This window comes from Lathamus discolor, chromosome 5, assembly GCF_037157495.1.
Source record: "Lathamus discolor isolate bLatDis1 chromosome 5, bLatDis1.hap1, whole genome shotgun sequence".
Classification (NCBI taxonomy): domain Eukaryota; kingdom Metazoa; phylum Chordata; class Aves; order Psittaciformes; family Psittacidae; genus Lathamus; species Lathamus discolor.
The window spans coordinates 1,779,708-1,920,578 of record NC_088888.1 but is presented as its reverse complement, the minus strand read 5'-3'; the positions used below and the strand labels follow the sequence as shown (position 1 = coordinate 1,920,578).

At 46.7% G+C, this 140,871-nt stretch overlaps 5 protein-coding genes and 2 long non-coding RNA genes across 31 annotated transcripts in view; 4 read left to right on the top strand and 3 right to left on the bottom strand.

The window, feature by feature from the left end:
• Positions 1-27,475: 27,475 nt before the first annotated feature.
• Positions 27,476-48,536, top strand: RD3 (RD3 regulator of GUCY2D). Of its 4 annotated transcripts, none has more exons than XR_010612776.1 (4): positions 27,476-27,568; positions 37,570-37,879; positions 45,378-46,458; positions 48,243-48,536. XR_010612776.1 is itself a non-coding variant. In XM_065679359.1 (4 exons), the coding sequence occupies exons 3-4, from the start codon at positions 37,584-37,586 to the stop codon at positions 45,673-45,675; spliced, it is 594 nt and encodes a 197-aa protein (XP_065535431.1). In that variant the 5' UTR covers positions 32,830-33,041; positions 33,164-33,525; positions 37,570-37,583; the 3' UTR covers positions 45,676-48,536. The 4 variants fall into 4 exon arrangements, 3 of the variants coding, with proteins under 3 accessions (XP_065535430.1, XP_065535431.1, XP_065535432.1); XM_065679359.1 differs by lacking the exon at positions 27,476-27,568 and adding exons at positions 32,830-33,041; positions 33,164-33,525 and having other exon boundaries at positions 45,378-48,536; XM_065679358.1 differs by having other exon boundaries at positions 45,378-48,536.
• Positions 48,537-55,387: 6,851 nt separating this feature from the next.
• Positions 55,388-63,053, bottom strand: LOC136014562 (RNA-binding protein with serine-rich domain 1-like). Of its 3 annotated transcripts, none has more exons than XM_065679357.1 (7): positions 62,838-63,053; positions 62,343-62,411; positions 61,973-62,104; positions 59,348-59,400; positions 58,683-58,766; positions 58,355-58,447; positions 55,388-56,664 (listed from the first exon to the last, which is right to left on the bottom strand). In XM_065679357.1, the coding sequence occupies exons 2-7, from the start codon at positions 62,407-62,409 to the stop codon at positions 56,614-56,616; spliced, it is 480 nt and encodes a 159-aa protein (XP_065535429.1). In that variant the 5' UTR covers positions 62,410-62,411; positions 62,838-63,053; the 3' UTR covers positions 55,388-56,613. The 3 variants fall into 3 exon arrangements, with proteins under 3 accessions (XP_065535429.1, XP_065535426.1, XP_065535428.1); XM_065679354.1 differs by having other exon boundaries at positions 62,637-63,052; XM_065679356.1 differs by having other exon boundaries at positions 62,728-63,052.
• LOC136014564 (uncharacterized) lies at positions 62,332-84,999 on the top strand. The gene is made up of 2 exons (XR_010612775.1): positions 62,332-62,603; positions 83,791-84,999. It is a non-coding gene; the product is annotated as an uncharacterized LOC136014564 (long non-coding RNA).
• Positions 62,637-73,007, top strand: LOC136014563 (uncharacterized). Of its 3 annotated transcripts, none has more exons than XR_010612774.1 (3): positions 62,637-63,208; positions 66,612-67,124; positions 71,496-73,007. It is a non-coding gene; the product is annotated as an uncharacterized LOC136014563 (long non-coding RNA). The 3 variants fall into 3 exon arrangements; XR_010612773.1 differs by having other exon boundaries at positions 66,612-68,592; XR_010612772.1 differs by lacking the exon at positions 66,612-67,124.
• On the bottom strand, positions 63,606-86,373 carry TRAF5 (TNF receptor associated factor 5). Of its 8 annotated transcripts, none has more exons than XM_065679347.1 (13): positions 86,184-86,373; positions 75,633-76,032; positions 75,336-75,475; positions 74,646-74,993; positions 73,484-73,541; positions 72,136-72,237; positions 71,432-71,596; positions 70,830-70,907; positions 70,369-70,443; positions 70,108-70,200; positions 69,015-69,155; positions 68,342-68,510; positions 63,606-67,102 (listed from the first exon to the last, which is right to left on the bottom strand). In XM_065679347.1, exons 4-13 carry the CDS (start codon positions 74,858-74,860, stop codon positions 66,525-66,527), a joined length of 1,674 nt encoding a protein of 557 aa, XP_065535419.1. In that variant the 5' UTR covers positions 74,861-74,993; positions 75,336-75,475; positions 75,633-76,032; positions 86,184-86,373; the 3' UTR covers positions 63,606-66,524. The 8 variants fall into 8 exon arrangements, with proteins under 8 accessions (XP_065535419.1, XP_065535422.1, XP_065535420.1 ...); XM_065679350.1 differs by having other exon boundaries at positions 75,336-75,471; XM_065679348.1 differs by lacking the exon at positions 86,184-86,373 and adding an exon at positions 80,429-80,494.
• A 4,802-nt stretch (positions 86,374-91,175) lies between these two features.
• On the bottom strand, positions 91,176-114,853 carry RCOR3 (REST corepressor 3). 7 transcript variants are annotated; one of them, XM_065679337.1, is made up of 12 exons: positions 114,577-114,850; positions 114,001-114,057; positions 108,701-108,778; positions 107,179-107,231; positions 105,187-105,348; positions 104,718-104,842; positions 103,234-103,330; positions 100,353-100,571; positions 98,653-98,730; positions 97,807-97,864; positions 92,253-92,494; positions 91,176-91,821 (listed from the first exon to the last, which is right to left on the bottom strand). In XM_065679337.1, exons 1-12 carry the CDS (start codon positions 114,716-114,718, stop codon positions 91,477-91,479), a joined length of 1,656 nt encoding a protein of 551 aa, XP_065535409.1. In that variant the 5' UTR covers positions 114,719-114,850; the 3' UTR covers positions 91,176-91,476. The 7 variants fall into 7 exon arrangements, with proteins under 7 accessions (XP_065535409.1, XP_065535410.1, XP_065535414.1 ...); XM_065679338.1 differs by having other exon boundaries at positions 103,252-103,330; positions 114,577-114,848; XM_065679342.1 differs by lacking the exon at positions 114,577-114,850 and adding an exon at positions 114,403-114,507.
• A 15,620-nt stretch (positions 114,854-130,473) lies between these two features.
• Positions 130,474-140,871, top strand: part of KCNH1 (potassium voltage-gated channel subfamily H member 1) — a 182,787-nt gene continuing 172,389 nt past the window's right edge. For all 5 annotated transcript variants that reach the window (XR_010612771.1, XM_065679335.1, XM_065679334.1 and 2 more), the window contains exon 1: positions 130,474-130,629. Coding sequence is in view for 4 of the 5 variants with exons in the window: in XM_065679335.1 (XP_065535407.1) it covers positions 130,557-130,629 (73 nt within the window). In the remaining variant the exon portion in view is untranslated. The remainder of the gene's footprint in view (positions 130,630-140,871) is intronic.

The following is a 140,871-nucleotide window of genomic DNA, read 5'->3' as shown; positions in this document are numbered from 1 at the left end:
GTGTTACTTGCTTGCTGTTGTTGTCCAGGGCTGGTGACTGCTGCTGAGGGCCTTTAACTGTCTAATTACAGCCCAGCCTTAGCAGGTCTGCCAGCCTGCACGGTGCTGCTGAGCAGTGTATGTGCCTATTGTTTCCATGAGCGTGTCTCCAGAGGATAATTACGTGCACAGGAGGAGGACACACTCCTCCAGGATGGAAACCTGATCGGGAGGATAAGGAAAACCTGCTCCGTGCCACTGCAGGATTATATGGAGGGCCTGGTGTTGTCTGAAGAGAGAACAGTCGAGATACCATCGACTACTCCTGTTATTACACCCCAGAATTCATCAAGGGCTTAAGACAAAGAGCCAGTTAATTATTTACGACATAGGCACGAAAGGGGAAGGCAGGCACATGCAAAGGGCTGGTTCATCATTTCTCAGCCTAGAGAGGCTGCTTGATTCATATTAACCAGCTCTTCTCCTTTTAAGTCTAAGTTTGACTTTTCCCACCAAACTCTTCCCCCCTGGCACGGTCAGGTCAGTGGTAAACTCAGATTTCTGCTCTCCTTGCATAATTGGTACCTCCAAACCCAGGTTTATTTGTCTTGCCTGCTTCAGCTTGTCTCAGGCCTTAATTGCAAGGTCTCTAGGGGAGGGCTCGTTACGTATAACGGGCTAAGGCTTTTCAAACGGCACAGCTTTTCCTTCTGGAAGCAGCTGATTCATCCACGCGGAAACGTTTTGCACAACGGGCTCAACTTCGCTTCAATTTCCAGTTAAAAGGAGGAGCAAAGCACCTCGCTTTGATACGGCCGAGAGCGTCTCCTCTTGCCTCGTGTTCCAGACCTGATAAGCTGGGGGCTGTGCTTTCCTGGAGGACACGAGGGACCGTGCCTGAGTGTGTGCACAGGGGCTGCAGCACAGCCCCATGCTGCATCTTTCACTGTGTGAAACCCCTCTACCTAAGGCTGATGGGAGCAGTGCTGAGCTTCAGCTTGGATTCCACACTTCTCAGAGGCTCACCTCAACCGTGACCTTCTCCTGGGGACTCTGGGTGCCCTGTCCATCATGGGAGGATGGTGAAATGCAAGCCCGCGTGTTTTCCCCTGCTCAGGAACAGCTCTTGCTTTGCCTTCAAGCATTTTCCGGTGAGACTGAAGCACCTCCATCCTAGTGAAGGAGACTTGGTGATCTTATAGGTCTTTTCCAGACTAGTTAACCCTATGATTCTATGGTGTGTCTGACTGGATAACTTCTTCCATCAATTAATTCACTGTACCCCCGTTTTAGACCCATCTCTCAAGAGCACTTCCACTGCAGTGTAACAGGACGTTTTCAATGAGCACATTGCTGTTGGGATTCACAGAACAGGCTTTGATGAAGGTACATTTGGTAGAGATTGGTTTTAAGTGGACACACGGAAAGGAAATGGAACATGGCCACACAGTGGTGGTCTTTTGGGATGAAGCCAAGGACAGCCTGGCCCAAGCATCCGTAGAACTGCAGAATCATTGAGGTTGGAAAAGACCTCTGAGGTCATCAAGTCCAGCCGTTAACCCAGCACTGCCAAAGGCCACCACGAACCCATGCCCCCAAGCACCACATCTCCTTGTCTCGGAGCCTCATGGACGGGCAAGGGGAGAGGTAAGGCTGTGAGGTGTGGAGCTGAACATGGAATCATAGACTCCCTGAATGGTTTGGGTTGGAAAAGACCTTAAGATCATCCAGTTCCAACCCCCTGCCGCGGGCAGACACGATTGCAGACAGAGGCAAACCATGAATTCAGCAGTAGCCATCAGTGCTAGCTTTCAGCAAGGAGCCAGCTCATTCCTACCTATCCATAGCTACTGAGAAAAACAGCTATGGAGAAAAAGTGCCTTTTCAGTATGACAGACACCACAGGAACCGTGGGACTCCAGGGAGTGTTCCCTCCCGGGCCAGCCTCAGCAGAGGTTATTGGGAACTGAACACAGCTCCACGTACGATGGCTTTTTGCTCTTGCTCCTAATGTGCACATTGGACACATCAGTTGGGAATCCAAGCAAAAAGGACCAGAAGGGAAGGTGTAGGAGGTAGAATGTCCTCCTCAGCCGTGGTGGCTTCCTGTTTGTCTGAGGCCTGAGGAGATAGCTAAAGCTTCCTGCATACCTGACACGTGGTTAATTTGACAGAATCGGAATGGGAGCCTGTCTATTAAAGTGACCCAAAAACCCAACCCCTCACATGAACTTACATGGACCTTTTCCTCAGCAAGGGATTTTGGCAGGAAACCGTATTGTTTAAAATATGGTGACTTACCAGTCGTTTGCTTCTGAAGGATCTAGCCTGATCCTTTATGATCCTTACGATCCAGGGCTTTTGTTTCGTTTAGGCAAACAAGTGTTGTGAAATGCCTTTGTGAATCAAACCTGATGGAGGGAGCACGGTGTGAGAGGTGAGCAGTGATGCCTCCCTGCCCGAGGAGGGCTGAGGCAGCAGGAGCAGTGCGCTGGCCCCAGCAGAAGGTGGTTCTCACTCTCTTCTCCTCCAAACCCTCAACTCCAGCACAGTCCGGGTGTGAGTTTACCCCAGCGAGCCCGAGGCAGTTTCGCTTTATGCAACTCTGTTTGCTCAGCAGACGGGAGGCCCGGCGCTCTCTGATCTGTGATGTTCAGAGAACAGACTCGTCGGTAGCGCTCTCCAGCATCCAGAGGAGCATCTGCCCAATGCCAGGTGTGGAGGTGCCTTGGGTGTCTCCAAACCATGTTTTTGAGGGGGCTGGAGAATGAGCATCTGAGGACCTCACAGAGCCTTGAGGAGAAACGATTGGTGCTCAAAGGGCAGAGTGCGCACAAGGAAGGGACATGATCCTGAGTTCTCTGCACAGGTGATGCTGACTCACTCACCTCCAGGGTTGGGGTGATGCATCCCAAGGGGTCTTGAGTGCAGGATGTGCAGCCCTGTCAGGGCTCCAACAGGGGTTGCTGCTCTGGTTGCGGTAGCATCAGGAAGGAGGACTGTCCTCCACGGGCTCAGTCCCCGGGCCTTCCCTGAGTGATCTGCCCACAGCACATGAGCAGTGACACTTCTGGTCCTACCTCCACAGCTAAAGACTTGCCCTTTAGCCACGTCACTTAGGGGAGAACCTGGGACCCGACCTCTGCTTGAGCCCATGCCTGTGGCGCAGCTCCAGAGCAGTATTACATGCCAGCAGCACCTGCAGGCACGGGTGTGCACATCAGGGATGCTGGAGTCCTGGCGCGTTGCTCCCATGGGAATGGGCTGGCCACACAGAGGAGCCGCAGCTGCCGTTCGGGATGTGCTGATGGATCTCTTCTGTACTGATCAGCACAGCTGGAGCGACCTGCTTGACTTGACATATGCAAATCTGAGATGCAGCAAGGAGCCTTCTTGTCCGCCCATGTCTCCTCATGGAGGGGAGTCTGTGGGGCTGGCAGAACAGCACCCCCCGGCACCAGCCCTTATCACATGCTTATTAAAAGGGAAAACTGGGAGAGCTGTATCCAGCGTGTGCCAGGCACCGCAGGGCTGGCAGCCTCCAGCACATCACAGAATCCATCATTAGTGCCGGAAGGGCCCCTGGGGCAGCCTGTGCCAGGGCTCTGCCACCCTCACGTACAGAAGCTCTTCCTTGTGTTGAGGTGACTCTTGTGGTGGTGCAGTTTATGGCCATTGCTCCTTGTCCTGTCGCTGGGCACCACTGAAAAGAGTCCGGCACCATCCTCCTGGCACCACCTTTGAGATACTGACCTGCATTGATGAGATCTCCTCTCAGTCTACTCTTCTCTGCACTAACTGGGTCCATCTCCTGCAATCTCTGCTCATAACAGTGATGCCGCAGACCCCTGAGCATCTTTGTGGGCTCTGCTGGACCCTCTCCAGCAGCTCCTTGTTTGTCTTGCTCTAAGGAGCCCAGCAGTGGGCACAGTGCTCCAGACGTGGCCTCACCAAGGGTCAGTAGAGGGGGAGAACCACCTCCCTTGACCAGCTGCAGCACGCACAGCATTAACTGAGGTCTGAATCAGCTCCCTCCTCCTTCCCAGCAGACAAACAGATGGGGGCATGCTCTGCGAGAGCATCGTACCCACACACTGTGCTGCCATGCTGTGCTGTGCAAGCGACTTGGGGCTCCTGGGAAAGGTGATGAGCCGCAGCCCTGGCGCACATGGACCTGAGGAGCACCATTGCTCTTCAGTGCTGAATCCAGAGAGCCCGACGTGACCCAGAGCAGAATGTAGGACAGCCTTGCATCAGGCTCCGAGTGCGCACCTGCCTTGTAAGCACAATCAGCAAGTTTGATTACAGCGCAGCCCGAATGGGGAGACAAACAGTATGACTGGTATTTATCACTGGGACTGTAATTATGCCTGCAGGTCCCATGCTGCCTGGGCCCCAGCCTGGCGAGGGTTGTATGAGACATGATAAAAGATCACCCCTGGCCTGAAGAAATTAGAATCTCATTTTGAACATCCCAGGAGGGCGAGGCAGATGGGGATGGTGTCAGGGACTGAGGTTGGGAAAAAGTGCAGGAGTTTGATTACAGATAAGGCTGCTTCCCAGAGGCTCCTGCTGCTGAGCCATGGGAGGGCTTGGTGGCACCTTTGCCATGCCAAGTCAGCATGTGGGCTGATGGCAACAGGCCAGGGGTGAGACATGATGGGTAGAGGAGGAGGGAGGAGGGTTGCAGCTATGTACTTGTGTGTCTGTGTATATGTATAAGAATATATATAATCATAGAATCCCAGAATGGTTTGGGTTGGAAAGGACCTTATGGTCATCCAGCTCCAACCCCTGCCACAGGCAGGGACACTTCACATTAGACCATGTCACCCAAGGCTCTGTCCAGCCTGGCCTTGAACACTGCCAGGGATGGGGCAGCCACAGCTTCTCTGGGCACCCTGTGCCAGCGCCTCAGCACCCTCACAGGGAAGAGCTTCTGCCTTAGATCTAACCTGAACTTGCCCTGTTTCAGTCTGAACCCATCACCCCTTGTCCTGTGGCTGCAGTCCCTGATGAAGAGCCCCTCTCCAGCATCCTTGTGGCCCCCTTCAGACACTGGAAGCTGCTCTGAGGTCTCCACGCAGCTTCTCTTCTCCAGGCTGAACAGCCCCAATGTTCTCAGCCTGGCTCCATACAGGAGGTGCTGCAGCCCCTGAGCATCCTGGTGGCCTCCTCTGGACTGGCTCCAACAGCTCCATGCCCTTCTCATGCTGAGGACACCAGCCCTGCACACAGCGCTGCAGGTGGGGTCTCACCAGAGCAGAGGAGGGGCGGGATCACCTCCGTGACCTGCTGCCCACGCTGCTGTGTGTGTGTTCAGGAGGGAGGAAGGAGAAGGCTCCTTTCCCAGGGCTGATGGGGGACCCGGGCACACCGAGCCCGACACCGCGGCAGAGCCCCGGGCCAGGGGGACGAACGGGTGCGGCGGTGCCGGTGCCGGTGCCCGCCGCGCGGTGTCACTGCGGGCCCGGCGGCGCAGCGCAGCTGTGCGGGGCGGGAGGTGGGGTCGCAGCGCCGGGGGAGCCGGCTGAGCCCCGCACCCTGCTCGTCCCGCGGGACGGGGATGCTCCGGGAGGGGCACCCCGGGGTTGGAGCGGGCGGGAGCCGGGTGGAGCAGGAAGCGGTGGGAGGGAACTGCCGCTGTTCCTGCCGGGGGCCGGCCGGAGGAGCCGGCGTCGGTGCTGTCCGTGAGGGGCCCCGCAGGCTCCGCTCGCTGCACAGCCCGAGGAGAGCAGAGGGGAGTGACCAGGGAGAACATTGGGGCTGTTCGGCCTGGAGCAGAGAAGCTGCGTGGAGACCTCAGAGCAGCTTCCAGTGTCTGAAGGGGGCTACAAGGATGCTGGAGAGGGACTCTTCATCAGGGACTGCAGTGATAGGACAAGGGTGATGGGTTCAAACTGAAACAGGGCAAGTTCAGGTTAGATCTAAGGCAGAAGCTCTTCCCTGTGAGGGTGCTGAGGCGCTGGCACAGGGTGCCCAGAGAAGCTGTGGCTGCCCCATCCCTGGCAGTGCTCAAGGCCAGGTTGGACACAGGGGCCTGGAGCAAGCTGCTCCAGTGGAAGGGGTCCCTGCCCTTGGCAGGGGTTGGAACTGGGTAAGCTTTAAGGTCCCTTTCAATCCAAGCCAGTCTGGGATTCTGTGAATCCACATTTGAGGTGAAGCTGGCCCGAATGCAGATGAGCGCTCTGATTTATTCATCGCGTTATTGATTTCCACTTCTGTCTCAGCCCAGGTTTCAGACCAGCTTCCATCTGGCTGGTCTGCAGCTCCCACAAAAGCACCTACAGCTGCTGCTGCCTCCCCGGTGCTCAGGCCCCACGGTGCTCTGTGTGAAGACGCATCCAGCATTCCTGCGGTTGCCTGCTGGGAACTACTTCACACCAGTTTCTGGGTACAGACGGGGCTTTTGCACTACTTCGAGTCCGGGGCAGTCAGTGCTAGCTGGATCCTCTTTTTGGGGCAGGCAGAGGCTGAACTCTGCAGCCCTCAGGCTGAGCACACTTTCTCCTGCGTTTCACTTTCAAGAACAGTGTTTTGCAAGCTGTAGGTTTGGGGAGCTGTGTTTGGGAATCTAACCACAGGGGGAAGGGAGACCTCTCAATTCCCTGACACTTCCCTACTCCTTCACTGTCTTTTCCCTTTTAGGGGTGCTCCTCAGCTTAAAGGGCTTCCCCAAGGTACAGGGATGTCTCAGTGCGAGCGATACGGGCTGCAGCAATCAGGTGCTGTGCAAGGTCTCACGGTTTGTTGTTCTCCCTGAGTGCCACCACACAATTATGGGATGCTGTGACAGTTTTGCTTTAGGTTTAAAAACCAATCACTTCTGGCACTCATCTTTCTAGAAGGAGGCCTCACAACATAACCGGAGCACACCCAAGAGGCTGAAAAACCAGAAGAGAAATTAAAGTATCCTGCAATCACTTCTATGTTAAAGCTGGCAATTGTGAAACCACATTTTATGCGCAGGGGTGGGGATGAGTGGATTTGGATTCATTCCCTGCTTTCAGAGTTGAAATCGCTGTCTCAGTGCAGGTGGGAATGTTTGCTTCTGCCACACGTCAATGCGGAGCTGGTCTGTGTGTACAACTCTAAATGATGCCGCTGAGACGTGGCAGGACCGCTCTCATCTGGATGGGTTTGAGGGACATCTGGGCCCGGAAATGCAGGCTGGCACTGCCCTGCATGGTGCCACCAAACCATGCCATGCCAAGCTCCTTTCCCACAGGTGGGTAGGAGCAAGCACCACTTGTTTCCATGCACGCCGGTGCTTTCCTCCCTGCCTCCTCCCCACCAGCTGTCCGTGTGCTGGATGAGCTCTCAATGGGGCAGGTGGATGCAGTTTCCTCTCGTGCCCATTGCAGCAGCTCACACCAGACCCTACTTACTGCCCTTCTGGGAGGTGTGAAGGTGGGTGCTGGAGTCCTGTGGAGCAGCAATGGCTTCAGGAGGTGAGGATCTGCTTTCCCAGAGCACAGCTTATTGATGCATCAGACACTCAGCACTCAGGAGACTGTGTCTGGCCTCTGGTGAGGGGCATGTCTCTGTCACCAGCCAGCTTGGGCCCATGAAGGAGCATCTAACCCCATGGGGAAGGCTGAGCTGGGCAGGAAGAGGTTGGAACAAGGCTCGTCCTGCCTGGAGGGGAGCAGTGTCTAGTTCCTGAATGGTAAGGCCGTGTAGCATGAAGGGAGTAACACAGCATGTGGAGGAAACATAGGCTGTGCAGTCGTTTTGGCCGTGTTAGTGCATATGGTCTTGCTTGCTTGAGGTATTTAGGAGATGAACAAATTCCTGCACTCCCACAGAGAAAATAAATGATGCTGTGTACAACAAATATTGTATAACAGGTTTATTAAAGGCTGGAGGAGGCTTGGGCTGCTCTGAACAAAGATGTGGGCAGAGGTGTAGGTTGATTTGAATGCATCTACGTGGTTTTTTTTGTCTATAGGGGTATTTTAAACCAGCTTTACAATTGGAAAAGTTGCCTTAAGTTGCAAAAAGAGGTCAGGCTGGATACAAGGAAATGCTTTTTGCCCGTGAGGACAGTTCAGTGCTGGAGCAGGTTGCCCGGGCTGTGAGCCTGTGTCCTCAGAAGCTTTCCAGACTCAGCTGTATAAAGCCCTCAGCAACCTGGTGTGGCCTCATTGCTGTGAGCAGGAGGTTGGGCTGAGATCCTCTGAGGTCCCTTCCAGCCTGAATCATGCCTGGATGCTGCCTTCACTCCTGGAAGGACGGGGCTTGCCATGCAGCCACGGCTCAAGCAGTCCCTGTGCCCGCGGACACGTGCTCACCCCCTCCCTGCCTCCGTCCCTCCCCAGCAGCTGGTATCTTGCTCGTGGGTGATGTCAACCCATTTGCTTGCTTACCAGAGGCATCATTAGCGAGTAAGTAATTTACGTAACGCTGTTTCTAGTGCAAATGAAGGTAGAGCCGGGTTAAGCAGGCCCAGGGCAACGAGGGCACGCTCTGGACAGTGGGCACGGAGGAAATCGCTGCAGGATGCTAGCGGGCTGGATTACAGGAGATCAGAGGATGGAGGAATGCTGGGTGTGTTTTCTACTCCCCATGCTGCGCATGGGAGAGTCATTTCAGTCTGTTGCTGGAAGGGAGCTCAGTGCCCTTTACCTCAAGAGCCCTGCCTTTGGAGATCAAATGCAGGCTCAGCAACTAAAAACCACAGTTTAAAGAATGGGTCACTATTGTATGAGCACTTTTTCTCTTTGCCTGTGTGGATTTTCTGTGTCAGTTTTGCCTTGTGAGGCTGTACCAAAGCCCAGAGCTACTGAGGTGGTGTAGCAGTTAAGGGGACGTATGTGCTCACAGGAACAGCAGGAGATGCTCTGCTTCTGCTTGGCTTGGGGGAAAAGTTGGGAAAAGAGGGAAGCTGCTGCTTTGAGGCTGTTTGAGCAGCAGATGCACCTTGGTGGTTTCTTCTTTTCCACGGGTGTGCTGTTACTGCTTATGCTCCAGTGGCACTTTAGGAAGGGCAGTGCTGCTGTGGAGCAGAAATGGTGCACAACAAAGCATTTGCCAGCAAGGATGCATCTCAGACCAAACAGAAAAGGTGGAGAAAGGAAGGACAGCAGCTAGAGAGGGCTGGCTGGGGGACACGGCACCATAAAGCACCGGTGTCCTGACTGTGCCATACACCAGACTCTGGATTCTCCTGGACTCCGAGGGAATTTGAGTGTAAGAGGCTTATACCTACCATTGCTCACCTCGGAGTCTGACGCTCCCCACCTCATGTGATTGAGCAGATGATGCCCAGCTTAGTGTACACAACATCGGTTTGCTCATGTTGCTAACAAAGGTCTGGTTGGGGTTAGGAACAGGGATAGGGGATCAGGAAGGAAAAGGAATGCAAACATTCAGCTCTTTGGTAGGCAAGACAATTATCATCATTTACTGCCCCGCTGACAAGCATCTTGCCACTGTAAAAGACTAAGTGCTATTGAACAACATCCCCAAACCACCATCTTCTCTAAGGAGGGAGACCAGACCCGTGGAGAGAGGAAAGGAAAGCAGAACTGGTGAAGCACATAAACATTATCAATTTTCAGAGATTTAAGATGTTATTAGGAAAGCTGTGAGTGTATTTTGGGTGTGTGGAGAAAGGCAGGGGGACAGCTTCTCCCAGGATCCAGGGCAGCACAGTCTGTTCTCCTGCTGATCTGAGACCCCTTGGTGGGACCCTGGAGGCTGTGAGTGCTGATAGATGCTGGCTGCAGGCATGGAAAGCCACCAGAGGCAGCTGCAGGTCCCAGGAGCACTGCTGGGCACACAGCGGGGTGCAGGGTGGAGGATGCTCCGAGATGGATGCGACACGCTGGTCCCTTCTGCCAAAGCAGTGAGAGCCGCGGGAGCTAAGTGGCAAGGCCTGTAAAGGGGAATTAGAGCAGTCAAGCCTGTGTTGAAGTGCACGTGTTTCTGCTGAGAGGCCCTGATGGGGTCTAATGAAGGGATAATGGCAGAGCAATACCTTTGATCCAAGTGAGCTCTCTCAGGCTTTCCCAGGGAAGGAGGGGTGAAAGGGCTGTGCACGCTTGCCTTCTGCATCCGCTTCCACCCCATCCATGCCAAGACGCAGCTGGAGAAGAAAGAGGGGGTTTTCTGCCAAGCACTACATCTTTGCTAGAACCTAAGGACAAAGTATCCCTGGCTTACCTGGGAGATTCCTGTTCCCAGTGTAAATCACACCGTAAGAAATACACAGCTGGTTATTAGCCTAACCTTATTCCTCAGAGCAATGTAGGCATGACCCTTACTAGCAGTTCTGTTTGTGCATCTGATCACGAGTTGGTTTGGTGCTGGGGACTGATGCTGGCACCTGAGACTCCTGGAGAGGATTCCAAACAAAGCAGGAGTGCACCTCTGTCCCTCAGGCTGGAGCCCACTGGCACTGCAGTGCTCAGCTACCCTCTATGCAGAGCATGGTCTTGGCAACAGGAAAGGTCCCACCTTCATGCACTCATCCTGGCTGATGAATGTGACCCATGCCCCCTCCCTAGGGCAGCCTGCCTAATCTGGAGATCCATCCCTGGGCATTGTCCTTAGAGCTGCTCTCTCCTTGGCTTGCTTTGTACACATCTCAAAGGGCTGCACACTGCTGTGCTCAGCCAGTCGGAGGGTGACTGTATTATTTGTTACTACACAAACCTAACTAAATGCACGCTTATGGTGCTGCGTATTGGTTTTAAGCAAAGCTATTCTTATGATCACACTCATTGACAATTAGAAGTTTATATATAGAAATGGAGCCGCAGATGCGAATGTTGCTGCTTGATTATAATGGCAAATTGCAAAAAGAAAGGGGAAAAAAAAGAGTAGTTCTCTTTGTTCTGCTTTTCTTCTCAGAAGTAAGAACCTGGTTAAATCAGTCCACCATTATCCTACACTTCAGCATAATGCTGCTAAAAATGAAGCATTAAATTAGCCTGTCATCTTTCTGTCACTCACTTGAGAGTCAAGTTGTCCTTCTGCAAAGCTTTTAGCTCCCATTAAGATGCCTTGTGGCAGGCATGTGGAATTGCAGCAGCAGCAGCAGCTGCTGACCCACCTCCCCCTGGGCTGTCCTGCTCACTGCTCCCCCAAAGGGAAACTCGGCTTCTCCCTCTTGTAAATCCCCGCAGGAGCGCAGCCCCCCTCTCCTGCCTCTGTGCCCAAGCTGTGCTCCATGGGGTGTCCGGCCCTTCCCTGCTGCGTGGCTGTACGGGAAATGAGGGATGGGAAATGGGCTTCGCTGGGAGCTTTGTGAGGGCAGTGGGAACCTGCCATGGTCCTCAGGAGTGAGCCAGGGGAGGAGTCCAGATGTGGGCAAGAGCAATCCGCTCTCCTTCGCACAAGTCTCTGGTACTGGGATGAAGCTGGACTTGGCTCAGATGGCGCAAAGAGCAGCCCTGGCAGGAGCCCAGGCATCTGCCTTAGGGAGCCAGAATGAGAAAGACAAATGGGCTGATGGGCTCAGCACTGCTGTAAGGAGCCAGAGTTCTCTGGTTAAAGTGAGAGATGCAGGTCACCAGCTCACCACCCCTTTGACGCTAGCGAGAGTCCCTCTGGAGACTCTTCACCAGGGACTGCAGTGACAGGACAAGGGGTGATGGGTTCAAAAACCTGAAACAGGGCAAGTTCAGGTTAGATCTAAGGCAGAAGCTCTTCCCTGTGCGGGTGCTGAGGCGCTGGCACAGGGTGCCCAGAGAAGCTGTGGCTGCCCCATCCCTGGCAGTGCTCAAGGCCAGGTTGGACACAGGGGCTTGGAGCAAGCTGCTCCAGTGGAAGGGGTCCATGCCCGTGTCGGGGGTTGGAACTGGATGAGCTTTAAGGTCCTTTCCAACCCAAACCAGTCTGGGATTCTGTGACACAATGCAGGGATTTCTGCCTCAGGCACGGAGTCCTCTCAGTTTGTGCAGAACGTCTTAGGTTACAATTGTGTCTCATCTGATGGATGGGAGGCAGTGCTATTTGGGTAATAACACACATTCACATTTGGTCGGGCTATTTCTGCTGCATCACGAAGAGGCCCACACTGCTCCCATCTGTTGAATAGTGAGTGTCTTTGATGGATCAGCCAGGCAAGCCAGCTAAACTCCCTCTGAGATTCTGCTCCTTCAGTGGTTTGCTTGTTCTGAGCTTGTCAGTTTTGTCTTTGAGCTGTTGGGATGGAACAGCCTGAGGAGAGCCTAGAAGTGAATTTGTTGCTAGTTTTAGCTAGAGGACTTGGTGTAATCGGTACGCAGCCGATGCACAAGCCCTGCCCAAAGCCATCTGAAGCATTCACCCAACAGAAATCTCGGGCTTTCAGTTTTGTGTCCTCAGTCCTCAAGCCACCATTCTGATTTTTCAGGCAGCCACTCTGCTTAATGCGAAGTTTAGGATTTCACCAGTAGTTTCTAGACCAAGCTTGGCATTGCTTGTCCTCCCCAGGTTGAAAGGTCTATACATCACATCACTAGGGCCAAAAGATGTGATGTACTGACTGAAACCAGTTATAACCATGGTGCAGTCCCCAAGCAGTCCTTGTATGCAAATTTTCACGCCAGGTGGAAGCAGGCATAATTCAGCACTAATAGTGGTGACTGTTCCTAAGGACAGACCTAAGGCAAAGCTGATCAGTATTTGCCACCATACCACCTCCTTCTAGAGCAGACATGACTTTAGTCACAGATGTGTTCTGTAGTCAGCAGGTAGCGATGAAATCTGAGTTGTTTCTAGCGCTTCAATAGCTGGATACAGGCTCAAAGGTAGCTGTGAAGCAGGGTTATTACCAGTAAGGGGGGCAGGCTGTGGGAGGAAGGGAAATCTTGGTGCTTAAACCTGCCACATTCACAATGAGCAATAGAAATACTCCATGGCTAAAAGTGGTGCAGGGGTGCCTGACCCTGCAGTAAAACTGACCTTCTTCTAGTGATGCAGTGTCTATTCCTGTTCATTTAAGAGCTGCTGTGTGCCTTTGGTGCTGCTGACAGCGAGTGCTGGCCAGGGCCAAACCCTTCCTCCAGCTCTGCGCAGTGGCTCACTTTTGACCTGTAATATTTGGTGAGCTTTTTGTTGTTGGGTTTTTTTACAGGCAGAAACTGTCGACCACGTTAAGCAATGTGGAGGACGTGTGCTACTGATGGGTACAGATCATCAAGGGTCAGGACTGGCTGGGTTATTGTTATTGTCTCCTCCAGCTGCATCAGGAAGGGCTGCTCACTCCTGGGCCTTGCCTGGCTCCTGTGTAGGAAGGGATGTCAGCACTCCTGGCAGCTCACCTCTGCTTGCAGAGATCAGCCCACGCCTGATCCCAGGCTCCCTTGGAGCACAGGGAGCTTGTCCCCTCTTTGGTTTGATAGCTGTTTTCCTTTCAAAGGCAGCAGTGACTGCAGGTGAAACGCATCTGCTTCTAAAGTAAACCCCTCCCTGAAAATCAGGGTTTAACTTCTCTCAGAGAGCCTTGAAACTTCTGAGAGGATCACAGGAAGCAAAAGCAGCGATGTTGGGAATGAATGAATGGAACCTGCCTCATCCACCACTGCAGTTTGTGTTGGAGCTGTCATGCCTGGGACTCTCTGGCTCAGGGGGACCTGATGGCTCCCTACAAGTGCCTGACAGGAGGATGGAGCCAGGAGGGGCTGGGCTCTGCTCCCAAGGAACAAGGGATGGGACAAGAGGAATCGGCCTCAAGCTGCACCAGAGGAGGTTTAAAAGGAGCTGAGGAACAATTCCTGCCCCAAAGTTGCTCAGGTATTGAAACAGGCTGCCCAGGGCAGGGCTGCAGGCACCGGCCCTGCAAGTGTTCACACACTGTGGAGACGAGGCCTCAGTGCCATGGGGCAGTGGTGGCCTTGGCAGTGCTGGGGAACAATTGGACTGGATGAGCTTAAAGGGCTTTTCCAACCTGGTTGATCCTATGATTCTGTAACTTCCAGGTGAAAGCTCCCTCCCAAAGGCCAGGGAGATATATGACAGCTCTGCATTAACTCATGTACTGAACGGATGAGGGCTCACCTGACAGCGTGGTCCTACGGGGATCCTTGCAGGAGGGATGCAGGTAACTCCCGGTTGTGTCAGTGGTCCCCTCGCACTGAGTTGCTGCAGGGCAGCAGATGCAGCAGGGCAGTGGAGCTGCTTTCTACCCAGATGATTTCATTAGACCAAGCGGAGCTCTTAATAGGGAGCAGGGCAGCAGTGCTGGCTCCAGTGGAGATTCATCTGTCTGTAGCAGAGATGAGGTCTCCTCTCAGCATCAGCGCCTGGCGTAACCTCCTTGCAGCCAGCGTGCAGAGCCAAAGGAGGGCTTGGCTTTTCACAACTATTGCTCTGAAGTGACCCATACGCTCACCTGGGGCAATGCCTGAACAGGTGCCTAATGTGAAACCTGCTAGTAAATCTGGCACAGTTTTTGTTTAAAGATACTGAACCATCTTATAGCTGAGCATCTTTTACTTCAGCGCCAGGAGCTTCCTCTTTTTAAGTTTCCTTATTGTACACTTGTTAAAACCAGATTCTATGACCCTTGAATTTTGTCCCTTTCAAAGTGGCTGCTAAATAGGTGTTTAAACCCCCCTGGTCTGCAGGTTAGTGTGTGGCAGGGCAAGGGGGAGTGAGACCTGGTCATAGAGGACAGCAGGAGTTCTCATGTTTCTGCTCTTTCTATTGCTTTCAGACACTTCCAAACCAAGGTGCTCCAGAGTCCTGCAGTGCAATCTGCAGTGACGAGATTGCACTTTATCTTTGTTCCTTTCAATTCCTTTCTTTTTCTGCTGACCTGAAGTACTGATCCCTGCCTCTGTGCCCTGCTGTCATTCAGTTCCTGCAGCACAACTCCTGACTCCTGTAGTGCCCAATTGAGAGGACAGCTTAATGTGTGTACATTGTGCATGGAATGCTTATGCATCTTCCCCCTTTCTTAGACAGGTCTGTCATTAAATCACCCCAACACACGCTAAGAGTGCACACACTCGTGTTCATCCTGCTCATTACAGATCCCAGGACTCCATGCTCCTCAGGTCTGAGGTAAGCAACATGCTGTGCCCAGGCTGCCGTCCCTCACATCACACATCATTCACTGCACACTGCCAAAACATTATCCCAGCGCTCACACCACACTTGGCAGTGCAAAGGGTGCCCTCTGCCAAGCAGACAACCAGCCCTGCATCTGTGGAGCGCAGGCTCAGAACGTTGGCCACATCCTTGGCTGCCATAAATTGTGTGCACTGTGCTAACCTCAGAGGAGCTACCTGCCTTGGCAGGGCATCATCGCCATTTAGGAATAAGGGTCATTAATGAGACAGATGGTCTCAATCCTCTGCTTATTGGATGGCTGTGCACATCACAAGTAAGACTTATTGAACTGTTACGGGCAACCAGCACACACCTCAAGGACTAAGTGTCAGTGGGAGCTGAATGATTGCTGCCTCCACAGGCAGGTTGGAGCAGATGGCAGGCGAGAAGCTCTCCATATGGCACCTGTTAGGTCACTGGAAAGAAGACCAGTTCTCGGACAGTTACAGCTTCCATAAAGAATAAATAAACCGCCCACTGAGCCAAATAATAGCTCTAATAGCCAGGAAACACCTTAAAGGATGAATGTGCAGGTAAATCCTGTCACAGAGCCATCTGAATCAGGATGCTGAAGCCCCGGTGAGAGGTGACCGATGTGTTTCTGCTGAAAACAGCATTCCTCACTGGTGTTATGGTTTCATTACAGTTGGCATAACAACTCAGCACTGCATTTATCTTTGTCCTGCACCAGGATGGCATGATGGGCTGGGAGGGAAAGGGAGGAAAACAGCACTATGGTACAAGCTCAGTGAACACTTTGGCTTACTGCAACTCAATCTTTCTTCTTTCCCTTGTGCTGCTGCCTCAGCCATTCTGCTGGCTGGCCCTGCTTCTTTATAAAGTGTCATAGTGCCCATGGGTGCCCACCTCCATCTTCCAGCTTTCTCTTGCTAGCATAAAATGAACATCAGTTCAATGCCAAGCATTGGGCCCCATGAGTCAGTGTGATTTCTTTGGCCACTCTCTTGTGGCCCTTTTCCAACCCATAGCAAAGCCTTTCAGTAGAGTTAATGAATTATCGTGCAGAGGCCAGGCAGTTTCTGGAACACCAGACTCAGACATCACAGAACTAATCCTCCTGTAGCCCTGTCACTGAGAACACATCAGTGTTTGCCCCGTTCAGCTTCCTTGCATTTCAGCTACTGGTACAGGACTAGGTGCTGTATGTATGAAGCATGTGCTTCATGAATCACAACAAGCCACTCCTTGCAGAGATGATAATCATTCTAATCTTCTGTCATTATCTCCCAAAGCATCAGGAATGTGCTGGATAAATGTTTACAGCAAAAAGAAGGGACCTCAATTCTCTGTGGCTGAGCTGGGTTAAAATCTGACCTCCTGCTTGGAGCTCATCTCCAGTCTAAATCTTCAGTGTGTGACAGGCACAGAGAACTTGCTCAGAGCAGGGCTGAGATGAGAGTAAATAGAGGGCAAAGGTATTCCAAGCCAGAGACTGCTCTGATGTATGCATGGGTTAGACCCCATGCTGGTGTGAACACAGTGAAATCAGCACAACTGTAGTTGTACACCTCAACTATTAGTGCGAATATCAAGTCATTCGCACCAACAGTTACCGAACTGCAGCCATATGAAACGTACCTCATCGAAAGGAAAAAAACCCTGAAGGATTAAGCTTGCTAAGGTCTGCTCTTTGACCTTCTAAAATGGGACTCAGTCTCACACACACACGCACACATGCTCTCTTTCATGATAGAGTGCTAACTGCTGCTGCACCGTTTGTTTTAGCCTGTCTGCTCCTCCATAATCACTAGATCAGCAGGAAGATGTTAGGAAGCCCTTTGTGAAATGGAGCAGCTTTCCAGCTGTGCAGGACAAGAAGCTTCCTCGTTCCTGTGAGGTGGATGGTCAGTGTGGGTACTGGGGTCTAGCCCCAGAACCTCTCTACACCATGTTTCACATTAGAATGTAGGGATGAGCCCTGAGGAGGAGCCAGAACCAGCCAGAACCATTGTAACTCAGTGCAGATCCCAAGGTTGCCCTGGTCTGTTTCCAGGTTACTGGGAGTTATGAAAGACCAAGACAGAGGAAGACAGAGCAACTGAGGAGCAGTGTCCCCATACAGGCACTGAAGAGGTTGGGGCTGGTATATCCCTATATCAAGACTCTAATGTTGTCACAGCAACATTTTCATAAGCACATCACAAAACCAAGGCAAAGGAGGCTGTGCCAAGGCTCATTTCTCTGGCTCTGCTGCCCCAGTGATCCAGGAGCCTGCTGAGACCCTGGGGAAGGAGATGCTCTTACACCCCTGGGCAGCAGAGGAAGGCCAGTGCCACAAGCTGTATCATCTGCGCATTCACGGGCTGTGTGAAGACATACCACTTGGCAAGGAGGAGAGCTGCTGCTGGGCACCACAACCCAAGGAGTCAAGCTGCTGCTGCTGAAACCATTCCTCAGATCCAGCAACCCCATATTCCAGCAGCTCCTTTAGAGACCAGCACCACCAGGACAGTTTGCTTTCTGGTACGACCTACCGGTGGTTGGAGGGGAAGCTAAGACAGCAGTCGGACTCTGCTTTGAACACTGCAGACTGGCTGCCACTAAAATCTCACTCCAGAAGTTACGTTTCACCTCAGCATCACGGCTGTGTGTGCACTTCCCTGTTAAAAGCCCTCGCTGTCAAAGCAAGCTGGTTGCTGCCTGCAGGAAGCTGTGCTGGACTCTGCTGGCAAAATGAAGGCGATGCCAGCTGTCAGGCACGGATCCCATGCTGCGTGTTTCTGTCCTCCTTGCTGACAGTGATTTCACTTCGGCAATAAGCAGCTGGAAACGGACGGGGTGTTTGGTTTGCTCTTTACCTTTTGTCAGTAATTTTCCAGGGGAATCTCTCTGGTTCTCCTACCTGCTGCTAAAACTGCTCCTCAGGGCCAGCAGCACCCAGCCTTCCCTCTTCAAGGGAGTAGCCTGGTCATTCCAGTTGCTATTTCATCTTTGCTGGCACTTGAGGCTTGTCGGTATGAAACAAAGGAAAGGCAGCATTGAATATTGTGGAATATCTTATTTGGGAGAATTGGGAGCAGAAGCACTGTCCTTGCAGTAGCTGTTCTCAAATGAAACAGTCTCTTTCTTCCTCCTGGTAGGCAAGCCGTGAGGAGGAGACCATTCCACAGTCCCATTTCCCTCAGGAAAGAAGGGAGGCTATAGCTTTTAAACCGCTCCTTTCCAGGCGGGCAATGAGTTGGGAAAGTACCTGGTGTGTATTTAGCACCAGCACCACTTGCAGACCATCAGCCCTTGGTAAGCGGAGCTGCAGCATCCACCTCCAAGCAGGCAGAGCTGCTGCGGGTTTGTGTGCCCGCTGCTAAGAAGGATTCCATCCCCTCTGAGGGGCCCGGCCCCAGCCCAGGAGCGCAGCTCAGGCTCCGTACCCATCTCCATGTGTAGCCATTCTCTCCAGACCACAAGCACTGGAAATGGGGGCTGCAGAGAGTGACCCTCTCAGAGACTGGACCAGGAACAGTGCCCACTGCTGCGCTTCAAACCGCCTTCTCCTCTATGGAGAGCCCAAGGTACTACAGTGGGTCAGAGAACGCATCGAGGGCAAAGTTGAATGGAGATATTCAGGAGTTTCTCACAAACTTCCATGAGGGAATGGCTGTCTTCTCTTGATATAAGGGGGTGGACAGCTTTTGCATATGGAAAGAACTGCCTCGGCTCTTGCTTGCAGAGCTGCCTGATCACCCAGTCCTCAGCTTTTCAGCAGCTCCAGTCCCTTTACATCAGCAAATGACCCTTCCTACGAAACTGGTGGAAATCCCTCACATTCTGGGTTTTCCTGGTAGGGAAGGGACCCAGGGAGCTCAGTGCCTTGCAAAAGCAGAGCCTGCATGTTCTGAACTGTCTTCCTGGGACACTAATCATAGGAAAGGAACAAAATGCCCTGGTACAGTGACTGCAATCTGCCTGGCTCATCTACAGGGAGCAAATCTTCAGCAAAGTCTGTACTGGTTCCCATTTGTCCCTTCAAGTTCATGCAGATAATCCAGGATCAAATCTTCCTCTGATTTTGCAGTTGATAGCTTCAGCCTGGGAGGACGTGTGTGATGTACTTCGGAGGGTTTGTGTCTATACATCTAAATGGGTGGCCTGGGAGTTATAGCTGGCCCTGACTGCCTTTGTCTCACAAGAAGGCAGTGCTTTGGGGACCATGTATCTCTGCTTTTCTCACGATGCTGTGCATTAATGCCATTCCTCAAGCTAAGAATAGATAGTCCTCAACTTGATGGCTGTTGAAACAGCACGGACCAGAACAGCAAATCTTAGTGATATGCAGGCCAAATCCTGCTCTCAGCTGCACAGATTTTCTGTGCCACCATTTAGAAGTTAATGACGCACTAGGGACGCTGTGGTGTAGATGAAGTACCATAACAAAGAAGTGCTGGTTGAAAAACCACTCTCAGAGCTCTCTCTGGTTCCTCTATCTCAGCATAAGAGGTAATTTCAGATAAGGTCTCACAGGGAAGTGCTATGAGCCTGGCTCCACTGGGTATTTTTATTAGTGTCCGATGAGACTGACTGGAGAATGCATCATTTTTCAATGACCTTCTTATCATGAAGGACTGACTGAAGCTGATTCTACCTTTATTTGGCAGCAAAGTGGACATTGTCCTTAAATCCTTGTTTGAGGGAATGCATTTTCATCACACAAACAGTCCCTGAATGTCCGTGGGGCAGCGAAAAGCCTGGAAGGACAGGATTTTGATTCTGCACAAGTTGTGGGACACTTGCCCAAACTCGCTGAATTTCTCCATGTAGAAGAAGAGGTCATAAGGGGGCATTTCAGCCACCAAGTGTCTGTAAGGTCCTCCATGGACTTTACAACCAGAAAAGGGCCAGTCTTGTTGCCATGTATTAAGAAGAGCTTGGAGAAGATCATTTGAGAGGATTGGGTTTTGAAGCACTCATATGCAGTTCAAACAGCTCCTTCTCTGCAGAACCCCAAGACTGTTTCAGAAAGTTGCCAAGCAACCCAGAGGCCATCTATTGTAAAGACTATGTCATCCAGACACTTGCTTCTTATAAAGCAGAGAATGGGATCTAAAGGACAGGTTGGGAGAATCTTGCTTTTCTGAGCCCCTGTTGGCTTTCTTGTCCTTCTGCTTCTTTCATACCCAGGGCCCTCTCCCCTTCCCGCCCATATTCCTTCCTTGCTTCATTTTCTGTATTGGGAAGAAGGAAAAGACAATGCGGTCAAAGAGGCAACAAAAAACTCCAAGAAGAGGCAAAGCTGTGGGTGACAGCATTGCAGTATGTAAGGAAGCACCAGTTAGGTATTAGCAATGTAGTTTGTAGCTGAGCATTTCCAAAGAGCTCTTGATAAATGCAGCCCAGCTCTGCACCATTTACATCCCCTGCCTTGCCAAAAGGAGCAAAGGCAGTCACTGTAACACTCGCAGGAGAGGAAAAGGGGGAAAAGATGGATTTAGTGGTACCCGTTGTCATTTTTTACTCTTTTTGGTTCTCTGTGAGAGAGCCAATGAACAGCTTTAGAGCATCAGGGTAGTGGCACTACTATAGGAACACTGAGGAAATGCAGACCTTGGGTGTGCAGAGGGGTGGCAAGAACCTGTGCATAGTCCCCACCGTGCTGCTTCTTGTTGCTTCTTTGCAGACTAAGCCCTGTGAGCCTCTTTCTCTACATTGTGCACCACACTCCCTGTTTCCCCGTGTCACTGAAACTGCCAATAAATAATGATGTTACTCTCTTTCCTCTTGAAAATCTGTATGCTTTAAATTCTGTTTTTCATAAGCGGGTCGTTGGAAAAGTTGTTAGCCTCAGAAAAGCGCTTCATCTTTGGACAAATAGACTTTAAATGGTGCCCTGTTGTCTAGCAACTATACTATAAACAGCCCTCCATTTGTCCCTGTGGGTAATCACTGATTTCTTGGGGATTAAAGCTTAAGTAACACGCCAATCTAGGTGCGTGCATCAGACCACGGCGTATTACAGCAGATTACGTCTCCTACTATACAGCTTGCTTAACCATTTATAATCACAACAGAAACCTGATAAGAAAATGAGCACTAGCTTGTCAAATAATTAGTATTTTGAGTTATGATGTAGAACATTTTACTGGCAGGCTCCAGAGCATTTCTGTCATACTGCAGGGTGGAGTGGCAGATAAGCATCAATTAGAAGATCTCAACAAGGCTGAGCCTGAGTTATTTCAAATACATTTGATGATAGCTGCTGCCCAGCATCCTCTGCATGTTCTCTTGCATTTATTTGCTGCTCCACACCGCAGGTAGGGAGTTTTACCTTCCAGTGCTGTGCAGGACCATGCCGCAGTGAGATACTACAACTCCGCTGTGGGCACAGAGGCTCAGAACCGATTGAGCTGACTCTCTACGTGTTGTGAATACAATTTACTAGATGCATCTGCTTCCATAGATCACCGTCTGCTTAAGAGACTAAAAACATGTGTTATTCCTAAATCACTGCATTCAACACCTTCCCCAGTGAAGCCCCCCTGCAGCATGTACTGTCTTCGGTTGCTGATGGTCTCAGCATAATGCTGGGTAATGGATGAATGGGGTGGCCAGGGGCTGGCCGTAAGGAAAGAGCAATTGTTGAGTTGAATTTAAATGAAACTTAAAATAAATAAATAAATATCAGGCTCTAGATTTAGAATAAATCTCAGCATTTGTGGGATTAGAGTTTCAAACGTTGATCTCCCACGCTGGAAGAAATACAGGTCTGTGGGTGGGTAATGCTACATATCTGTTGGGAAACGGGCGTTTAACTGAAGGAATTATGTTCAAGGCATTTAAGATATACCTGAAGAATCCACATTTTAAAGAGAACAAGTTTAATAAGAACTGAAGGAACAAACTCATGCCGGAATTCCTCAGTTCCCCACCCTTGTGATCCTACTTTTAACGGCTTGCTCGTGATCCACAAGCAGCAACTGGTATCTCCCCTTGCCCCCGCAACACTCGGGCTCTTCTGGCTTTAAATATGAACTGTTCCATGACTCTATGAGTCTAAGTGTAGAAAGCATGGGGAAAGCAGGGAGCAGCCTCCCTGAAGGGAAAGACTTCTCCAGTGCCAAGCCCGTGTGAGGGTTGCAGTATGCCACCTTTTGTTTCTAGATGTGCCAAAAGGCATTTGATGCTCATGGCCAGTATTTGAGTGCTAGGAAGGCTGGTGGAGCAGTGTCAGGAGCAGCCCAAATGCTGGGTTGAAACCTACTTAGATAGCAGTGTTTTCCATGTGCTATGTGGGTGACCAGGGAAAGATCCGTGGCTATAAGTGATACCCAAGGGAATGTGCACTTGATTCAAACGTCCACAGGGTGCCCCCGCTGTGAAACACCATCATTTCAGAAGCCTTTATTCTTAAGCAGTTGTCAGCCATAGAAAAATGGTGATCCTACTTCCCTAACTGCAGTATGTAGGCTTTAAGGCCTGAGGATGTAGTGACAGGGACATTTTGGACCCTGCATCTTTTCTTAACTGTTTAAAAGAAGCGTCTGTTAGACCCATTGAGGATACAGGCATGCTCCAGAGCTCTGTCTGCCTCAAAGTGGGAAGAGCTGGCACAATGTTCTTTGGGAGGCACTACACAAACAGTGTGATCCCCCTGGGACTTGTTTGAGTTTTCAGTTCTTGCCTCCCTGTTGTTGTGTCCTCCAGTCTCATATCCCCAAAGCAGTTTCATAGATACACTTGGCTTCTGTCTTCCTGCTGATGTCTCCTGAAGAGATGTGTCTGATAAAGCCAGTATTTCTTGCACGAGACATCCCATAAAGTTCAGTGATATAATTAGATTATACACTCTGTGGAGCAACAATTGGATTCTATGTTCTACATTTGTATTAAAAGAAACTACAGCATTATCATCTTCCTTCTCCTAGCCACTTTTTGTTTTTAATTCCCTTGTAAATCAGCTCAAATCGCTCCCGGATTCTGAAGCAAACTCAGTGTATGGACAAAGTCTTGCTCCTGCTGAATGTAATGGCAAAATTCCTGTTGCACTGAATTTTGCATGGTACAAAATTCACTTTTGGGTGCAAACAATTCAAAGCCTCCTGGGACTAATGAAAATCTGTGAATTGCTGTCGGTTCCATTCGCATCAGTTTAACAACACGTATTGGGGTAAGACAGAGGCAAAACCGCTTTAAATACGGTGTGAAAGCATTTCCATCTCTAGTACTAAAGCAATTTTTGTCACATAATGAAGATTCTAGCTGAAAAACATACTACCGCTGTAAAAAGGTGATATTAGCGACTGTGACAGCCTTTGAGATGTGGTCATTTTAAAAGCCAACAACCTTGATAATACCCTTTGGAGATTACTGTTTGTTAATAGTGCACATTAGGAATCAAGCAATCAGAGAGAGTGCAATTAAGTGCATAATCACAGATATTTTTGACATCTGTCTACTTATAGGCTCTATGGCAGGTTTTTTTTGCATCTCCCCCCTTGCAGCCTAAGTGTCTTCAATTAATTTATCACGACCATCTGTGTTGTAATTTTTGCTGCTCAGCTTGCCTTTCTACATCTGGTTTTTGGCTGAATATTTCATGACACTTCATCATTTTCACTCACAGCGCTAAAAATACAGAATTAATATTTGTTGGGATGCTCACTGAAGTTAATCCACAATTAAACAGGCCACTACACTTCTGCTAAACGATTCTTAATGATGGTGAGCACAAAGGCAAGAAGGAAGGACCAACATTTTAACACCTGTGTGTCAGGTTTCCTGGCACTGCCTACCTCAGGTGCACAGAGGCAAAACCATCAGTGGTTCTGTCAGCTCTGAATCCCCACCTTAAAGGATGTTTCAGGGAGAAGGGGCTATGTCATGGCTGGAAGGTTATTCGGTTATTGTTTTCTGGATAGTCTCCATGAGTGACCATCAGTGGTTTTGCGGGCCGTAGCTGACTGCAATCACTGCAACAGGGTTCTGTAGTACACAAGGAGCAGTGTACATCCAGCCTCTCTTCACTGATCACAGTACATCAGATGGAATATGCAGTTAAAGCTGGCTGCACTGAGTGGGCAATGCATGCAGCAAAGATGAAATGTGTTGGTTGTCACTTCCTAGTGCCATCAAGGTTAGGGGCATAGTGCTCCTAATAGTAACTCATTCCACCTCCCTACAGTGAAGCAAATGTTTTCTATTGCTTTCCCAGTGTCCTTTGAAATGTTCAGCTTGGGGGCTCATTCACAATAAATACTTGTCCATTACACAAATCTGTTGTCTGAAGTGATTGCTTCTGCCTGATTTTCTTTCCTTAAATTTCTTCCTTTAGTTAATACTAATTTTAAGTGACCTTTTTCCACTCCTGGCAGTGTAGCACGATGTGATTCTGTTTTCAGTGGCTTCAGTATCTTTAGGCTTTAGTAAATCATAGCAACTGTCATCTCCTCCTAAATGAGAGAAGAACAAAAAGCAAACATCAGAGCCTACTCAGATACAGCAACAGGCCTCTCACTCAGGAGCTTGTACAAGAGAAATGCTTTTCACTATCGCAAGAACTATCTTTGTAATGACATTATGGTAAGTTTATCTAGGACAAAAGTCCTTGATGAAATACAAGTCTGTCTGCAATAGTCCTATCCAAGAGGTTTTCCTGAGAAAGACCTGTATAGCGTGTTCTTCATCCAGCTGTGCCCTGGGACACAATATCCAAGTATCTGCCTCTTTTACTGACCCACGATACTAATATTCTGAGTTGATTTTTTTGACCTTCTGGTTTGTGGTCCCTGATGGCAGTATGATACCTCTGGGGTGAGGGGACACCCCACAGCCGCTGAAGTATCAAATCCAAGCCTTGTTTAGCACAGCCTCATGCCCACAACGGAGTGCAGGGAGAAAGGGGCAGCCCCCCAGTGAGGTGGAAAAGGAAGAGACATTCACTAGGAAAGCCTGGGTAACACTGCCGGTTTTCCCAAAGGAGCCTCAGCCACGAAAAGGCTGGGACTGCTGCTAAAGACTGAATGAACTTTCTCTTTTCTGCTTATAGTGCACTTCTGTGTGGGTGGGCTGACTGGAGTGGAAGTAAACAGCAGGAAGAAGACCTCCCCAGTGATAAACTGCTTTGCTGAGCGCAAACAAGCACTGCAAAAATATGACAAATAGCTCTGAAAGTGGCACTTTTCTAAGCCGGGTTTTAAGCCTGTGAAAAAGGCAACGGTCCCACTGTGAGCCCCATTATATTCATTGGTATGCTTCACCAACTTAGCCAAAAACCAGCAGGGCGGATATAACCCTACCGCATTATGCTTGACTTCTATCAGGGATGGAGTGAGATCTTTTGCTTGTGGTTGGACCCATGCAGATTGAAGAAGCCCCTCTTTAGTGCCAGTGCCAGAGGTCTGTGACTTTGGCACTGAAACGTGAAGGCTGTACAGCTCCCATCACAGGGGCCTGCAGCCTGGGCTTCGTAATGCGCTCAGGTGAGTCAGGGCAGCATCTGATAAATCACACAAAACAGCAGTCCCGAATGGGCAGCGCTACAAATGATAATGGTGAAACTCGATAATCATGGAATTGTCCTGGAAAACATAACATGGAATAAATCTTTACCCTGTCTACCTTACCAGAGCACTAAGCAATGGGTGGTTTGAACGCTGACTGATCAGGTAAGTCCTATCAGTAGAACAGCAGGAGAACCCTTGGTTTCAACTGCTTAATAAGGTATAGGAGAGATAAATGACTTTTTTCATTGTGATGCTTATACGTCTGTAAAGAAATGCTCCTGAAGATATTCCCCAGTCACCACTGTCTCAAATTCATGGCAGGAATTTCCCATGAATTCACCACACTGAAAATACAACACCTCATTTGCCTGGCCCCGAAGTATTTTCAAGACGGGGTTTGTTCTGCATTAGTCAGAGTTGATGGCTGTTGACAGAAGTTTTAATGGGTGAAAATGTAAAGGTCTTCAGCCATTTAAGATGGCTTTTAATTAAAACTCAACGATCCCGTGTTGAGCAGAGCACAGCCAGAATGTCATAAACCTCTGCAGACAGGGTGGTGGGCTGGGCTGGAGCTGGGGACAGACACGTAATCCTCCACAGATAATTAGAGCAGAAAATGCTTCTAATCTCTTTGTTAGTCTGGTTTTGTTATTTGATCTAATAATAAACTAGACAAAAGGAAAAGAAGTCCTCATACATTTTAATTTAGACTGCGCTGGGCTTCTTTTAGCCCGCAGTGTTTTAGCTGGTCTGTTTTGATTTATGCATGTACAGTACAGACCAGCATGGTTTCCAGGCCACTTCTCACTCTTTTTCACCTCACTGACCTCTCACTAAATACAGCTCTCCTGATCTTTTAATAGACATAGCCGCTCCTCATGGTTTTCCAGACCCACACACACCCCTTGCAGCTCCCAGTGCACAGGGCCGTTCTTGTAACGTGCTTGTTTCGCAGATGGAGCTGTTCCCTCTGACGCTGCATGTCCTTCACCTTCCCAGCGGCACAAATCTCCGTCCTTAGCCTCCTCCTCTTCACCTCCCTCATTCCCTTCTACCTCCCGCGCCAACCCCTCATCATTCTTCGTCGCTCTAAACCCAGTGAAACCTGTGACCCATGACTGAAGCCCTTTGGACAGCTCTAGCTACTGCTGGAAGCCCTGGTGATAAATAAATGAGAGAGATCGGTCGATGACAATCTGAAGATGAGCCAGTGTGCGCTCGCAGCCCAGAAACCACCCGTGTGCTGGGCCGCATCACCAGCAGTGAGGCCAGCAGGTCGAGGGGGTGATCCTGCCCCTCTGCTCTGGCGAGACCCCACTTGCAGCACTGTGTGCAGGGCTGGTGTCCTCAGCATGAGAAGGACATGGATCTGTTGGAGAAGGTCCAGAGGAGGCCACGAGGATGCTCAGGGGCTGCAGCACCTCCTGTATGGAGACAGGCTGAGAACACTGGGGCTGTTCAGCCTGGAGAAGAGAAGCTGCGTGGAGACCTCAGAGCGGCTTCCAGTGTCTGAAGGGGGCTACAAGGATGCTGGAGAGGGACCCTTCATCAGGGACTGCAGCGACAGGACAAGGGGTGATGGGTTCAGACTGAAACAGGGCAAGTTCAGGTTAGATCTAAGGCAGAAGCTCTTCCCTGTGAGGGTGCTGAGGCGCTGGCACAGGGTGCCCAGAGAAGCTGTGGCTGCCCCATCCCTGGCAGTGCTCAAGGCCAGGTTGGACACAGGGGCTTGGAGCAAGCTGCTCCAGTGGAAGGGGTCCCTGCCCGGGGCAGGGGTTGGGGCTGGGTGAGCTTTAAGGTCCCTTCATCCCAAACCGCCCCGTGACTCCGAGGTTCCACGGCGCCGTTATTTATCACTGCACATTCAATCTGCAGAGCGGGCCCCCGCGGGGGTCGGCGCCGTCCCGGGGGCTGGGCCCTGCGGCCGGGAGCGCGCCGCCCCTGGGTCAAACCTCTTCAGCGTGGTCGCCATGGCAACAGCAACTGCCGGCGGGGGAGCGGTGGACGCGCCTGAGCCCGCCGGCGGCTCCGCTCAACTTCGGCGGAGCGGCGGCGCTGAGGCCGGGCCGGGCCGGGGGCCGGTGACCGCGGTAAGGAGGAGGGGACGCTGCTGGCGGCGGGCGGGCGGGCGGAGGTGGTGCCGAGCGGGGCGCGGAGTGCCCGCGTCCGCGGGTATCGCTGCCCGAGCCGAGCGGCTCCTGCACGCCCTGGAGCCGTGAGGCGCCGGGCTGAGGGGGGGAGGCTGAGGGATGGAGCCCCCGGCGCTTCGTAAAGTGCGGATTGTGCTGTGAATTCCGCCCGTTTCTTCACAGAGGCGGCTGAGCTGCCCATAGAAACCCCACAAAGTTCTCAGGGTTTGGAGGGACTTTTAAACGGGCACCGAGCTCTGCCCGAGTCCCGAAGCGCATTGGTTTTGACGGGTACCTTGTCGAGGTACGGCACCAAGCCCCGATAGCTCCAGAGCCCTGCCGTAAACACAGCTGTGATCCCTCGTCAGCAGGGCTAATCCCTACCCCAGCGTGGATTTAAGCTGGCGGGGCCACTCTAGAGGGCTTCACTTCAAGCCCTGTCCTCTTTCCTTCGCTGAGCCCGGCTCCCTCTGCCCGCACAGGAGCGCCGCTGCCCGAGGTGAGGCGGGATGGGTGGGCAGGGAAGGGGCTGGGGTGCTCCAGCTCTAACCCCAGGCTGGGCTCGGGCACGGCTGCCTGCATGGCTGAGCGCTGGGTGACCGGTTACATAAAGAGTAGGCAGCCGGGGAGGAAAGCGTGGTTTGTGCTGCTTTAAACTTATCCCACTCGTGTTTCAGATCTCTCACATTAAACACCTGCCCTAGTACGTGTCTTCTGTGTGGAACCCCGATGTTTAGTAACGCCAGCCGCTAAGGCCGGTCAGATAGCTGTGGAGTGATGGCAGTGTGACTGAGAACCCACTACGCACCGTACATCACTTACTGCTAACACGCTAGTTAAAATCTGTTTCCAGACAGCGCTCTTCATTGCTTATGCTTCTCTGTGGATGGGCCGTAGGTGGTTCATACAAGAGAAGGGTGAGCTTTCCCAGAGCTCTGCCGGTTGCTCCCTGTGCTGTATGTGATCCCTCCAGAGAGAGGCTCAGATTTTAACTCGGTATTCTTCTTTCGGGTGCTATTTTAAAGCGATGTGTATTTTTAAGTAACTCCTGTCACCAAACTTTAACACTGGTCCTAGTGTTCTTCAGTACAGAGACAACTCATGCTAGTCGTTGTGCAGTGAATTGAGACACAGTGAGACTTTGGGGATCTCCGGTCAACATTCTTTCTGAGAGATACCGTAACCAAGTGTCAGTACTGAATAGAAATGTACAGGCATCCATTAAAATGCATTCTTGCCTTATGATGCTGTGAGTTACTCCTGCTCTCACAGAAGAATCAGTCCTCAGTCTGGGTGGCAAATGCACACCCATTTTCACAGCACTTTGTCTGGTCTATGCCACTACGTATGAATAAAACCCCCAAAACTTCAGTGGACCTCACAACAGGTGAGATAGGCTTTTGGGTCTGAGTTTCAAGCTCTTACTTTAAGTAATCCTGCAGGTATAAGTATCTGCAGTGAATGACAGTATTAGAAAGTCTAGTTTGTGCCATGACTGCTCTTTTAATAACACTGTGTAGCTACAGTGACAGTAGAATAAGAGAAAGGAGCTGGGGATCTGAGTTTCAATTTTGAAAGCCTTTCGTGGAGCCTTCCATTGGATGCTCTTGTTGCTATTGCTTTATGCAGCAATACAGGGGGTTATTTATTTATTTACTTATTTTTCCTATGGTTTAAGTAGTTTTAGTAACAGGAAACCTATTTATCTGTGTTACCTTCTGAACTCTCATCTCCATGGCTGAATGAATGGTGAAGAATATTTTAGGTCTCTCTGTCCTGACTGGAAACCTGGCTTTGTAGTCTGCAGGGATCAAAGAAAGATACAGAATTGAAGGTGTGTTTGATCCAGCACAGCAAGAGCTGAGCAAAGTGTAGGAGTTTTAATAACAAGGCAGGCAAACAGAGCAGATCAGTGTGTTTTAACTTCCTCCCTTCAGCAGGTGTAGGTAACAGTCCAGTATAGGTTGTATTTCATAGAGTGTTTTTATGGTTGCTATTAGAAAATACTGTTTAGAGCATGAGTGGGAATTTGGCATGAAAATAGTCCTGTTTCTCAGCAGATGGAACTCATTTGCTCTCATAAGTAGACAAACTGTAAAATGCTACTCTGCTTCATAAGCAGATTTGAGTAACACCCACCCTTTTGCTTCTGCAGATAACACAAAGATTATCTTCTGTAGAGAGTCCCAGTCATTAGCAGAGCTCTAGGCTCTTCCATCCCTTTTTCTTTAAGATCTGTGGACTGGATTTTCATCTGCAGTTAATCAACAGAGCTCTTTTATTTACTTTGGTGAGGCAAACCTGGTTTATGTTAGTGCAGTTCTATGGCACATCATGAAGTGGTACCTGTTAGATCAGCTACCTTGTCTCCTCGCATTTTGGCTGGCGACTGAAAAATACCTTTCTCCTTCATACAGGAGCTTGGAGCCCAGTTCATGCTGAATTCTTGCTTCTTTACCCCCCTTGGAATCAAAGGGCAGATGTAAAATGCATCAGAGAGACTTGTTTTCTAAAAGATTGGAGCTCTAGGGATGTATTACAATTTAAACAGATGCTGGGGAGGTGAGAGCAATATTTGTGTGTGTGTTCTCCATTTTAAACAAGTTCATTACAAAACATCTTTTGAGGGCTACTAGCTGTAGAAAAAGTGACATACCCATGTGTACCACAGAAGGGCTTTCAAGCTTTCCCTTGTAGAAATGGTACCACTTTTGTTTCTCTTTTGTGTTGCAGCACCTTGTAGTACACTCTGACTGTAGTTATGCTAGCTAGCAGTGAATTTTAGTCATGCACATTCACAAAGGGCTTAAATGACTTGTAACTCTCCTTGGCAATTGCACCAGACAAAGCCCCAGCCCATTTCTATAACACAGAGAATGCAGTCTGCTGGAGAAAAAAACCACTAAGCAGAAATTAGGCTGTACGCTGAATGGCAGCATGGCTCTCACACGTTTGTGAGAGCACTTGTCATTCAGAAGCAGCCTTAGGCAGCAGCAGGAGCTGTCAGCCTGCAGCAGGCTGGTCAGATCAGGAGCACTGCCCTGCCAGGGGCAGACAGGCATTACCTGGCACACTGTGGCCTGCTGAGTGCCACGGTGCCCTGTCACGTCAGCTCAGTCCTAGACACTGCTGTGAGGCTATTTTTGCTGTCCTCAACACCTGCAGCTATGAAGACTTGACAGTAAATAATGTTCCATTTAAAACGTTGGCTCCATCCCCTGTACTTCTATTATTCCGAACTCCTTGCTGCTTGTGACAGGGTCATGTCCTTCAATGCACTTTAACTGCGATTTCTTTTTTGTTTTGGTCCAGAAATAGCTGGTGTCCATCACAGCAAGAGAATCGGTACACTCATAAAGCACAACACAGGTTCTCTGCTGTGGTCTGTAAGCACACCTCTGAGTGTCCCCAGCAGTTCTCTCTTCGCATTCTGCAGGTCAGCATGAGGAACGCTGCTGTATTAGCATCGTTATATATGCATTGCTTCGAAGTTTCTTGATTGAAAAGCTCTAGCTACTGCTTTTTCAGCATTAATTGCCTCGTAGCAACTTTGGCAGATAGATGTGGGCTCTCTGGCTGAGGTTATAATAATTTCCAGTAAGATTATAGTCGTGTGGCAATGTGTAAACACCATGGACTTCCACTCCACTAAATAAGAATGGAGATTCCAGACAGATAGGAAGTAGGGTTCTTTGGACCCTAGTAAGGTAAAAACTTCTGTATGGAGAGGATAAAGAACTCTGCAAAAAAGCGGTGGAGAACAGAGAACAGGGATCCTTTTACAAAGCTATGATGGACTATATTAATAAAACTGAGAATGCGTTGGCAGCAGTTTCTTGAATTAGAATTTGCTAAGATTCTTTGTTCGGAACAGAATCAAAATGTCTTTATTACAGAAGCAATCGCATTTGGGGTTGACCTGTGATGTTGCTGCTACTCAGTGCCACTCCGTGCAGGTACAGCAAGCAGCACAGCCATGGCTACAAAGTCTGCAGGAGAAGCTGGTTAAATGTTGCATCAGTGAGCACACACACAATTCAGGGATGGGGGTAGCCAAGCTGGCTTTAATCTACCCATGAGGTGCAGTCTAGGGAGATACTGGATATCCTTTGCTATCCAAAGGATGCTGAATTTTTCTGGTTAATGAAAGAAGAAAAAGAAGAAGGGAAAATGTTTAATATGGTCTTCAATTTGATAGCCTCTGTTTTCCCTGTGACTGCGTGTCTCTTTAAATAAGTACAGTTATGAACACAATTTGGGGATGGAGCCTGTCTCACTTCTCTTAGAAATAACCTTCCTTTTTTGTTACCCTCTCATCTGGTATGTGTGGAAAAAGTAGTTCTGTCTCTCTGATCCCTGGCAGTAAGGAATTACCCATAAGAAGGGAGGGAAAGCATTTCCCAGCTCCTCAGCCCAGTAGTTTGTTGGTATGCTTTGCCTGGATGCAGTGGATTTCCTGGGACTCTGTCTGTAGCCAGCTGAGTGACAACATTTCCATTGACATCACTGGACTTTGGATTAGGCTGTTCATCATTTGGATTAGATGTTCATCCTCTACAAAGCAAAAGGATCCTGCTGCTTGACTTTGGGTTTACCAGAAAGCAGCCCAGCTTTAGCAAGTCTAGCAAGTGGTGATCCACACTGCCATAGCCTGAAGAAGGCTGATGTCTGTCAGGTTATATGAACAGCCTGCAGCTGGCCAAAGAACACCCAAAGAGCAAGCTACAGAAACATACTGTCTTTGTTAGTAGAAGAGCTAGGAAAGGCTGAAATCCTGTTCTGGGCAGGTGAAAAACAAGACATGTGAACTCCAATACTTATTCTGATTCTTTGGTGCATCCTCTGGAGCAAGAAATGGAAATCATATTGGGAAATATGGGAGAAGGTGAAAAAGTAGGAGACAAGATGAAATTGTCCAGAACCTGCCACGAGAAGAGAATGGAAAGAGCTGTAAAGTATGTGAGGAGGAGACCTGAGGGATTGCTGACAACATGGAGAACAGAAATGAGATTTGGAGGAAGGCAAAAAGCTTCTTTCGAACTAAAGCTAACAGGAACCTTTCACATGCAGAACTCTAGAGGGACTTACTGGCAGTCACTAGACACTGAAGCAAGCCCTCCAAGGCTGTGTGGGAGGAAGGGAGGTACCCCAGACTTCAACACAGCTGAAGTAAATGCGTGCTTAAAACGCTGTGAGGTGGTTGGTCACACTTGCAGTCAGCGGAGGGAGGGGAAGGTTTATCGTCTAGACAAAGGTCTACGGTGGGTGAGGCAAAAGTCTTGAAACCCAGATCAGTTTCTGGAGTGGAATGTGTGTAAACCGCTCTGCGATTTTGGTTGGGGGACACCAGAGTAGTTCCTCAGCTGGCTTCTGTCAGCTCCCAGGATAGCCTCTTACAAGGAATCAGAAAATGGGCTCACTGTGCAACATAAAGGTCTGTATTCAGATGGGGCAATGCCTCTTTCTTTCAGTAATTGTAAAGTGAATGCTTGCCGAGTGTGAATTTGTCCTTTTCCCCTGTAAAAATGCCAGGCTGAAACTTTTGCCTTCTTTCAGTTGCCTGCATCCTGCCAACAGTCCTTTGAGCCTTTCCTACTAGGAAAGCCATTCTGAACCATTTAATGATCAGCCTGCATGTGAGCTTTCAATTAAAACCAGCAGCCACAATTAATGGAGCCCACAGGATCTTCTGCAGGCTGCAAAGACCAGTAGTGGGAAGAGTGGTGGCTTGTCAAGCCTGCTAAAGAGATGGCCAGTTTCCAGCTCTCAAAAGGAGGAGATGATGGATGAGAGATGGGGAAGGAAACAATCTCATACAAACAAGACTCCCTTAGGAGCAGCCAGCACAAGCTGCCAGTGAGCGTGAAATGCTTGCATAGGATTTGTCTTCATTTGAGAACAGGCCATTTCCACTGCAGGTAAGGTGCTTTTCTTACTTTGTACTCTTCTCTCATGGAAGCGGATTTTCAAGTGATGTATGGGAGACAAGTGGAAGCCCCGTTCAGAGTCAGTGGTGTCCATGTTCCCATATGAAAAGCAGAACTGCCTTTTACCAGTGCTTTATGAAAGCTTTGGGACAGAGCAGAGCTCAGATTCAGCAGCCTTGCTCAGACAAAGTTACCCAAAACACTTTCCTAGCTGATTGTTCACTGCAGTACCAGTGCTAGGTAAAAGGGTTCTCCTCCTGCAGAACTGCTTCCTTTGGGGGAGACCTGAGACATAAAGCATAAAGGCAGTAGGAACAGCTGAGGACCATGTGAAAGCCAGGGCAGGTCAAATTAGAGCCCAGGTCTCCTTGCTCTCTTTTCCAGTTCTGACCACTGAATTCCCCTCTTGCTCTTCTAATGAACAAAAGAGCTGCTGAGCTTGGAATAGCTGGAAGGGCATTCCTCAGCTTCACAGTTACACTGATTTACCCCTGACACATTGAGGTCAGCAGAGTTACGCCAACGTGAGATCAGGTCATAGCCAGAATAAGTGCAAAGCAAGCTAACCCTTTGCTGGTGTAATACAGAAGGGCATGCTCACCTTCATCAGATGAAGGCACAAATGGAAACAATAATGATACATGAATTGGTCAGGTATCTGTAAAACTTATGAAAAATTGCTGTTGTCACATAAACTGAAAAGAAACAGGAGACTTTAAAATCATTTACAACCTCTCATGGTCTGTTATGCTGCTCACTTTTGCTAGGAGGGCTTACCTATGTGATACATAAGTGGTGGGATGAAGGAATGGGCCTTAAGTTTTAAGGACCTTCATCCTGAATAGTGTGTAATGGTGAATGGAGGCTACCATGTAGCAGGATCCAGGTACATGTGAGGAAGGTGGGATTATGGAGTTGAAGCTTTCAGCACATCAGTTCCAACCTGAGCTCATTCACATGTCTTGGGCAGGTATTTCAGCAGCAGGCAGGCAGAGCACTGTGTGCTGCTTTGAGAGCTGTTAGCTGGACTCACCCTGGCCATGAAAGCAAATGAAAGGACCTGCTGCTCCTCCTCCTGCTGAGCACAGAAATGAGAGAGGAGCAAGATTACTTCCAGCAGCTGCTGACTATGGCTGCTATCATAAGGATAATCATAGGTGATACTCCAGGGCAAGAGCAGTCACTACAGCAATCTCTCACGTGTAAGCACTGTAAAGCAGCAAAGGTATTAATGTTTGTACAGTTTCAGAGGAGTGCCTGTGGCCTTGCTCACCTAGCTAGCTAGATGTGTCCTGTGGAAGCTGTCACTCCTGGAGACACTGGTGTTGCTTGCTGGGAGAGGTAGGGTAGAGGGCTAGAGAAATGAGTCCTTTGGTGCACTTTGGCAAACTTGCTGGTTCTAGAAAAGATTATGCATTAGATCCTGAACTAATTTCATACCCAGACACTGTACAGACTGTCCATGGGTTTGGAGCGTTTTCCGTACTGAAATGGTGTGACATATTTACATAACATGAACATTTTTGAAAGAGGACAAGGCTACATTATTGCAAGTGATAAAGGCATGAAAGCAACTGAAGCGTCCTTCTCACCTGGTGCAGATGGTGATGGTTTTCCAGGCAATGAAGGCAGAATCCTATTGACCATTGCTATTCTAGGGAGTCTGGAAGCTTATGTCTGTCAGCAATAATGGGAGTACTGGGTAGTTATGAGCTTTTGGTGATCTGCATTGTCACTAAAGGCTCTAGGCCGCAGTACAGCAGCTTAAATCAAAAGCCTATTTTTCTCCTTTTCATGTCTCTCTTTGTGTATGTGTCTCATCACTGAGGACTTGCTCTGGCCCTGCAGCATGAGGCTCTTCAGTCATTACCTTCATGTTAACTCCATCTCCTGCTTGGGCTGCTGCCAAGAGTAGCTTTTTGGTAATCCCAGCTGCAACGCTTATTTGTGCCACCCCTTCTCCCTGGGGGCTAAAGGAAGGGAGCAACAAGGCACGTAAGTGTGCTGTGTGAAGAAACAGATGCTGTTTTGCTCCTGCTCATGTCCCTAGTGCCTGCTTTGGATTCCATTGTGTTTAAATACAAATACAATAGTTAATAACTTTGTTCCATGCATTGTCCTCTTGAAGTGACTCCAAGAAGGAACTGGCCAGGTGGAGAGTTAAATCCATCTTTTGCTCAGCTGATTGGTGCAGTTTGTTCTGCCTTCTCCATGTTCCCAGCAGCAGAAACCTCTCACTTAGAAGTAATAACAATTTAAACCTTAATATGCGGCTACTTCCCTGTCAGCCCAGCCTCAGTTCCCTTGACACTGGTGGTAATGCTCTTCTAGCATGGCTGATAATTCAACTTCAGTTTCTAGAAGATGCTGCAGCCTTTCCTGCTTGCAACAGCACATTTGCTAAATAATGAGTAAAGCTCTGCCTGGCCTTGTAGTTACTGTACCTATTGCTTCTGCCAGGGCTACCCAAGTACAGGTGAGCTCTACCACTTACATTACAGCAGCAGCAAGCCTACCCAGGTGGACTGGGTTTTTGAGGCAAGGTTTTGGTAGCAGGGAGGCTACAGGGGTGGCTCCTGTGAGAAGCTGCAGCCAGAGAGAGGAGTGAGAACATGGGAGAAAAACAGCTCTGCAGGTACCAGTCAGTGAAGAAGGAGGCAGGAGGTGCTCCAGAGCAGAGACTCCATTGCAGCCCATGGTGCAGCCTATGGGGGGGCAGCTGTGCCCCACAGCTCATGGAGGGTAATGGCTGGAGGAGATTTCCACCTGCAGCCCATGAAAGACCCTATGCTGGAGCAGGGGGATGCCCAAAGGAAGCTGTGACCCCATGGGAAGCCCACGCTGGAGCAGGTTTGCTGCAGGAGCTGTGACCCTGTAGGGGACTCAGGCTGGAGCAGCCTGATCCTGAAGGATGCACCCCATGCAAGGCACCCAGGCTGGAGCAGCCTGTTCCTGAAGGATGCACCCCATGCAAGGCACCCAGGCTGGAGCAGCCTGTTCCTGAAGGATGCACCCCATGGAAGGCACCCAGGCTGGAGCAGTTTGAGAACTGCAGCTCATGGGAGGACTCACGCTGAAGTTCATGCAGGACTTGTCTTCTACGGAGAGACCTTACTCTGGAGCAGGGGAGGAGTGCGAGGAGTCCTCCCCTGGGGAGGAAGGAGCAGCAGAGACAACGTGTGATGAACTGACCACAGCCCCCATTCCCATCCCCTGGGGCACTCAGGGGGAGGAGGTGGAGGATTCGGGAGTGAAGTTGAGCCTGGGAAGAAGGGAGGGGTGGGGGAAGGTGTTCTAAGCTTTGGGTTATTTCTCATCATCCTGCTGTGGTTTGATTGGTAACAATTTAATGTCCCCAGGTGGGGTCTGTTCTGCCTGTGCCGGTAACTGGTGAGTGTCTCTCCCTGTCCTCGTCTCAACCCACGAGCCTTTTGGTGTATTTGCTCTCCCCTGTCTGGCTGAGGAGGGCAGTGACAGAGCAGCATTGGTGGGCACCTGGTGTCCAGCCAGGGCCAACCCACCACACCAGGTCACCTCTCCTGCCCTTGTCCCTAAGGATCTCCTGCTGGCTAGAATATGACTCCCAGCGAATGTTCGACTCCGTGTGTTGAGTTTTTCATATAGGGTTGCTGCAAGGTCATGCCCTCCCATGAGGATTCAGACAGGCAAACCTTAGCTCTAGTTTTTCCATGTGGGAAGGAGAATGCTTCCCATCCTGACCTGGAGGAAGCAAGGCATCCTTATTCCTTAACTCCAGACATAGAACTGTGACTGTCACTTCAATGATGCGGTGATGGGCAGTGCAAGGGAACTGTCTCTTCCCCCTTTGCCTCACCCTCTGCACAGGTTGGCCACCGCAGGTGAGATTTCTCAAGGTGCTCAGCACCCCTTAGTCCTAACTGGCTAATCCAGTTGCAGTGTTAGGTAAACAACAGACTCGGGGGCATGCAGGGGAGAACGTTCTTGGCTGAGGTTGGTGATGATGGCACTGTTCCTTTTCTCTCTTTCCCTACCCTCAACCCCCTCCCCATGAAGACACGCAGAGCACTATGTCACTGGCCTCCTGGTTCCGGTGGAATGAGCCCCCAAGCCGCATTTCCCAGAAGAGCCCCACGGAAATGGTGGTGGAGACGCTCATGATGGAGCTGAGCTGGCAGATCAAGCAGGCAGAGAAGCAGCAGCGAGAGCGAGAGAATGAGTATCGCAAGATCAAGACTGGGGTGGACTACGGCTGGCTGGTCAGCTATCCAAAGCAGAGCTATGATATCAGCCCAGGAGAACGCCTGCAGCTGGAGGATATGTGTACCAAAATCCACCCTTCCTATTGTGGGCCTGTCATACTCAGGTACAGTAAAAGATGTGCTGATACAGACCTTTCCTTTCCTCCTCTCCTCTTTCTGATACGTGAGCAGGGAGGGAGAGTGGTTTGAACCAACAGAACCAAAACTTGGCATCTTGTATGGTAAGTCATGCTGGGACAGGGTCTCTGTGGAAGAAGAGAAACCTGATGTTTTAAGCTAGTTTAATGTGGTATCATTTCCTCCATAAAGTTACTAAATGCCACTTCCCCCTGAGACTGGCTTGAGTCCTTTACGCTCCTGAGTAGCCAGAGAAGCTTTGTCTTGTCTGATGAACAGTTACCATTCCAGCATTGTGATGGCTTCTGCTTCAGTTTTTAGAATCCATAGAATAAGTGAGGTTTAAAGGGACTTCTGGAGATGCATGCTTCAACCTACTCAAAGTAGGGCAAACTTCAAAGTTAGATCAGGCTACTCAGGGCCTTGTGCTGTCTATTGTTGAATATCTCTGAGGGTGGAGATTCCACAGCCTCTGAACAACCTGCTTTGGTGCTTATCCACTCTCACTGGAGCCTTCCTTCCTTGGTTTAAGCTGTCCAGCAGGTCTATTAAGGCATTTGTCCCCAGTGTCCAGACTAGTCAAAAGGTTCTATTGTGTTTTTTAGCCTGTGAGCCAAGTATTCCCAGAGAAAGGAGGGATTGCATGCTTCTCCCTCCCTCCACACCCTTCATGTGGATTAGGAGGCAGGTGGGGCATGCTGTTGGCTGGAACAGCTACGTGGTATTTCTGCCTTCTGCACTGTACATACAGATACAGCCTCTTGGACTTGCTGCTGAGCCTTTCAAGTGCTAGATCTAGGTTCGCTGCTGGCCAGCTGTGTAACCTTCAGTGAAAATGTCTTCAGAAATAGATCTAAGCCTGCTCTAGCACCCAAGCTGGGGGAAAGGAGGTGACTTTCTTCCTCTGGGGGACGTGTTCTATCTTCTCACTGAGCACAGCGCAGTCCACCTTAGCCAAAGCCAAGATGTGAAATGGGCCTGTATAATCCACTTCCCCTCTTCCAACATATTCTTCAGCCAGGATTAGAAACAAAACAGTCCTGGCAGGCCATATACAAAGGGATTCCCAACACCCTGCAGTCACTCACTGCATGTGATGGCACCCGTTTTTCTCTTGAACAAATGAATCTACAGCTCCTGAATTACAACTGGAAGAGGGCTGGAAAGAGCTCGTCCTTTGTCTTACCTCTCTAGCCCTCATCTGCCCTAGGGCTGAACCTTGGAGGCAAGCTGGCACAGGGCTTTGGCTCTTGCAGAGGCTGTCATTGTGGCGGAATTGGAAATCTGGGCTCATTGAGGTTCTTCCCAGTGGAAGTTTGCTGGAAACAGCACCTGCCTTACATTTGTCTAACTCCAAGCTATGCTGTAAACAAGCCACTTCAAAGCCCTTGGGGTTCAGAGTTATTTTCACCCTCCCCAGGGCCACAGAACAAGGGCTGCCTGGAAAACAGGTTATCTCCATGGGAGCAGGCTTCAGCCGCTGGAGCTGGGAGGCTTCATCAGCTCCCTCACAAAAGAGTATTAAGCTGAGCCATCTACAGCTTGCTCCTGCTTTGTTCATACAAAGATGTGTGTTTTCAGTGCTGCTTCTAGTGCTTGTTCAGGATTCAGCGTACTGCTGGCGGTAGAGAAACATACTCAACAACACTGGTGGGCTCTGTGTGGGCATGATTGCAAAAGGATAAAACCATCCTCCTAAAATCCTCTTAGAAATTGCTCTTATAGGCTATCACAAATTGTACTACAGTGTGAGTCAAGAAGTGGCATGGTTTTGTTTATTCCATACCATGGTTAGCAGAGCCACATTAAATAAATGAGACTTGCATAACGTCTATTGGTTCAATTCCCTGATTGAGAAGGGAATGCCATAGCCACAATAACAGCAGAACTGGACTGGGTCAAAGGTCTGTTTGATCTGATGTGCGGTCTGTTTGTGACACAGTGCCAGTAGCATCAGCGAAAGGAAAAGAGAAAAGAACAGGGCAAGCAAATACAACAGTGTGGACAATTACAGTATCTTGCATTTAGCCTCCAGCTTACTGTGCCTTGGAGACTTTTGGAGCCAGAAGCGGCCTTTCTGTCCGTAATTGCCCTCTGTGGCTTTTTCTTTCAGTAGGTTTCTTAGGTCGTGGTGTTTTGCTTTTCTTGGTTCTGAACACATGTAAATGTTAGCATTTGTGGCACCCCAAGGCAGAGTTCTACATCTGAACTAGAGCTCTGCTAGAGAAAACTGTATTTCGCTTGTCTTAAAACTAGTATGGATTAGTTGTATTCGATAAACCCTTTGTCTTGTGTTGGAAATGTGAACAGTTGACCCTTCTTCTTTTCTACCTTCTCACCCAGAGCCCTGTGGTTCAGAAATCTTCATTATTATTATGGAAACAATTAAAAAGGATGGGGCTTGCCATGCTAGGAGCTGCAAATGCACAACAGAAAGAAGGAGCACGCAATCTAACTAAAAGACGGCCAGAACAGGATAAATTCTCCTCTCAGACAGTGAGATAACATGGAGATTTTAATAACTTCCCCAAAACTGCCTAAGAGCAGTACAATAGGAATTCAGGTGAAATGGCCACATTTGCAGTGTAGTACTTTAATCACCAGATTATTGCACTGCTGATGTTTCCTCTTGAATACTCTGTGACTTTCTAATATGTAGCAACTGGAAGAAAAATCTTCCACTTATGATCTACAAGTTTACATTTGGAAATTCAAATGCAGAGCATGAACCTTACTAAAGCCCTTGGTTCTGGTTGAAATACTAAGCTGGATCCTTTCCCTTCCAGCTTGGGCATCTTAAGAGGTGAAATCCTTTCTGATGTACTCAACATGCATGTAATACTTCAATCACACAAATGGCATGCACCTTATAAGGCTGCACTGTTTGTTTCCTTTGTGTCACACGAAGTCTCCTCCTTTGGGAGATTCGGAGCTCAGGATCAAAACCAGAACAAAACACTTTGGTCTGAGTTATCAGAGATGTGACTTTTATTCTCCAAAGGTCTTCTAAATGCTTACCCAAGTTGTCCTTTTCTGTGGCTAGTCGTATCTGCTGAGAAGCAGAGTGTCGCCAAGTTTATTCCTTTAGATGTGGACAAGGCTGGAAAGGAGCACTTCTGAAATAGGAGGGATTTTCCTTCAGATCCAGTTTGCCTGGGTTTGTATTTCAGGTCAATAGAAACTTCTCTTTGAGTCACTTGAAATTCTGGAAGGGCTCAAGTGCACTGCTAATACCATTAGACTCTGATTCACCTCATACAAATGAAGCTATTGCATTCAGGTGTAACTCAGCTTTAGGTTACCGGGTTGGAGATCAGAGACTAGATTTCAAATGAAATCCTGGAGCCATTTGCAGGAAGTGTCAGTGATTTTTGGTGAGGCCCTTGGTACCTGCCATGGTTAAACTGAACAAGTAGACTAGTAGCTTGCTAATACAGAACGCTAGGGTTTTGCCATCCTTCCTCAGCTTAAGCTCTCATCAGAGCTGTTCCATTTCTTTCAGTTTCAGCAAAAGTGAAACAGTAAAAGCCTAATATGGGAAGGTAAACCTGCATTTTGGTGATCTGTTGTTAATACTGCAGGCCAAGGACTGTAGTTTCCTAAGGACTGCGTATAGCTGGAGTGGACTTCCTATGCTTGAATGTAAGACAAATGCCTAAAACCAGACATGGATTTATTCACTATCATGAGCTTAAGTTTGAGGTGCTATGAGTCAGTGAATGCCACGGTCCTTTGGGAGTCAAGCAGCCTTCTCTAGCAAAGCTCTGCATAGCTCTAAAACATAACCAGAATCTCTGCTCAAAATACAGATTCAGGAGTCAGCAGCTAATTATCAGCACTAAGCAGCCCATGTTTTCTTTGAGTGACTAAATCTACTTAGAGCTCCCAGTTCAGACAGGCACTCAGGAGTACACTGAACTATAAGCACACTGTTTAAGTCCACGGACTTCCATTGGATTTAAGAGGTCTTTAAAGTTCAGGCTGTACTTAGGAAACCTACTGAACTGGGGACCTACAGAATAACATGGGCAGGTGACAGTGCTTTACAAAAGCAGTGCCAGTAGGAGCCAAGTGCTGTCAGATTCCTCAGTTCTACTGGCTGTACAAGGAGATGGAAGGCTCACAGTATAAAGAACAAATTTGTTTGAACTGTGATTAGAATACAGCCTGGAGTGGGGAATGTGCTCATCCCTCTGTGTGTGTGTGTATACATGCTTTCCAGGCTGCTTTGCTGGTTCAAGGTGAGTTTTGTTGATGGTCACGTCTAAGACTGTGAGACTTGCATAATGTATGAGAGATTGGCTACCAGGAGTATCATCACTTGTTTCACAGATAAGATAGGTATACTTTTCTGATGAATAAGGAAACCATGTTGAGGGATTTCTGGATATGGATGTGCAGTTGCCCAGTCTGGAATTATTCCATGCAAAAGTGTAAGGGTGTTAACCTGTGCTAGAAGGTAGGTGAGCCTTGTGCAATTTTTTTTCTGCTTAATTCCATTGAGCAGCTTTGCATGGAGCTTGTTTCCCAGGATACAAGCCCATATTCCTTGATTCCAGGGGTTTTACTATTTTTTAATCTGTTGCATGCTTTGTGCAGAGAGCAGATTGCTTGAACATCCAGTACATCAACTGGTTTTCGTTGGTAACTGGGAAGGACGGCTTCAGTGCTGCGTAGGTGGTTACAGCAAGCTATCTATTTCCTGACACACAGACTGGTTTAGCTAGACCTCACCCCATCAGAACCTGTCCGTCTTTTCTGCTGAGAAATAACTGTGGCATGCACACCTAATGGACTTAATGCAGGGGCTGCTCCTTACACAGACATGCTGGTACTGAAGTTAGGTGGGCATTAATAAAGGGGTGAAGTTAGTTCATCCTGTTGGGCAGGAGGAAAGGGCCCCCTTCTCCATCTGAATGAGTGTGGCTTTTCTTTGGGTGACTGGCAGACAGTCTGTTGATTCACCTTCTCTTTGTCTCTTAGACCTGCTCAAATCCATATGAAGTAGTTCTTGTGTTGGTCCTGAAAAGCCAGAGGTAAATCTTAACAGCAAAACCAATCCTTGCTGCCCTAGCTAAGGAGAGTGCAAGCAGGCAGAGAGCTACAAAGGTGGAAAGCTGATTTTTAGAGAACTATTTCAGCTAGTTTGATTGGGACTATTATTAGCAACACAGGGCATTAGTATTAGAGCTCTGTGCTTAGGGGATAAATTTGCCATCGTAACACCCGCTTTCCCTCTTGTTCCCAGAGCCACTCAGTGGTCCAGTAATAGCCTGACACATGGTGCTACTTGCTCTGGAGCCACAATCCAGCAGCATGTCACGCAGCTTCTAAAACTGGAGGCAGTGATGAGGCCTCTTGGGTGCACAATTGCCTGTACAAAAGATGTACTGATAGACATAGATACAACGTGACAGCAGCTCTCTTTAAAATACATATGAAGATAAAATAATGGAATGACTCATTCAGTTCACCTTTGCAGTAAAAACCTTTTGAAGGTGCTTTTCTCAGTAGAATTATAATGTTGTGAAGACCTGGGTTTCAATGGACTCATCTGTCTGTGCTTCTGTATAGAATAAAGGGAGAAGTGTATTTATTGTGGAAACTGTATTTTTATCTCTTTGAAAACGCAACTGAAGTGCCTCCTCAGAAAGCAGAAAGGATGTTTGCCATGTACAGCAAATCCCTCTTAGTGTTGTAACACTCAGCAAGACCAAGTCTGTTGCTCTTAGTGGCTCTGCACAACTCACTTTGGCAGTATTGTGTAAGTACTTCCATACCAATGTGAATTACAGTGCCTCAGAGGCTGTTTGCACTCTAATATTCCACATTTAGGGTTGGGGTTTTTTAGAGGGGGTGAGTTAGGAATTCAACAACTGAAATGGTTAAGGTACATCTTGGTGACTTAGGTGGGATTTGTGTCAAACTCCTCTAGCTTGACCCTGCAAGGGCCTGAAGCTTCTGCTGGAACAGATTTCCATCAGCATGCAATAGCGGTATCCCCACTGCTGTACACGTAGCTGCCAACACGTGCTGTGAGAGAAGCACACTGAAACACCTGGGATGCAGCATGCTGTTAAGATGCATGTCCAATACCAGGCCTCCACAGGGAGAGTCAAAAGGCATAAATGTACAAAGAGGCTTTTTGGTTTGTCTCTGGTTTTCTTTTGTCCTTATTATCGTGGGTTCCCTTTGATACACCATTAAGCAGTGCAGTTCCATAATGCACTAAACTTGTTACGTTCCTAAGGCTTTTAAAGAAACCAATAGGCAAGATCTTGTTCTGTGAGTTTCTGCTGTATTAGGCTTATTTAAATGCAATCCTACTGTTCTCCATCCTCATTCAGTTCTGTTGGAGGAAAGATACCAAAATGCTTACAGACCATTTAGCTTCCATTAAGTACAAATAACTGTAATTTAGCAAAGTATTACTTCAACTCTCTACTTGTAGATACAATTTTTATGTTAAGAACTATTATTACAGGAGTAGCCGTATTACCATCTGTCATACATGCATACTACTATGGAACAACTAGAATATCTATATGCCCAGTGTGTGAGTGCTAGGGGGTGGATCCCACACTTTCCAGACTGGGGGCCCCATTACCCAACAAGGTGTCAGGAATGGTATGTTCTCCTCTTGGCCCAGCCAGCAAGTCACTCAGTGACTTCAAGAACACTATCCTGCTCTGCATCTCTCCTTCCTCACCTGCAAAATAAACAGTGGGAATTCTTCACTTCCCTGGCATTAAGCTGCCTTAATAACCAACAAACATTTTGAGCTCTTTCCTGAGAAAGCACTGGAGTAATTCACACTTGTCTACTTAGATACAGCATCACGCTGCCAGTCAAGCTGAGCTGGTCCATTCTCTTGCAGAAATCCATAGGAAGATGAAATGTCACTTCACTGAATATTGGGAGACAACCAAACATGTAAGAAAGAAGAGATTTACAGGAATTTTGTTTGTCTCATGGCCACTGGGGAATGAGAACTGGAAACAAGGGAAGTCTAGTGCGACTTTCCCTGGTTTATCCCAGCTTCTGGTAAGCAGCAGTTCAGGGGTGACTCGAGCAACGATTTGCATTTGGATAATCACATTTAATGAGCAGTGATGGGGACATTTTTCACCAACTTGCTTAATCATTTTGTTTCTTAAGCTATTCATAGCACCGAGTTCTGATTTAATAGGTGTTGTGTGAAAAGAGCACTTCCTTCTGCTTCAAACTTGCCACCTTCTAGCTTTGTTTGCTGCTCCCTATTATTTCTTGTACTTATGAGAAACAGTGATTCATTGCTTCCTTACATTCTCTGTGATTTTAGAAACTTTGAGCAGATCTTCATGGCCCCTCCCTGTTGTTGTTCCCTTCTGTTCCAGGGAGTCCCATTCTGCAGGAGAGTGCAAGTTCCAAGCCTAGCACAGTGACTTGGCAGCAGTCTGTCATTTGATGGTTTTAATCAAAGCTGTGCCTTGACTGTGCTTGCAGATTCCGGCAACTCATTGCTGAATATGAACCAGAAGTGCAGGAAGTATCCCGGCTCTTCCGCTCTGCCCTGCAGGAAGCTGCTGAGAAGATCAAAGAGGAGGAAGAGGCCAAGAAGCTTGCCAGGCAATGGAACACAAAGAACAAAACCAGCCTCTCCTTAACAACGTTTAAATCCCGGTCCAGGATTTCCCCGTTCATCAGTGACATCAAGACCATCTCTGAGGATGTGGAACGGGGCACTCAGCCCACCAGGAGGGTTTGGAGCATGCCAGAATTTCGGAATGCCAAGGATTACTGACTCTGTGTTGAATAAGGTTTTTAGATCTTTCACAATCCCAGTTAACTCTTTTCTAGCTCTACTGTTTGTTCCTTCTCCCTGCCTGTCTCTTCTCTTGGAAGCTGTGTCCATAGTGACTGCTGCTGATGCTCGTGGTGTGTGACACAATTAATGACCAAACATGCTAGCCTTTCCTTTAATTTAGTAGCTAATCAGTAACCTTAAGGGCAAGGCTCACTGGCTATCCTCTCTTTATGGCTGCTTTCTTGTGGAAAATGAATTATTTTGCGATGTCTGCCTTCTCCCTTTCCCCCCCCAGCCTGGATGTAGTTATCTAGAAAAGCTTTTGGCACAAGCTAGTGAGAGCTGCTGGCTGGACCAATCTTGCTGAAAGCAAGACAGCCACTTACATGAGTAAGGCTTGCAGGATCAGGCCTGTGAGTTAAAGCTACTATCTGATTTGGAACTGAACTTCCTTTTCCAACTAATAGCCTTCCCCAGTGCTACAGGAAACTTCACAGGTAACCTCAGCACTGATCAGCTTTTGCTGACAACTCACAATCCAACCTGAGTAGAAACAGACCCCAAGCTTTTTGAGATGAAAGACCAATATTATTCCACAGCAACGAGTTTATGCATGCTCAGGTTTCTCAGGTATTTTCTCTTTTGTGCAGGCAGAACCCCCTGAACCTCGCAACTGCAGGGTAGATAGAAAGGTAACAACCTGCTGTGTAGATACACAGGCGGATACATCACCGCTGTGTCAAATGCTGTTCTTGGTCCTCAGTGTTCTGTGCTGCTGAGGTAAGTGCTCCACACCACATCCCATTAACAAGGCAGTGGGCTGAAATTAATGTTTATGGCTAAGCCTAAAAGAGTACTAAAGTGTAGCATCCATGTATAGAGGCTCTTTGTACAGCTGAAATAGTTGAGATCATTTTAACAACCTCCTGCTGTGAGTGACTGAAGGGCTCTGGTAGATGAAGGCTTGTTCTCTGTCTTCCCTCACGGGTGCTCAGAAGAGAGCTTTTCAGTATCACAGGCTGTTGGCCAGTGGGTTGATACTATTACAAAAGAACCTAGAAAAGAGAGGATCCCATCAATGCAGGTCAGTATCTCAAAGGTGGTGCCAAGAGGATGGGCCCAGTTCTTCTTAGTGGTACCCAGCAACAGCAATAGCCATAAACTGCACCACCACAAGAGTCACCTCAACACGAGGAAGAGCTTCTGCACGTGAGGGTGGCAGAGCCCTGGCACAGGCTGCCCAGGGGGTTGTGGAGTCCCCCTCTCTGGAGCCATCCCAAACCCACCTGGACACGTTCCTGGGTGCCCTGCTCTGGGTGGCCCTGCCTTGGCAGGGGTTGGACTGGATGAGCTCCAGAGGGCCCTTCCAACCCCAACCATTCTGGGAAGCTTTAGTGCAAACAGAGTAGCTTGTAGGCCAGTGTGGTTCTCCAGGGACCCTGCAGAAACAGGAAGATGCAACTGAGGAAAAGCTATTAGGGCCCTAACTCAGCAGAGGTAGGGAGAGCTCTCACCAGCAAAGGAAAGAGAATAGGACACAGTGAAAGTCATAGGTCCTGTGGAGAAGCCAAGGGCTGGGATGCTTCATGGTGACCAGTGGGAGATGGGGAAGGAAGATAGGGATTTCCCTGTATGACTGGCTATCGGAGAATCATTCAAGTGGGGTAGAGCCTCCTGGAGGACCTTGGAGCTTTCTTGTTCTTTTGTCTGTTTCCAACTCTGTTCCCTGGGGATCTTTGCAGAAGCGTGTGGGTACTACAGCCAAGATAAAAGCCTCTGAAGCTGTGCCAACTCTGGGAAGAATTCCAGTACTAGAAATGTGCACTTTCCTCCAGAGATGGGGAGGGCAGCATAAAAACCAAGATCAAGATCAAACCCTTAAGCGATCTCTAGGACTGTGGGATTCTGGCTCTTCCTCTCTCCCCTCTGGGATATCTAAAATTGAAGACAAGGATTTCTTACTAGCACCAGGCTGTAGCTTCTAGTCCCTTGGTAAAACACTGCTGTCAGCAACCCTCCTGGGGACAGAAAGCAGAAGCTCACTTTAAATCAAAACCTCAAGGCTTCCAAATACAGCATCCAGTTTGGGATGGGCTATTTCACCTCTAGGTCAGTGAGGAAGAGTTTAAAGCCTTCTGACAATCAGCTTGGTGGCTTTCAGCTGTATGTCCTTGTGAAGTAATGTGGTTGTGTGTATGAAGTAAAAACAAAGGCCTGACATCGCGTAGCCTTAGTTGTCTAAAAGATGGGGGATCTCTAGCAAGAGATTGCCACAATTTGCAGAACTCTTGTTTGGGAAAAAGTTAGTAATATATATATATACACACACACACACATATATACATACATATATATGTGTATAGATATTTGCAAGCCACTGGTGTGGTACCAAAAGCTGAGATGAGTTAATGAGTTTCAGGCTACAGCTCTCTAATTTTATTTGCTGTTTTTGACACCTTCAGTATTGATGCAATATTTGATGGCCTGCTGGGGGAGACAGGACATTCTGACACACAGCTCTTTGTTACAGTACAGTGTCTGTAATGTGCTCACTCTTTCTTAAGGAGAATCAGGAGTAACTGACTTCCCTTCACCAATGTACAAAGCCAAGGAAAATCACCTGAAGCGTGTTCACACTACCACAGCAGCCTGAGATCATACTGTGTCCTCCATTAACCAACTCCAGCTAGCAGGTACCATTGTCCTTTAACAGCCAGCAAAGGGAGACAACTCTGACTTTTGGTCAAAGCCATGGATGTGAGAGGCCAGGCTGCAGCAGTGCCTGCCACAGCTGTTCTGCCTCAACTTACCTGTCATTTCTATTTCCTCAATAAAATGTAATCCAAGCTTTTAAACAGCATCATTCTCCCTGTACCTCTCTTCTGCAAGTTACACTGGGTTCACAGTAACATCTGATGATACAGGGATATTCAGATACCAAACTGAGGTTTCTGTTCTCACTATGTGCTATCTAGTACTCTTAAAGGTATAGAAGTAGTGCCGTGTTTGCCTGTAAGCTCACTGCTTGGAGGCTGAGCGACCTGTGCTGCATGTGTACCAGGAGGTGTGAAGCAGAGCTGGGGAGGGGGTTAGGATGCATGACTACTGTAGTGAGCTTGTGGTGCTCCTTCTCAGAAATGCCGTAGGCTGAGCCATAAATGATCCTTTGGTCACAGCAGGCAGCAACAGCTATCAACTCGTGTCTGCCTTGCCTTTGTGTGGCTAACTTAGCATTTTAGTTCAAACAGGAGCATGCAACTCCTGACTGTCCCCACCTACTGTGCTATGGCCCATGGCACTGAGCAGGCACAGCAGGAAAACAAGACTGCTTTTGGATGAAGCTAACCCATATGATCCATTGCAGCTGGCTCACAAGCCACAGAGCTGGACTAATGCTGATCTGAAAGAAACCCTCATGAAACTTGTAGTGTCGTCACTGACAACTGTCCAGCTCCTCCTGGGCTGCACTTACTTGCTAGTGCAGGAAAAGAAACCTAAAGCCCAAAACATTTGTACACAGCTCTGATGAGACTCTGTGATCAGTTCTGAGCCCCTCCTGAGCGCGAGACCAGCATCTTAATTCTTTAAAAAGAATAAGAAGTGGAATAGCAGCACAACATCGGTAACAAGTGAACTGAACAAGAATGATTGTTGGAACGAGATGATCTCAAGGTCCCTTCCAACCCTAACTATTCTATGATCCTAAATCCTCAGTCCGTTCTCTCAAAACTGATTAAGGATTTCAGTATCAGCCCAACTGCTGAAGCATTACACTATCCAAAGGACATTGTTAGACCCAGGAAAAAAGCCATCCTAGACTTCCTACACATTCTAACAAGTAATGACAACAAGTCTATAGCAGCTCAGCTGCAGCGCTCAGCTTCAAGGGGCTAAGGCTCCTCGGAGTCACTACTCACCTGAGAGAGGCTGCACCCCTGCTTCTGTGGCCTCTATGGACAAGCCTGACCCAGAGGCTGTGACAAAGGTGTGCAGGAGGTGAAGTTCTTCACCCGTATCACATGTAGTTCAGAGAGCTGTGACGCCATGGAGAACTGGAGTGCCACGGGCAATACCCGTCTGCTGAGATTGCACTGTTTATACATTTCATCATGGAACTTCAGGGAATTAAAGCAAAGCTGTGGAACAGAAACCACGGCTTCGGACTTGGTTTTAATTAAGAATTTGAAATATAATCTGCCCACATCTAGCCCAACACAACTGTTCCACTGCCCTGCTGTTGTGCACTGTGCACATAGCAAAGGAGGAAAGCAAGGACAGTAAAGGCACTTGAACTAAACAAAAAGCTCCATCCTCTCTCTACAGGCTACAGATGCAGCCACTTACCTTCTGTCTTGCTGCCTCTGCCAACAGATGCCAAGATTTAAGATGAGAAATAATCAGGATTAAACAACTGCAAAGGTCTGAAATTCTCTGAAGCTAAGCTGTTCACAGATACAACCTTGCATCGGTCTTCACCACCATGCTTCCAAGCACATCTTACTATTACCACGAGATGAGAAGCTCTAAGTGACTTTCGAGTCACTCCTCTTGACTCTGTACCTGATGCTGGGTATTAGATCACCTTAGTACTAGCAATGGCCCCAGATGGCTCCCTGCTAAGCATCAAACATGCTAAGCATGCATATGCTAAACAAAAGGAAGTATTTTTTTCCCCACACAAAGTATTGCTGGAGTAATGGATGGCATTGCTCAGCACATTGTGCAGGTCAGACAGATGAGAGGTTTGAAAAGAGGACTCTGAGTTCAGAGGGTTAGTAAACCGCAGTGGTCAGGATGCAACCTACAGCACAAGACTTAAGACACTCCTTGCCAGAAGCTGTGGACAACCAAATCTCTATGTTGTTGCTTACACTGCTTCCCAAAACTTTGCTGCAGGCCTGTCCCAGGAGGAAAACCATAGATGGCTAAGCCTTGACTCGATGGCTACTCTGATATTCCTGCTACCCCTCCCTGATAAAGGAACACTGCATTTTAGTTTAGCCCAAAAAGCAACCTGAGAAGCACTGGAGTGCATGAGTCAAAGCCTTTTCGGTTGCACCCTGCAATAAAGGAAGGGTTATTAGGCCTGTGCAGGGCAGAGACATCATGATCTTGGGGCCTGCCTTTCCCTGATACTGCTGCCCTTGCCGTGGGCTGTCAGCACAAGGGACTTCCTGTTCCCTGTGTGTGACCAGACAAGCCATGTTTCAAGCTGGCTCACATCAGAAAGATCTTGTGCTGGCCCTAAGAGCTGGGTCTCAGGCCCACGTCTTCCAATGACTACCATGTGTTTCCTGTGCAGTTGCTACACAAAGATACTCTCAAACTAAGGGAAAAATCTTAGCAGGATGAGATGTTACTAAACATGATAGAAAGATGAGGAAAAGGGCTACAAGAAGCACAGTGGATGATGTGGCAACTTAGGGTTATCTGTGTATACTGGACACTTCATGAAGTCTCAGGATCTTGGCTAGATAACCAGATTATAGCATCTCACCTCCATATTTTAGTCACAATTACATTTTGTATCTACCAAAGCAATCCAGTCTGACCCAGTACAAGTACTGCAGAAGCGTGGGAGAGAGCATGGGTGGTTTCTACATCAGAGTACCTACTCTCAGAACATAATTACTGTTACATACGGTTAGTGATCTCAATGCTATATTCTTGGAGGCCTTTACCAGGTCACAGTCCATGTGCAGTGCCTTTTCCAACCCTATTCTCTGCAGTGTCAGGTTGCCCAAGGCAACGGACTGCCCTTACGTTTACTATGAAGACTTCTTTAAATAACCAGATGTGGTATGAAGCAGTGACAGTGAATATTCCTCAGGTATGGTTATCTTTTCTCTATTCTGGCACTGGTGCTTAAGAGATGGAGAAGAGCAGGGTGCAGCTTCTGAAGAACTCAGCAGCCCCAGGGAGGGATGGTGCAAGAACCCCTGGTCCTTCCAGGTCCTACTGGCTCTCAGCAACTTGCTCCTGTTGCATTCAACTACTTAGAGGTTAAAGGCTTCCTTTTGCCTTTGGCACACAGGCACCAGCAGGAGAGACTATTGTCTGTCCACAGCACAGCCAAGAGCAAGGAATTAACAAAGCCTGGATTAAATTCATAGGGCAGCATTAATAAATGTTCCCCATAAAAAACACATAATTAGATCTTTGCAGGCTAATTATAGGTTTCAGAATAACAAAGTGCAAAGCCAGTGTCCAAAGGTTAAAAAGAACTCCATTTCCATGATGGTCCAGCTGGACAGCAATGCCTCCTGCCGGCAGAATTCCCAGCACCCATTAGCCAGGAGCCAGGGAGCAGCTTTCTGACAAACACAGATTCCTCACTCATGCTCCCTTTCTCTCACACCACTGTCACTCAGGGAACAGCTCCCGTATGGAAGCCAAGTGAACACAGCTTAAACATTGTGCCTCTGTGGCCAATGGTCTGGATATAAATGATGTTCTTCACACTGCTTAGAAAGGCTCAAAACATGCTTCCTTCCCTCAGAAAACACTGGGTGTTTCACGCTCCTCATGAATCACAATTTAAGACTGAAATATAACAGGCAGGAAAGAAAATACCTGTTGTCACCAGCCAAATAAACCATCATCTCCACACTGGCTAGTGATTGTGGTGATCCATTTTGTCCAGAGATGGAACTAGAAGGCTGCCAATGACTATTGCCAATGATTTTAAGAAGCAGCTCTTTGAAAGCTTATCCCCTTATAGTGTCAAATATAACCAAGCTGCAGACTGGAGGACTTTCCAATACGCCCGGGACCTCATATCCTTCAGAAGAACCCACTACCACTTAAACCCAGCCATTTCATAGAGTGCCCAAATGACACTGGAGCTCCCACCCTTGGGAGCTGAGCAAGAAGAACGTTGGAAACTTGTTCCTAAATACACACAGCCCAGCCCAGGAGTACCCGTGCATTTAACGCGCCCCACAAAGCGGATGAGAGCTCCGTCCAGTGGTCAAGGTCCCCACCCGCACCTCATCAGGACAGGTTCAGCAGCTGAAACCCAGGGCAAGTTACTTCAGCCTCTCTGACCTCTGCTTCTCCCCTGAACCAAGAGCTCACTCGGTTCTCCCCGCTGCAGAGGAGGACGGGGAAGCTCACATATTCCTGCAGCGTGAAGCATCCAAGGACATCAAATGCGCAACAGCAGAACGCTCTCGAACAGGGATCAGAATCGCAGGCCCTGCTCAGCACTGCGGGTTCAGCATCTAGGTTCAGCAGAGGCAAGTACTTCCAAAGCATTTATGCTTATTTTCCCATCTTGATCTCTTGCACATTTCTGCACAGGCAAAGGAGTCAAGTTCAGGCAAATCATAAAGGAAATGAGTAATAAAAAACTGCCCATGAGAATTGGCTGAATCATGTAATTACTTGCATCAACCATTCCTTCACGTTTGGGGTTTTTGCCCATTTTCCCTGCATAAGAAAAGAAACTTCTCTAACTGTGCTCCATCCTCTTCTGCTAACCTTCAGGTACCACTTGTATCAATTGCAGAGAAAGTTCCTTTCCTGCTTCATGACACTTACGAGATCCAGGAAGTGGAAATAAGCAATCCTGGTCATGGGACCAGTGAAAACCACAGTCCTTTATGCTACATTTCTGCCTGCCTAACTACAGCACACAAGTGGGAGGCAGGACTAGCATGGTAGCAAGAGCTTAAAGAGCAACTGGCGCAAATCCCAAGGGATCATGTCTTACCGATTCTGCTGCTTGTCACACAAATGGGGTGGAATACTTGGAAAGAATGGTGCCACGGATGATGGGCATGGGAGCAGCAGCTCAGAGAATGTATCCCTCCCCTCCTTCCCACCCCAGTGACTTCTGTTTCTAGAATTTCTGTTGTTAAAAGAAGTTCAGTTGAGTTCTGTATGATTTCCAAAATGGTGCAGGGACACAGAAAGTGGGTGTGATAGGGAAGCCTGTCACACACACACACAAAGTGGGTTTCACACCTGAAAGACTTCTACTCTTCAGCATTTTAGCAAGAATCTCAACTTGTCCAGCCAGGTAGGCTTCTGCAGCCCCTTCCTTATCACCTGCCCTTTGCTCCACTCCATGTCAGAACAGCAGCAGATTCCCTCCACCCCTACCTCAACCTTTCCTATTACTCTGTCGTTCCAGCCTTCATCTTCCCCCACAATATGCACTATTCAGAGACCTGAGAGCAAGGTTCTCCATCAGCCATTTGCATATCAGCCTGACATCCCACGCTGCTTTGCTGCTCCCTCATGCATATTTCCCCATCTGTATTTCATGACGTTCCTCTCCACCTCTCCCCTTACTGTCATAACCTTCACGTCTGGTTCAGTCTTTGGTTCAGCTGCCACAGCAGTAATCTGAAGGAGTATTAGGAAGCTATGCCTTAGCAAAAAGGTGAACAAAACGAACTTCTTTCTGGCATGGACAATTATTCTGGCTCTATGGGCCTGTGCTCACTATAGGGAGACTGCAATCTGTTGGCCAGCTCCGAACAGCAGCCTCAAAGATACTCAGCCCCAGGAAGATGCACGTGATCTCAGTGCTTGGGAAAGACGGGGAGGGAAGGATGCAACATGAACTCTTCAACAACCTGAGAGTCTATGTGGAGATGGGTAGGAAAGAGAAGGAGGTTTATAAAGGCAGCAACTGCTGGGGAAGTTCCAGACAGCACTTGGAACTGACTGGGCAGCAGAGAATAAAACCTAATCACTGCCACAGAGCTTAAGCAGCTTGGCTTTCTAAAAGAAATGGCAGCTTGGAAGTAAATGCATAGAGATACGTTACAGCATCAAAGCACATCCAACATGTCAAAACTGAACAGGAAAAGATTAGTCTGTCCTGAAACAGAAAAAAGCTTTCTGTTTGCCTCTTTAAAGAAAAAGTGGCCTGACTCATTTTTGTCCAGAGTTCACAACTACCAAAACCCTACAAGAGGAACAGGCCACGTTGTATTACTAAAGGCCCTTCACCATTTCCATACTAGAATGGAACAGTGAGTGAGTTTTTACCACCTTAACTGATCTCAAATAAGACAGCAAGAACCAGATTACTTCAATTAAGTCTGGACCTTCCAGCCAACGCCATCCTCTACAAGTGCAATCTCTGAGTTTCCCATTCCTATTTATTTTCCACCTTTCAAATGCCTACTCCCCGCCCCCTGATTTTCAGGAAATTCTACTATCTTTACACCAAGTACAGCCTAAGGAATGGCAAGGATGTTAGTGTTTTGTAAGAGTGCGTTTGGGATTAACCTTATAAAGAGAAATCCAGAGATAAAAGCTGCTTATCTGGGCAAGATGCTTTGGCATTCCCAGCTAGAAGATACGAAAGCAGCATAAATCAAAGCATAATCCCCATGAAAAAAGAAGGAAGAGGGTTGTTTTTTAATTTGTTTTTTCCCCTACTGACGTTTCAGAACAGTGCTTCCAAAAAAGCTTCCAGCACCAGGTTACAAGTCAAGGAAAGTCTAATTCTTACCTTGGTTTCATGGTTTATGTTGATAAAACTTGCCTTTCTGGATCAGGGCCTTAGTCTCTAAAGAGCTGTATCTCTGCAACAATTGCACAAAAATACCCCTGAACAACCAAACCAAACCCAAGGAGAAGAGAGGATCCCAGCAGCCTCAGGTTTCACACACCAAAAGTCCTAAAATGATCCCTTGAGGAATGGTACAAATCTTCAGGATTTACTTAAAACACCAGGGCAGACACAGAGTTTTCCATTGGTTTGCTCTTTAATGAACTCCCACACTGACCACTGTACACCCGATGCTCCTGTCGAAGTCAACCACCCCAGCTCCTTTTATCAGGCATTCCTAAATTGTGGCTCCCGAGGAGCACTTACTACCCAAGGGATTCAAGTGGAATTCCCACCTCAGGGTTATGTATACAGGGGCCTGCTGGGTGATCAAAAATCAAGAGCCTGGAAGTGAGCAAGCACTGAGCAAACTATCACACACACACACACAGGTTATGCTGGGGTCCAGCTGCATATCCAGACCTGGCTTATCTCCCAGCCTATACCAGGAGGGTCACTGTCACTGCCTGCCTTGGCATCATTCCTACAGCTCTTTCTCTTCCCATTAGGCTAAGACATGCGGACGTGTGTCTTGCTGCACTTCAGATGGAGGAAGATGTGATACATAGCTCACAGGATCAGAAAAGAAGGCCGGAATTCCAGAGGTTTTAAGTTTAGGAAATGCAACTCCAGATGTTGGGGGGTAAACTAACTATTGCGAGCTGCCTTTGAACAGCTGATCCAGGTAAGACAAAATCAGAGGCCTTTCCTGCTTCTATTTCATAGCAAAAATCATTCAGCTATCATTATTGCTCTATTTTACTGTTACACTTTCTAGTGAGAGAGAGCAAGAACCTGTCCAGAGAAAGATCCTAGCCCAGATTCTGAAAGAAAATAATCTGTCGGTGAATGAACTGCCAAAAACCCATTTATGTAAAAACATGTTCTATTTACAAAGGTCAATTTGCTCTTTAGGACAAGTAAAAGCACCACTGGAAAACACAAACATACAGAAATGCCTCGGCTTTCAGACATTTACTAATACTCTGCTTTGCTTAAACTACTAGAAACATGAAGATACTTGAAATTAAGAGTATGTTCTGCATGCAGTTAGGATAGAAATTACATTACTAGATTTCAGTGTGTCATTTATCATCAACGCCACACTCTTAGGCTCTTCTAAAACACCACAGCCTAGCTATTACCTTAGGATCTCAAAAGGAGGACATGGATCTTCATTAGCAAGTCATCAGTTACTCTTCTTTTTGCCATTAAACAAAGGACATCCCGATTGTCTTCTCAGCAAGAGAGTCCACTCTTGTCAAACTTGATGTCCTTTTCCCTGAGTTTCCCTTTAGTGTTTCGCTAGGCATGAAGATTGTTGGCTTGGTGTAGTTACAAGTCCTGGCTCAGCACTCTTCCCATTACAAGGCAGAGTTCAGGAATTCAAGGAGTTGTGCACGGTTCCGGTCCCTCTGTAGGGTACAAAAGCAGAGGCAGAGGTTTAACAGACTTGTACCCAGTGGAGCAAGGCAGCATAATCTGGCTGTGGGGCTTTCACATCTCAGGCAGCACAACCCTGCTTTCTATGGGGCTATCACATGTCAAGCAGCACAACCCTGCTTTCTATGGGGCTTTCACATCTCAGCACACTGCACAGCAGGCGCTACCACATTCACAGAGCTGGGTATAAGTAGCTACCACTTTGCTGTGTGTGCCTGGAGAAGTGCAAAGAAGTGGGTGCTCAAGAGAGATGCTACAGGAGACAAGCTGTCACTGTCACTATTTCATGACACATTTTCTAACTGGCTCCCTCTGGAGGCCCCATCGGGTTGTCATCATGTAGCTCACAGCTTGCTCAGGAGGGAGCTTGCAAGCAGAACCGATGCTATTCTCTGGTGTCTGCAGCAATGTTCACTGTACACACACTAGGTCTTGTGCTTTGGGAAGTACTTGTTGTTTCCTATGCATAAACAGCAGCTTGCAGTATAAAAGAGATGGAACCACGAATTTAGGATCTTTCTGTATATAAGAGATGGCCCAAACAGTCAAAACACTTGTTTCCAGTGGTTTTAGGCACAATTTACAAAACAATTACTGAATCTCAAAATACAGTGAAGAATGGATGTTGTTCAGTTCAGCATGTTCATGGCCACGGGCACCAAACAAAAAAGGCCCAACACCAAATATATGATATCAAATACTGTAAGAAACAGGTTACTAGGATAAAGATGGCAAGCACTCAGCATCATCTAAGACAAACATAAGTGCCACAGAAGGAAGATAATGTTTTTTCGATCAAATTTAACTTGGAATATTCAGGTCTGCTTTGATAGCTATAGAAAATGCTCCATCCCTGGCAGTGTTCAAGGCCAGGTTGGATGGGGCTTGGAGCAACCTGCCCTAGTGGAAGGTTTCGCTGCCTGTGGTAAGGGGTTGGAACTGGATGAGCTCAAGGTCCTTTCCAACCCAAATCAGTTCAGGATACTATGAATCAGAACCTGACAAAATGGATATCTCAGCAAAATAACACTTTTAACACATACTGACTAGTACCAGAACCCCACTGCACATCATGCTAAGGTGTGGAAACTGATGAAAAGAGCAAGCACATTAGGTAAGTGCTGAGTCCGAACACCTCAATAGCACAAAATTATATTCATGATACCTATTTTCCAGAGTACTTCAAGATCAAAATCATCTGACTGCTCTGAGACAATGCACGAGCATGTGGTCCTAACACCACTGTTGCCTAATTCCTCTCTGAACAATGGCTAATCTCCCATGCATTAGAAAAACACAGTAAAGCAGCAATTACCACCACAACAGACTGGATGAAGATGAGGAAACTGAAAACCAGTGTAAATTAAACCAACAGAGAAAGCCACAAATCAGCTAAACATTACAGACTGCAATTCTAAGAACCTGCACAAGCATCCTTCGGTTTATCTACTCATGCCTGAGTATTCCAAGCCCACTCATAATACAAAACCTGCCAAAAGAACGAATTAGAATTCCTCAGATGGCATCATAGCCACTTTAAGAGTTACACACAATTTACAACTCCTAGCTAAGAGCTACGCTTTAACAAAAGACTAGTATTAGAAAGCTATTAAAAGATACAGTACTTTCCCTTAGGGATTTATAGACTATTTTAGCTCTTACCTCTAGATCCTTCTTAGTCTTCTTTATTCTCATCTTAATTTTCTTTCCAGTTATCATGCTGTAGTTTTCGTTCTTCTTTTTGTTTTTAAAGAACTACAATGAGATCACACATCAAAAAGACCTAAGCTTTGCTTTATTCTGTAATGTTGCAAATCCCAAACAAAATTACAGACAAGATTCTTTTATACTTCCTCACTGTCCCAAACAATAGAGAGAGGTTTCTATCTGTCAGTGACAAGACTGGTGGTGTTATAAAGATTTTTACGACAGGGCAGATTAAGTGTTTAGATGAGAAATATAACAGGACTTCAGACTCATATGAGCATACCTTGGAAAGCTGGACAGGTCCTGTTTTCTCTTTCTTCTTCTTCTTTTCTTTCTTTTTCTTCATTTTGCTATCTTTTTTCCTTTTCTACAAGTATGAGACATTTACTCTTATGCTGACAGACTTACAAGGGCAATAAGAGAAGGATACCCACAAGTAGCTCTCAACACCCCAGCTAGTCAAGACAGCCTCTACTGCTTGCCCTTTCCACTGCTAAACAGCTACTAGCTGAAGTACACAGAAAGTAATGCAGCGGTGTTAGCAACCACCAGGATCTTGAAAGTCTGATCCCATGTTCTGTCTCTTTCAGTGTAACCCAAATACACAAAATCACTGAATAGAAGGCCCTAATAAAATAAAAATTACAATGGCAAGAATCTACTACTCTCTGACTATAAATTGTTTCTTCTGACAAATTCTGTAATGTTATCAAGATTCCCCACTCCTCTTTTCTTCAGAGACTCCTCTAAACTCTAGCTGGACCAGCAATGATTGGCAAAAGAACCTTTATATCATTTCTCCCTTAGTACACAGCCAAGTATATGTGAACCTATCAGTTTACCTCCTGTAACCCTAAAAGGCTGACTCAGATTTACATAGCCACTGGTTATCAAAAAATGAACTACTTTCTGTTTGTTAATGACTTATTTCTCTCTGATGACATTTACCTTTTTGTTGTGCTTTTCTTTTTTCTTTTTCTTTGATTTAGGTTTAGGAGAATCTAAAATTAAACAAAAGAAACACCTGTAAGTTTAGCATTCTGAAAAAGGCATTTGGTTTTACAGATAAAGCATACAGAAATGCAAAACCCGAAAAGGAAATGCTCTGATTCGGCTATACATATATATACATAAACACTGGTTGAAACTAACCCTGGGAAAAGCAAGACATCAACTTACTGCCACTTACTGGTCTAACATGGAAACTGAAAACACCTGATTTACTCTGCGATTACTTGTACCACTGATTACATCAATAGAGACAATACTTGTCCTCTGCAGCTGTGCTCAACAGATTGCAAATACCTGCTTTCTTATAGGCAGGGATCCTGACTCTCAAAGGAGGCAACAAAAAGTACTGTTGGGGCTGACAAACCACTGAAAAGATTACCACTGTTCAAGGCAAATGAAGAACTTTTTGTACATTACTCAGCTCACCTTCCAAGTTCAAGGGGTTTTGGTACATTCTGTAAAGCAGAAACTCACAAGTTCTGTAAGCCACTAATACTTTTTACACTGTGACTTGTATGTGAGGAAGTTGATTTTGAAGCACCAGCTTTGACTACAGGACTATAAAACTACAGAGAGTGTGAAACAGCTTCCTAGTCTCTCAACAGACTGCCTCTGTGCTGTCAGCTCTGCAGCGTCTTTACAACAAATTCCAAACAGAAGAGAACATTATAGGAATACACCAGAGCACAGCCAGACTCAAAAAACAGGAAAGCCTAAGGTAAGGCTGCCCAAGCAATCTTCTTCTGGCCTTCTAATGATAAATGCAGCACAAGCACATCAGAAGAAACAATTATTATGGTAATTCTATCTCCATGTTCAGTCTCTTGGTAACAATGGACTGGACAAAGTGCCTCCATGGGATGGACAGTATACCTAGCCAGAGGGCTTTTACAGATGTTTGCCAACATCAAGAAAGGGGTTCAAGAACACTGGGTTTCCTTCCAGGCTCTGAAAATCAGTGCACTGTAGTGAACAGACACTTGCCCAGTTTTACCCCTTTGCCCACATCTCCTCCAGAGTCAGTTTTTATCTCCCACCATCCTAGCCACGGTTCTCATTATCACAAACACTAGAAACACTCCTCTAGACTTCTGCACTGAACTGTTGACTTCTTAGGCTAAGCAAAGCCATCTTTTCCTCCTGTTCACTCATTTTCAGCTGCCATCCCTCCCCATCCAGCTTCTCCAACAGCTCCATCTTCTTCCATACTGGGTCCACCCTGCCTCCCCAGTTCTAGCAGTGATTTACCTGCATGTCTTCTGTCTGAGGGGCAGTGGCAACTACCTCTACCCACCTATCTGTCTTAGCTCAGTTACCTCACGTCTTTTTCTGTCGAGATGGAGTAAAATAGAATTGTTTAAACATGCCCTTGTAGGGCATTTTTTCCTAGATCATCTGCTCTCCCCTTTGAATGGGAACACAGAAGGAATTTTTAGCTGCAGTTTTAGCAAACCTCTGAGCATGTCAACTGACAACTTGAGCCTAATTCTGAATGACTTTTTTGCCTTAGATACACGTGTCTTGACATCTCTCCACAAACTGAAGCAGGGAGCAGAGCAAGCACGTTCAGTCAGTGGCTGATAGGACATTGTAATCATGTTTACAAGTTTTAGAGGGTATCACATGGGATAAAAATCATTCCAGAAAAGAACACCTCCCTCCAATGTGCCAGCTCATAGATTTGAATATTTTCAGGACTTCTTTATGTCAGACACACTGAATCGAGCCACTGAAGTAGGAGAACAAGTACTATTTCCATGCAAATGTAAATCTGCTTCAAGAGAAGCAGAACTACGTCTTTGTTAAACACATATATCACAAATATGAGGTCTTGCCAACCTGATGTTAGCCTGTCCATCAGGAGAATTGTAGCTCATACAGAGTTCTTCCCACTCACAGTAAAAAGGATAACCCGACAAATTTTACTTAAAAATGGCAATTTGGACACTTTACCTGCAGTGATACTAAGTATCTTGAGACAGAACAACAGAGCAATGCAGTCCTGATAGAATCAGTAACGTGTCACAACTTATAGCCATAGAAAAAATCTGCACTTACTCCTAGACAGTATCTACCCCGGGTTCTCTAAGTAAGTCTTAATCCTGCATGTGTGTTCCCACTGAACTTGGTCATTGGTATTAACAAACCTCACACGAGTCCACAAAGTGAAACACTTGAAATGTTAAGACCAAAGTAAGGCTAAAGCAAAAACCCCAACTCTGGTCCAGTCAGACGGGTGAAGCAGAAAAAGATGTGTGTTTTGTAAGTGTAACAAACACGGTTTTAAACCTATACGGCACGCTGTTACAAGGGAACACTTCTTTGAACGACAGTTTCCACTCTGAAGTGAAGTAACACAAGAACATTGCAGAGGGTGTGCAAAGAGGTACCTTCACACAGCAACAGGAAAGGGTTATGAGAGAAGCCCCTTGAACACGCAGTACTGGTATTCCACATTGCTGTTTTGTGGTGCTTTAGCCACACTTGAAATAAGCTTTTAAACGTGTCCAGGAGTGCTATCGACACTGGCGAACATGGTGTGTCTGCACGGAGGTAGCTTACCTCTGCTACTTGAAGATGACCTCGATGATGAGCGTGATGAGGAGGAAGAAGCGGATGTAGTGCTAGAAGCCGATGTGGATGAAATGGACGATGATCTGCTCCTACTGCGCTTTCGTTTCCTTTTCTCTTTTCCTTAGGATAACAGAAGGCAACAGTGACAAACATCCCCGTAACTGTGGTCTGCAACAGCGACTCTTCACAGAGCCTAAACACGATGGGCCCCTATTTCAAGGGATTTTGTTCTCCTCTTAGAGTGTGACACGGTCTATTCCCTTACCAGCAATGTTCAGTACCAGGGCCAAGCACAGTGACTGATACAAGCGTTAACACACGTAACAGCACAGCACGGAAACAGCTCATCAGTGCCTACCTCGGCCTTTCAGCCCTTCTTCTGACGGCGCACAGCGCGTTCTCTTCTCATCCTCCCGGTCACCCATGCCTAGTGACAGACAACAGCACAGTGACCACCACCGCTGCCATGGCCACGGGAGCGGGGGGGGGTGCGCAGCGGGGTCACAGAGGCAGCCCCCCCCCCCCCCCGCGGCCACGCCACGTCCAAGCTCTCGTCCTGTCCCGCAGGAACGGAGGCCGAGGCAGGGCAGTGCCACCAGCGACCGTGCCGCCAGCGCAGGTACAACACCGCAGCACCCGCGTCCGGCCTTACCGCTGCCGCGCAGGGGCCCGCCGACGGAGGGACGGACGGAGGGAGGGAGGGAGCCCGAGGGCCCCGGGCCCGCGTCCCGCCCGGGCCGCACCTGAGGGCACACCGGGGCACACCCGCTCCCCGCGGCCGAGCCCAGCGGGGCCTCACGGGACGTCCGTGCCCGATCCACCCCCGGACGGAGCCGGCTGCCGCCGCGCGTACCGACAGCGGCCCGGGCCCCGCTGCCGCCCCGGAAGCGCTGTCTTGGCCCGGCGCCGCTTCCTGCCCGTGCGGGCGGTGGGCCTGGGCCTGTGCGCCGGTTCCTGCCCCGGGCTCAGCGCTCCCGGGCGGCTCTGCCCGCGGCCTTGCCCCGCTGGCCGGCCCCCGGGGCTGCGGCGCAGCGCTGCCGGCCCGGCCCGGCCTCCTCCCGGGGTGTGAGGCCGAGCGCAGTGCCCCCGAGCGGTGTTGGGGTTGAAGCCGGCCCGCCCTGCCCGGCCAGCACCGCCTCTGGCACAGCCCCAAACCTGCTCCCAACGTAAATAACATCCCCTTTTGATCCCAGGGAGTCCTCGGACCTCGTGGATCTGATCTAGGTGAGCTTAGAATGCACGGAGTGTCTGTGTGCTGCTTTATGGTATTCACGTGTAAACCAAAGTCTCTCAAGTACAGGGGTTCCTAATCTAAAGCACTGTCCGCTGATTGTAAACACATACCCAGTATTCCGCACCCTTCTGGAAAGCGTGCTTCAATCCATCCAAAAGCACGGGGAAAAGGGACATGAGATGGCGAGAGTGTGATATTAGTCCATACTAACTGCCTCCTGTTTGTCTGGTTTGAGTTAAGCGATAGCATTCTCCATCTATTTGGTGCTTTTCATTTATGAGGTTTGTGTTTAGAATCCTGGGGTAAAGGTTGGACTTGATAATCTTCAAGGTCAACCCTGTGATTCTCTCCTATGAGGAGGAGTATATGCCACAAGCACTCCAGCAGGATGGTAAAATCCTTTATTCTCACGGTAGTTTATGTGATGTTTGGCTAAGAAAACGCCTGGATTGTAGCAAGAGATTCAAACAACTACAAAGTGTCCATAAATAGGTTAGAAACACGCTGTGTGTGATGCAGAAACACCCGACGCTCTTTTTGGTCACTCACCCGGTACAATAGGATTGGGAAGTTTCTTGGTGTTTTTCATGCGACATCAAAACCCTTCCCGACACTCCGTGCCATACAACATTGGTTTCCTTGTTAGCAATGGGATGAAATTTAAACTTTGGTTTACAAGTAGTAAAAAAAAAAAAACCTCAAAACCACTGAAAATTTTAACAGAAATCTCTCAATTGTTGTCATAAAAAGAACAAATTTGAAGAAGGCTGGCTTTAAAAAAGCCCATTTCCTCAGCTAACTCTGTATAAAACAGGCAGTGTTTCAGGATGTTGCCATCCCCCGGGATGAAGAGTTTGTGCTTCAAAATTGGGAAAGGAATATCCGTGGCAAAAACCCCTAAACCCAGCTGGGGGTAGAGGAGGGATTGCGGTAACGGATCGGCTAAAACCGAACATGCTTCCAAAACCTGTCCAGGAACACACTTAACACTTATCCGCATCACTATGCCATCCCCTACTCTATAATAAAGAGCTATAATACTGCATAGCTCTTTCCATGCTCCAAACTCTTCACAAACATTTAAATAGCCCTAATGCTTCTGCAGGTGGTATCATCCCCATTTGATACTGGGGGGGATGGAGGCAGAGAGGGATGGGAATTTGCCAGGATACAAACCAAATGCTTTCCATCTTGCCTCCCTCAACTGTCCAAGTTCTTTATCGCTTTCTTAGTTTTCACTCAATGTACCGGAGAATCCCAGGAAAAACGGGCAATACATTTGTTATTCGTGGTTATCCTGCAAATCGGGGCACTTTGAAAGGTACATGCCGAATATTCAAGTCATGATCGACATGAAGTCCATGTCCGAGGCTCAGGATTGATGGCCTAGAATGCTACACCATTTTCAAACCAAGCTTGCTCTGTCTGTAATGAAGCATTAGGGACACGAGGCCTGATTGTCTCTGTTGTAGGGCCCAAGTGACTCAAAGTCAGTCACGGCGGTACAAGGGGAATAAAATCCGTTCCTTACCCTCTGTCTGTAGGAACATGGAAAACCCTATGGTGACCCATACAACACCATGCAACATAAAGAACATGTAGATCAACCAGAGATTCCAGATGTGCTAACCCACTGTGAGGCTCAGATAACCAACCTGCCCCTGAATTCAGACACATCTGTGGCTGGATTACATCTTAGAAACCATGTGGGAAAGTCAGTGTCTAACAGTAAGATTGCAGGTACAAAATACGTGGTGTTTTGCCTTCCTCTTGCTATCAATCCCCAAATCATGTTATTTCAGTTATCAACATCCCTCAGAGAAAGGGCGTTTTTGGTTTCGCCACATTTGCTCTCTTGAACTCCCTACCTCATAGCTTGCAGTCTGTGCTCTCTGTTGGTGTTTATCCTGCCTAGTTTACTGGTATTCTAAAGCCCAGCTTGATTTCTTGCTGTCTCTTGACAAGCTCTGGGTTTGCTCTGCCAGTGGACTGCAGGAGCAACGGATAACGCTGCGGTGTTTCACCACCTGGTCTGTGAGAGGTGAGAGGCACAACGTTATGTCACTTGTAACAACAAAATGACTGAGTGTGCAAAATTACATCCCTCTTGCAGGCGCCCAAAAGGTTTTACAAAGGCACGTGTATTGGTTATCACTCATTCCTCAGTGCCTGATGGTGGTGGGTTTAGTGTGTCTCCAATAAACCCCATGCAATGCGTGCATTCCCTTGCAGTATGGAAGGAACCTGGAATAAAAATGAACATCTTCAGACGTGCTTCATAGTCATCAGTTGTTACTCAGTGGCTGTCTCGCCCTTTAACTAGCGCTAGAGGTGCCCAGCCTGTGAGAATGGGGTTCTTACAGCAACCTCAATTCTAAACCATTTTCTCCCATCTTTCCCAAACATCTGAATTTCTAGCAGAGGGAAATAGTGCATGTTACGTGGGCTTTTTCTAAGCAGATATCCAAAGCTTTTCCTGCCTTTTGGAGAGATGGTAAGCCAGAAAACATCTCTTTTGTGCAGATGGGGGAGCAAAAGTACAGGAGTTTTGCCCCTCTTTGCCCAGCTGGCCGAGGACCCTGCTTCTGGCCGTGTCCTGAGAGGTGAGAAGCACCTGCAGCTTCTTTTGACTTCAGTGGGGACTGTAGATATTTAACACCAGTGGAAATCAGTCCCAAGGCACTAGGCAGGAATGGAAAGGACATAACAAAGCTATTGTGAGCTGGGAGTACTCTATACAGCCGAGATACCAGGCTAGAAAAGTAAGAGGCATTGGCATCTTCCTCTGGGCTTTCTGGAAAACACAGTTACAACAAGAAAAGGTGCAAAAATCCAGGAGATGGAGGGATCAAGGTACTTTGATTCAAATGGGCTGATGTTGACATGTTTCCATTTCAGACAGGTGAAATGCAGTTGCATGCATGGCTATGGCTTCAGTTCTGTGTGATGGACGGGAGCCCAAAGGCCTGCTTGGGTTCCACAGAGCTTACTGGAGGAGTTTCATCTCCAAATGCCAGTCTGGTGATGGGAGCCAAGGATTCCCCCAGCTTGGACTGAGCCGAGAGTGGGTTGAATGCGTGTTGCATCAAACTGGACTTCCAGCTGCCTGGAAAACGCAGTCTGGAAAAAAGGGTTATAAAAGGGAAGGAGTCTGACGCTTTAGCAATTTATTGTCTGTTACGCAGTCCAAAAGCATGAAAACAGTATCAGTGTCTTGACTAGTGGTAATTCAGTATCACATGGCTGATGGTCACCAAGAAAACATTCCTTGTTGGTTAAAGCAGTCACACTGACCAGGAGCACTTTTCACAGTTCCTCCAGATCAGTTAAATCCACAACCACTTTCAGAAAGAGAGTGTCATCTCTGATGTAGGTGTTCTTTGTGTTCTCCAGGACCGCGTGTGGCACAAAGCGTGGGCACCCGGAGGCAATATTCATCTCTCCATCCGGCCTTTTGAAGCTGCTGCTGTTGGGGTCAGCTCTAAAGACTTCCACAATGTGATTTTTTTTCCCACTTTGGTCCAAAAGCATAAGTGTGACTTTTTGCTTGAAAGGCCACAGTAGCAGTGAATCGAACTCCCCTCTCATCACTACAAAATAGAGGGAGACGTGTGTTCCCTTCCCTGAGCCATCCCCATTCAGATAGGCTCTCGCACACAACCGGTACCCGCAGCGGCTGGTGTAGAAGGGCTGGCTGAATATGGAGAGGACGCGGCCTTCCACTGCTTCCTTCTTCTTCATCTTGTAGTCTGTGATTTTCCAGATTAATTTCCCATTGTAGCATGTGCCTTCCAAAAGCTTAAAGCGTTCTTCATTTTTATTGAGCTGTGCTTTGTGGATGTTGATCTGGAGATCGTGTTTGCTGGACTGGCCTTCCAAAACAACTAGGGGAGGAAGAGAGAAACGGTTAGTAAACTAAAACTGGCTGAGCACTGGATACAAAGAGCAACTGGCCCCAAGCTATTGCTATCCAGTGGGACTCAGACAGGCTCAAGAGGGGGTCCATGTGAACCTGGTGAGGTTCAACAGGGCCAAGTGTGTGCTCTTATACCCAGGTCAGGGCGTATGAATACAGGCTGGGAGATGGAGGGATTGAGAGTAGCCTTGAGGAGAAGGACTTGGGGGTTCTGGTGGGTGAAAGATTGAACATGACCCGGCAGTGTGTGCTTGCAGCCCAGAGGCCAGCTGTATCTTGGGCTGCATCCAAAGGAGCATGGTCAGCAGGTCAAGAGAGGTGATTCTGCCCCTCTGCTCTGGAGTGCTGCATCCAGATCTGGAGTCCTCAGTACAGGAAAGACATGGACCTGTTGGAGAGGGTCTAGAGGAGGGACACAGAGATGATCAGAGGGATGGAGCACCTCTCCTGTGAGGAACGGCTGAGAGAGCTGGGGTTGTTCAGCCTGGAGAAGAGAAGAATCTGAGAACTTATTGCAGCCTTTCAGTTCTTAAAAGGGGCCCATAAGAAATATGTGGAGAGCCTTTTGAGCAGGGCCTGTTGTGACAGGACGACGGGTGATGGGTTTAAACTAAGAGGGAGATTCAGGCTGGATGTGAGGAAAAAATTCTTTATGCTGAGGGTGGTGAAACACTGGCACAGGCTGCCCAGTGAGGTGCTGGATGCCCCATACCTGGAGACATTGCAGGCCAGGCTGGATGTGGTTCTGGGCAATCTGATCTAGCTGAAGACACCCCAGCTCATTGCTTCCAACCCAAACTATTCTGTGCTTCTATGATTCCATGAAACTAAACTACTGAAGCCTGAGTAGAGGCTGTGAACTCGTGTTACTACAGCTATAAACTTCTTGAAAATGTAATTGCAGCTGGCAATTGAACAAGGAAAACCGGTGACTACAAACCAGATTTAACGCCTGAATATGGACAACATGCTGCCTCCATCACAGGGCACCAGCCTCACCAAGGCCAGCTCTCTGCCCCTACAGTGCCACAGGAACTCGCGAGCACACAGCACACACCAACATGGGTTGGTCTTAGAAAGCAAGAAGAAGAAAGCTCTTTCTAGTGAAGAGCTGCACTGAGTGACTGTAGCACCAGAGCCTCTACTTAGCCAGGAAATCAGCAAAACCCCATACCTGTGCAGAACAGGATGGGAAGACCCAACATACCCAAGCGCTGATCGTATGTCTCCATCAGGGCAATCTTCTGTTTTACATTCTCAATCATGTCGAACAGAGGCTGCAAGTCTAATTTGCTTTGCTGCTGGTTTGCCATCTGTATTAGCTGTTTCACTTGCGACTCCAGGCGTGCAGATTTATCCAGGTGACTGGCCAGAGCCTTCCCAGTTCATGCCATGGGAAGAGGATGGGAAGCGAAGACAAGAGGCATCCATGAGATCAGCCATTTCATTTAAAACAAGGTAAAGAAGTCTCTAGCATGTCAGCAGTATCAACTACACAATGTGTTCCAAGTGCTCTGCTGGCTTAGGAACGCCTGCCAGTGCTCCTTCATGATTAATTCAGCACATTTACTGGCGGAGAAGCCATCCCTCATTCAGACCCATTCACACTGCATCACTTCACCCAACTGATTATTCACATTTACACCTGCATCTTTGCCACAGGGATCTGACCAGGAGGATGTGTACAGTCCTTTTTGCCCAGAGCAGATCTCCACACTTCTTTATTGGCCAACATGAAAACACAACACGACAACAAGAAGGGCTTGGGAAGTGTCTGGGAGACCTGTTACTGCCCTGCTATTAATGACAGCTATTACTGGAGAAACATAGTTCAGGATGCAAGAAAGCAACTGGCAAACCAGATAAAACCAACGTCTCACCTGTGTGCTTACCATCAAGTTGCTATTTTTACCAAGCAGTTGTGTAAACTGTCTCAGTTCTTTCTCACACTTTTTAATGGCCTCTGCTAGCTGCTGGATTTTAATCTCTTTGCATTCCAGGCTCTTATACAGGTCAGTTACCTATTGGGTGGAAAGAAGAGAGTGAAAATGTTAAGGCATACCAAAATGTACAACAATCAAGTTAAGACATATGTGACTATATGGGAGAAAGTGGAAGAGTTTACAATGCCAAGCTTCTAAGGTAGCTAGATAAAGCACTACTCTAATTCACAGCTCATGGATAAGCACTGGCAAGAACTGAACATGAGGATATCATACTCTTTAATAGACCTATGTGGCAACAGGCGCAGAGACTCATACCCCTCATCCCCATCGCGATGAGTCATTTGGCTCTGTAGTAGAATAATACATGCACACATGTGCATGTGTGTTTCTATGCATGTATATATTTTTATTATTGGTTTTTTCTCTGGCGAGGTCCAACCAGTACAAGAGATGAGTCAGTGGAGGATACTAACTCCAAAATCAAGTTGTAGCACTTTGGGGCACTTACTTTTAGCATAAACAAGCAAAAGAGTAAGTCAGCCATCAGTCTGGGTGCATCCACCTTAGTAGGATTGAGCGTTCACCCAGTGTCACCTGCTGGGAGCCTCGGAAATGATCTTGAGTGGAAAGTGCTTGCAACTGGCTCTGCACTACTCTGTGCTGCTGCTATAGGGTGGGTGACTTGGGCATCTAAATGCTCCTTTTTGGAGCAATCTGACCACTGAAACTTTAAAATGCTCCTTCTCTAAACCTTGTATCCACTGTAAGCAAAGACTGAAATGAAATGAAGCGAGCAATGGCAATGAGTCTCCCACTGTGCTTGGTGGAGAATATACGTGCCTGAGCACAGAAAGGTTTCCATCTAATTGGCTGGCTTGACTAGAAGAGCTTATTCTGACTGCTGAGGTGTGCAAGGATGATAAAAACAGTCTTTTAAAATGCAGCTGAGCTAAACCAGGCAACAAATGCAGAATCATCCTCCGACCAGCCAGGCACCTCCGAGAAGTGCTTGTTAAATCCACCTTACCTGCTCTTCCAACTGGGAGTTCTTGTCTAAGATCTGCAGGATGTGCTCCCTCAGGGCACCTTTCTCATGTTCAGCAAGTTTCCCTCTTTTAACCTTAGTGAGGCAGAGGTGGGAGTGAAAGAACAAGATAATAAGATACGCAGATTGGTGAAGCTGTTAGTAAAATATCTCCTGATCAAGCCTTTAAAATGTCTCCTCTGTGCTTTGACAGTGAGGGAATGGCAGACCTGATTCTCAGGATAAAGATGTATAAACTGGTACCTTCACAAGGCAGCCGTACTGCCTATAGGGGCAGTCCACTTCCACCTCAGGACACACAGCTTGGTGCTTTTCAGTCTGCAGGTAATGAAGAAAGAAACTGGTTAGGAAAGAAACATGAAGTAATTTGCTGCACTGATAAAGCCTGAATGCCTGCAGACAGGGTGAACAAAGGCCGGTGTCATGACACTGATCATTGGAAGATGAAAATGAATGTTCTGAATCAATAAGCAAGCCAGATATTATTCCATGCTGCAGAATGCCAATAGCTTGCCGTAACCAAATAGCTCACTACTAAGGTGAGCCATATACCCCTTTTAGGACTAAACAAAGAAAATGCTTCGAGCAGTGCAGTTTAACTGGAACATTGGTTGTTGGAACCACCAATGGGGTCTGCAACGTTTCAGCTTTCATAAATGTGTGTGCGATGTGCTGAATCACAGTATAGGAAATAACAATAGTACCTCTTTTTTCAGAATGATTTGGGAACAGTTGTGGAGACAAGGCACAGGATAATCAGGACAGTCATTTTTCTCATGATTCTGGGGGAAAAAGAAACAAAACAAGGCAATGGGTTGCATTTTTGTAAAGTAAGCTACGCAAGAGTAAGCTATCGAAAGGTAATCCCAGACAATACAGGTGCAAGCCCCATATGCAAGCATATGCAAGGAGCAAGCACCACTGTGAGGGTGGTGAGGCACTGGAACAGGCTGCACAAAGTGGTAAATGCCCCATCCCTGGCAGTGTTCAAGGCCAGGTTGGACAGAGCCTTGGATGACATGGTCTGGTGTGAGATGTCCCTGCACATGGCAGGCGGTTGGAACTAAATGATCTTAAGGTCTTTTCCAACCCAAACCGTTTGATGATTTGATATCGTATTGTCCTTCATAAGAGAGCAACAGTAACCGGTATTACTTAAAGCACATTTATTATACTTTTGCTTCAGCTACTCAGCCAAATTTTGCTTCAGGGGTGAGGTCTCATTGCAATGCTGGCAACTTTTCACTCAACAACACAAAGAGGAAACACCTGCTATGGATTCCCAGGGAATGTTTTCCATTCTTACCTTGATGTTAACCAACACCACATATTTGTTACAGTACTGACACATCTCTTCTCGGAATTTACAGTGCTGGCTCAAGTGCTCTTCCAAGTCCTTCCGAAGAATTTGGTCACAGCATCCATCATTAGTGCACGGCACGCTTTCAAACAAACACTGCTGAAGATGCTCCTGCGACGTGCAACAGCAAATTAAACCCCAAAGAATTTCATCACCCCTCCAACAGACCCGCAGAAAGTCGGCAGGTTGGGAACATACAAAACTCCAAATACTCTTTCCTCCATCAACTTTCTTCTCTTCCAACCTCAAAACTAAAGCAAATATGAACACTGGGAGACTCCTTTGCTTGACTGCCACTTTTCATCCAGTTGAAACGCTGAAAAAGGCACAAATGCATAGGCAGTCTTGGCAAGTTCTCTTGAACCAGCCATTGCATGGTGTCTAGGCATACAGAAGGTATGCAGCGATGCTGTAGATAAACTAAAGCTCCATAAAGCAAATGGCTCTTATTAAATAACCTAAGGCAAAGCTAGAACAAGCTGTAGTATTCTGAGCTTAGCATTTGTTACTTACACTGTGGCTGAGTTATAACCTTTGTACTTAAACTGTGTTGCTACAGTAACTCTGAAGACAATCCCTGGAATTTAGATTTTCATAAATACACAGAGTTTGCATGAAAATCAGAGGTTTCCAGCTTGGATCAAACTAACCTGGTACCGTCCCAGCATGATTTTCGAGTTGCAGTTAGGAATGTTTTTGCAGAACACGTGCAAGTTGAGAACTTCTCTTTTACAGCAGTTGTCTTTGAATACCTGTAAAGGAAACAAACCAGCCCTCACATGCGGTCACATGCGAAAAAGCAAGACATCACAATCAGTCTTTTAAGGACACAAGTGTAGTCTTTGTAACTGTATGATTCTTGATGATTCATATCGAAAATGGGTACTAAAACCAGAAATTGACACACGTATGGGTTTTCTAATAAGCATAGGGTGTTTTCACCATATAATTATCCACAAATGCTGATCCATCCCACAGCCAGCAGGATTAGTAGCTCAGGAGCTATAAAACCACTGCCTGTATCGAGAAGAAAGCAGCTGGAGCTAATGGGCCCCAAAGGCCAGACCAGCTCTGTGCACGCTCCTCCGACAAGCACGCAGTGCAGCGTGCCTTTGGGATGGCGATGCTGCTGAGCTATCCCTTCTGCAGGCTCTGGGAAACATCTCTGTTCCCTGCTGTGTGTGCAGAAGCAAATTAAGCCCCCAGAGCAAACTCTCTTATTTGGAGATCTTCCTGTACGGAGCATTCTAAAGCTGCTCACTGGTGCGCTGCTGCCTTCAGAGTTTGCACCAAGTGGAAGATAGCGAACGGAAACCAAAACTCATGTGGACGCTGTGATTGCAGCTTCCTGTCAGGAGGAGGAGAGAGAGGAAGGAGATGTTTGATTTCTCTGGAAAATTCATTCTGGCAGGACCAAGAATGTAGCACACTTTCAAGCCTTGGCGTAGAAATAAGGACAAATGAATCCATTTATTATTATTAATAATAAAAAAATAATAAAAATAATTAGTAGCTTGCAAAATTAGAAGCATGAACTTATCTTTTCCTCTAAAAAGTTACCCACAAGTAAGTTAAATCTGCAGGGTTAATGAACTATAATGGCAATAGTTAAGGCAGCAAATTATAACCAAGTTAAAACAAAGACGACACAGTAAGATGGGGCATTGAAAAGGCAAGTCACTAAACTCTCCACTAAACAAGACCTCTGATGACTAGGGAGGATTTAAAGCTTTGTGAAACTCTTCAGCGCTCCCCTGGAACTACAGAAGATTAAAATGTAATAGCTTCAGAGCATGAGGTATAAAATGAAGCTTTAGCTTTATACCCACACTTCCTTTCTGGGAGAGCATCACTGAATAGATTGCATCCCTTAGCATCAGTTCAGAAAGCAAAGCTGCTCTGCCCCAAGGTCTAACAGCCTAAAAGCCACCTTGTCCTCAGCTGTCTTGCCTTTTCCATGCAGATGTTGGCTGCTGAAGTAAAACTACAGCCACTTACCTCTTGCATTTTTATTGTCTCTTTGTCGACAGGACAGGTGGGTACTGCGCTCAGTTCTCTAGATCAACAGAAGAGTTGTGTTATCCCACACTAAAACTGATTTATTTACCCACATTGAGCCATGCTGGACTCTGACTCTGGCAGAAGTCAATAGTCGATACCATAAAAACCCAAAAAAGGCCTTCAAAATCACTTGAGTCTGGCAACTATGCAGCCAAATTCTGCCTATAGCACTGAGAGGGCATTAAGCTGCAACAGTGGATATATAACAGAAAGCAAAGTTTGTCCTGTGAGTGCTAATAAGATGGGTTTTAGTTTAAGAGGACTTTGTCACTCTCTGGCCATCATGTCACATCTGGAAAAAGTCCCATCGTGTGTGTTAAACCCAGTCTTTGCCTGGTGCAAGCCTTGCTACACCACTAACAGGAGATCTTACGGCTCCTGTCTCAAAAGGCTTCCAGAAGTCGTACAATAAGAGATGGGAAAACACTTCCTGAGGCAGTGCAAACAGGAGGCAGGGAGAGGAAGCAGCAAACATGAAGCATGTAAAAGGTAAATGGTGACATCCATCCACATAAACTGGCTCCTCTGCTGCCTTCACAGCCAAATCCTGCCCTTGGCTACACCAAGCAGTCCATAATGCATTTCCAGACAGGCTGTCTCATTTGTACCTGCAGCTCAATCCCAAGCAGGTGGATGCCACCAGCCTTGTGACCTGACTTTGGTATCAGGCAATACTGCCATCAGGTTTAGAACTCCTCTAAAATCAATTCTAAAGAAGCAGATGAAAATAGCTTAATCTAACCACCAGTGCTGACACTGTGAGATGTTAATGCCACAGGTTCATCTGAATGGCACGATGCTAGACAGACAGATTGAAACAGCACCTCACAGCGTACAGCTTAAGCTTACAGCAACAACTGCTTTACTCTGACTTCCCTGTGGTCCCCAAAGTACTGTGGGTAGGGTCCTTAAAGACACCTTTAAAACACTGAGCACGCAGTTGAGTTCAGCAGAGTCTCTCCCCCAACTCCATCAGTGTTGATCAGATCAATACTGTTACCTATGGCAGTTACCTATCTGTTATCTATCCCTGCTGATGTGCAGAAGGAACTGACTTCTTTAGGGGGAGCTGCTGGCTGCAGGAGGAGTTTGCACTGACCTCAACGCCAGGATGCACTGCTGGCAGAAGCGGTGCCCGCAGCCCGTCTGGTGCGGGTTGCGAAGGACGAGATGGCAGTAGGCGCACTTGTACCGGTCCTCCAAGGCTTCCACAAACCGGTAGTCGGCATCGGGCTGGAAGTCCAGGGAGATGGCGCTGGAGGAGTTCTGGCGCGTGAGGATGCCGGGGAGAGCAGCGGGTTCATCGCAGGCCATGAGAGCTGCACTGGGGGCCAGGCGCAGGAGGAATCCCTTCAGGCATTCACCACGCGCTGTAGCTACCGGTTGCGAGAGGGGGGTGTCATCTGCAGCGGGGTGCGACAGGTTTCAGAGGGCAATGAGGCGCTGGCTATGGAAGAACAACAGAGCAGTGGTGACACGACAAGCGTCACAGCACACTTCTGTGGCAGAGTCTCGCAGTGTGACTGTTGGTGTGTAGAACAGAGATTTTCATGGGTTCACACTCTCCTGCAGCAGCTCTTAGTCTCAAAACACTTCCAAGAGTCACGAGCATTGTTGGGAAAGCAGAGGCCAAGTCTTGGCCCTAATCCACCAGGAAAGCCTACACTTAACATAGAGCCCATCCACAGGAACTTCAATGAACCTCAGGAGTTCATTGCAGTGGCTCAAGCAGGGGACAGCTTTGTGGTTCACAGCAAGGAGCATACAAAAGGCAGCAAGAGGATTTTACCTTCGGTTCAAGTGGTGCAGGAGTCCAAGCCTCTTAACTTGACATCTTCCTTTTTCCTCATTTATAGCAGCAAACTCTAATCCTATTTTGTTCAAGGTTTTACTTGGTTCTGTGCACGTTCTCAACTCTGTTAATCCTGCCTGAAGGAAGGGGTAGAAAACAAAGAAGAAAAGCAAGATTGCAATCAGAAGTGTTCCTCTCCAGCTACCGAAGCTCACACACAGCACAGCAACGCAGCATCAATGTTCTCATAGGAAAAGAAGCAGCAACAGATTTTTCTAGCCCAAAGTCACAAACCTTGAGGTCTGCCCCCGGTCCCTCAATCCCGCAGTAGTTTGGGGCTCAAGACCCAGAGCCCCTCTGCTTTCTGTTTGTTGCAGCTTTGCCTTCCGAAGACATTTGTTCCTTAGAGGATGTGTACGAAAGCACCGAAGCTCTCAGGTGGTTTCAAGGGGGAAGTGCTCAGTTCTGTAGCTGTGCTGTGGGATGTTCTTTCTCCTCTGCGTGCATCACCTGCCCTGTCAGTCACTTGAATCGCTCTTACTGGCATCAGCACCCTCCCCAAGAGCTAAGACTTAGCTCCTGTCAGGTCACTGTGCTGCACGCAGCTCGAGCACTGCCACAGAGCACCTTAGGCTTCAGAAAGCAGCATCCATTTTCCTTCCTACTTTAATGCTCCATACTGGGTAAGGAAATCCTGTGGACAGATAAAATACCCCATTCAAAAACAAGCCAAAGCACTTAACTAACCTCATTCATAGCAAACTGAGCACCCTTGTTCATGATTGCACACAGCATCTACCTGCTCAGCTTATGAGAGCCTCCCTGCCCTCCACTAGGCTGAATGACCTACTCCAGCACAACTGATCATCTAACATCAGTAACCCACAGGAATATGAGCCCTGATCATATTCCAGGCATAAAGACTTGTTATTGCAACTGGTGTTTGCAATAATACAGTTTGGTCCCTCCAAATGCACAGCTTCAAACCAGAGATGAGTGTCTGGGTCACCCCTTTTCCCCTCTGAAAATGGGGTTCCCAGTTCTCTGATGCTTAATGGGGAGCAGTTTGATTTTCCTCACGTCAACCATGGATGCTAAAATCAGCCTGAAAAATTAATGGCCTCGCGCCCTCATGGCAGAGGCCATCAGCAGAGCATGCTGTTGTCCCAAAGCCGTGTTCTACCTCTAAGGGCCTACCTTAACTCCCTGAGTACTTCCAAGTGGGGTGAACAATGTCACAGAGTTTTAGGCAACAAAGGTGTGGGATACGTTAAGAAGAAACCCAGCCACCAGCCCAAAATCCCATCCGGAAACTCCTTCAGAGCTCTGGCTGCTCATTCAAACCCATTCATTCCCCTCTCTGCAAGGAGCTCTCTGCTGTGCTGCACCTTCCAACTCCCGTACTGAAAAGAGAGCCTTTATCTCCATGACGCACCCGACCCAGGTCCCATTCCTGCAGATGGAGACTCTCAGTGTGTCCATGAAAGCACCTTCTCCCCCTCAGCCTCGCTCAGGACCACGTTGCACAGCACTGGGCACCTCAGGGCACCACAAAGAGCACTTCAGGTGAAAGGCAAGAACAGAAACCTCTGCTCCAGTGGAAGACCCGTGGCAGAGGTTGGAACTGAATGAGCTTTAAGGTCCCTTCCAACCCAAACCAGCTGTGACTCAGCTTCCAGCGCTCTCTTCACTGAAACCAAAGGGAAACCATCAGGGGAAAAAGTGCTTTTTTGTGACAGCAAGAGCACACCAGTGGTTAACTGAATCAGTTTCCTGCTTACGCTAATGCCTGGACCACACAAGAGACAATCTGCTTTCACTTCTGCCTCTTCACAGCTAAGAGCAATGGGAAAGCTCCTTTCTTTGCATACACTGCAACTTTTCCGCACGTGTGTGAGCTGTAATGCTGCTTTTAATGCATTAGAGAGTGGCAGGCTCCTGCTGCGTAAGGATCCTCTCGTGGCAGATACACAACACATACGGGAAAAGGATTTTCATTGCAACTCCACTGGAACAGCACACACAAAGAAACCGATCTGTGGGCACTGAAAATCTACATGTAAAAAACCATGGATTTCCATTTACTGGAATAAATAGAATTAACTCTGACCACCCACAGAAGAGTAGCATGAATCACTAGAAGCTAACCCCAAGTCCTATGGACAGCTACCAAAGAGTGGGAGCTCAACGGCAGTGCAGTACAAATTGCTCCCAGCTGCAGCTTCCTCCCATTTCCGTGCCTCTGGAACAACTGTTCACATTACAGTGTTGTACACGGATGCTTCAACCTCCCTGGGGATAATCCAAGGGGACGAATTGTCATAAGAAGAAGTATTGTGTGCAGTTCTGGTGTCCTCAACATAAGAAGGTCATGGAGCTGTTGGAACAAGTCCAGAGGAGGCCACGAGGATGCTCAGGGGCTGCAGCACCTCCTGTATGGAGCCAGGCTGAGAACATTGGGGCTGTTCAGCCTGGAGCAGAGAAGCTGTGTGGAGACCTCAGAGCAGCTTCCAGTGTCTGAAGGGGGCTACAAGGATGCTGGAGAGGGGCTCTTCATCAGGGACTGCAGCCATAGGACAAGGGGTGATGGGTTCCAACTGAAACAGGGCAAGTTCAGGTTAGATCTAAGGCAGAAGCTCTTCCCTGTGAGGGTGCTGAGGCGCTGGCACAGGGTGCCCAGAGAAGCTGTGGCTGCCCCATCCCTGGCGGTGTTCAAGGCCAGGTTGGACGAAGCCTTGGGTGAGATGGTTTAGTGTGAGGTGTCCCTCTGCCCATGGCAGGGGAGTTGGAACTGGATGGTCTTAAGGTCCTTTCCAACCCTAACTATTCTATGAGTCTATGATTCTATGCTGGCTGTGCTGCTTTAAGTGCCCCCACACCAAACACCACACCAAGAACATGCTGCACACTTAGCACATCTCACTGCTCAGGAACTGAGCAAGGCACGAGCAGAACAGGATAATAAAGAGAAAAATCAGCATGGGCTCGGCTTGCTATAATAATGTAATATAAAAATATGTGTATATATTCATATTATACATTTTTATAAGATAAAATCACATTAGTGTTTTAAAAGCTGTGTCCAGACAGGTCCCCTCCAGCAGTGCTGCTGCCTGCCCATGCCACCAGCAGTCAGAATGAAGAGAAGTGGTGTGCAATGCTGACACCATGCTGAAGTATGGTGGACAGATTACATTCTTTTAGCCACGGAAACAGGCTGCACACACAGAAAACCATCCCTGTATGTATAATGTAATGTGATAATGTAATGGCGCTCTTTAAAGAGAGTATGTTTTTCCTGTTTTCTCTCATGTGCAGCTAAGCCCCTGGAAAGGTCCACACGTTACCCCTGAGCTATGAGGGCACCATTACAGGAGGCTGCAGCACCTCCAGGACAGCAGACCTGAGGCACTGAATGCTACCCCAACTTTCAGACTGAGAAGGGCAAATATGAGTTGTTGTCACAGATTTGGTTGCCACATATGGATGGAAAGCCAGGATCTTGGTCTTGCTGCCCAGCAAACAGGCAGGGAGCAGTGTTCTGCCAGGTTCACTGTATGAGGGGAGGATAATGCTCAGCTACCATCCAGGATTGGGCATTGCTCAGTAACAAGCACCATGATCCCTTCCTTACTTAGCATCTTCCTTGACACACCTATGTCCCTATACTCCTAGCTCTAGTTCTGCTCTATTGCTGTGCCCTAAGGCACTTGTTAGGGACAAGACTTTGAAGATGCCCTGTCCTTCCCTCTGGAAATAATCTGCCTTTTACAGTACATCAGAACTGTCATGGTGGGTAAGGTTCTGTGAATTTGAAAGGTCTAAGATCAAGTCACTTCACTGGGAGGTGAGAGGCAGACACAGGGTGGAGGGGAATATGCCTTGCATTAAAATGACCCTCTCCAAGCTGCCTTATAAATGAGGGAGATCAGCTGCCTCTGGTATTTCTAACTCAAAACAACAAAGTTCTATGGTTTACCACTAACGTAAGGACCTCCACAAACACACTGCGTTTTGGGGATAAGAAAGATATGCCCCAACTCCTAACATACGGAGCAGAACAGGTAACAAAGCCTGCTAAAGCATGTCTGAAAACGTCTATAGGCTTTGAAATACCTATTTAAAACAGAGCAGCCTACATGGAAAACAGCAGATGATGACAAATGATATCGGAAAGGGATCATTTTTGTCCCTTATAAACCTCACTTATAAACCATGGTGCAGTGACCAGCTGATGCCCAGGAGAGAACATTTCTAACAGCAATAATTTCCTCTTGGATATGTTCCTGATGCCCCACAGGGGATGTTGCTGCAAAGGGCAGCAGAACAAATGTGTTTTCTTTTGTATATAGAAAATATTATCCAATTCAAACTCTGGTTATTACCTTATTCTCAAAGCACAGTAAAACCTCGCTAAGCAAGCATCAGTTTGCTAATCTCCATAGGCAAATTTTCAGTAAGCAGAGTAAGACAGTGGGGTTTCCTTTGCGTAGAGTTCCAGTCAAGCATTGCAATAAATCCCCTTTGAGATGCATTGGTTTTTCAAGGCATAGATTAGAACACAGATAGCATCTTACAGCCGTTTTTAAAACACACTCTTAACAACTAATGAAGTGTGCCTGGTGCTGAGGTAGCTTTGATTTTACAGGCTTATCTTCTACATGTACTCTTTTCCCTGCATGTCCTGATCATGAATTAATGACTTTTTCAGTATCAAGAAATCTCTCTACACCAAATCAACCCAATATTGTTACAGGAAGATGGACAACTCCTGCCTTAAAATAATCTCATCCACAGCTTGAGGATAACTTTGTTCCCAGAACTTCTCTAGCAATACCTGGGTGTTTCACCACACTCCCAAGCACCAATAGGGATTCTGGCACCACCACTCATCCCTATGACACCGCGGCACTGCTTTGCTGCTTCAGGGGGTGAATTCTGTCCCTGTGATGTTCCAGGGTCTGCAGCTTCCCCCGTGCAGCCTGGTGTGCCGCAGCTCAACCCTGAAGAGCCCTACAGAGCGGAGGAACCATCCCAGCAACGTCGGGCTCCTGCCAGCCTTAACAAGAGAGGTTTTGGTAAAGCCGTACCTGAGAACTGTCGCTGGTCCTCAATGGGGAGACAATGCGAGAGCGAGCTGAGAGAGTGGTGCCTGCGTGAGCTCTGTGGTTAAAACAACAGCACGAGCACTTTAAACCAGCGAGGGAGTGGAAATCCCCAGCGTAGCTTTGAAAAGATCACGTCTGAAAGTGTTTGAAAAGCGTTAGGATGGAAGGAAAGCCATTGGAAAGTATTTTCCCCCGCTGCATTGATGCAGGGGCTGCAGATTTTGCCATCCGGAGCGACACAAGAGAACCAAGAACTTCTCTCACTGTTCTTTATCTGGGATACAGAAGAGTTTTCACCTTTCACGGAAGGGGTGAGGAATGTACCCAAAGGAAAGAAGCCACAGGGAGCAGGAAACATGTAAGGATGTAAGGAAAACCCAGGCCCGGCCCTGTGAAACACTCCACTGAGAGCCCGTGGTGGACCCCTTGGTTGCAGGAAGCAAAGGGACAGCTCACAGGGGAAAGGGCACCGGCAAAGGGTGTCTCATGCTATGGGGCTGCAGGGACATTTCACATCCAAACCAGAACTTTCTGCCTGACGGAAAACACACCTAAAGAAAACGATGATTCTCTTTAGGCTTGTAGTAATTTCAGTGGCCACAAACCCTGATGGTTGCGGAGCCTGAACTTCACTGTGCACACAGGATCCCTGGCAGCCTTCATCTGCACTGACTGTGTGCCAGCTTTCTTCCCCACACCAAAGTGTGCTGTCCTCACAGCAGTGCCATGGGCTCCATCCCCACTTATCTGGGACTCCCCTCCCCTAAAGTAAGGGATCTGATTTGCTATAAAAGCAGCAATTTCTAAATCTCCTCTTATTCATAATACTGCTTTTCCAAAGAAAGCTTCTATTCTATCTTGTAGTAAAGGGAACACATACCCTCTCCGGCCTTGCCCTCTAACTGAGCTTGCTCCCAGTGCATTTCTAACCTATTTCTATTCCCACCTCCCCTCCCAGGAGGCATCTCAACCTACTGTGTGTTTTCCTGAACCTGCCCTTAAAGCTCTGGCACAGAGAAGTCATTGCTGAAGCTAGTGGCAAAGGGAAAGGCATCCTCCTTCTTTATGGTATCAATGAAATGGATCCAGTTTGTATTTCTAGATGCAGCCCAAGCTCACTTCTGCGCTCAGGTGTTTTAAACCAGAAGATAATCTTTCATCCACATCCTCAGGGTGCATCCTGCTCGGCCTGGTGACTGTGCACAGCCCCTGCTCAGGCTGAGATCACCACAGCACACCAGCTTGTATGTGGGTTCTCCTTGACCCTGGCAGCTCAGGAGGAAGGATGCATCCGAGTGGTTTCGTTGGGAGGAGGCAGCGCTGCCGAAAGCCTTGTGCTCTGTGAGCACAGCTCCAGGAAGCACCGTCTGCTTCTGGGAAGCGTTGGGGAAAACCCCAAATGGAGAAGTTGAGCAGGATCTTAACGTTAAACGATCTCACTCTGAAGATGAGCGGAGAGCAACAGGCCGGTGTCGTTGTTCGTGGGCAGCCCTCGATCTCCTCCAGCACCAACTGCAGTGCTGAAACCTCGACCAAGTTTCGAGCAGGCTCAGGGAACGAAGATGAGTGAAAAGAGAGCAGCAGCGTTTAGGGAAGGAAAGACACAGGTACAACATAAAGAAAGAAGTTACTGAAATGAGGAAACATTAAGGGACAGATAGCAAGAGAACTAATAGGGTTTCCTTCTAGCATCTCGGAGCCAAAGTGAAGCCCTCGCTTGTCCTAACAAGTAATAGGCCATTGTATATTTTGCAGAACGAAGTCTTTGGAGCTCTTCAGTTCATGTCTCCTTCCCTGTCCCACGAGGATACGCTATCCAGGACCACAGTTGCTTTGACCATTCAGTTGGTTTGGCCATAAACACCTACTCAAGGCATAAGAGAGTCTTGGTTTTAATTTTCCACCCCTGACCCTTTGACTTAGTCTGAGTGAAGAACTTAATCTGCATGTATGGAGAAGCCTATGAATCTAACTATAGGTTATTCATCCTGATTACCAAGATAAACTCAAATCTTGCTAAGGCTGGCCACCCTCTTCTTCTGATGTGTTCCCTTGTTCCAGGGGTAAACCATTCCTCCCACTGCAGCCGCAGGAGTTCATGAGTGCAGTGGGTTTTGCTCTAATGCACACGTGTATTTGACGACATACAGACACACATTTTCCTACTCATGGTGCTCACTGGAAAGGTGATTACTCATGTCAACCTTAAGCATCCGACCCTGCTCTTGCTTTTGGCACCGGTTTGAGCTTTATTGCTCCCATCAGTGAACAATGTCACTGGTTTTAGTAACCTCAAGGTGCATCTCAGGCATCACCAAGGTGCATATTCGTAGTTCCTCAGTGAAAAACTGCCATGACACAAGGTTTAATGTCAATGACAGTGAAACAGACCAATGGACAAGGGTTTTTATCTTTATATAGTGTCCAGTAGCCTTCCAATACCTAAAAGGGACCTGCAGTAAACCTGGAGAAGGACTTTTACTAAGGCCTGTAGGGACAGGAAAAGGGGAATGGCTTTAACCTGACAGAGGGGAGATTCAGGTTATATATTAGGAAGATAATCTTTTCTTATGAGGGTGCTGAGGTGCTGGCGCAGGGTGCCCAGAGAAGCTGTGGCTGCCCCATCCCTGGCAGTGCTCAAGGCCAGGTTGGACACTGGGGCTTGGAGCAAGCTGCTCCAGTGGAAGGAGTCCCTGCCCATGGCAGGGGGTTGGAATTGGATGAGCTTTAAGGCCCCTTCCAACCCAAGCCATTCCATGATTCCATGATGATTCTATCATCAAATATATGATCTGGCAGCTGTTGTACCTGCTGTTTCTAAGACAAGATTAAGAAGGCCTTGACTTCTGTTTCTCTCATAGCAAGGGCCACATTCCAGTTTCAAGCACGTACATGTAGCAGACAAGACTGAAACCCACACGACTTCGCACAGCTCTGATCATTGCATCTCTCAGTGACTACTCAGGGAAAAACTGCTTTGCAGATTGTTCCTTTCCTTGAGCTTTGGTCAGTCCCTGGGTGCCTTTGTGTAATAATGCTACTACTAACAAATAACTTTAAGATTTCAATATTATCCTCTGCAAAATAAGCACACAGCAATGTACTTACCCTTAGAGCATCCCTGTATGCAAATGTCAGTGTATTACACACAAAACCTTGCTTTAGCAGTCCCCCCAACAGAGACAATCATACTTGACTACAGAGCACTCTGAGCTGTCCCATAGCAAACCCACTGCGGTTTAGGGTGTGCAGTTTCTCACACACTTGTTTGTTTGGTGCATGGCGGAGCTGGGGAGACCATGAACATTTCATTAACACTTTTATTACCAACACACATGACTCAGGTTGCCTCACCTTCCCGAGCCCAGTCATCCACTGCGGAGAAGCGCTTCTGTCCATGGCGGAGAGAAGAGGATGGAACAACCACACGCTGCAGCCCAAAGTGGTACAGAGAAGGGACTCACAGCCGAGAGTGTGAATATTGACACTTCACAGTCATTCACCAAGGAACTCGCACAGAAAAGGACCAGAAAGCAAAGGAAGAGATGCTGAAATCCTCACCACAGCTCAGGGCCCAGGCCAAGGGGGTGCTGCTCTGGGCAGGCCACTGGCTGCTGCTGAGAACACACATCTGCAAGGGGAAGGAACCTGCCTGCACCACTGCAGCCACCACCAAGTGCCTCAGGCAGCCTCATACAGACTCCTTGCGGGGCCAGAGAGAGGAGCACCTCTCTGCAGGCAGCTATATATTGGTGATAATAACATCTCCTTATCTAAAATCAAAGGGTCAGACAAAGAGTTGAAGAGAGAGGGCTATAGCTTAGCTTAGAGATGGGACACAAATAAAGCCCAGATGATCAAGCACCCTACAGATCTGCAGCTGCCCACTGAAGGGGTTTGGCAAAGTGATCCAAGCAATGTGTGGCACAGAAAGAAGAGCTCCTGCAGAGCTTTCACAGCTGCATAAAACCGCATAAAGACCGATCAGGAGCCCGTGGGGTGAAATAAAGAGCTGTTTGTCTTCTGCTCTTTGCACTGATTTGGAATTCCTTTTGTCAAAGTCTCCAACAGCAGCTTTCTGGCTTCAACATCTCCCCTCCTGCATGTCGTTCCTCATCCTCTACACTCCGCAGTGACACCTGTGCCCTCCACAGGTTCTCTGAGCACCACAAGCTTTCCTTCCTTCCTCCCTGACTCTGAGTCCTGTCTTTCAGCAGCTTACACCTCTTCAGCCCAAGTTGCCTGCCTGTAGGTGTGCTGTGTTGCTGCAGAGTGTGCAGAGGCTGAACTCGGCCTCTCCTCCCATATCCTGGCTGTGGCTGATAACCAGCTCGGAAGCAGCCCACTGCCCAACAGGCCTTCTTCTGCACTGCCCTGCAGCCTCCAAACCCCACACAGCCAGCCCGTATTCCACTTAGGTCTGTGACCTTTGTCTCCCTCTTGGGCTTGAGGCATTAATCATCACTATGTCTCACCAAGTCCTCTTGCTTCGTATCCCTATATGATGCGGTATTGCTTGTCTGCTTACACAAATAAACCTCTTGTCCATCCTCCTCCTCCTCTGGTTTTCCAAACACTCATTTCCCTTGGAATCTTTTGCCAGTTTATCCACGCAGCGTGCTGCCACAGGGATCGATTTCTAAGCCACATCCCCTTTCTGGCCATCCCTCCGCTTCCCCACTGCACCAAAGCCTCCTGACTTTCAAAGCCTATTCTGGGCTCCCTCCTCTTGCCCCTGGATTCCCTGCAACGATGTAAAAGGGCTTCATCCCTGGTTTCACCTCTGGCCACACGCTGACACCAGGCTCCTCCACCTCTCTGTTACATGTTCGAGCATGTGCCTACTGGGAGGACAGTGTTTTGAGGGGTGTTAGCAGGCTGGTCTGCTTCAGCTCCTGGAAACCTCCTTTGCCACGCAGCTGGGAACAGCTGGCTTCTGCCCATCACACTGATGGATGCACAGGGTCACAGTTGGCTCTTGCACACCGGCGCATCCCTCCCTCCCTCCCAGCATGAACCATAAACTGCCCAGCCAGCAAAGGAAGTGCCCCTGGGTGGTTTTAAGCCAAGCGGAGCCCACCACCACCGCGGCTCACGCTAGGATCAAAACCAGATGAAACAAGATGAAGCGCGGCACGGCCAGCTCCTGCACAAGAGCATCCCAGAGCTCCTCAGTCCTCCAACCTACGTGCTCTGGGTGAAATCAGCTGGTTTAAAAATACAACCGTGTTACCGCTGCCAGCCTGAGCCGGGCCTGACCTGAATACACCCGGCTGGTTTAGCACCGTGCCGCGCTCCTTTCAGCCATCCCATAGCTATAAAACGGAAGTTAGGAGGAAAGTTGTTCTCGGCTGGCACTGCGAAGGTGCAGCCAAGCGAGCAAAAGGTGAAGGGGCTCAAGAAGTGCAGCAATGCGAGCTCCCCGTTTTCCCTTCTGAATCTGAAGGTGTTGAAAGGGGTCAAAGCCTCCCTGTGCTCCCGGAGCGCTGCTAATCGGGAAAGCCAGGGGCTGGCTGGCTCTCCCTGCACGCACACACACACACACAGGGGGGAAGCTCCCCCGCCGCAGGCAGCAGAGCCCTGCTGGCACCGCCGGGGTACTCGCTCCAGTTCCCTGCCATTGAGAGCGATCCGAGCCGCTGCAGAGGCGCTCACCCGAGCACTCCCCCTTCTTTGTTCCCTCCTCAGCCTCCCGGAGCCCAGCCCCGGCCGCCGCCGAGGCGCGCCCCGGGCCTACCTGTCCCCGCGGCGAGGAGAGAGCGGCTCCGGGCACGGGGCCGGCTCCGGCGGCAGGAGCGGGGCTGCTCGGGGCCGCGCTCAACTCCGGCGGGCACCAAGTTCAGGCTCCTCCTTTACCGGCGGTTGCGGGGCGGGCAGCGGGGACCCCGCGCCCCTGCCCTCGCTGCCCGCGGGCGGAGCGGGGCCGGCCCTGGCTGCGCGGGGCGCGGCTCCGTGCGCGGCGGCGGAGGCGGCGGAGGGGAGGGGACGCGGCGAAGGCAGCGCTGGAGCCGCCGCCCCCCCGCTGGAGCCGCCGCCGGGAGCCGCGCTCGGTGTCACGGCAGCCCCGGTCCGGGGGAAGCGGCGCTTGCCCCGCAGGGCGCTGCAGGAGGGCGAAAGCCCCCCCCCCCCCCCCCCCGGGGGGAAGCGGGTGCGCCAGGAGGGGCTCCCCGCTGCCCCCGCGGCCCGCCCGCTGCAGGCACTGTTCCGTTGCCGTTCACAGCGGCGGCACTGACATAGCGAACGGCCCCTGCTGAAGGCACAGCGGCTGTGAGCGCACGGCGGTATGACCCTGACCGAAGACGTACCGAGGGGGTGTTTGCCAGCGCGGCCATCCTCCCGCCGGCAGCGCGATGCGGTTTTCACTGCTCGCTGCCCGTCAGCTACCGCTGCGCTTTGTCCTGTCTTCCACATTCAACTCCTTCTAGGAAAACCAGGCTGTAAGGAAAACCGCCTGCACGAAAAGCCCTAGGGCCGATGAAAAAGAAACAGTGGGTCTGTGTTACCTGGGCTGCCTTAAGTACTAAGTGATAGAATGGTTTCAGGAAGATGCTGCTTTTGCTAAAACGACTCAGACGTGCCACTGCCGAGGGTGTCGGACCATGCCCTCCCTTGGTTCAGGGAGTCCAGCAAAGGTGTAAAGGCTCAAAACACTCCCTCTTGCAAAGCTTTTAGGAATACCCTGACTAGCCTGGGTACTACCTGCTCAGGAAGCTCGCAAGAGCATCACCAGGACAGCATTGTTTCCCTAAGTAAATATGTAGAAGTGTAAGTGAATACTTTGGAGATGGGATCTGGTTCCCAAGTTGCCGCACTCACGATCCTCCTGCAGAACATCTCAGTTCCCCAGGATGGAGCTTGTGGTGACAAAGAGCTGCCGAAAGGATCATCGCACATTGGGGTGCAGGCATGACCTCTAAAATCGCTGTTTTATTAAGATCCAGAGCGCAAAACAGGAGTCCTGGTTTGCATCATGACAAAGTCCCATCCTTGGGGCAGCAGCAGGGATCACCATCCCTGAAGCCCCCTGCTCCCTTTTGTGCCAGCCCAAGGGCAAGCTTCCAAGTCAATAACAACATGGATTTACTAGGATTATTTCAGTGTACAGAACTATGCTGAGAACATGAAAAAGTAACTGGGACTTGCAAAGCAGCAGCCTTCGCTAGTGCTGAAAATGAAGCACAGTGTGCGTGTTTGTGCTTCAGTATCAGTTTTAAGGATGTCTGTCACAAAAAAGTTAGCAGTGTGCTCATTTAACAGTGCGGATGCTGTTGCCTGCGTGCTTTGCCTCTCCTCCCTGACTATAGCTTTTTGATGCCAAATTTGTCAGTAACAGACTGCAAGTGGGGGTACAGAGTTCATATTCGCCTTGTGCGTCTCACACACAACTTCCTGTGACCTTAAAGCAGATGCCTATCGCAAAGGTGCCTGCTTTCACCTTGCTCAGAGAAAGGCAGACTCCGAGGTTCAGCTATTTCAACCTCAGGGAAAGCTGGAGGTCCACCACGCGCATTAACACCAGCAAGCTCAACTCAGTGCGGGCCCCAGCGCATGGTTTTGCACTGGAGCTGTGACAGAGCTGACTCCCCTACAGTTTCCTTTGCATTTGGAAACACACCTCTAAACCAACACCTCCGAGCTGTTTGTCTTTGCCCTGACACCCTGGCTTTGCTGTTCTCCACGCTTCTGCCTAGCATCAGCTGCAACTTGCAGCCTCCTCCTTTCTGGTGCTAGCAAGGGGCAGAGCATAGCCGTGGTAACCTTCATCCTCACGGCTACAGCTCTGTCCTATTCACACACGAACTCCCATGTCTCTAAGCTACTGGTTTGGGTTCTGTTTTCTGTGAAGCTGCCAAAGTAAATCCCAACAATATAAAAGATGAACTAAGGACAGAGGGAACTGCAATTCCTTTTGCTCGCCATCAACTGTAAAACAAATTCAGCTGCTTTACTACAACGTGTGATGTTTTATTAACACAGAAATACTTCATACCCATTCCGGCTGAAAGGGCGACAAATCTGGTAGTTCTTGTACATCCATATGGTGCAAGTGTTGCTCCTCGAAGACGTCATTCAGATTATGCCTTGCGGTTGTAAAATCTGGCATTTTGTTTTTAGTACCGTTTTGCTTTATTAACTAAAATAAACTGTACAAAAAGCTGTAGAGTTACATTAGCTTTGAACAATGTAGGATACACGTTCTCGGCCAAACTTTAGTGTGCAAACATTGTACATTATTTTTCTTTAAAGTGACAAAATTAAGCCAACCTTGAAGTCAAGAGTTCGTTACTACATTACAAAACAGGCGACTGGAGATGGCAAAAGAAATGCCCCACTGAAATCAACACCATTGTATAATTTTATTTCTAATTCTTAAAAAAATAGAAATGAATTTAGAAGAGAATCACAGTATAAGGGCCCTAACATATTAGACCATTACAAGGTACATAAAAATAGAAGACACAGATTTCTTTGAAACTTTAATCCTTTGATTAAGCAGCAAGCATATCACTCTCCAGGCAAACACTGCTTAAAACAAACCTACCCCCCCCCCCAACCCCAAAAACAGGACGTGCAAACTGTATGCACATATTCTGCAAAGCACACAATAAAGACATTTTGCTATGTACATACTTACTTGGTACTACAAATGCTAGGAGTTCCCTACTGTGTGCTACAGTGTATGGAAATTAAGGAGTACTACCTATCTCTGCCCCTCCCTCCCCCCGTCAAATACAGCACCTTTGCCCAGTCATCGAATAGTTAAACAGGATTAAACGGAATTACAAGGTACTGAACAGTTCTGGAGCAGCTGGTGGTGGCCAACTGCTCCTGCAACACCCAACGTTCTGCATACTGAAGTCTATCGACAAGAGACAAGACAAAAATTAGCAAAGGTACAATACACACACCTGGGAGACTCGATGCTAAAAAGAAAGGCAGACAAACTAAGAGAAGAAAACCTGAAGATGCATCTTATCACTCCTAACAGTTAAACTGAGACACTAAGGATGGCGAAACGAGGCAGACTGGTTTTGAAGAGCAGCCAGCTTTGTGCAGCTAACAAGGGGGCACTTATGACTCCCAGAACACAAGCTGCAGTGACCCCGAATTCCTCAGTGCTTGTTGTACAGTGCTGCTTCTCTTGGCCATCTGATGCTCACGTAGTGGCTAAGCTTCTACTCTGATGCAAAAGAAAACGTCTAAGGACCTTTTGTACGAGACCTCAGCACAGCAGGGAAAGCTGTTCAGAAAGAAAAATCTCTCCAGCTTCATCTGAAAACATTTTCAAATGAAGAACTAACCTATAAAGGTCAATACCTTAACTGCAATTCAGGGACAGCTATCAAACCTTAATACTCGATTTACAAATGGAATAGGATCTGATGCTGTAAGAACTTCCCCTCGCACATAAAAAAAAAAGACCTCAGCCGGCTGCTAAACTCATCATTAAACGGTCCAATTTGTCTGTGAAAAGCCTAGGGAGAGCACATTCCATTTTCAAATGAAGTCTCATTTTAGTCAAGGCAAATCTAGTTAATAACAAAATGGATTTAAAAGGATTTTCAGACACCATTTCAGCTATAAGCAAAACTAATTTTCCAAACAGTAGGGCAGTCAACATGAATGTTATTACATACTCCAGAATGAGATGTTTTTCAGTAGCTCGGTTCAGATCACACCGTTTCCAAGCTCAAGATCTGCAGCCTGGTTTACTTAGAGGGCAGAGGCATCTACTTAAAAGAAGAAACAGACTGAACAAAGAACTGGAAAACCCCACTCCCAAAACACCGCTGGGCATAACTCAAGGTTTCAGACAAGAATGCGGTAGAAAGAAAACCTTCCGATCTCCTAAAATTTGGAAGCACTAATACCCAAAAGCAGGTTTTGCTTAGTCAGTAACACAAAGCAAAGAACCCTACAATAACTTCAACCTGACTAATCAGCTCTGCCAGAAGCAGCAGGAATCAGAGATACTGATTTAACAGCAAGAGCGGGCTGGCAGCAGGTAACTGCTGCCCCAGTATTCAACTCCCACCACCAGCCTCCCTACGTCCCTCATGAATTCTTCGGCACGTAGCAATGACCTGGCATACACGAACCGCAGGCAGCCATTCTCGGATGAGTTAAATTCTACTGTACTTAAATTAGAAGGATTAGTGGAATAAATTAAATTGATGGCTCGTGTTATATGGCTCCTCTCCTGTCGCCCCCCTGGGTGGTGGAAGTTGCTGCCTCTCTCTCCACCCCAGCCCACAGGAGATACTGCAGCAGGGAACTAGATCCCTGCTTTCAGTTAACTTCCATGAGTAGAACACATGTGAGATTTAGCAAGTTTGGTACAGTAGCTCACTGAGGCTTCAGAATACTCTTTCAGAGGAGTGTTTTAACAAGACAGTACCTTTTTTAAACAAGAAAAAAATGTGCTGGGAAAAACACAAAGAGAAGAAACATCTACATTATACAAGTGCGCGAAATGCTCCTACTGTTACCTAAACAGGGCCAAAACTTCTGAACCTAAGGCCATTCTTGTTTTTTTTGCACTAAAAGGTAAAAAATGAAACCAAAAAAATCCACACACACAAACAACCAACCCCCCCCCAAAGCTACATTTAAGTCTCCTACAATAGTATCTATTCCTAGATTTGCCAGGCTACTTTCCTGTAGTTAGATGCTCGACTACAAAGACCTGTAATAAAATAAATAGAGTAAAAATCAGTTAAACAAAATCTTGGTGTGTTGAACATTTATTCATTGAAGAAGTTAGCTTCCTTCAACAGGTATTCATAGAGAGGAGGGCTGTATTGGAGGCATTGTTCTGCTGTACAAGTCTGACATAAAAATACTTTTATACAGGTGGTCATTCCCGTGTAGGTATTAGCTTGCTCCTCTGTAGAACTGGTCAGGTAGCTGTGAAGGCTTGCTCTTTTCTCCCCTTCATTGTTTGGAAACAGAAAAAAAGAAAAGAAAAGAAAAAGTACACTGATCTGATTTTCCAAATGTAGGAGTTAGCATAATCCTGCCTTATTTCTTCAGTGCAGAGTGGATTGAGATTCTGTCTGAATTCCAATGAGCGAGGGTGGCTGCTGGCCGCTAACCGTGGTTAACACGGGCCGTGGGTTTAGACGAGGAGGCATGGAGTTAGCTGGGCGGATGAGCGGCGGGGGAGGCTGGTTTAGGGTCGGCCTGGGCTGGATGAACCGTGCCTGCTGTTGGAGCGGCGGAGGCTGCCGGTGGAGGGCAGGAGCAGCAGGAAGCGCCGGACGAAGTAACGGGGGAGGCTGATTTAAAGTTGCCATGGGAGCGGTAGGTGCTGGAGCAGATGCCTGTGCTGGAGGTGAAGGGCCTAAACACTGAGTGGCCGGAGTGCTTTGTGCCTGCACAAAGGACAAAGACAAGACTGCGTGAACTGCCATCCCAGCCAGAACGCGATGCAGTTGGGCTGCCACTGTCCACTACACAGGAAACAGCATTTAAAAGAAACAAAACCAACAAACTGAGAAGTTACTGAAAAGAAATCACCAACCAAAACATTATCGACAGCAGAACTACAAATATTTACGAAGCAAGAGTCTTCTTCTAGAACAAGAAGTGTATTTTAACAGTAAAACAGTAACGTGATCGTCACTATGAAAGGTGCAGTCCTGCTCCCAGCTGGTTAACGACATTGGCTGAAGTTCTATGCAAGCTCATCATCATTCTTTAGAATGCGGTTTGCCACTCCACACCAGTTAACCTTACATTATATCACTAAAATAAATGCTGTTCCTCAACCCATGCTTACTTATTTCTGGTACACAAAACACACCTCATCTTCTTCATCAGTGCTCTTTCCTGATGGCACATTAGAAGTATTTTTTGTGTCCTCCCCTAAAGCAGAAGCATCACCATTAGAAGCCAGGGTTCCTTGTTCCGCTTCCCATTCCTGCAATACCTCCTCTAAGTTAAACCGACGCCTGTAGTTTACAAAGAAGTTCTTCACTTGGCCAACAGTCTTGTTGCCAATTACATCTGCAATAGCTTGAAAATCTTTACCATATTTTCGGACACCTGGAAGGCAAAGTAAATAACATAGCTGTGAAGAATCAGTCAGACACAGCTACGTGTGATGTATTTATAGAGAGAACCTATGGGACCTGCAAACCAAGGACTCGCTAATTAGGAGGACTTCTCAATTAGGAGAAGGCCTCAATTTCCATTAAAACAAAGTAAGTTTTAATTGCACAGCTATCAACATACAAATCAAGAGCTTTATTAAAACATTATTACCCACTCTACTTAGGGATCCTGGCTTACTCACCAAGCCTCCCAACCTGAAACCACAGAGATCTGGGCCTCTGACAAACAAAGTATATCCTTCGGTATGCTTGCGGCGAGGGCAGAAGCCCAAGACAAGTTCAAGATGGAGAGGGAAGGTTACTGAGCATGTATGCATTGCTGTGTACAGGGTGTAACACTAGGAACGTCAAGGGACAAATACCAACAGCTTTTACAGGTCCCCTCAATGCCAGCTGCACACAGATGTTTCTTTGCCCACAATGTGTGCAGCAGGAGTGCTAGAGGACAGCAGCTGCTGGAGCAAGCACAGGGGGCACAGTTCCATAAGTCACGATATACTGCTCGTTCCCCAACTTGTGACGTGCTCTCCTGAGGCTACGGAGAGCAACTGGCAAGCATTCACCTGACAAAGGCTTTGTTTGTAAAACTTTCATTCACCATCTGAGCTGGGTAGAAGACTGGGGTTTTGGGACAACCACCCTGGGGAATATAAGTAAATACATAAGCTATTGATGTATATTTATAAGACTGCCCAGCACAAGCCTCCAGGACAAAGATCTTTACATCATTCTTACTTCATTTTCATATTGACATCAGTCGGTCACTTTTGTTCCCAAGAACTTCACACGAAAATCCCAACACATAAAGATCTAAAACTACATTTGCACGTAACACACAACCCCCCTTCAAGTACCACATTCCATAGTTTTTAACCTAAAGCTGGAATTGTAACAAAGTTTATTGATTTTCTCAGTTGTATTTAGGGTATGTATCTAGATCCTCCTCTTCCTGCTTAAGGAAAAAAAGCCCTCAAACTCTCCACCATCCCAGAACACAGCTTTTAGCTGCACAAAGTATAATTTTAATCACAAGCATCCCAAAATTTGGGGACTAATAAAAGAAATCCCAGATTGAGTAAACAGAGGACTCATTTTCTGCTCTCAGCTATGCATGAGTGACAATTTGACTTCTTCTGTGAAAGCTCTTGATAACTAAGCTCATTCATATTACAGTGCTTAGAGGATGGGCACTCTGTCTCATTACAGGAAAAGAAATTCATGCCTGATTTCATGCCTCGCTTCAGAAAGTGAAGCAAAGGATTCAGAAAGTGAGAGCTGCTTCGAATCTGAAAGCCATGTTCCTTTTCAACCTAATTGTGAAAGTCTGGCCTTCAGCTTGTTCTGCTCTTTGCTACTTTCTTCATTAACGGGCACTTCTGACGTGGTAATGTACACTCACTGCGATTTAAGGGAAAAGTTCAGCTCCAGGATCGGAACAATTTCTGTAGCTGAAGCTGCTGTTTCAGCTGTCCAGAGCCCAGCTACATCATTTAAGATCTTTTCTGGGGCATACAAAAGAATCCAACCATCCCGACTGCAAGAACCTTGGAAAGAAAACAAAGGGACCTAGCAGAGCCATGTGGGAGGGCACGTATCTAGGCAAAGCAGACAGGGATTTGGCTCTGTGCTTTATCAGTTGTACAAGGTATGAGCTATACTCCTCAAAAGCTGTGTGCGTGCCAATGGAGCACTCCCTCCAGTGTTTGAATATTCTTCATACCATTACCACCCTTACTAACTTCCTCATTAAACTGCCACTGCGACGTTATCTAGCATCCTGTACAATTTATCCAGTGAACAAAGCACCCAGCAAAACGAAATACAGTTTTGTTTGAAACCTCCTTCAGATTTCTAGTGTTTTCAGCACTTTGTTACTATGCTGTCTGTACTTCTTCCTTCCCCCTAAACTGCAAAACAACTGAGCCTGTTTGCTAACTTCAACTAAAGTTGTCAAAAACAAGGTCTCAAAGCCTATTTCCAAGCAAACAGCTTGAGAACAGTGTACCCTGCCTTCACTGAGAGCCCAACTATGAGAAATATCTAAAGAAAATAACATTTCCTTGGTTTAGCTACACACAGCACTACTCACTTTGGACTCTTTTCCAAGCACTATTTAGTACTTCTCTAGCATCACCAGTGACTACATCACCACAATGATGGAGCAAAATCCTTTTAAGCTGCATCAGGAGCAGAGAAAGTTCCATACCTGCTTATGCAAGTCTGATGCATAACGTGCTGGCATATGTATAGGAGTTGATGCCAACCCACCATCCCTTTCAAATTGGTGCACATTACTTAAATATCCTTATGTAAATTCCATGCTAAGCACCATGCAAAGGTACTTCTAAGGTGCTTAATCTGTTATCCACAAAGAATAATTTTATTAGGCTGCTGAAAGTGAAGCTCAGAACAAGACAAGTGCATAGCCTTGCTTCACATGTATGAATGTCTCTCTCCCAGCTCATTTGAAAGTAGCCCTAATCATGGGATTCCTTCAAGCTCTTCAAAGCTTCACCCAGTTGCAAAAGGTGTACCTGACTGTGTGCACGCTCACTGTTCATTTCATCTTGTGTGCCTACCTTGGAGAAACTCATATCCAAGCTGTCTACACTTCTTAATGTTGTGCAGCACAGCAAACACGGAGAGGCACAGAAAGCCTCAGCCTGGGTCCAAAGCAATACAATACTGCACTGCAACGAGGCAGGAACAGGCAGCCTCTGGGTCACGAGAGATGCAGTTTCACTGTGATGGGATTACAGTGCTCCTGGCAACTCCCTTACTAGTTAGAATTGGATCCCGGTTGTCCCAACTGGTTTCCACTGCAATGCTCTTCGGTTTAAATTTTGTTGTTTTCTTTGAGCCTTAAAACATTTTTCCGATTGCAATTTTCATATGGCCGAGGTCTTACTTTGAAAAGATTGTACTTACACATTTCTAGATGTGAATTAAGTTTGTAACTGAAGAAAACCTCAAGTGACGAACTGGCCCATTACATTCAAGACCTATTCAGACAAAGCTGAGCAGTAACTGATAACTTATGCTGCAGGAGATCAGCTCAGAGATCATAAGTGAGTCCACAACCCAACTGCAGGCAGCCACACTGCTTTTAACATTAGACACTCAGCTCTATTTTAAAGTGGGTTTTTCCATTCCCTCCTCTTTGGTTACTGCCAATCTCCTGAGATTAGCCCACAGATGACAGGAGTCTTTTTTCACATTTAGGAAAAACAGTACCAAAGTTGTATTACTGCAAATGATTGCTATGATTTCCGCGCTTGGATTCAAGTGAACAAATCACAGAAATGCCACCTACCTGCTTAATACTTATGATTTCTGTAAAATTATTACAAGCACATGCCAAAATGTATCAATACTTTGATTAAATAAATCTGTTTTGAATGTACAAACCAAATGTCCCAATGCTCAAGTAAACCTCCAAGTTCAAGCCTAACACGCATTGCTGGAGCTTTTAGTACAAGCAATTGTGGCTACTTGCTTCTGAAAACAGTCAGGGCAAAAGGCAATGTGGCTCCTTCATGCAGAAGTCTGCTAGCTCAAGCATCTATTCTGAAGCAAGAGATCAGAGTCCTTAGCCAGAGGGACAGGAGGTCAATACCTACAGCACTGCCGCTCCAGGAGGGAGACTCTACTACCAGGCAGTAGGTAAGGGTGGAAATACTTTGTTCTTGGTGTTAAGGTTCTTTCCCATCTCCATTTTATACACTGGCAAAGGAAGGGGACTAAAAAGAAAGCAATACATACAAGCACATGTAAATGCAATGAAAACAGGTTTCTTCTGAAGGCCTGGTCACCCCAGCCTTAAAGACTGAGGTTGACTACCTCTACAAAACACAAAACACTCAATAAAGAGACCAGAAGACTACAACTTCTCTCCAAGCAGTCCTCACCAACCCTCATTCTCTTATGTCCATGCTCCAGCTTCGTAATCTGCCTTGTGGGTTGCATAGTGCTGTAGCTTAACAAAAGCTAAATGCACTCCTACCACTTCTCAAACTGATGTTTAGTGAGAGCTCCAACAACTAAACTATGAAAATGCAAGATGGTTTCAATCCTTTCATGCTATGGCAGGCACAATGAACCTGGACTTTTCCCACTTCTCCACACATTTTACTTACTAGACTATCATATTAAAAACAGACATCTCCTTCAGCTGCACTGGGGGACAGAAGGAAGAACAAACAGCAGCCTTTTGGCAGTACTGAGAGGATGAACTTAGGACAGAAAATGGTTTGGCGATGCAAATCCCAGTTTGAGGCATGCATGTTGAGAGGGTTGCCTCAAACATGCTGTGTCTGAAGCACACTGGCTTCAGACACAGCATTTTCATTCGCAGCTCAAAACTAACCTAACTTGAGGTTCAGTCATCTGGCTAATAACTACCAGTTATGGTACCCCTGACAACTTTACACTGATATCCTGATCCAACTGAAGGTTTTATACTAAAATTCAGGCTTTCCATTTGAAAATAGAGAAAATAGGTGTAAAATAGAGAGAAAGAAAGCACATGTGTATAACTGAGCTCATTATATTATCCTAAAAAAGATGATCCATAGGAGTCAATGTGTAGTGTCTTGAAGACAGCGTTAAGCTCTCCACATATCTCCCCTGCATGTTAGGCAGAGCATGTTAAAGCAAGGCAAGAGTCAGTTTTCCTTCACATAAATGAAGTAACTGCAAATTAGTGGTTTCAGTGGCCTACTAGGAAACATTTTTTTTCTCCCTTACAGGTGTTAGCCAAGCACCCATACCCAGCTTTAGACTCTTACAAGGCCTCCACTGGGTACATATCTGCTTTTTCATTCCCTCATGAACAGAGAAAATTAGCTGTAAAGCAGTTTTAAGTTTGCTTTTTTTCTGCTTTAAGAATACAGAGAGGTGTCTTAAGTGTCTGCTTCAAGTTCTATTACTTCAGTCTTCCACTTTAGAGCAATTAATGTAAGGTGATTTAGGAGATGATTGAAGGGACGTTTTTGGTACTACTACAGTTGTTAAACTCAGCTTAGCTTTCCTATTCAAGATTTAATATGGGTAACTGAAAGACTAGTGTCATGTTGCTTGAATGAATGCCCTAAGTATTCTCCCTAGTTTTGCTGTTTTCCCAGTGACTGACATGTAAGACCAGATAAAGTTCAGCTTTTCATTAGAGGGAAATACAAGCATAAGCCTGAGTACCTCTTCAAATCCTTTGCATCAGATTTCAAACTACTGCTGCTGTTAACATACCTTGTACTGCAAGAAGCTGCTCCTCTGTGGTCCAACGGGCATTGATTTTCTGATTAGACTATTAAAATTAGAAAAATGGCAGAAAGATCATTAAAACGTTTCAACACCTGCATAACATCTGAGCATCAGAATGTGTTTTACTTGCACTACACTTTGTAACATAGGTAAAAATCTCTTGATTGAAACCATAAATTTATGGTTTAAGATTGCTTTCGTGAAGAGCAAGTAGCATTTAATGACTTGAGCTTAAACTACACCAACAGTTCTTCCTCTGTTTTACTGCAGTTCCTAGTATCAGCTACATCATAACTTATGCACAAGCTAATGATCTTTATGCAGACAGAATCTGGATTTATAGTTGCATTTCTGTAAACTATTAGGACTTGGTGTCTGGAGTGTTTTGCATTCATGTTATGTTTCATAGCCAAGCCTTTAAAACAAGCAAAAAGAGAACTTCAGTAGTAGTAAGTCATTCACTTCGGATGCCCAAATATATGTCCAGTCACACAGAACATAAAATTTACTGCTAGCAATCTACATAATCTACTTTTAATCAGGATAAAAACCCCAACGCAACCCATACATCGGGGCTCAATTTTAGCCCCCTATTCTCCTGAATACACATGGCATTCCATTTTTTCTGGTTCTTTATTCAGCCAGTTGCATTAAGAAAAGCCTACCACTAATTCCTTGTAAAGAAGGTAGACTCACCCCTGCATGTAACTCAATGGATCCTGTTTAAGCTGCTGCTGAAATGCAAACACTGTGCTGCAGCAAAATGCATTCCTGCAGCTTCCTACGAATGCAAGTGCAAGGCCACAAGGTCTAGTATTTATTGTGATTTACCTCAGGAGGTTTGAATTCTTCAATCCCGCCTTCCATTTTCTGTTTAAGTGCACTGTTTACTTGCTTAGCATTTTGAACCTTGGTCAAAAACAACAAAGTTAATCAGCTCCACAAAGAAAGTTGGTCACTTTACACATATATCTTCACTAGGATTGCCACAAGTGTACCTCCTAAGTTAGAAAGAGAAATATTATGGTTTAAGGCTTCACTACTTTTAACTGGTTAAAAAAAATAAACTTCAAAAAGTACAGCACAGTTTACTATGGAGAGAAAAATATTTAAGCCAGTCTTTCAGAAGAACAGTTTGTCTGCGGGAGTATCAAAAGGAGGACATAACAAGCAAGTTTTGATAACCACGTGTGTGTTCCTGAAGAAGAATGCGGAGTATTCTAGACACAAAATGTGTTTCTTGGGAACCTAAGTGAGATGGCCTGCATACAGGAACTCCTTCCTTCTCCAAAAAAGCACTTAAGGGGAAAAAAAAAAAAGAAAAAAAAGATTTACAAGATGTTTCCAGTTGGTTCCTTCTCACAAGACTGCTTTTTACTGACCCTAGATCAACATGATTTCCTTGCAGGGTGAAATGATCTGAAGTACTGACATAAAACAACTAGGGCTATAAAAAGGAGAGAGTTTCCAAATCATTCATATATGTATATGATGTGCATAAGGTAACATAGGTAAGAAAAATGACTTCGCATACTATGGTGCACAGCTATTGCAAGTGTTCTTAAGTATGGACACAAAAGCAGACAACTCAGTGGGAGATTCCAAAGGCTGCACCTCTGAGATCACTGCAAGAAAAAAAGAGAAACAGAACCTCAAGGCTCTAACTCACCTACACTTAGGCTAAAAAGTGAAACCCACCTATGCTATTGAGCCCCAGAGTCCTGCTGTGACAGAAAGAAGCACATTTCTCCTGTAAAAGAATACAAGGGAGCAAAAACCCCATGAAAGCCTTTATTCACTCCATGGTTTTGCAACATGGCAGCTCTTAGTGATCTATAAGGAGGCAGAAATTCCAGGAGATAAGCCTTGACTTTGTAGCCCCATCACTCCTAGAAAGCAAGCATGCACATACTGCAGTACCCTGAGAAGCTGAATAGATTCTGTGTTTCAACTTAAAGTGACAAATGTTCATTTCTTCACCCAAAGGCCGCAGGCAGTTGTCCTCTTAAAGGTGAGGACTGCAAAGCTGTTCTAAATTTGGTTAGGAGTTAGAAAGCTCGAATTCAGGCAAAGAAGTAACCAAGTCCACGATTTCTTCCCCGCTCCCACCCTCTTCATGGTATGTGGGGAAGGACGCCCAGAGAAACAGCTACAATTTTAAGCATAATAAATATAACTTCCTCCAATACATTGGTCTTATTCTCCCTTGTTAGACAAATACTTTTAACAAAATAATCACATCAAATGCGACTTTAGTGTGCTCCTGTCCCCAAACCTGTAATATTGTTTTCATGCTGTACTCCCCCCTCATTTTCCTTCTTTTTAAAAGGAAATCATCCTTTTCCACGTTACTAACATAAAAACAATACCCAAAGAACAGCTAGTCAGGCAGCGTCCAGCATTTCTGGTGATAACAAAGTTGGGAAGACTCACATTAAAGAAGTTTCAGAATCTTCACAGATAATCTTCAAAATCATTACAATCAGAACAATCTGAGATGAAAACAAAACAAGACCAATAACCCATGGTACCTGTCGCTTTAATGAGATTAGTTCCATATCCAGCTGTCTAAGAATTGTGTTGGCTGCATTGGGACTACAGGAAACAGCTATCACATCTTCCTGGGTCAGGTACATGCCTTTTGGTGGACGGCATTTGGAACGCTGAGAATGGTGGCGATGCTGCAAGCTCTGATACTCTCTTCTACCCAGACCTATTTTGCTGGTCTGAACAGGCTGCTCATTATTGCCCTTTAATTTACAAGAAATAAATCATTAAAGAATAACAGTATCTTGTAAACAACTTCAATAAAGTATCACACAGCATTTTAATGTCGTATTTATGACAAAGATAACCTAAGCTAACATCCTCCTCTGTACGTAGTACCCAAGCTAAGACTTGCAGATGAGCTGATGGAGCATTTGCTGGATAAGCCTGCATTAAGTCTTAGAAAGGCCAGTTTTCAAAACTTTTTAAATATGGCTGAAAACACAATAAATGGCCCAGAAAACACAGCCTGAATACTATGAAAGGGCAAAAATTGAGAACCTCCTTATGTAAGCAGAAGACAAAGAATACATATATATATATATATTACATGTTCAAACAAAGTAATCAGTGAACTTACACATTAATTTCTGATCAGATATGAAGAGTTGAGGTGAAGATAAAGGGAGAAGAAGACTTGGAGTCAACCAGGAAGGGCAAGAATGCAAGATGACACTCTTCCCTCCTGTAAGCACTCTATGGGAAGTGACAGTGCTGTTTGCTTTGGGAGGGGATTTGAGATTTGGCAGAGAAAGGATGGATGTACTTTGGCAGTTATTATAAAAATCTGTGTAACTTAGCAAACTTAAGCATCTCTTGTTTGCTTTCTGAAGTGGAAAGGGATAGCAAAGAGGAGATGAAGGCTTTGTAGCTGCTCTTTTGACATGTCTGGACACCTAAAAAATTCAGCTTTGTTTTCAATAGGCATTGCTGGACAAAAGCTAGCCTGCATGTATGTGATTCCCATAGAGCACCCATTCCAGATTCCTACAAGCCAGGTCTACAGAAGCAAAAATTACTTTTCCTGCAAGGGTCTTCCAATTGAAAGCAATGCTCAGTACCAGAACAGAGATGGGATTCAGCCCTTTTGCTACTTCAAGCAGCTCCCTACTGATCCTCCTTGCTGGCATCCATGCAAGTTAAGAGGAGGTGGTTATCTGATCATCATGAAGAGAAGACAAATTGCAGCAGCCACTATTAATGTTCTCTAGTATTAGTACAGATCAGCAAACAGTATTTTGCTCTACTATGCTTGACCTTCTGCCACATTCTCTTCCCAGCTAACTTAACATCTTAATCCAGCCCAGAGACTTCCTGTGTGATGTATTGTAGGTTACCCTGCTCTTGCAGGGGGGTTGGACTAGATGATCTTTTGAGGTCCCTTCCAACCCTTGGGATTCTGTGATTCTGTGATTCTGTGACTTCATAGAGGCCATTTAAGATATTTGCACTTAAGATACTTGCTCTTCTTTGTAAAGTTGACACAGAGCATTACACCTCTGACATCTAAAAATCCCAAGGTTAAGTTTACTTCTGGACCGTTTACGCCATTTGGGTTTTGGGTCAACATTGCTCTTTTAGCATGAAACTGCAGTTCCTGTCTGCTCAATCTGGATTTAAAATGAAAACATTCTCTCAAGCTTTTGTCTTGCCAAACTAGAGCGTTTGGCTTCTTTTAGTCTTTTCTGGTAATGAAGTTCCCATTGTTCTGCACATTGAAGTAGCCTACCTAGTTTATATATCGCTAAGAAACTGAAAAGTACACGAATCCTACCAGAAATATAAGATCACAGAATTACCTTACATAGACCCAAACAGCTCATCAGAAACTGCAAACTTATTTGTTCTGTTCCTAGAAGTCTACCAAGAAACTACTTTCATTCTGGACTGCATGTAGCAATTCTAACAATAACCAAGGAGAGTAAATTGAACAAACCAGCCCTTATTTAGAAGCGGCTTATGCAGCAACTCAAATCAACAGATTGCAAGCACATTGTTACAAGAGCGGAATGAAATGTAAAAAGGTTCGTTATTAGACCTTGTGCCATTTCAAAGAAATATCCTGGCATGCTAAAAAACTTAAAAAGCTCTTTTTACAGAAAGGAGTACTTGTAATTGTCCTTTCTTGAGGCATTAGATAAAGCAGTACTTTGAAGGTCACTGCAAAGCTGAGAACTGAATCTAAACCTTTCAGTCTCTTACTCAACATCATTTCTGATAGAACTGCAAAGTTTTATTAATAATCATAGGTACCACTTCATGGGAATGCTGAGGTTTTGCACTACTACTCTCTCCTCACATTCTCAAGAAGCATGAACTGTTCCCTTGCAGGAAAAACACAAGTTCACTAAGTTAATAAAGGAGATAAGCATTTACACACTTAGCTGTTTTATAGTCTTATTCATAAAGAATATTTAACAGAAGAACACCCCAAAAAGCCAAAACCTGAACATACCCCAAACGTAGCGGTTAGCTGTAAAGTTAACAGTAAGTGCCCATTAGGGGAGGCAAAAATGGTTGTCTCTACATTTATTAGTAGAAAGCACTTCGGTAAAGGCACATACTAGTTGAAAAGCACCACCTCACTGTGGCTTTGAAGGAACAGGAAAAGTTATTCTTGGAAAAATATCATTTAATTTTAAAAAGCAAAAAAACCCCATTTAGATTTCAGTAATTCCTAACTAGTAAAACTGTAAGCACATTAACAAGGCAGAGGGAGGGGGAACATTGTTTCACCTATCAGAAGTTGTCAAGATACTGATCACCTAAAACCCCTGTGATTTCAGCAGGCTGCAAGCTAAACCTCTTCACTACAAGTCATGCTCTTCATGGTATCACGTTGACAGAAAACAAACTGACATCCACCGTTAAGCTATCTGTTACCTCCTTTTTGGCTTCTTTTTTGGGATCATAGTCACTATCATTTCCATCCATTGGATGAGCTTCTTCTACATCATCATCACTGAGGAGAGATATTATAAGAAGCTGGTCATTTTATCTATTTTATAACCCCAAATATGAATTATGTAACAGAGTAAGACAGAATTATCCAAGTATAACGGCATCTCAAAGTTATTTCTAGTTTTCAAGAGAACTGTTACAAATATATTTCCTCTTTAAATTCTAATAATTGCAATTATAAACAAGCAATCCCAAATTCTAATTTCAAAATGACTTTAAACAGTGGTAGTACTGCTCTGCCAAAATATTTTGGTGTCACCTTTTTTCTATACAACCACTTGTGCCAGCATGAACGCTTACGTGGTCAACTACACCAAGGCTACAAATAACCTTTCATTTGCCACATTAGCCTGTGCAGAGCAAAAGGGGACAACGTAAGATGGGAAAACACAGGACTGCTTGTCACCAAAGTGCTCGAGATCTAGTAACTGGGAATGAAATCTGCTGAATTAAGACAAAAAGGTTGAAAAGACAACAGTTAGTTTAATCAAGTCCAATCCAGCGATTCACACAGTATGATTTCTGAATAAATGAATGCAAGAACATCACAAAACTGTCCAGTTATTGAAAAATAGACCAAAAAAATGCTGTATCAGAAGAAAACTGATTTTCTTCTGTAATTGTTCAAGCTGCAGGGTCACAGGTAAGCATACTAATTTTAAATTTCAGGAGTTCTTTTCAGTAACATAATTAAATAAGACACTTTTGCTCTAGGTAGACAGTTTTCTGAAGATGTAAAAGCATACTTTCCAACATGAACTTGATTATGTTACTTCCACATTCAACATATAAAATCTCTTTAGAAAGAGAAAAGTAAGCTAATACTCCACTAGAATAAGTGCAGTATAATTTCAATTTCGTAGTAACTAGGGGAAACGTCATTTCCTTCTATTCAAGACAATTTAAAACTATTTTGAGCTCTAATTTTCTTTGACCGATGGTGGTTCTAAGTCTCCTAAAATAAGACTTTATGTAAAGCTTTGTTATAAATCAGTATTAGGGCATTCTTATTGCCACAGCTCTTTATAGTGGTTGATCTTTCAGTTTTAACTCCATTCTAGTGCAAAAAGACCACAGAAAATCCCCCACCCACAAAACCACTGTACTCCCCACACAAAAACACAGGGTTAGATTTCTCAAATGAAGCATTATTTGTAAACCACATTCCCAGACTTTTTTTAAACCCTTGTTTTTTACAGTTATCCATTAAAGCATTTCAGTATGTTACAACTCCAACAACTGCAGTGATACAGCTCTTAAAGCACAAGTACCAAACCCGTTGCTAAATGATGCTCAGACCTGAAAATACGGTTCACATTGAAACACAGTGGATGGAAATTACCCTGACATCCCTACTCTAGTTAGCTACTTAAGAACATAAAACTTACCTGTCACCTTGATTATTCCTATTAGCCAGTTTCCGAGCCTGTCGATCCATCAAACTTGTCCTGGAGCGAGTTTTTTTCCAAGAATAGTAGTATTTTACAAGGCTTGCAATAGTCTTGTCTGGAAGCTAGAAGAATTCATTATACATTAATACTTGTTAAAATGAAAATCGCACCCCAAGATTACAATTCTGCTCTCTTTATAACCCCCTTTACCCAAATATTTTAAATGCATGGATAAGATGGAAAGGAGGGATGTATTTGCTATATATTTTAAAGGAGAAGGGAAGAAGAGGTTTTATTAGAGGGAAAAAACTGTAGGTCCAAGGGACATGATCAAATTAACCTAAATCTTACATTCAGGGTTGTTCCTGAAGCTTTTACACAGAAATCTTGAGACTTAACCCAACAGGAGCCTCAGTTCTTAGTGCTTCTGAATTGTTTAATGCTTCTGATTAAAATATCATTTTACCATTTGCTGGATCCTGTGAAAGCTCTTCCCATGGAAGCTAAATGCTTGCTCAAATAGGACTTTGTCTTCAACTGTCCATTCATCAGGGAAAGGAGTGAAGTTGGGCAGATCCGCAAGGGACTTCTCAATATTGTGTTTATGCCAGAACAACATGCCGAGAGCCTTTGGAAAGAAACAGTCCCTTTTTGGATTTAGTCAACTTTCTAAAATGGTGAGACAAGTTTAAAAAAGGCAATTTATTTATTTAAAGCAAAATTTGACTGCCAGAACCCCTTCTCAAAATGTATTTACAATCTCATTGACTATGCACTATAGGTTACAGAACTCTCTCTGGAGACAATATGAAGAGCAGGCACATGTGTACTTCATTAAAGGTATGAAAGCTAGACAATTGAAGGTTGGCATGGCAGCAATAATTCTGAACGAGCACGAACTAGGCTGACAGGCTCAAATCTGACCTGCTTTCTTCCTTTACAAGTAGGTATCACCTACACAGCTCCTTACAGGTCTTCGGGCCTTTATTACCAGCCCATTCAAAAGAGAAAACAAAAACACTTGTCAGCAGCCAGAGGATCATCCAAAATGCAAGTCTGAAAGGTCAAAGTGAGAGTGGTCTTTCTACAACTCTCCAATCCACAAACAACAGCACGGCCATTTCCATGTCATGTGCACCTAATAAGGAATGGAAATTTAAATACGCTTTCTCATATAATTTAATTCCTTTATATTCTTAAAGCTGATTAGAATTTCTGCCTGGGAATCAATGACAGATTGGAAGCCAAGCCGCACACCTGGAAATGTAATCCATTCGTGTTTCAACCATACTTCAGTTTCAACCTGCTCTAGTGGAAGGTGTCCCTGCCCATGGCAGGGGGTCGGAACTGGATGAGCTTTAAGGTCCCTTCCAAGCCAAACCAGTCTATGGTTCTATCTGTGATACAGTGCAGACACGATCACTGCTTGTTCATCAGCTCTCTAAACCCCTGACCTCACATCTCCTAATAACCTGGACATTACAAACCTCTTCTTGTGACAATGGCAAGTGACAAGCAACCTCTTGCAATTTTTATTCCACTGTGAACAGTTTAAAAGATTTTGGTACCACAAGTTATTTTGGAAATTGGACTTTTTTCCACAGACTTCGTTTGAGATCCCTCAGTTCCCTCTCTCCCCTAATAAAAGCCAGACCAGAAACAAATGTCACCAAACTGTAGGCAATCTGGACATCACAATATTGGCAGCATCTCTTTCAGACAGCAGTTGGCTAGCATGTCATTGCTATTATGAGCTTCCTTCATCCAAAACTTGACCATATGACTTGTTTCCACTTGTACACCAAGTATTTGTTGCAATGCATAATATCACCTTTACATAAACTGGTTAGCTTATGAAGAACATGACGACAGCACTAAGTGCAGAGCAGCGAAGTTTTATCCTGTACTTTTTACAGGATAGTGACTAAAGGTTATTAGAAAAAAAAACCCAAAGTGAACTTGTTTCTTATTCTCAATCCTCAAATTTCTCTTTTCCTGCCTCTGAAAAACACTCAAAGTTGGTTTGTCTCTGTTTTAGATATACAAGAAACCTTCCCAATGGTGTCCTTACCACAATTAATGGTTAAAAATGGCACCATATTTGAATTCTAATATTAAACATTAAATGTGTAAGCTGCTTTCCTAAGGTAGTCTTAACTAAATATACACACACAATTGCATGACATGCCCAGTGTATCAAGAAACATACCAAACCTTTTCAAAAGTGCACATTACAAGCTGAGCATGTCATGAAAACAAAGAGCTCAATCTTTTGCAGAGAATCCAGACCACAACTGTATGCAGATCCATTTAACTGCAGTGTTTGCTGCCGTGCCTGAAGAGAAACAGCGTTAATTAATAGTAACCAAGGGGAAAAGAGTAAAAAGAAAAGAGTTGTGTTATTCTTTTACATTAAAAAGAATCCTTTAAATGAGCACTCTCATTTCATGGCACTTACCTGTTCCACATTGTATCCATGTTTTTCCTTTGCTATTGCTATATATTCATCCACTGTAACAAAGCAATGTCAGAATTATTCTTTAGTACTTTTAGTTCTGCTACAAGGTGACACAGAATTAGCCATCTATCATGGGAAAATGGTCTTCCCGTGCTTTAATACACCGTATAGGCCCAGATCCCCCAAAACCTCACATATATTCATAGCCTTAAAATAATAAACCCACTGGTTTTAATTTAATATCAACCTTTTCCACAAGCCAATTCTCAGTGAAAAAGATACTTTCTTTCACATTTTTATCACAACAAAGCCACAGAGGCTCATCATTTATTTAAATCAGAGACCAGCTAGTTATTGAAAGGCTATGTCTTCCTGGAACCCACTCCAAAGAACACAGACACCTGGGTTAGTTTTAAATTGAACTACTTCTACTGTTCGTATTCCCAAACATGTTAAAAATTAATGTAAAGAGATTCGAGATCAATGATTATGCATATCCTTGGTATTTCATAGATTTCACTGGCCAACATTCATTTTAACCATGCGACAAAGTCAGTTTTCAATAGAGAATATGAAGACTGAATAATCAGGTCATCAAATTCATCAGTAACATTTTTTAAGTGATCTTTGGCCATAGTAAAGCCAGCTTTGTGTTGGGCTCTTGCCCTCACTTTGCAGTCAAGTCCTGCTAGTTTTGATCTTCAATGGGTAACTTGTATTTTTAGAGAAACACTCTTCACCTTCTACAGTTCCCAGTTAAGTGGCAACTGAACGTAGCTGAAAGGAAGCACGACTGAGAAAGGGAAATAATGACATCCTCAATATTCAAACAGATCAGAGATGTCCTTGCCAAGATTTCTTTTGCAGTTTAAAGTGTTTAGTAACTAGAGGTGTATTTTATTCCTAACTGTTCTGCAGTAGAAGGTATGCTCCTTCAACTACCAACTACTGGTAACAGATAGAAACTGTCCTTGAGGACCAGGTTCTCATGACTGCATCCTCAAGGTTTATTCCCCTATATTACATATGGGAAATTCTAGCAGAGGGGGCAGGTTTAAACTAGATTAAACAGGTAAATGTTCACATTTAGTCAATGAGTCCCATGACTTCATAAGGGAGAAAATGCTCAGTTTTTCCTGATAAGACAGCAATAATTCCCCCCTAAATGTGGCCTCAACACATCTTTTCTGGATTTTTCCACTGCAAATTCTTCTAGCAATTTAGAGCAGCAAGTTCCACGTGTTTGGATGTTTTATTCTTTTCCTAATATCTAAAGGTTTTACAGACACTGATGATAAATCAACACAGGTTTTGATTTGAAACAAAGACTTAACTATAAAATAAGAGAAGGTGATCTTTCCTTTCAGTGGAGTTCTCTAAATAAAAAATAGTAAATTAAACACAAAGCTTCTCTTCTATTTGCAGTTTCACTGTGTGTAAAAATACAGAATGAACAGGCACACCAGAAACAGTTATTTAGTTACAATTAAGCATCCAAATTCCTAAGCAGGGAAGGACTTACACTTGGCATCTGGAATATTATGATACGGAGACCATACAAGCATCCCTCCATTATCTTTATCAGTATATTTTGTGGCACCTGTAAGAAAACAAGTAAGTCTCAGTATTTATAAATACAATCTTGAGAACAACTATTCACAGGACAGCAAATAAGTCAATCACATTAAGAAGTCCAGCCTAGCTACTGGGGGAGGAGAGAGGGCATTAAAAATGCCACATTATGTCCTTAAGACACTGAATTTCATGAACGGCTGAATTTGAACACTATTCTTACAAGGTTCAGTCATAACTGGATGTAAGACAGGATCACGGTTACCACAATTGGAGCATTAAAGTGCATTGCTAAAGTTGGCTGGCTGCAAAATTTAGAGGTACTTGTGCTGGAATAGTCCTCCAGAAGTTAAGATTTCTATCAGCACATCTGTCACTACCATAGAGTATCAAGATCTACTGTGTTAAGTTAGGAGGCCTTAAATACCTCCCAACAATGAAAGACCAATGACGAGAAAAAGATAGAGGGTAGAATACAGTCACCATCCCTGATCATTCAACAAGGAAAGATCCTAACCACTATGCACAAAGTAACTGTTAATCTGTCTCTAAGTTTTGATTTTCATAGCTATGCAATTCTGATATTCATAGCCAACCAAACTGGGTGGCTGGGTGGTCACCTTGTATTGTTTGCTCTTCACCTCCACCTGAATGTAGCAAGCAAAGGAGTCCAAGTTACCTAACCTATCAGAAGACAGCAATACTGATGCAGCCTCATACAAAGCACTACATCCTTGTCTTTGATGTAAAAAAACACACACACACTGGAAAAAAGGAAACTCCCCAATATTGGACCAGCACTAACTACTTTTTATTACTATTTCACAAACATATGCTACTGCATCAAGCTTCTTACAATCTATTTGTTTAACAGTTTATCTTGCTAAGATATTGCTCAACAATTAGACCATTTACACTTGTGTCAGTATGAATTCCTTGAGGAATCGCCCTCAGAGGAATTTTCCTTGTATCCTCCTTGGAGAAGGACAGGTTTGTTTTTTTCCTTAGTGAAACAAATAACTTTGCACTCCATTTTAAGCTGCCACACTTTAGGTTCTACATCTTCTTGAAGGAAACAGAACAAAACAAATCAATGCCTTGGAAAAGAGAACTTAGTGCTTTCTAATTAGGTACTGTGTTTTGTTGTTCTTCCCTCTTTAGTTTGGCAGCCTTCTGTATTTGCTATCATCTTTGCAATCTTTAGATCCATTACGACTGTGAACTTGAAAACCAGGTAATTAAACTCAAAGAAGTCGTGTCTTCCAAAATGAGACATGTAAGACAAATAGTCTAAATGCACCATAAACTCTGTAATAAGTTAAAAATGTACACAGTCATAAAGCACCAGTTTCAAGGCATGAGCAGTACTGAGCTCTGAAAGGGTTTTGGTGGATAAGACCCAACTCCTTATTATAACATTCTCCTTTAGAACAAAAAAAGCATGCCAACTGTAGTTATCAGAAATGCAATACTTCATGAAGAATAATGCAAACATGTTACATTCACATTTCTCATCCATTCAACTTTCATCAGAAGTAAATGACTGCTACCCTGTACCCCACTCTAACTAAGAAAGGAACACAGGACCACTACAGAATGCATCAGAATTTCAGGCTGTGAGCAAGAAGCAGCTAAACTTGAGTATACCCTCAGTTATTTCCAAATCCCAGACAGACACCTGCAAACAAGCAGGTATCATGGATATTATTAGATGAAAACCTTAAGTTTCAGAGTCCTATCATTTGTGCCTGCAGAAGATCACATATGCAGTGGCATATGTGACTCCCCTACTGAGGTGCCAGCCTCACATGACTAACAAACAGCTCCCACCAGGACACCCCTTTTTGAAGCACTGCTGTTTCTCCAGTAGGATCAGACAACTCTTTCCATGCTGGAGGCATCTTCACACTGACAAAAGGAAAGCAAGAATGACAGAGGACAATGGGCTGCATACAGGGAGCTCAAAGGAAGGCATCCTGTCAACACTGGATGTCCACAGCTACAGTCCAGGGATCCCTCCATCTCCACATGCAGGACTGTGATCTATCTTTATGAGAACTGCTTCTCATCCTTTGTGCCCCAAGTATTCAAGTCAGCAGCACTCCCCCCTGCAAGAAGGCTGTGTTTTAGCTCAAGGGCAGCATGATCTACATCTGCAAATTCCATTCTTATTATGGATAGTGGCTGGAAATACCAGGCAACATGTTAACCAAAGCACGTTAGAAGAGCAGAGGTGTAAGCCAGTAAGGAAGAGGAGGACTGCAGGCTACATCTCAAATATGACAACTCTCCCTCTGCCCAAACCCCACATTCAAACCACTTCGGAAGAGGTTTCTGTACTTGAAAGAACTGTACAGAACAGAGAAACTGTAGCAGCAAACTGACACTTGTTAAATTTCAGCTTAACCTTAGAAGTTATGTACACATGGATGCTGCTGTTCTGTACATGACTCAGGTATAGAAAGTTATCATCTGCTTAAGACTAAGCTTTGCAAGTAGGAACAGAAACACAAACTAATGGAAGGAAGAACTAAATTTCTACAATAAAGGACTGGAAATCTTAAAAATACATAAAAAATAATCAGGGAATGTGAGGACAGATTGCGTGGAATAAGTGGAAGAAATTACGTACTTCACCTCACTATTTAATAACTTTGATTTAAGGAAGCCTGTTTTCATACAGGAAGACTAGAGGTAGCAAAGTTATAAGGATGTACCCAGAAATGGGTTCCGTAAGTGACCTTAAAAGTTATAAAGTGTTCTTCTTGACAGCCCCTCCTCACCCCTGAGAAGAGGGCAGATGGGAAATACACATTTCTGTATTTAGCAAACAAAAGTCATAGTAAAGCTTTTGGGAAGTCCAAACTTCTCCAGCAGTTATTTCACACACAGAATGGTCCTTCTGCAGTGATGGCACTCTCCACTATGCTTCCCAAGAGAACACAAGCAGCCCATAACAAAGATACCAGCTTTGTAACATCCTGCTGCATCTATAGGTGGGTCGGGAAGTACAGGCAGAAACAATTTCACCTCAAGAATATAAAGTACTATAGGAAAACCAGCAGTGAGGTAAGAACCTGGAGTGCAGGCGATACCTAATTTACCAAGTGAATAAACTAAGGAAATTTAGGACTTTGATTAAAACTGCTTTCTGCAGTAAGAAAATGTCTCTCATTGCAGTAGTATCTGGTGACAGAATGCTACTTCCCTTACAACTGATACACTTTTTTCTGAAATATATCTTATTTTATACATGAACTCAGGTTAGAAAAAGTTTACTACCATTACAACTTTAATCACAAATGTTTTGTTGCTCAATGCATTGCTTATGAATATTTTTCAACACAGGCTAAGCGAGGCCAAAGGATGGGTATTTACTCTACTCATTTTAGTACTCTGTGTGTGTGCCACAGGCTGACTTTGTACATGATGGAAAACTCTCTCAAAACAGGCATTAAAGCAACTACAAGAAGAAACAGCACTTAAGTTAGTGCCTACATCCATATATGCAAACCTGGGAGTACAATGGAGTGTTTCTTACAACATTTGCTCCCCCTGGAAAGAAGTAATCTAAGTGTAGCTATGATAAGAGAACACCTTTTTTTTGCCCAGCGTTGCTTCCATCTCTAAGATATGGCACCTCAAGACTCATTAAAAAGGAAAAAAGGGGAAAGCATGAGCTCTCAGACAACCAGTCTGCCAGCATGGTAAATATGTACAGTACTTCTACCCTTTATGGACTTAGTTCTTTTTCTCCCATAATACTTGGGTGTTCCAAAAAAAAAGTTACCACCTTTTCTTGCCCTAATAATCAAAACACACACTAAGAACAACAATACTGTACATTATGCCTCTTACACATGACTTCTTAAAGAAAGATTTCCATCATTAAGGAAACTGATAAAGCACTGTGTATTAATCCCAGTTATTAGGGAAAGGAGCATCAGTTGAATTTCACCCCCCAGGACCACTTAGGAGCTCTAAACCATCTGGTTATAAGAGAGTATAAAATTACTTCTGTGGGTACAAATGCAATGATGCTATTGCAGATATAGTTCACAAAATTGAAACCACAGATCCTCGGTTGTCCTAAAAGGGGTGAAGAGCTCTTTTGATCAAAAGAAAAACAAACACTGTGTCTTCCTAATTTAAGCAGCCTGTAGGAAAAACAAGCCTGGGTTACACATTAGAAAGGGTAATTTTTATTTAGGCTTATTTTTATGTAGGCAATATAAAAATAAAGGGTGTAAACGGTTAGTCTTATTAACAAAGAGACCTCGACTACGCGCTCCTTTCTCAGGGAAGAGGCATTCCCTTATGCCAAGATCATGCATCCATTTAATCCCACCCTCCCCCTTTCTTTCCCCCGGCCTTTTCTTTGGCCTGTGGGGACTTGCGCCCATCAAGAGGGGCTCACTCCAGCTTTAGGAGGCACTATGTGAGAAGCTCTGGCCCAATCCTCTTCCGGTAGGAAATCATCTGACACCAATGGAGCCTGTCTGGAGAGCAGGAAAGTAGATAGGCTTCATCTGACCACTACAGCAGAACCGATCAACGCTCCTACGGTCTCGCTGCTCGTGGTAGTAACGCAAGACAGCATTCTAGCCATCAACTCGCTTAAAACCAAGGACTAGGCTATGCAAACGTGCCCAGTATTCCTCGGGGCGGGGCTGGGGGGTGAGGAAGGCGGAGGAGAGCGGCTCAGCCCGCAACAGCGGGGTGAGCGGGGCTACTACAGCACGCCAAGACCAGGGGCAGGAGTTTCCCCCCACAGCGCATCTTCCACCCAGCGCCTCCAGCACGCAGCCAGGTCTGCTCCGCTTCCGGCAGGCGCATCACTTCCCACCCCTGCCCGAAAACATCCATCTCCCCACGGCGAATATCCTTAAATCACCTGGTTAACGTAGGACATGCCCTATGGCTTAAGAAGGGGAAAAATAAAAAGCATCCGACCTTTTTCTGCTTCGCCGCCTCCCGCCGGATACAACATAACGCGGCTGATAGCGAAGGGGATTCGCCATCAGCCGAGTGGCAATACTCCCACCGCGGTGCCCCCGCTCCCGGGAGCAGCTGCTGCCCCGCCGCCGGCACCGGATCGCCAACACAAAGGCTGGAAAGCGGCATAAATACAGCCCCGCGGCCGCCGCCGGGAGAGCGCCGAGCCGAGCCCTCCCCCAGCACCGACCCCATCCCTCCCGGCTCGGGAACGGCGGCGGCAAGATGTCAGGTTACAGCCGAAAAGCCATTTACCGGGCTCGAAGTCAGGAATGCGCGCCTGGTATTCCGCTCCGACCCTCATTCCTACATCTGCAACGCAAAGTGGGGGGGGGGGGGGAGAGAAATTAGCGCCTTAAAGCCTGTGCCCGGGCGGGCTGGGGACGCGCCGCCCGGGAGCCCCCGCCGCGGCCGTGCGGAATAAGCCACCTCCCCCCAGCCGCCACCCCGCCCGCCGCCGCCGCAGATTGAGCCCCGACGACCGGCGGGGAGGGGGCCGGAGGCGGAAGGGGGAGTTTATTTCAGCGGAACAATGGAGACGGCGGCGGCTCCCGGGAGACACTCCCCATCGTTAAGCACCGCGGGGCCGCGCTGCGCGCTCCCGCGCACCCCCCCTCTTTCTCCCCCCCCCCCTTCCCTTCCCTCCCCTCCCCTCACCTCCCTCGCGGCCCGTCCCGCCGCAGCACAGACGCGCGGCGGCGGCAGAGGAGGAGGAACGGTGGCGGCAGCGCCGGCACCGGGCAGGGGGAGGCGGCTCGGCTCGGCACGGCTCGGCGCCCCTCCCGCCACCCCCCTCCTTCCCCCGCTGTCGGGGCGGCCCCAGGCTCGCACCGTGCTCGTCGCCACTGTCACCGCCGCCGCTCTCCGGCTCCGAGTAGTGCCCGTTGGAGGGGCTGCTGCTCTTGGTGCCGTTGGGGGCTGCCCGGCTCTTGCCCCCCAAGAGCTCCGCTCCCTTTTCCATCATGCCCGGCATGGGAGGGCCTGGGGGGGGGGGGGGAGCGGGGGAGAGCGGCGGCAGCGCGGGCTGCTGAGGGGGGGAAGTTAATACGGAGCAGCCATATTGCCCCCTCCCCGCCCCCCCCTCGGGCCACCGCGGCGCCGGCGCCTCCTCCCCCCTCGCACCCCCCCTCCCTCCCCCGGCGCTGCGCAGCCCCCGGGAATCCCTCCGCGCCGGCCCGGCCGGATCTTAGCCGCGGAGGCGGGGATACCGGCGGAGCCCTGGCGGCGCGGCGGAGGGATTCTGCTCGTGATGGAACGGAATTCTCTCCGCGGAGACACCGGGGCCTGACCGCCGCGCTGCTCGGTTCCGCTGCGCACGGGAGCGGCAGCGGAGGAGAGGGACTATTCTCTGGGCGGCGCAGGGATTCTGGCGGGAAGGGGTGGTGTGACGAGTGGCGGTGCTGGGGCTCCCGGTGTGGTGCGGCGCGGAGGTGCTGGCCTGCAGGGAAGGGGCTGTGAGGGAGCAGCGGGGAGCACCCGGCTGTGGGGCCGCGTCCGTGAGGGGCTGGGGTGGCCTGAAGGGAGCGGCCTCCCCCGGTGCCTGGGGCCGGGCAGCTTGGGGCGGTGCAAGGCCCCGGCTGTGAAAGGCGATGCGGGTGAGCGCGGCTGGCACCTTGGTCGCTACGGCTTTTGGGAGCGCTTCAGGCCAGGGTCAAGTAAGGCTGAGGGGATTAAGTGGCCCGGAAGCCGGCACCAGAAGAAGGCAGCACAGCAGGTAGTTCCAGGTGTTGTAAAGTGTGTGTGTGAAGTAATGCTGGTTTTTCTTTCTAAATAAGCAGAATTTTTTACTTCCTTTTATTAGTGTAATTCCAGTGTGTTACCAAGTACTCAGGTGTCACCATCTAGTTCGTGTCAATATTCAGGTTTTAAGAGGAAAAGAAAAAAACACCTGCTGGGACTGCCTCCAGACTATGGAAACATCCTTGTTGCTTAATCTGGAGATACATTAATCATAGAATCATGGAATGGTTTGGGTTGGAAAGGACCCTAAGATCATCCAGCTTCAACCCCTGCTGTGGGCAGGGACCCCTTCCACTGGAGCAGCTTGCTCCAAGCTCCTGTGTCCAACCTGGCTTTGAGCACTGCCAGGGATGGGGCAGCCACAGCTTCTCTGGGCACCCTGTGCCAGCGCCTCAGCACCCTCACAGGGAAGAGCTTCTGCCTAAGAGCTCATCTCAGCCTCCCCTCTGGCAGGTTAAAGCCATTCCCCTTGGCCTGTCCCTGCAGGCCCTTGTCCAAAGCCCCCCTCTCCAGGTTTCCTGGAGCCCCTTTGGGCACTGGAGCTGCTCTCAGGTCTCCCCTTCAGGAACCTTCTCTTCTCCAGGCTGCCCCAGCCCAGCTCTCTCAGCCTGGCTCCAGAGCAGAGCTGCTCCAGCCCTCGCAGCATCTCTGTGGCCTCCTCTGGACTTGATCCAAGAGCGCAGTGGAAGGGGAAAATCCTCTCTGTCGACCTGCTGCTCACACTGGTGGTGCACCCAGCACACACTAAAGCTGGGTCATGGGGAGCTTCTCATTGGTCAACACCCTCAAGTCCTCCTCCTCAGGACTGCTCTCGTTTATCTGTCTTGTTTCTGTGCAAGTATATTTAATGTCATGGCTATACTTTAAATATGTGTTAAAGGGGTTTTTTTTAATGATGCAGTGGTAACTTGGCAGTCTTATTTCCTGATGTATGAAAGAAGTATAAACTTAGCCATTAAAGTTCCCGTTACTACATATTGTGAAGTCTCATGTGCCAACTAAGACTGTCTGGCACAATCCATTATACTTTGTCATATCCCAGCCGTTATTCCCAAACTTTGCGCTGGCAGCTATCTCCGCCAGGTTGTTCAGTTGATTGAAGAGTGCTAACTACATCGGTACAGCTACTTTCTTACAGTGACATTAAGGAAAGGTGACTACTGGTGACTACTAAATATCCATAGCGCTTTACAGTAGGATTGTTAACATGTTGTAGTTTGCCATGTTTGCAGGGTGCTGTTGTTTGATACTTGTCCTGAAATCATAGAATGGTTTGGGTTGGAAAGGACCTTAAGATCATTCTGTTCCAACCCCCTGCCATGGATGTGGTCAAATTCTATACTTCTGAAAAACCTCTGATTTAGGTGTGCTTCCTAGAATGCAGTGGAAAAATACTGCCAAGATTCTCCCTGCTCTGGGAATACTGTGGTCTTTGAAGAGCTGTTTTTTGTGACAGCTTCTGGCAGCTATCAAAAATGGGAGAAAACAAGCTCTGGCTCCTATGTGCTTGCTGTCCATCCTCTCCAAGGGTTGGAATGAAAGATGAGTTAGAAGGTATCAGCTCAAGTGGCTTAGTACCTGAAAATGTCTCAACAATTGAGGGGGGGAAAAGGCTGTAATAGGATCTCATGTTTTAATGTACACTAAAGAATTCACATAAGAGAGAATGCTCACAAATGCCAGAACCACAGGAAAATCTTCAACCAATGTTTGCTCTTTTTAGATGCAAAATCAATACTGTGCGGGAAATTGGGCTTCGTTATTTTGGTTCCCCTAAAAACTGAGGTTTTGAGGTTTTTTAGCTTTATTTTCTGAGGATGTTTGGGTATAGGTGGAGCATTATGCCTGCGTATATCTGTCGGTTCTTAAGTGATAAAGCCACTGAACATTTTAATAAGCTATTACAGCTTTCAGGAGTGCCAAGTTGTTATGAGTATTGTGAAGGTAATCACCTGAGGGGAAGACAGATTCCTTGTCAGTATGGTTGGGAGGAAAGTTGTCTCAAGAGCTTGCCCTTGTTTCTATTATTCACATAGCTACTGTTAAAACTACATTTCGGAGGTTACATTAAAAGAGCATAGGTTCACGAAGTCAAGCACTTCAATTCCTGTCATGAGGCTTTTTGGCCATATCGTATTAAAGTAGGCTTGCTTTGAACATGCCTTCTTTTGTACAGAAGTCCTCCCTTTTTTTGGTTTTAGGGGTTTTTTTCTTCCCTTTCCCCCCCTCTCCACAGTCACATTCAGTATCTGGGTGCTCCTGGGGGTTAGATGTGGTATGCTAGAGCAGACCCGTTTGTTAGATTGTTTGTTGTAGAAACTACAGATAGGAATTAGCTTAGACTAATACTACCATATATGTCCTTATTCTTAATTTTTCTTTCTAAACATAAGCCATAGAAGACACTAACGTAACCAGTGCATTTAGAAGTTAAGACTGTGGCCAGCCTGAGGATTCTTTTGATGAGCCTGACAGTTTGTCATTCTTGGACATTGTACATTTCTTCTTGAAACTTGCTTCCCAATGTCATAGTTTCAGGGGGAAAGGTTGTGTTTGGGCAGAAGGGGAGGGACTGCTGGAGAACAAAGTGAGTTGCAACAGAGAGGAAGGGAATTGAGGAATGGAGAGGTTGCAAACAAGGGAGGTGAAGCAGTTGCTTCTTCATTTTAATAGGCTTTAGTAGAAATAGAAGCTTTCACTATCCATGACTTAACTGAACTTCAGACCCACATGGTTTCTGAGGTTGCTCCGTGCAGGTTTGGGATTCTTGGAATTCATTGCTTAAAATCAGGCTTTTAAACTGGACTCCTGCAATTCATTAGTATTACCTTGCAGTGAGGGATAATGACAGCTTTCACTCTTGAGTGGTGAGCTGTGGTAAAGCAAAGACTGTTTATTCAGAACAAAATAACTTCTTAAAACACTAGATGGTGTCACATGCCTATATTACTTTAGAATCATTTAGATTGAAAAAGACATTGAAGATCATTGAGTCTAACCATAAACCTAACACTGCCAAGTCCACCACTAAACCACGTCCCAAAGTGCCACATCTACACATCTTTTCAATACCTCCAGAGATGGTGACTCCACCACTGCCCTGAGCAGTCTGTTCCAATGTCTGACCACCCTCTGGGGCAGGAATTGTTCCTAATCTCCAGTCTAAACCTCCTCTGGTGCAGCTTGAGGCTGTTTCCTCTTGTCCCATCCCGTGTTCTTTGGGAGCAGAGACTGATTCCACCTCACTCCATCCTCCTGTCAGGCAGTTGTAGAGAGTGATAAGGTCCCCCCCCAAGCCTTTTCTCCAGACTAACCCCCCTGCCACGACCCTCAGCTGTTCCCCATCACACTTGTGCTCCCGGCCCTTCACCAGCTCCATTGCCCTTCTCTTGACGTGCTTCAGCACCTCAATGTCCCTCTTGTATGTTATGTCCGTCTTACCTGTGAAATTTCTGGGTCATGAAAAATACTGCAGATCACATGCTTGGGCATCACAAAGCTGAGTTGACAGCTTTATGCTTTCAGGTTTTTTTGGAAAGGGCATTTGACAATTCCCTGGCTTAGGAAAGTCACTTTATACCATTTAAAATCTGTGTTTTTTTATGTCTGTCTAGAAACAGATCAAATTAGTGATGCTTCTTCATAAAAACTACAAATCTATAATGTGTGTTGTGTGAAACACAGAGAAAATGTGATGACCATGAGCCCTTTTGGAAATACCCAGCCTAGAAACTTGTGCTTTAATGTGAAGACTTACAGCCTCCTTTGGTATGAATGTTTCTTAAAGAAAAGTATGCTCTTTGTCTTCAAAAACATTATGAAAATCATACCTAAAATCAGTCTCAAGCTGGGCACTTATTAGTGTTTCTGAACTCTGGTCTTAAAGTTTTCTTAAGGCAGAAATCAGTAAATACTGGTTCTATAACTGGTCAATTAAATGCAACAATAAAACATTAACTGAGGTGCTGCTGGTCATATCCCCCAACTGAGATTTTTTATTGGTTTGCTTTATTTTTGTTGTGCTGTCTTCCAGTTACAGGCTTCAAGAGGCACCTGGACAGAATTCTTTGCCATTTAGTTAGCATCATGGAGAACAGACTGTATAAGCAGAGGCAGTAACTTGGGAAATGGAGAAGATCACATAGTTTCTTTGAGAAGTCAAAGGACTTCAACAGTTGTAAACCCTTTTCTGTATTTAAATACCTGCCACTGCCTGATCAAATCATGTTCTTCTGAAACCATTACCAAAATCTGAGCCTTAGGCTGTGTTGTATAGTGTTGATGGTCAATATGTTGAACGAAGCTGGGAATGGGAGGACTTGGCAATCTGTTAAAAATAGTACTTTCAAATGGTTTGTTGCAGTGCAGGAAGGCTTATCCAAGAATTAGCATGATGGGTTAGCACTAACATCCATCTTGGCCAGCACTTTGATCCTGACGGTTATGAGCAACAAAGGCTCCAGAGGAACTCATTTGGGGGCAGGTGCCATAATCTCCATTTTCTCTTGGCAAGAAGCCTGGTTTTCGTCTGCTAAGGATTTATTTGAAACTTTGAAGAGTAAAGCTTGGAAAAGCTTCTTTGGAAAAGAAAAAATGTAATTTCAGTTCCTCTAGATGTGATACAAAAACATCTGCTCCACCTTTACATATGTGTAGATTCTTGTTTCAGTGACTTTCTATAGCAGTGAGTTCCACTGATACTGTATGATGGTATTTTTTTATTTATTTTAAAAGAAAAATGACAAATCTTCCAAATATGTCCTCTTTTTCCTGACAGGAGGGACAGGTGTTCCTCATCAGCCCTTTTAGTCTCATGATTTCATTTCTCTGGAGTTAACCTATACATCTGGTGAGCTGTAACATTTACAGAAAGTAAAGAGGGTTATGGTGACACACTGTGGGAAAAGCCTGAGTTTAGCTGGTTTATCCTTACGTTACAGAGGCAACTCGGGACAGCAGGTCATTTCAGAAAGGCAGTTTACAAACATAGAATCATAAAATCCCAGACTGGCTTGGGTTGGAAAGGCCCCTAAGAACATCCAGTTCTAACCCCTGCCATGGGCAGGGACACCTTCAACTAGAGCAGGTTGCTCCAAGCCCCATCCAGCCTGGCCTTGAACACTGCCAGGGATGGGGCAGCCACAGCTTCTCTGGGCACCCTGTGCCAGTGCCTCACCACCCTCACAGGGAAGAACTTCTTCCTTATAACTAACCTGAACTTCTCCTATTTTCCATACCGTCTTCAAAGAAAATGTTGGTAACGGCTTTCAGTGTGTGAATCAGAGCATGGCATTCAGTATTGTCAGTGAAGATTCTCAGTCTGTGCATGAATGGCTCATGTAGGTGACTGAAATGGCAGCATCTCTTTACAAATAATTTGGTTTCTGGGCCAGTTGTTTCCCACAGAAAGAAACAAAAAAGGCATTGTAGTTGTTTTGGTAAGTTAGTGTGCTTTGACTTTGTCCTGTCTCTTTCACATACACTTACCTAAACTACTTTTCATGGGACTGCTCAGTGGAAATTGGATCTCGCCTAATGAATACTTAGAACTGGTGGACTTCCCTAAGAAATGTAGTTTTGCTTCTCCTGCATGGCATCTGGATTTTTTTTGTGGGTTGGTTTGGTTGTTGTTTTTTTAGATGCGGAGCAAGTGCTTTGATTTCACACACTTAGTGAAATATGTGCTAAACCTGAGCTTTATTCTTTCTCTCAGGTTGTCTGTTGCTGTTGTACCTGAAGAGGTGACCGTTTGCTGTGAGTTATGATGCTTCTGCTCCCTCCTATTTCTTAACTCCTCCTTTTCCTCCTGTAAAATAACACTACCAAAGGAACATACCGCACAAGATTTTCTCCTTGCAGTTAATAATACCACTCACCTCCTTGAGAATGTCCTGAAACACATACCAGAATAATAATAATAAAAATAATAAAACCCCCGTATGCACTTGTATGTTACTATGTTGTGTGCTTAATCCTGAAAAAGAGATAACTTTGCCTCAAACAGCTTACTGTTTAATGAGGATTCAGTCAGCATATGTAACCAACATTAGGAAAAACAAGGGAGAATAAGGGGAACAGCAGTAATGTGTTAATGTGAACCAACTCCATAAAATTACTGTAACTCTGTACTGCCTATCCATTTAAGACATACTGTCATTGTAGGAGTAGTCTTGAGGGATTTGGAAGAACCAAATGTATAAGTATTCAGAACCTCATTTGACACATCTTGCATGTGGGAAAGAAGTATAAAGAGTGGTGCAGTAACCAGTAGTGGCAGCTTGTTTTGCTGTGTGTCTTGGTCTTTGGACTGTAAGAGCATTTTATGCTACAGCATACTGGCACCTCCTGCTACATTTTGTTCTCCATAGCTTATTCTACCTGGCTTCTTGTGGTTTAAACGCAAGGGGCAGGAGGAGGTGGAAAATAACACTGGCTGTGTATGACTAAAAGAAGCTTCCTGAGGTATTGAAAGACTTTGTATTTTTGTTTTCCATCTGACAATTTCTATAGAAAAGTATATAGTGTTTCTTAGAAATCCCAGTGTTCTGGAGCTATACTGGATTCTGGAGGTCAGTGTGGCTGGACTGTGTAGATACCAAAATATTATTGCTATTCAAGTATCATGTCTTTTCCTACTGAAACTATTGCTTGGCTGATGTAATGATCCACAGTTGAGGTATGCAGTTTAGGAAGGATCAGCAGGAGGTTCCATTTTGAGCATACCTGTAAGATGATTTCGCAAGCAATAAAAATATAATTGTTAATTAATTCTTCTGAAATGTGTCAGATTTATTTTCCCACATGGAAACTGTTACGGTAATAACCATTTCACTGGATTTTTCTAGGAGTACGAATGGTTCTCAAGTGTATTCTGTTAAAAAAAACTCATCCCAACTCAGCAACAAGCAAATCAATATGGCTGTGTCTGGCTTTTCAGGTTGTATTTTATAATGCTTTTGGGAATGATGATTCTCTCTTCTCCTGTCTGAGGCAGACAAAACTACATAAACATAAAACTGGATTCCCCAGTCCTGTATTTGAGGGTATGGATGAATACTTAAAGGATCAGGCTACACCAGGAACATTCTCCTTGGGAAGATCTGGCAGTTCACAGCACTTCTGCCCGAGTGTTTGTTAAACCAAGAGGAAAAATAAAAGGTCATGCTTATACAACTTCAGGGTGAAAATGCTGGATACCATTAGGACCTTGCTATCATTGTTTTTTAGGAGAATACCCACTTTAAATTCACTCTCAGCCAATGTTTTAAATACACTTACGCTGGAGGCGAGGTTTTTACTTGCTCATATGCAGTTCACTACCTTTCATCTAAATTACATCTGTTTTAATGAAGGTGGCTTTTACCCTCGGTTTAAGGGTCTTCCTAATTAAAACTTGAGATGTGTTACAGCCTGGGAGCCTGTTGTGAGGTCGGTTTGTGTTAGACATGTATTGTTCTAAAAAGCCAAAGAGATGGCCCAGGTTTCAGAGCTGCCCTCTGAGCCCACTGCTGGAGATCTGTTCCCTGCAGCTACTACAGAGCTGCCAAAGGTGTCTTTGATAGATGGTGCTTCTGTGGGTGTCTTGTGTACAAACGTTCACCTCTTGACAAGCATGTCTCCTACGCACAGATTCCCTAACTTCATCTTCTGTTGTGACATGCACTGTGTTTTGGTTAAGTAGCTGGAGATAAGTTTGGATATTGCACTGCATCTTTTCTAAAGAGTGACCTGGTATTTCACTGCACTGTGGTGTCACCTTACACAACAAGTTTTTGTATCCATTAACTGGTAGCAGTCTTTGCTTCTTAACCATGGATGGAAGCACAGGAAGGAATCCTGTTCTATTTGTTTAAACACTTTGAATTTCATAGAGCATCTGTATTCATGATCGAACATCTGTAAAATGTGAGCTCCTTATGAACATTATACCTGGCAGTGCCTGAGCTGAATCTATTGTAAAAACTTTAACCAGAATTAGAAGAGGTATTAAAAAACCCCAAACCACAGCAGGTATCCAGAAATCAATAGCCCATCAGACTTCAGGAGAAATATGAGGCCAGTGCTGATAAAGGCCCTGGAAAAATGCTATTAGGATATGATCAAACTTAGAAAATTAGGATTTTTTCTTAGTGCAACTGCAGGAGGTAACAGCAAGAGATTAGTTAGAATGGGAGAATTGGGAATCACTATATTTAAGTTTGAAACTTGATAAAAATGGTGGTGCTAAGCTAGTTAAAAAAAGGGCTCTTTTTGGTTGGTTGGCTGGGTTTCTTTCTTTCCAGACTTGTGCTTCTGAGTTGTTTGGCTACTTCAGTGTACCCCACCCACTGTCAAGGAACCCAGTGGAGTTCTGTCTGCATGGAAAGCAAATGCTGCAAGTAAACTGATTAACAGGAAGATCAGTAAGTAGGAAATAAGTGATCAGATGTTAAGCTTGGTGAAACTTTGCAATGAAGTGAGAAGAATTTGGTTTTACATTCTTTTTCTTTTTTTCTTTTTTTTTTCTTTTCCTTTTTCTCTTTCTTTTTCCTTTTCCTTTTGTAGGGGTTATTTTGGGAGGGGGGTTGTTTTCTCTCTATTGACAAATCTTCTAAAATTAAAATATTACAAGGAACAGATACGGTCAGTAAAGTTATGGGGTAAGAGAACCTGATAAAATACATAACTCCAAAACAGGAATTGTGAGCGCTTGTAAGCCAGAAGCTATGACATAGAAGTCATGTGCAAGAAACTTATTTACTGAGTTAAGCAGTTTTACATTGACTACTGAGGCATGTTTCTTGAAGAGGCTACTGTAAGGGAGGCACTAGCAGTGCTTTTACCACTGTCAGCCTGACAGGTAGGATGCTGCTGTCCAGGGAACAAGCAATGAAATTTAGAAGATTGCTCTGCTTTTTAAATGTAACTACAGAGTTTAGGCTATATATTGTAATTTGGGGAGTCTGACTTCTTATTATTCAGGAATTCTGCTTTGTATTACTACCTTCTTGGAAGCTGTTGTGTAGTAGAACACAAACTTTGCTGAGAAAGCTAATCACATAGTTTAGATCAAGGGCAGTGGTTGAAAAGGGATGTTTTAGGGTCAAAGTAAGAAAAAAGAGATGAATACCTGGTAGCTATCAAAGCCATGTTTGTTATTTTTCTAAAGTGGGCCTAAAATAACAAGGGTTTGGGTTTTTTCTTTGTATAGGATGTTATGAAAATACAGGATTAAAAGTGTCTTTTTTGTATTGTTACATTGGGCACTACTGGACCACAGTTGAGTGATGAAAATGCAGTCAGTAACAATGCAGTAACCCAGCCTGCTGTACTTCTTGCTGCTTAACAGAAAGCTGTCACCCTGAACAATGGGTTTCCAGGCTTATTGTGGGCAGGGCTTGCAAATAAAAATAGTTAATACAGTTTATTAGTGGGGCCCCTGTATTCTGTTAAAATTCAGGCAAATTGTGCCTGAGTTGCTTCATTTTGCCTTGGTTTGTACTGACCCAGACAGAGGCAAAACCAAGGCAACTGAAGTACACCATAAAAATGTTAACAAAACCCCTGCCAGACCTGGAACCAGACGTTCTGGATATTTTCCTCTGAGTAATAGCCCTGTAGTGGGTCACTGCGTCTGCTCCAAGTCTGGGAGAGACCACAGACAGGGCAGGGCAGGGCTGAGTCAAGAGGCTTAGGTAGGGGCACCTGCACTGAGGAGACTGGAGGTAGCAGCTGAAGCTCTAATCACAGTATGGGGGGGATGGGGTGGGGGGTGTTACGTTGTTTCTACTCTGGAAGGACAGCATGCTACCTCAGGTTGAAATGAATGTAGAGGAACACGCTGTCCAAAGAGGGAGGGTTTCTCTATGCCCTTTTGAGCTGCTGGAAGAAGAAACAGTTCTTCCCTGTTAGGTCACGCTCTGTTAGATGTATAAATAAAAGACTGGCTGTGTACTCTTTTACCAGTTTTGAGATCTTCTCTCCCCTCTCCATTTGGAGCATAGGATTTTTTAGTTATTTTTCCGTATTTGTTACCCATTAAAACACTGGAAAAGTGTGTTGTTTCAGTTGTGAGATTTCAGTTTTGTTGGGGTTTTTTGGGAGTAGTAACGTTCCTCAGTCCTTAGGTCTGCAGAGTGCTGTGCAGCTGGGGATTTCTGTGAGTTAGAAGTTTCATTGAATTTAGGACTGCAGAAATAATTGTGCCTTTAAGGAACCTCAGGCTGAGCTTTGCCAAAGGCTGTGGCATTTTGGTTAAAATGAGCAGTAGAAATAAACTGGACAGTTTCAAAAAGATGCACAGGTGTTTTCCCAAATTCTTTCCTTTTGATGGACATGCGTGTACTTGTTGAAGTCTCAGCTCAGATTTAAGGACTGACTTTTGTTTCTCATTGCTTTCTCCCTAAGAGAAAAAAATGCTGTTAACAAACACCTAAGTATTCACATGTGTGTGTGCCTAGATGGGGGCTTTTGTCTGCAAACTTTGGGGTGTGAGAATTTGTAGAATAGTAACTGCTTTATTGATTTTAATGTAAAATATATAAAATTGTTTTTCATTTTCGCTTGAATTCAGAGTTTCCTTATATTTTGCCTCGTGTCTGTATGGGCAGAGTAACTTGTGCATTACGTTCTGTAATTTGTTCTCCTACCAACTAGTGTATTTTATTTTCATAGAATCATAGAATAGTTAGGGTTGGAAAGGACCTTAAGACCATCCAGTTATAACACCGCTGCCATGAGCGGGGACACCTCACACTAAACCAGGTCACCCAAGGCTCTGGCTTGAACACTGCTGGGGATGGAGCATTCACAACTTCCTTGGGCAACCCATTCCAGTGTCTCACCACCCTCACAGTAAAGAACTTCTTCCTTATATCCAATCTAAACTTCCGCTGTTTAAAGTTTTAACCCATTACCCCTTGTCCTATCACTACAGTCCCTGATGAAGAGTCCCTCCCCAGCATCCTTACAGGCCCCCTTCAGATACTGGAAGCTGCTCTGAGGTCTTCACGCAGCTTCTCTTCTCCAGGCTGAACAGCCCCAATGTTCTCAGCCTGGCTCCATACAGGAGGTGCTGCAGCCCCTGAGCATCCTCGTGGCCTCCTCTGGACTTGCTCCAACAGCTCCATGTCCTTTTTATGTTGAGGACACCAGAACTGCACACAATGCTCCAGGTGAGGTCTCATGAGAGCAGAGTAAGAGGGGCAGGATCACCTCCATCGACCTGCTGGTCACGCTCCTTTTGATGCAGCCCAGGATACGGTTGGCTTTCTGGGCTGCGAGCACACACTGCCGGCTCATGTTCATTTTCCCATCAACCAACTTTGACAGTTTAGCAAAAGCCATATAGAAGTACACAAATGGAACTCAAAGATCAAATGCTCTTTTTGTTTTCAGGGTTGGTAATGGTTTGTGACAACTTTGTGTTACAATTCTGCATTTCAGCAGTTTATTTTGCACAAGGAACAGAAGGCAGTGTGCAAAACAGGGTAGAATTCAAAAAGGCCTTGGATAAAACTAGTGCTTTTCAAGATACACTCATTACATTTTGAGACTTACCTAACCACTGTGTTTCTTTACTGATTTGATGCTGTGACAATGAAATGACAAGTCCTGAAGAACTGACAGTAACAGCAAAAGTCTTGTGCAACTTCAGACAAGTTCAGAGTGAAAGGCAGCAGAGCAGGCAGAGGAGCCTTACAGCAGCTTTTCCTGCCTTTGGGAATTTGCACAAGGGTCGCTGATTTGTGCATCCCCAGAAGAAAGAGGTTTTTACTAGCTTTAAAGACCAGACGACTTAGGGCACAGCGTCTTAGGAAAAGCATTCTTGTCATCTCTTCCAGCACCTCAGAAATCTCTCCTGGAGACACTGCATGGCTGAGGAAGAGGAAGTGTTTAAAGGACATCGCAGCAATATCTTTCAGGAGTGAACCTCGTGAGATGACAGAAAGGATCTGTGTCCTGTTCCAGCAGTTTTATTTCATAGATACCATGGGGTTCAGTGACATTCCCACAAATGAGTGCCTACTGATGACAGAGTTTTCAATGTTTGTGTGTATCAACACTGGAAGTTGCAGGCACGTTAGTAAATGGGTTGGCGTAAATATGGGTTGCTGCCAGAAAGGGAGGTGTCTCAGCTGCCTTTCCTCATTCACCACCAGCCCTGGCTTTCTTCTCAGGCTGGGTTTCAATGCAAATGGGGTGACAAATACACACAGCTTAGATGAAAGCAAATCTGTCCTTTTTGCAGCAGCACCTGCTGCTCAGAGTGACTGTGGAGCTTATGGCTCTGCAGCAGAGGTACAGTCACGTACCAGGTGCTGCTGCAAGTCCTGACCTAGGGCCCTTTTCAGGACAAAACAACAGGCTGAAAGGGCAGCATGATAAAATACAGGTGAGCGTCCTCTATAGCAAACCATGACCTTCTATATTGGCTTCAGGTGGAAGTGTTATGTAATAAGCCCTGTCCAATAGCTGGAGGGGGGTAATCATCTAATAATGAAGTCAATGTGTGTGCTTTGCTTTAACTGGGGCTTTGCTTCCAACTTTGTATCAGCTGCAGAATTTACTGCTAATGGCAAGAAAATGAGTATAAAGTTCAGACTGGTCAGACTGAAACACTATCACAGTGTCTCTCTGCAGTAGTGGAGAAAAATTCCTATCTCCAGTAGGAGCCATATTCTGCAGTGCAGAGAAAGCCTGAAAGAGATAGAAGATAAAGGAGGCATCTTCCATTTGCAGTGTTACAGGTTAGATGTGAACCCCAGCCTAGCTAAAACCTTACTTTTGACGTGGAGCTTGTAGGATTCAGCATGGTGCTCTGAAACGTTAGATAGAGCCAAGACCACACAATGCAACACAGACTGCTGGAAAACATACAGGTTTTCTTTCTTGCTCTGTGTCCTTTTGCTCCTGCTTGTGTGTACTTGCTGATTCAGACTAAAATCTTCTTTAAAGGCCTTAAAGTTCATGTACTGTGTGCCGGCTGCTCCCAAGTCGTAGCTATTCCTGCAGAGCTGGGCAGAAGCGAAGATCTCATGCATGCATCTTGCCCTCTGGCACAGTGGCTTAGAGGAATAATGGAACAGGCTTCCAGATCTCAGATTTATCAGAATCTCGCCCTTATGGTTGTGCAAGTTTGTGTCAAAGGTTCCAGTTCTGGTGTTACTGGGGAAATTGGCAGTGTTTAAGATCTCTTCAGGTTTGGTCTGTACTGCTGAAGCCAGTGGGAACTAAATAACCAGGGCTGTTCGTGCAGTTGTTGGGGACAGGTTTAGATGTGTCAAGGTGCAAATACATGCTTCCATGGGATTTTCCAAGGTCCACCAGCATTTCAGGGAGATTTGGTGGCCTTTTTGCAATTTCTGGTACTTGACTTTTTTCTCCTACCCTACCTGTGGCAGAAAATCTGGGGCTGGCTGATACATAGTTCATGACTGGTTTAAAATCAGCTTCCATGCCACAGCTACTTCATGTGCCTGGCAGCAGGGCTGGGCCATGCTGGCATTTTAGGAGTCATAGAATCACGGAATCCCAGACTGATTTGGGTTGGAAGGGACCTTAATGTTCATCCAGTTCCAGCCCCTCCCACCGGCAGGGACCCCTGCCACTGGAGCAGCTTGCTCCGAGCCCCTGTGTCCAACCTGGCCTTGAGCACTGCCAGGGATGGGGCAGCCACAGCTTCTCTGGGCACCCTGTGCCAGCGCCTCAGCACCCTCACAGGGAAGAGCTTCTGCCTAAGAGCTCAGCTCAGTCTCCCCTCGGGCAGGTTCAAGCCATTCCCTTGGCCTGTCCCTACAGGCCCTTGGCCCAAAGCCCCTCTCCAGGTTTTTTGCTGGACCCCTGAAGGTACGGGAAGACTGATGTGAAGTCTCCCGGGGGCTGCTGACACTGGAACACTCAGGGACTTGGATCTGCAGCTCCTGCCACAGCAAAGCTATCCCCTGCCTTCACCCTCAGCTCTCCCCAGTGTGCAGCCCACATCCTTCCACCGAAACCCTGCTGTGGGAGGCAGGAGATCGGTGGCAGCAAGACGGGAGTTCATGAGCATCACCACGGCAGCCTGTGGTGCATGGCTGGATCAAGTGGTGCATGTGGCTGTGCCGAGGCCCCAGCCCAAGCCTCATGCAGGAGAGAGCAAGCTGGCCCGTGCCAGAGCTCTGTGGGAGCAGCACTAAGGCTTTCAGAAGCCCCGGTGACACCGATCATCGTCTTCACCATGCTCCATTTGCTTGTTTTGTGAGAAATGGCATTTCCCAGGTGGAAACATGCTCACATCTTAATACATCCTGAGCCGCGGAGCCCAACGGTGCTGTGCTGCATGAGGCACTGCAGCGACTGAATGCCAGCGCCAGCCAGAAAGCCTGCCCGTTGTGTCAGCAAGATGTATTTTCCACTCATTGATAGATCGGTAAGGGGAAAAGAACGAAGTTGTTTGATCCTTGATTGGGAAACCGTCCTAAATCAAGTATTTCAGCGACTTTAAAGCCCGTCAGAGGTTACGTTTAAATAGTTTATCGCACCGCGTCCGCTGTTACTCAGTTGGGCCTCATAATACCGAGGGGCTTTCCAAAGGGAATCATCCCAGGAAGGTGGGAAACACCTGCCGGGGCTGAAAGTGGCGCCTGCGGTGCTCCGCGGCGGAAAGCTGCTGCCGCGGCTTTGTGACGGGTTTTAAAGCGCTCCGGGTGCCTCCCCCGCTTCAGGGCGGGTGTCGAGGGTGCCGCGACGGGCCGAGCCCCTCAGGACACCCCGCATCCCCCCGCTCCACGGCCGTGAGCGGCGCCGGGGAGGGCTCCGTGTGCCCCGCGGGCGGCTCGGCTCGGCCCGGCCGGGCTGCCCTGAGCGAGGGTCGCGCCGCGCCGCGCCGCGCCCAGACGGTGGCGCTGTAACACCGGCGTTGCGGCTCGGCGGCGGCCGGCAGGGGGCGGTGCAGTGCGGCGCGGCGCGGCGCGGCGCGCGGGAGGCGGCGCGGGGCTGGTGCCGCACAGCCGTGCCGGTCCCGGCGGGGCCATGAGGCTCGCGGGGCGGGCGGGCAGCGGCGCGGCGCAGCGCTGAGCGGAGCCTCCGCGCCGCGCTCCCGCAGAGCGACTATGGCCGGGGGACGGCGGGGGCTGGTGGCGCCGCAGAACACCTTCCTGGAGAACATCGTGCGCAGGTCTAACGGTGAGCGCCGAGCAGCACGCGCGGCTCTACCGGCGGACGGGGGTGGGCGCGGAGCCCACCCGGCCGCCGCCGCCCGTAGTCCCGCGGAGCGCCCCGGGCCGGGCAGCGCGGCTCCGGCTGCAGGTGCGCCCGCACGGCGGGGCCGGGGCAGCGCCGCCGCATGCCCGGCTCCGGGGCTCTCGCGGCCGCGGGGTCCGGTGCTCGGCGGGGGCTGCGGCGGCGGCGGCGGCGGGCGGGGGGGGGGGGGGAGGGATGCGGGAGCCAAGATGGTCTCCGGGAAGGGAGAGCGGGGCGCGGGGGTCCGGCCGGGTTGGTCCTGGGCGAGGGGAGACTTTGCCACCGCGAGGGCTGGGGGCAGAGCCTCGTCTGGTCATTTCTGCCCAGCGCGCTGCAATCGGGTCTCGCTCGGAAAGCTGTGGAGTGGAAAATGCCTCGAATTTCACAATTGCATGCAAATATGCATTAATGTCATCCAGATTCTTTCACTTAGGGAGTTACCAAAAGCTGCTCCCTCAGTAAGCGTGCGACTGTGCATTCGTTCAAACCTAGGCGTGTGCGTTGCTTTTTAAAGCTCTGAGCCCAAGTTCTGGCTTTCCTGATGCTTCTGTTGACTTCGGTGGGGTTACTGGAGGGATTAAGACCTTGTGGTGTGATTGAGAAACGTGCAGGATGGAGCTCCGGCTGAAGACGAGTTAATGAACTAAATCAGAGTCAGTTTGTTACGCTGAGGCAAGGGGCTGCAAACTCAAATTATCCAAAGACTGATTTTCAGTTGTGTGCTCTTTTGATTGAAGTACTATTGGAGGCATAGCCTTTGCCAAGACCGTGTTTTGACATCAAATTGTGGGGCTGTTTCCATAAGTTGCTTCTCTCTGCAACTTTCCTGTAGAAGGGAAGCGGTTGGAAGATGCATTCCTGAGCAAATACTTGCTGTTCCTACAGTGAATCTTGTGCTTTTTGCCTAACACATGAAGCCTTACATTTCATCACCTGCAGGCTGCTTCTCTAATCTCCCAACACCAGTTATGCGAGGCTCTTCGCAGAACTGCCTCCACTTTGTAGATTACTTTCTTCATTAAATCCCAATTTTCTCTTTGGCCTTTCAGTGCCAAACCCTTGATGCAATAAATCAGTTGAGGTTTGGAGATGGGGGGGGGGGGGGGGGGATCATGCAGCAGAAGCTATGCTCTGCTTCTTTCTCTCTTCCCCCGTTATTAAGAAGGTGTCAGAGCGTGGTGCTAGACAGCAGAGGTAAGATGACAGCACTCCATTTCCAAATGCTCAGCCAGTCCGGAGGGCTGTGATCAATACAAGTTTTAGATTAAGCTTGCACGGTTCAGACATATTAGGAGAAGCTCAGGGAAGTGACTCAGGTCTAGAAGCCCATTTCTTCTGTAATGTGCCTTCTAGTTTTTGCTGGACCCCGTCCAGCCTTGCTGTAAATGTGATGCCGTCACAGACGGATGCTGTATGAATCAGTCCTAACGTGGGACCATCACAGCCTCCTCTAACCCCGGTGTCTGTCAGCAGACAAGGAGTGTCTCCTTCCTCTCCTGGCAGGCTCGGCTGTGCTGGCAGCATGGACACATGCCGGTTCCTTGTTGCCTGTCTCGCCTTGGCATGCCTCCTTGGCCTTTGGGATGCCCACAGGATGAGTACTTAAATGGGCCCATAAAGCTTGAGGTTTGGCTCCCCTTTCTCGGTTTCGGTTGACTGGGTAGTACTGTGACCCGCAATGAAACTATTTAGGCCATTTGGGATTTGCCAGGTAAACCTCAGGCTTGTTGTCAAGCTGCATTTGCTGGCACCTGCAAGCAAGTTAAGTAGTGCCAACAGATACTGTGTTGATACAGGTACAGGAACGTTCCTAATTTGGGGAGCGTTCCCTTGGGAAGGAGAGGAGTTTGGTCACTGAGCAGAAATAGGCACTGAAGAAGTGCTTCACTTAAAGGTACGTGTATGGGGCAGGCACCCACAGTCTCAGGTGAAGCAAGGAAAACATGATCATGTGTTAGAGCCTGGGGCAGGTGTGTTAACTCAGTGAAAGAGGCCCTGTAGTAGCATCATAGTAATTGGCATGCAGGCTCTTTTGGAAGCACTGCTCTAAGGACAGCGCTAATTATACTGGTGTTTAACCAGTACTTTAGCAAGGAATTCTTTGGACAGCCTTTCATGTTAGGCGTGCGTCTGAGAAGCTGATGCACGCTCGATGGCTAAAGGTAATAGCAGCGTACATAGGCATGTGAGTTCAGGGGCTTTCCCCTCGGGTTAGTGTTTTGCACAGGTTTATATCACACCATCTGTAGTAAGGCTTGCCTCAAACTCTTTTGGTCTGAATCATCTTACTTGGAGTTACTAGGGAGGAGAGCTGCTTCTTAGCTTGCAAATCAGCTGAGAGAGGTTCTCATGCTGGAGGTGCTCACACACCGTGTAGACAAGGCCCTCAGTGCCATGGGTTAGTGGTGGCCTCGGCAGTGCTGGGGAACACTGGGACCTGGTGATCTTAAAGGTCTTTTCCAGCCTGGTTGATTCCATGCACTAAATGCCAGCCAGAAGAGCTGTGCCGGGGTTGGAATCAGTACAGTATTCCCTCACCCCTCCGTGGAGTAAAGAAAGAATTGAGAACTTCTCAGCCCATCCTGGAATGGGGTAATTTAGGATAGCGCACACAGGAAGGAATGTATTAGGTGTCATCTGCCTAGACCTGTGGACCTCATCTGGTTCTCTGTGATCTCTTCTCACAAGGAGACCTTTTGGATGAAGTGTGATCTTAAGGCTCTTTCCTCTTTGAAACGAGGGACACGATAACCCTGCTTGTCTTGTTCTCCATGTTTAAAAGCCGTGTTTCTATACTGGCCATGTAGGGCTAGAAAATTAAATGTTGCATGTGGTACTTGGTTGACAGAGATTTGTTTGAAGCATTGAAATATTTAAAGACCAGAACACCCATTGGGACAGCAAATGAGCCCTGTGCTGTAAAACAGTGCAGTATATAAAGAATCACTAGCCCCTGATGGTTACTGCTAATGTGATAGTAATGTTTTTCTTGGGTAATGTAATACACCCACAGTATACAAGCGCTATAACAGCAACAGTTATAATCCTGGTTGATGGCCAAGGCGTCTGGTTCAAATGGTGCAGTGTATTCCAGAGAATACGGATTCTTTGTGCTATTCCAATGCTTTATCAATGACCGGAGGCCCAAATTACTTGCCAATGTTTGTAAATGGCAGCTGGGTTCTGCAGCCCTTGGTCAGAATTGTCACTGAGGTACGTGGAGCTGTGCATGTGTAAGGGTGGCAAAAGCAAGCGCTGTGTTTACATGGTGGTGGAATTGCGTTGGAAGTTACAGATGCTCCTCTGAGTTATGGACAGATGCTCCTCTGAGTTATGGACAAAGCCAGGAGGTTGAAAGAAGGGGAGGTTGGAGGGCGTAAGGCTTGCGTGAATTCAGTTCTGCTCTTACTAAATCTCCTGGGAACGCAGTGAGGAGGCATCAGGTATGGAAGCAAACCTGCACCCTTTGATGGAGAATGCAGTGAGTTCCCTGTAGAGAGTAAGGAAAAACACCTTTGGACCCAGATCCTGAGAATAGCAGCCATTTCCATGGTTTATTGCATACATTGGAGACTGTAAGCACAATAAACATTCTCCAACACGGGCATGCTAACCTGGTACCGTTGCCTCAGACCTCGAGGAGAAATAAGCTTTAGTATAAACAGCTCTGAAACTGAAAAACCTGCTTTTGTGTTAAGCTAAAGGGAAACACAGAGGAAACTGACAGAGAATGAAGACCTAACCCGTGTTTTGTTCTCCTTCTTTTGCACTTGGGTAAAATGTTAATGTAAATGTTTGCAAAGGAGCCTTAACCTGAGTGCTGCAGCCTGGCCCAGCCTGCCTTCCCTTCGGAACCCAGAGCAGTGAGCAGCATGGGGGGGCACAAACCTGGCCGCAGCTAATGTGGTTTGGGTCCAGAAGCGGTACAGCCATGCTTCCCCAGAGGCAGGGTTGCTGCCTGAAGTGCTGTGGGTCTAATCACTTCAGAGCTCTTACAGAGAGGGACTGCAGCGACAGGACAAGGGGTGATGGGCTCAAACTGAAACAGGGCAAGTTCAGGTTAGATCTAAGGCAGAAGCTCTTCCCTGTGAGGGTGCTGAGGCGCTGGCACAGGGTGCCCAGAGAAGCTGTGGCTGCCCCATCCCTGGCAGTGCTCAAGGCCAGGTTGGACACAGGGGCTTGGAGCAAGCTGCTCCAGTGCAAGGGGTCCCTGCCCGTGGCAGGGGTTGGAGCTGAGTGAGCTTTAAGGTCCCTTCCAACCCAAACCATTCTATGACTGTACATTGGTAGGGAACGTGTATGAACACGACAAGATCTCCTTTGAATGTGGTGTGCCAAGGGTAGGCAGGTCCTGAGCATCGCTGGGTTGCCTCATACTACTGCAACACTTTTGGTCGATAGCATTAGTCATCAAAAAAGTGTTTCTTATACTGAGAACAGGACTGTTTTTGTTGGAATTAGCAAGCATGGTTTTGGGGTGGAATATACTTTTCTGTTTCCTCTTGATAGAATGTGTGTGGTTTCTGGAAAGTTCATAGATTTCCATAATTTTCAACGAATCTTCAAGAAACACCGGATGAAATTCATTGTTTGCAGAGGATCAGCTCAGAATCCTTGTGCTGCAGGTAAATTACAGTGTGATCTAGTGAGGTTCTCCTGGATGGGGAAATGCATTTTAGTGACTAGGACAAAGCTAATTGTGCACAGGGACGAGCGATATTTTTAGGTTGGATCTAAGGAGGAAATTCTTTCCTGTTAGGGTGGTGAGGCACTGGAATGGGTTGCCCAGGGAGGTTGTGAGTGCTCCATCCCTGGCGGTGTTCAAGGCCAGGTTAGATGAAGCCTTGGGTGGGATGGTTTAGTGTGAGGTGTCCCTGCCCATGGCAGGGGGGTTGGAACTGGGTGATCTTGAGGTCCTTTCCAACCCGAACTATTCTATGATTCTATGATATTGAGGTATTCCTGATGAGGTGCAGTGTCTGGGTTAAGCTATCGTACTTCTTAAAGCTCCCAATGGGCTGACTTGGAGGGCTGTAGGAGGTCTGCAGGAGGTTATCTGTTCCATGCTGCCAGTCTCATCCACCCTCTGGACTTCAGTGGGTTAACTTCAGCACAAAAAAGCCCCACAGCAATGGAATAGAGGGGTCTGGGCTGTAGCATGCTTCTCTTCCCTTGCGTCAAAGGCTCTTTGCCAGAGTCACAGCTTGTGAAAAGTGCATGGAAAACTGCTGCATCAGTACTAAGATGGTGCTATAGCATAGAGTGCCTTTAGCTGAAGGTAACTGTTTCTCTTGCCATTACTATGGCTTGCCCTATGCAAGGCAAAGCAGATGTTATCCTCCGCAAATCTGGCATCCACTGGTTGAATCTCAGTCTGTACTCTGGTTCTGTCTAATCAGGCAAGACCGGGTTATTAGGTTCTGATAAAATCGCTTTTGGCTGAGTAAATCCACGAGGGTAAGTCTGTTGGCACTGATTAAAACAGGACATTTAGCCCTGAAAGCAGCAGAACTTCAAAAACCACAAGGAGGCAACTTGTAGGTGCTGTGTTAAGGTCATGTTCCCAAATTGAGAATGGAACAAAGGAAAGGGTTTTGTTTCTTCCCGATCTTCCTTTTCTGAGTTAACAACTGTGGAGATGCCTTTATTTTTATACAATTGATGAGTACATCAAAGTATCTTCTTGCTGTTAACTCCTTTTTTTGGCCATTATTGCTTGAGTTGAATATAAAAGGGGTTTTTGCTGGCTTTTACTAGGCCAGAAGCTTCTCGTTTTGTGTGCGCATCTTTATACATTGAGAAATGTGTGACCTGATTCCCTTGAAATGACTTTTATAGATAGCAAGTAAAATAAAAAGCACAACGCAGAGATGATGGGATAATGTGCTTCAGAATTAATGTTCTGAATGCTCAAGAAGTTCTGCTGTGATCATTCATCGTATCAATCCATTTCTGCATGAAATCCTAGAACAAGGCTGTAAAACAAATCGTAATGAAACCCATTCATTGGAGAATTTGTTAATGCATTTTCGTATCTCATGCAGCTAAAAGTGAACAGCGAGTTAGGTCTTGTCAAGTGCTTTTAAGGCTTTTGATGGCTGTAGCTATAATCAGTACATCAAATGGCTTCTTGAAACTGGGGGGAAGATCCATGTCATCAATGCAAGTAAACCATGCTTTTTAAGATCAGATGGGAGGGGGGAAGCTGACCAGTTACATGGTGAAGTCTCACTGCTAAACAGGATTCTCATTCTTTATTAAGAGTGATGCACTGTGCGACTCTTACAACCGATGGACAGTCTGACGTCTCAAGATTATCTCATGCTAACATCACATTTGCCTAAATATCCTCTTAAAAAAGCAATTTCTCAGCATAGACAGTGCTTCAGGGGTAGAGCAAGAATGACGCCATGCATAAAGTACACGAGACAGCGTCAGTGCGCTTTCAGTTTCAGCTCTTCTTGTTCCGTTCGGCACTAATTCGTTTTATCTTGAAGAAAATGCAGCTAATGCTGAAGCTTTTCCAGCTCCTCGTGTTGGGGGATGTATTCTGGTCAATTCAAACTCCTCTCATGGTAGAGGCCTACTGTGAAATGTTTGCTCTAACAAATGCGAAGTAACAGGCGTTGAGATGGAACCAGTAGTTTTTATCCATGCTGCTGCCCGAAATTAGCATTCATTTTCTGTAATGATTCAAACTGAGTCACTGGAAGTTGTTTTAGTTGGTGTCTCTTTTGTTATCTGTGGCGAGTATGATGAAATATATATTCTAATAGCTCTTTTCAGCCTGTACTTGCACTGTGCGCTGGAGTACACATGACAGTGTAAGTCATGCTTGAGCAAAGCAAGAAGTGCCTGCAGTTGGTGCCTTGGGTTCGTTCTGGAGCAGCTGAGGAGCTTTGAAATCCGTTTTTGTTTCTGCAAAACAAATAGTTACGTAAAACTTAGGTAAACCATGTCAGCCCAAATGAACCTATCGATGGGGGTTTGTAACGCATTGTTTCATGTTAGGGTGAGCGTACAGCTTAAAATAGATCGGTCTCTATATTAAGGATGTACAATTTTGAGGCCACTATATCATCATTCTATAGAGAAATCAGACTGTTCAATGGGATATTTAAACGTTGATGCACTCCCACTCTAGGAATGAGTACAAGGAGCTCCTGGGTAGATGTGGGTATCTGTGTAACACTGTTGACTTCTACAGGAGAATGTGGGTGGAAGAGTGGAATTCTGTCAGATTACTTTTATTCTGCCATACAAATAGACTTTCAGTTCTTTGAGCAGCTCCGTGCTTGCTTTGAATACAGTTACAGCACTTCTGTTAGGCTGAAAGTGTCTTTCCTTCCCTAAGTGTGAGCCTTGAATCCCATATATGTGAAGAAAGGATCGAATAGGTACTTGAAATTGAGTTTGGCTTATTGTACTGAGTTAGGGCCGTATTTTGATCTCAGGAGCTACATCTGAACAATGTAATCAGTGTGACTAACTGCTTCTGTTTAACTGTTTCCAAAGCTAAGATTAAACATGAGCAATAGTTCATGCATACCTGGCTTCTGCAAAGTGCTAAAGCAAAAGCATGATACGAGCTGTGTGACTGTAGCAATGTTGACAGGCCTATGTAGAAACAACAGGCTATTTCCATGCATTGTGTTCCTTATCAGAAACGAAACCATCTCTTTTTCCCCCCTGTATCCAAATGATGCTACTTGTGATGCAGAGTCACAAGTTTGTAAATACCAGAATTGTTTATAAGCTCATCTGTCCCTTGTACTCAAATACAGTCTTTAATCATATGGCAGTTGCACAAGATTTTTGCCTACCTTATGTTTCTCGTACTGTATAGTTACTTCATGTTTCTCATACTGCAGAGATGCTCATAAAGGAACAGTAGCTAAGGAGGCTGTATCCCCCACTCCCATCCACAGTGACCACAGGTAGGGTAAGAAACCCATTTACTAAGCATTTATTTCTGCTGTAGTAGTGGTTTGTGCTTCGTAGTGCTAGAGGTCTAGGTTTGCTCCATTGAAGATGCATGGAGGAGCTTGAGACGTGATACAAAGACATGCTGGTGTCAATAACCAGGGTTATGTCCTCACCCAACGTGATGAAGGCTGTGGTCTGGAATGAGAAGGGGAGTTTCTGTTCCGTTGGAGACTGGTGGTGAGGAGCAGGTATTTCTACAATATAAGCCCAAAAGAACATATCTGTAGGGTTTTATGATGCATTGATTTGTATTTGAGTGAGGCTGCAGCTTCAGATAGTTCGGTCTCGATCTTAAGGATGTACAGTTTTAATGCTAAGGATGTACAGATTGATTCTCCTTTCACTAAGAGGGGAATAAATTAGGAGCAGATCTTCTGACTTCTGTGTTTGTGTGATGACTATGGGGAAAATACGTATATATTCAGGTGACATTTGTGCACTGTGCCAACCTGAGCATACCTGGGGCTTTGACAGACCCACATCTGTATCCGAAAGCACAGTGGGCACCAGCCTTGGTTAGAAGGTCTGTGCTAGAACTCGACAAGCAGAGGTTTCCTCTTGGTCACCTCTGTGTGCTTCCTTTGTGCAGGCAGCAATGTGGAATGTGGCTGGCAGTGCTATGGGAATGTGTCAGGCATCATGCTGGTCTCTGACCTTCGCCAGTGTGTCCCAGAAGAGGGCCAGGGAAGCCCCCTTACAGGAGGGGCTGGAATGCTATGGGTATGTATGTGCAGCAGTGTGGGGCAGTGGTAGGGAGGCAGCCTTTCAGGGACTTGCTCCATGTCCTTGCAAGGAGGTGATGTCTTCTCAGTCTGCCAGTCCTGATGAGATATGTCTGTGAGGTGCTGCTTGTCCTCAGCCACGTTAGGGGTTTAATGGGCAGTTTTGGCTTAACAAAGCACTCTAATAACAAGATGCAGTAGATAGGATAATTTTGGTGCAGCGAGGTGTTCTAGAGAGTTGCTGTTGTTAAAGGATCCCTGTTATTTGGAAAGGCATTTTCGGATTCTTCTGTGGTGGTGTCTTCTGTCAGTGGAGGAAAATACTGGTTTCAGTGACTGAGCAAAATCCATCCTTACATTTTGGAAGGAGTCAAAATGTTTTTTTCCTTGTTGCTTTAAAGCAGCTGTGTCTTGTTTAAAGTGATAACCCAACGCGGGTCTGGCGTTTGAGTGTGTAAAGGCCGACCTGAAGATACACTGCAGTGAACAGAACTCACCTGTGGGAAATGCAAGCTAGAAAATCTGAAGTGAGGCATTTCACAGTCACCGGCGCTCCAGACTGAAGCTCATCGCAGAAGTCCACCCTATGCATGCAAGTCGTTGTGCTGCTTTTGAGGCGCAGCAGTTCCTACCTGTGTTTCTGCAGCGTGATGTGCTCTGTGCTGTGCTTCTGCGTATTTCTGTTCCTCCCAGTGGTCTTGCTCAGACTGTGCCAAATGCAGTGCAAGGGCTTTTGCATGAGCCCACCCAGCCCAGTTTCTAGCTCAGTTCTTCTTGGAGCTGATAGGAAGGGCCAGTGATGCTTACAGCTTCTCCTTGGGCAAGGCAATACCACTAACCCAATTGACACTGTGATAGGGATTGATTTCCCAGTAAGGGAGTCCTTTGAGTCTTTTCAAAGAGGTGCCTCCAGTTACTGAACAGTTGGAGTACTGCAGCTATCACATGTCTCTGAAGAGAGCTTAGTAGTGGCTTTCTTCATGGTACTCCTCTGACCAGCTCCTTTTCTGGCCTTGTTGACCCGGTTGTGAGTCCCCAAGAGGCTCTTCCCTGCGATGCTCAAATTGGTCACTAGAGCATCCCTCGTGCTTGTTGTGCAACAAAGCCCCAGCTGTTTCCTGGCCTCTGGGACCCTGTGTCCCTGCAGATGGGGAGGCAATATTTGCCTCTGTGGATGTTATTTAGTATTTTCTTATGTTAGGGACAATTGTTTAACAGATTATGAGCTGTCTTCAAGCAGCACGCTGTCAGGGATGTCAATGCAATTGAATGTAAATGATAACAATGAGAACAGCCCTTCTACCTCCGGGTTATCTGTCAGAATAAACTAGGCAGGGGAGTTGTAAGTGGGAGTCTTTATTTTATGCTGTGTCTTGTCAGTGCACTGGCAAAACACCATTGTTGGAGACATCCTTTATGAAGAAGTACAGGTGTATTCTCCATGTAGGCACAGAACTACTGTTCTGTCCTTGTTTTG

Bases quoted from the DNA above. Each gene is read 5' to 3' on its own strand.
- TRAF5 (XM_065679347.1), bottom strand. From the start codon at position 74,860: ATGGCCTGCGATGAACCCGCTGCTCTCCCCGGCATCCTCACGCGCCAG. The intron at 72,238-73,483 runs GTAAGTGGCTGT...TTTCCTTTACAG, and splicing joins AGACAATAAAAATGCAAGAG to GTATTCAAAGACAACTGCTG. The intron at 70,201-70,368 runs GTACCAGTTTAT...TGCCTCACTAAG, and splicing joins AGTACGGCTGCCTTGTGAAG to GTTAAAAGAGGGAAACTTGC.
- RCOR3 (XM_065679337.1), bottom strand. From the start codon at position 114,718: ATGCCGGGCATGATGGAAAAGGGAGCGGAGCTCTTGGGGGGCAAGAGC. The intron at 100,572-103,233 runs GTGGATGTCAGT...TGTAAATTAAAG, and splicing joins AGGTAACAGATAGCTTAACG to GGCAATAATGAGCAGCCTGT. The intron at 92,495-97,806 runs GTATGTTAACAG...TTTGCCTTCCAG, and splicing joins GCAGCTTCTTGCAGTACAAG to GTGTCCGAAAATATGGTAAA.
- RD3 (XM_065679358.1), top strand. From the start codon at position 37,584: ATGTCACTGGCCTCCTGGTTCCGGTGGAATGAGCCCCCAAGCCGCATT. The intron at 37,880-45,377 runs GTACAGTAAAAG...CTGTGCTTGCAG, and splicing joins TGTGGGCCTGTCATACTCAG to ATTCCGGCAACTCATTGCTG.
- LOC136014562 (XM_065679357.1), bottom strand. From the start codon at position 62,409: ATGGGTGACCGGGAGGATGAGAAGAGAACGCGCTGTGCGCCGTCAGAA. The intron at 59,401-61,972 runs GTAAGCTACCTC...GTTTAATTTTAG, and splicing joins GTCATCTTCAAGTAGCAGAG to ATTCTCCTAAACCTAAATCA. The intron at 56,665-58,354 runs GTAAGAGCTAAA...TGTACCCTACAG, and splicing joins AGACTAAGAAGGATCTAGAG to AGGGACCGGAACCGTGCACA.